The 108,418-nt window shown below is 41.1% G+C and overlaps 5 protein-coding genes across 9 annotated transcripts in view; 2 read left to right on the top strand and 3 right to left on the bottom strand.

Moving 5' to 3' along the window:
- Positions 1 to 15,195: 15,195 nt before the first annotated feature.
- slit1b (slit homolog 1b (Drosophila)) lies at positions 15,196 to 72,358 on the bottom strand. The gene is made up of 38 exons (XM_063883689.1): positions 72,183 to 72,358; positions 58,453 to 58,524; positions 56,804 to 56,875; positions 56,643 to 56,714; positions 41,250 to 41,321; positions 40,996 to 41,067; positions 40,696 to 40,767; positions 39,812 to 39,975; positions 39,475 to 39,622; positions 39,248 to 39,319; positions 36,828 to 36,899; positions 36,248 to 36,319; positions 35,503 to 35,646; positions 35,244 to 35,407; positions 34,642 to 34,665; positions 33,484 to 33,628; positions 32,301 to 32,375; positions 31,966 to 32,109; positions 31,502 to 31,645; positions 31,178 to 31,344; positions 30,944 to 31,076; positions 30,457 to 30,525; positions 29,713 to 29,784; positions 29,181 to 29,252; positions 28,982 to 29,053; positions 26,163 to 26,326; positions 23,728 to 23,852; positions 23,344 to 23,438; positions 22,671 to 22,810; positions 21,806 to 21,899; positions 21,549 to 21,686; positions 20,460 to 20,688; positions 20,185 to 20,315; positions 18,498 to 18,652; positions 18,192 to 18,403; positions 17,848 to 17,972; positions 17,630 to 17,718; positions 15,196 to 17,552 (listed from the first exon to the last, which is right to left on the bottom strand). The coding sequence occupies exons 1-38, from the start codon at positions 72,332 to 72,334 to the stop codon at positions 17,278 to 17,280; spliced, it is 4,509 nt and encodes a 1,502-aa protein (XP_063739759.1). The 5' UTR covers positions 72,335 to 72,358; the 3' UTR covers positions 15,196 to 17,277.
- Positions 72,359 to 77,077: 4,719 nt separating this feature from the next.
- On the bottom strand, positions 77,078 to 88,363 carry arhgap19 (Rho GTPase activating protein 19). 2 transcript variants are annotated; one of them, XM_063883650.1, is made up of 12 exons: positions 88,234 to 88,363; positions 86,142 to 86,416; positions 85,508 to 85,588; positions 84,391 to 84,600; positions 83,637 to 83,863; positions 82,648 to 82,734; positions 82,476 to 82,541; positions 81,714 to 81,908; positions 81,517 to 81,624; positions 80,857 to 80,970; positions 80,585 to 80,683; positions 77,078 to 79,914 (listed from the first exon to the last, which is right to left on the bottom strand). In XM_063883650.1, the coding sequence occupies exons 1-12, from the start codon at positions 88,275 to 88,277 to the stop codon at positions 79,855 to 79,857; spliced, it is 1,566 nt and encodes a 521-aa protein (XP_063739720.1). In that variant the 5' UTR covers positions 88,278 to 88,363; the 3' UTR covers positions 77,078 to 79,854. The 2 variants fall into 2 exon arrangements, with proteins under 2 accessions (XP_063739720.1, XP_063739721.1); XM_063883651.1 differs by having other exon boundaries at positions 77,078 to 79,911; positions 88,234 to 88,362.
- Positions 88,364 to 88,971: 608 nt separating this feature from the next.
- On the top strand, positions 88,972 to 97,687 carry LOC134864577 (B-cell receptor CD22-like). Of its 4 annotated transcripts, none has more exons than XM_063883669.1 (8): positions 88,972 to 89,375; positions 92,425 to 92,775; positions 92,849 to 93,067; positions 93,460 to 93,717; positions 95,958 to 96,045; positions 96,136 to 96,193; positions 96,453 to 96,541; positions 96,622 to 97,687. In XM_063883669.1, exons 2-7 carry the CDS (start codon positions 92,568 to 92,570, stop codon positions 96,537 to 96,539), a joined length of 918 nt encoding a protein of 305 aa, XP_063739739.1. In that variant the 5' UTR covers positions 88,972 to 89,375; positions 92,425 to 92,567; the 3' UTR covers positions 96,540 to 96,541; positions 96,622 to 97,687. The 4 variants fall into 4 exon arrangements, with proteins under 4 accessions (XP_063739739.1, XP_063739738.1, XP_063739736.1 ...); XM_063883668.1 differs by having other exon boundaries at positions 88,981 to 89,018; XM_063883666.1 differs by lacking the exon at positions 88,972 to 89,375 and adding an exon at positions 90,554 to 91,401.
- Positions 97,688 to 97,770: 83 nt separating this feature from the next.
- Positions 97,771 to 101,002, bottom strand: LOC134864585 (lysozyme g-like). The gene is made up of 5 exons (XM_063883684.1): positions 100,783 to 101,002; positions 99,890 to 99,967; positions 99,095 to 99,291; positions 98,868 to 99,018; positions 97,771 to 98,785 (listed from the first exon to the last, which is right to left on the bottom strand). Exons 1-5 carry the CDS (start codon positions 100,784 to 100,786, stop codon positions 98,652 to 98,654), a joined length of 564 nt encoding a protein of 187 aa, XP_063739754.1. The 5' UTR covers positions 100,787 to 101,002; the 3' UTR covers positions 97,771 to 98,651.
- A 926-nt stretch (positions 101,003 to 101,928) lies between these two features.
- The window catches only part of LOC134864561 (B-cell receptor CD22-like), a 6,622-nt gene continuing 132 nt past the window's right edge, over positions 101,929 to 108,418 (top strand). Inside the window, exons 1-10 of the mRNA XM_063883632.1 lie at positions 101,929 to 102,061; positions 103,698 to 104,054; positions 104,937 to 105,170; positions 105,256 to 105,633; positions 106,057 to 106,281; positions 106,467 to 106,736; positions 106,856 to 107,116; positions 107,570 to 107,666; positions 107,840 to 107,897; positions 108,018 to 108,418. The exon at positions 108,018 to 108,418 is cut by the window's right edge and continues 132 nt beyond it. Coding sequence (XP_063739702.1) covers positions 101,965 to 102,061; positions 103,698 to 104,054; positions 104,937 to 105,170; positions 105,256 to 105,633; positions 106,057 to 106,281; positions 106,467 to 106,736; positions 106,856 to 107,116; positions 107,570 to 107,666; positions 107,840 to 107,897; positions 108,018 to 108,101 — 2,061 coding nt within the window. The 5' untranslated portion in view covers positions 101,929 to 101,964 and the 3' untranslated portion in view covers positions 108,102 to 108,418. The remainder of the gene's footprint in view (positions 102,062 to 103,697; positions 104,055 to 104,936; positions 105,171 to 105,255; positions 105,634 to 106,056; positions 106,282 to 106,466; positions 106,737 to 106,855; positions 107,117 to 107,569; positions 107,667 to 107,839; positions 107,898 to 108,017) is intronic.

The raw sequence follows: 108,418 nt of genomic DNA, 5'->3' as shown, positions 1-108,418 counted from the left end.
CCTCAGTCATATCACAGTTATGGAAGTTTGGAGCCGCAGCGGTGACTCACGGTGGCAATTATGGCACTTTAGATTCCTTTAGCGCCTGATTGCTGCACTTTACGTCACAAATTCAGAGTTGAAGCTGTCGCAGTTTTGTCTAAGAGTTCCCACAATCCCCATATAACTGTTCTGTAGGTTCAGACCATATGTTTAATGATGTCTTAGTAACATAAAGGCTCAGCTTCAGTGAGCTGGTGGATGACACTACTGATTCGGTGTACCTGGACAATCTGGTTTATATTGTTTTACATGATTACAAGGCTTAGCTGAACGCTCAATGCTAATTGGTCAATATGGAACATTCTCGAACGGTCAGCTCAGTATAGAATACTGTTGCTAAGAAGTACACTCTGATCAAGGGACTATATGTAGTCATATCAATCCGCAGAAAGAAGTACGGTCAACGCCAGGTGTGGCCAAAAAATAGATTTGTTTTCCTTCGTCAGAAAACAGCATCACATGCCTTTTTAATATACATTTTGATATTTGTGGAGGGCACACAACTTTGGATTCATGATGACTAAACCGTGCCCAGATAAAGAGAAGAAAAACAGCTCAAGAGAAAGAGCTGGACGTCAGAGAAATCAAAAGAAGAAGACAGGAAGCGAACACTAAAAGGAACAGCAGGAGAAGAAAGACAGGATAAATACATAATAATAAATAACTATGATGAATAAATAATGTTCCTGAAATCAAACACTGACCGAAGTGTCGATGAGGAAAATACTATGTTCAGCCCCCTCCCTCTAAATGTATTTTTGGTTAACAGGGGTTGTGATGAATGAAGCTAATTATGGTTTTACTCCGTTGTATCGCACTTACAGAAACAAGAACATAGCTCGGCTTATCTTACATTTCATCCTCCCATTTGCTTTTTTTCCAATTCCTTCAACACATTGTGTTTATTTCCATGTACTGAACAATAAATATTGAGGGGGTTTTGGACTCCCCTTTATGTCAGGTGAAAAAAGCTCTGAGACATTCTGACGGACTTATCTCAGCAAACATAAAGACCAAACCATTAATAAGTGAAACAGGCAGCAGATGAATTGATGATGAGAAAAATCGTTAGATGCAGTGCCAGAAATAAATCAATACTTCTCCTGGTAATTGTGTTTTTAAATCTGTACAAGCAAATGTCTTTTCAAATATGTATGCAACACATTTAGAAAAACATAAGCATTCACGATAGTTTAAATGTACTGCTGATTATTTAGACTGTGTGAGCGCATTGCGATTGTTCAGTTTTCTCTGACCATCAGTAGGAAATAATTGATACTAATAAAAAAACACACATTTTACAGACCAAACCATAGGCCTAGATACATTGTAAATACAAATTGTTGCAGACCAACAAATGAGTCAAAATGGCTCCTGGTAGTTGTGTTTCTCAATAAAAAAAGTAATTGCATTCCTAAATGTGTAAGAAACATAGCAGTCATGATTCCTTCTCTGTATGATCTTTTGCATTTCCTGATTTTTAATTAGAATAACCCAGAGAGTCATTTTTCCTCTCCATCAATACAAATACAAACATATTTAATTTACACTTAAAAAGGATGAGAAAATCTGAAAATCAAACAATGTTTTGCTCCACAAATGGGTCAAACAATTAGACCATAATCACAATTGTTGTCTTCTAATTATACGTTGCTTGACTAATTAATTGTTTGCCTTATTCACACAGGCATGCGAGGACTCTGGATAGCAGAAACATATATTCCCTGTCTAGCATTTAAACCAGCCCTTCACTGCTGCTGATATTTGCCTGTGAGACGAGAGCAGAAGTGGCAACCTTGTGATAAAAAGCTTTCTCCAATTGTGTCCTCCAGCACAGCGCACGGCAGAAATGTGCTCAGACGAAATGTACAAGTAGAAGCATTTGATATAAAACATTTTCCTCATTCCAACCTTTTCTCCAAAGACATAAATACACACCCTCTTTGTTTTTCATGCACACACTGACTGCTGTGAGAATGTCACAGGCCCCATCAGCGGGCCCTCCTGCTGTGGTATGTGGTGGCCGGGCCCAGCAAGGCTCCCTATTACTGATTAATGGATCCACATCAGCTCCATTCAATTAAGACTCAGCGCCAGCCCCATGCAGTCGTCACCCCAGGCCTGTCTGAGCTGCGACGCACCGAGGGCGGCTGCTAACAAGCTCCCGTACACAAGCCGATGGAGCACCTTAAGTCACTGATAACCTGCTTCCTGAAACAGTAATCAGGTTTTCCTTTTAAAGCCTCATCTGAAGCACTTTGACTTGTGCTTGAAGGGGCAGTAAGAATTAAAGTCTTTTACCTTTTACCCACACATAGGAGATGAATTATTAATACACATTGCTCCAGCTGCAGATGGGCTGTATTCACTGAGGGGTTAGTAGCCTTTGCTGGTTCCTTCACATCTGTATTGGGGGGTGGGGGGGTTGTCCAGACAAAACAAGACATTGGAGATTTACATACTACTGGGAAATATATAGTTTGAGCTTTGTTTACTGAGGGTTTTTTGCTGCATAATACAGAAGTAAACTCATCGTTTGTTGCTAACGAGGCCAAAGCACCAAACACCAACCTTAATTATTCTCAATTAATTCATCAAACAACAAAAGCAGGCCAAGCTGGTTATCAACCAAAACCTGGAATTGAGCCAAAAGCAAGAGAGAAAAACCCAAAAGGAAGATTTTGGTGAAAAAACAAACTCAAAGTCAGTAATATGAAAACCAGTTGTCTACAGAGAGAATGACCAAAAACAAGTAGAATGTAAAGTCTGCTTTCCAATTAAGAGATTTCACTTTGTATCCCAAATTCTGTGCAGAAACCACTTATAGAGAGAAAGCTGTAGTTCCTATGAGGTCGCGTGGTTATTCAGAGGAGAACAAGTTGGGCTTAAATAAGAAAACTAGTGGTAAAAATGAGTAGCAGTTTTCTTCTGAATATAAAACACGGCTAGATAGATCAACATCCTACGGTGGTGTATTGCTATCACACTAAAAAAAAAATAAGGCTCAGTATCAAGTAATTACGTGAAAGTTTCTTGTTATAACAACATGTTTTTCACGTTTAAACAAGATAAGTATCATGTTATTACATGAAATTATCACGTTATTTCATGATATGCAATCGCGTTATTCCAAGATATGCAACTATCACGTTATTCTGAGATAAGAAATCCACCAAGTCTGACTGGGCTTTCCTCCTGAACAACCCCAAGAACTTCAGTCGCCTCCTTAGCGTTGGCATGCTTATTATAATTCCGTCCATCCTAAGAAATGCCAATATCTCCCAGTGTCTCAGGCCAAGTAGGAAATAAAAGCATATATTATCAGAAACATCCATCTCGGGCAATTCGGTTGCGCGTCGGGCCGTTTTACTTCCTTTATAGGCTATTTCTTTGAAGCGAACGCTGTTTCGTCCATGTCATTATCTTGAAATAACGTGACAGTTTTATGTAATAACGTGATTCATATCATATCTTGAAATAACATGATATTGTCATGTTATAACGTGAAAATGTCAGTATCATGAAATAACGTGATAATTTCATGTAATAACATGATACTTATCTTGTTTAAACGTCAAAAACATCTTGTTATAACAAGAAACTTTCACGTAATTACTTGATACTGAGCCTTATTTTTTTTTTTAGTGTGATAGCAATACACCACCGTAACATCCCTACAACAGGAGATGGTTCAACACAAACTCTAAAGTTGTAGTACCTTTAAAGAACTTCTCAACAAACTAAACCAACAGTAGCCAGTACAGGCTCTCACCTTAAAACAGGGGTTGGTTTTTCCCCTCTGTAGAAACGCCTACATCCAGATTTCCCTGCTGGAGGATAAAATCCAGACTGTTGTTGTTTCTTGTTGTTCAAACGTTTTAAATGACAGTTAGTAGCCGTTAGTACTCACGTTAAACCCACCAACTGACGTCTGTCCCAAAACCGGAAGTGGCTGTACGCTAAATTCCCGTTTGCGCGCAGCAGCGACACCGTGTGGCGGCGGATGGTGACAGCATGGCTTGAACTAAAAATGGCCTCAAAATAAAAGGTTGGTTTTTTTTTCACTTTGCCAATATTTATTTATTATGAGTCAAATAATTACAATAACGGCCTTCAGCCTCTTAGCATTCACCCCCTGCTAAGGGAACGTAATTATTCCTGGGTTTGGACAAGATACTCAAGTTCAAGCTCTTTATTTGTAATTTGCACGACAATTATATTGAAGCAGTCACTGGCAATGCAACTCTTTATTAGGGCCATAAGAAAAGAGCTTTGTCCCAATAAAGACTTCTAAATATTATGTCAGAATTGTTTATTTTTTTATTCAATCCTAACTGTTGAGCATATTTAGTTATATGACAAAGCCATGTTAAGTAGCCAATCACATTAGATTGGAACATGTGTTGCCTGCGTGCACACTGGGATGCTGTTGTGAGCATGCACACAATAAACGGTCAGTGAACTTCTCAGACCAAAGAGATGATGGTTGTGTGTTTTCTCTCCGTGAATATAGCTAAGTAAGAGGTACTAGCTAACCACATTGGTGACTGATACAACGCGATAGACTGCTGCAGAAATGTCTAACGCTACAGGTTATGGGCCCAGTCATGCAGGCCAAAGGTGGTTCAGACTTTTATTCGACGGTGAAGAGAAAAGTTACGAGCTCTGGGAAACGAGGTTCCTCGCGCACATGGAGTTACGTGGCCTCAGAGAAGTTATCTCGGAAGACCCGGAGATAGATGAGGATGACGAAGAAGCTCTCGCTGAGGATGAAACCAAGAACGGTGAGGCATATGCAGAGCTAGTGCAATGTCTGGACAACAAGAGCTTGTCGTTGGTAATGAGGGACGCGAAACGTGATGGAAGAAAAGCACTGAATACTCTTCGCGAGCACTATGCGGGAAAGGACAAACCCCGCGTTGTGAGTTTATATTGTGAACTTTCCTCGCTCCATAAAGCTAGCAAAGAAACGGTCACTGACTATATTATTCGAGCAGAGACTATATTCACGTCATTAAGAAGAGCAGAAGAGCACATAAGTGATGGGCTTCAGATAGCTATGGTGGTTAAGGGGCTACCTGATTCATACAAGCCATTCGTCGTGCACATCACCCAGACAAATGACACTGTAACGTTTGGCGAGTTTAAAACGAAACTGCGAAGTTATGAGAGTACAGAAAAATATGGGAAGAGTGACGTGAATGTTGAAGAAGACAACGTGATGAAAACTAGAGGGGCAACGAGGTCACGAGGACGAGGAAGAGGAAAGAAAATGGACCTGGCTGATGTTGAGTGTTACACGTGCGGTAAAAAGGGACACATGGCCAGAACATGTCCTGACGGGTACCACGTGAGAAGAGAGGAACGAAAATGGGACACACCACAGCGAGGAATGGGGCGCAGTCGAGGACGAGGCCGTGACCATGTGAAGAAAGCTGATGGGGAGACGGAGGCAGAGCCTACATCTTTCAGTTTCTTCAGGATGAGTGACTGCCCTACACAAAGAGGAAACAAGAAGGGTCTCATGGTCGACTGTGGCGCCACAGCACACATGATCAACGACGCCACAAAGTTCAAAACAGTTGACAAGAGCTTCAGACCCGAAGACCACATGATCGAGCTGGCCGACGGATCCAAGGTGAGCGGGATGGCGAAGATGAGGGGAGACGCTGAAGTCTGTTTGCTGGACAGCGAGGGACGACAGGTGAAAACGAGGCTCAAGCAAGCGCTCTACATCCCATCGTTTCCACAAAACATCTTTTCAGTCAAAGCAGCGACAGCCAACGGAGCTGAGGTCCACTTCAAGGACGGTAATGACTGGCTGGTCAACAAAGATGGTACCAAGTTCAAAATGGACGTGTATGGTAGGCTGTATTACCTTAGCACAGTAGAGGATGAAAATGTTGATGAAATGTATGGGTGTCATGACATTCAAACGTGGCATAGGATACTTGGTCATTGCAATTTTGATGATGTCACAAAATTAGAGAAGGTGGTTGAAGGGATGTCTATAAAAGGGAAACATGACATGTCCAATCAAAACTGTGAAATATGCAGACAGGGCAAATTTACACAAAGCAGAAACAGACAGGCAGATGCTAAAGCTACAACTGTGTTAGATCTAGTTCACACAGACCTATGCGGTCCTATAGAACCAGCAGATAAAGATGGATACAGATATGCAATAGCATTTACTGATGATTACAGTGGGATGATTTTTCCATACTTTATCAAAGCAAAGAGTGACGCGACAAAAGCTACTGAAAAATTCATAGGCAGATGTAGCGCCATATGGAAAGATAAAGTGCATAAGATCTGATAACGGCACAGAGTTTACGGGACAAGAGTTCCAGTGTCTACTTAGGAGTAATGGGATAAGGCACGAGAAGAGTGCACCCTACTCACCTCATCAGAATGGAACTGCCGAAAGGGTTGGAGAACCTTATTCGAGATGTCACGATGCATGCTATTGGAGAGTAACCTCCCAAAGCAATTATGGACATATGCTGTACAGACAGCAGCTCAAATCCGCAACAGGTGCTACAGTAAGCGGCTAGAGCAGACACCTTACCGTGTTTTCACAGGAAAAACACCTAACCTATCTCACATGAGGATATTTGGCACTGAATGCTATGTATATAAGCAGGATAAGAAGAAGCTGGATTCTAGATGCGAAAAGGGGATCCTTGTAGGCTATGACAAATACAGTCCAGCATATAATGTGTATTATCCTGAGACAGGAAAAGTCCTAAAACATAGGCTGGTGAAATTCATCACCAAAGGTAGCGCAGATAGCCAGACTCAGACAGATTGTGACCTGGGGGAAGACTTTGAGAGTTATGCAGATACACCACCCAAGAGAGTCAACCAGGGTCAGGGACAGCCTAAGGAGAGTAAAGAGTCCAGTGTTGAAGAGACTGCAGAGGCAGATCCGACCCAGACAGATAGTACTGAGAGAGAAGAGGGAGAAAGGAGATACCCTACGAGACAGAGAAAGGCTCCAGAATACTTTGAGGAGTGCCAGTGTAAAGCTGAGTGTGATAATGACGAAAGTGAGAATGTAGATTATTTCTACAGAGTGGCTTATGGTGTACCTAATACACTTAAAGAGGCAATGGACTCTAAGAAGTCAAAAATGTGGGCTGATGCGATGAAAGACGAGATGAATTCTTTGACAGAATGAAACTTTCACTCTGACTCCACTGCCAAGAGGCAAACAAGCAGTGGGAGGTCGGTGGGTATATGCAGTGAAAGAGAGCCCAGATGGATCTGAGACTTGTAAAGCCAGATATGTTGCAAAGGGGTATAGTCAAGTTGAAGGGATTGATTATAAAGAGACCTTTTCACCAACAGCCAACATGACCTCTGTACGAGCATTAATGCAGGTGGCTGTACAGGAGGATCTTACTTTACACCAAATGGATGTGAAGACTGCATACCTCCATGCTCCAATCGACTGAGGTATATGGAGCAGCCGGAAGGTTTTGAGATCAAGTCAAAAACAGGGGACCACTTAGTGTGTAAACTAAACAAGTCATTATATGGTTTAAAACAGTCCGGGCGTAACTGGAACATGTTACTGCATGATCACCTTACAGAGAATGGTTTTGTGCAAAATGAGGCTGATCATTGTGTCTACAGCAGAAAATCTGAGAATGAGAAAGTGATTCTGTTAGTATGACTTAATCATAGCAGCGAGTAACAACACCTTACTCAGTGATGTCAAAGAAATGTTGAGGAGAAGGTTTAAGATGAAGGATATGGGTCCACTTAAACACTTCCTGGGTATCGATTTCAGACAGAGTGATGGAGAGATCAAAATGACTCAAAAGAGACACATAGAGAAGGTGTTGGAATGTCCGAATGCAAACCGAGATCCACCCCATGTGAGCAAAAATTAAACTCTGACAGTGAGGGTGAAGTGATTGATTCAACAGGATATAGAGAGATAGTAGGTAGCTTGATATACATTATGACATGTACTAGACCTGACCTGAGCTGGGTTGTTAGTAAACTATCTCAATACCTAGCAGAACCAAAGCAGCAGCATTGGGCTACAGCGAAACACCTACTAAGGTACTTAAAGGGTACTATAGATCAAGAACTACACTACCAGAAATGTGAGGAAAGCGTTCTACAGCTGGAGGGGTACAGGGATGCTGATTGGGCAGCCGATAGGGATGATAGGAGGAGCACAACTGGATACTGTTTCAGCTTAACTGAGAATGGTCCATATCGTGGAAGAGTAGGAAACAGCCAACTGTGGCATTATCCACCTGCGAAGCTGAGTATATGGCACTAGCAGCCACTACTCAAGAGAGTATGTACCTTGTACAACTACTAAGAGGAATAGATAGTTGTAACCAGCATGTACCAGTCAAGATATATGAGGACAACCAGGGGGCGAAAGCTTTATCTAAGAACCCAGTATGCAGACAGAGAAGCAAACACATAGACATAAAGTATCACTTTGTACGGTCGGCACACACAGAAGGTAAAATATGTATAGAATACTGTCCTACTGCAAACATGGTAGCTGATGTCTTTACCAAGCCAGTGACAAAGGCTAAGTTTGAGAGTTTCAAGGGATATTTGTTTGGAGAGTAATGTGAACTGGCAGATGTAAATGTTTTGAAGTCTTAAGAACACTACCAGTATGCCAAATGTTTCATTTTGGAGTTTTGTATTTTTGGTTTTATTTACCATTATAGAGACTTTGAGTGGGAGTGTGGAGCATATTGAGTTATATGACAAAGCCATGTTAAGTAGCCCATCACATTAGATTGGAACATGTGTTGCCTGCGTGCACACTGGGATGCTGTTGTGAGCATGCGCACAATAAACGGTCAGTGAACTTCTCAGACCAAAGAGATGATGGGTGTGTGTTTTCTCTCCGTGGATATAGCTAAGTAAGAGGTACTAGCTAACCACATTGGTGACTGATACAACGCGATAGGCTGCTGCAGAAATGTCTAACGCTACCCTAACTAACTAATCATTCAAATGTTGTTCATAAATAGATGTAGATATATAGCCTACTTTATTCATCCCAAATTTGGAAATGGTTTTGTAAAGGCAGTTATCGTCAAAGCAATTTCACATGAATGAAACATTTCTTTAAAAATAGAAATGAAACGAAAGTAATTTAAAGTGGAAAACCAATATCTTGTATATCATTTTTTAAAACAACATAACATATACATAATACATTTGAATAATCTGTAGGTGACCAAGAACAACGTGATAAATGTAATGTAATAAACCAAGTAGAAAGATCTAGTTTTATACACATTCTGATCTATTTCATATGAAGAAAAGCAGCATTTATTTATTCATAATGCACCTTTGAATATCAGATACCAGTGCGTCTTAATCGCTAACCGTCAAAAGCAAGACATAAAATAGCACGTATATAACACAATACAACTCATTTCTGTAGAGATTATCAGCATGCAACTCTCCATAGAGCTTCATTGTGTGGAGGCTGGACGTCTGAATGTGGAGCTGAAGGAAAAAAATTATCCAGCCTTCATGAAGCTGTGTGAGGAGACGCTCTGGAGAAACACCGAGCCTCCTCCTCCTCCTCCTCCATTGGACGTCCTCGGCCATGACATACACATAAAGGTGACACTGAACAGAAACTAAGAGAAAAGCTCAATATCATTTGACACTGAAAGGAGAGAAGTTGTTCAACGAGGTCACGTCTAATTGAAAGGGAGTGAAACCACGTTCTATAGGGGACTTCTTTATTTGATTATCACTTCTGTCTGTCTCTAACTCCTCCCAGGTCACCTTGGTAGTTTCGACTCCTTTTGGAAACTGCCTGAAATATTCAGTTTGCCTCCGGCGCTCTCACACCCCCTCCCCCATCTTTTCCTCCTCCCTGTCACTCATCCCCCTCCTCCTCTTAAAAACTTCTTCACCTCCCGTTATCCTCCTCCCCTTATATTCCTTTAGTCCTTTTATACCATCCTCCTGTCTTACTGTAATGCGCCTGGAAATATAAAACTTTACCTTTAATTTTTCTTTCAACTTCTTCACAACAATGAAAACAACCGACTTGAACTAAAAGTTTAATATTAAGTTTCAATAAAACAACTTTATGTTGATATACATTTAATTAAAGTCAACGTTTCAGTTTTCAGTGCATCTTTAGATACTATCAGCTACCTTTTAAAGGAAGTATACAGCGTTTAGTTTGTATTACCGTGGTGTGTTTATCTGTTATTTGATTTGACTCGTTGTGCTTTTCATTATTGATAACTGAGCCTTTTCATTTCATTTGTAAGTGCATTCTTTTTACTTTACCTGCACTATTCTTCTGCAGTTTTTCGAAGGGATTCAGATTATTTTCCTTGTTTCCTCTCCTGCAGCTCACCGTGTGTGTGTGTGTGTGTGTGTGTGTGTGCGTGTGTGTGTGTGTGTGTGTGTGTGTGTGTGTGTGTGTGTGTGTGTGTGTGTGTGTGTGTGTGTGTGTGTGTGAGGTTATGCTGTGGATCCAATGAGCACCTTGAGGCTACTAACCATGATCATATCAATAAAAGGACATCTGCTGTACGGAAAGAATGAAAGACCTGCAATGAAGGAAAGGAGGAAGAGGAGCAGGACGGAGAGTGTGTGTGTGGGGGAGGAAAAAGAGGAGGGGAGAGGGGGAACAAAGAAGAAGAAGAAGAAGAAGAAGAAGAAGATGGAGAAAGTACAGAGAAGAGGAGAAGGATGAACAAAGGAGAGGAAGGGAGAAAAATGAATGAGAGGAAGAGGAGGAGAAAAAGTGGATGGGGGATGACAGAGGTAAAAGAGGAAGATGAACAAAGAAGAGGAAAGAGAAAGAAATGTGATGGAGAGGAAGAGAACAGGGAGCTTTGAGAAAGAGTGTGAGAGAGGAGGGGAGATGAACAAAGAAAAGACGAGTGGAGAGGCGTTTGGAGAAGAGCAGAAATGTGTAGAATGGAAATAAAACAGAGAAAAGAAAAGAAAAGAGACAATTTATGAAAAATTAAGCTGAAAGCAAAACGATAGCTAAAAGAGAACAGCAACGGAAGATGGTAAAAGGGAATAATTTGGAAAAAGCTAAATGACAGGAGTGGGAGTATAGGAGGCAACAATAAAGATGGGATTGGATAAATGTACACATTTTAAATGACATTCAAATAAAAAATGTAATATTTTACTTTTCTTTTTTATTTAAATGACATTTTCTAGTTAAGTTCATTTATTTTAATTATCTCTGAACACTTCGTCTTATTTATGTTATATATTCCCCACATCACAAACCTCAGCTTTACAGGGTTAGTGTTATTATCTTAGTTTTGTTCACCTTCTGAATCTGTTCAACATAAACATTATCCCTTCTTTAAAAAACATTTAACTCAAGATCTTTGTGTTTGTTTTATATCTATTTCAACAAATTCCTCTTATTGTTCAGCTCTCTTCTGCAGCGTCAACATGTTGGGACTCATTTCATTCATGATTTTCATTCCTCTCTATATGTATATATATATATAACTGGAAGAAAACAAGACAGCAGTTTTTATTACTGAGAGTAAAATGAACAAAGATGTGGTTTACTCTCACTCTTCTCCGACGGCACGGACAATCAAACACTAAAGATCTTTTATTAAGAGACATAATGGCTTTTATTCCCTCGGATAAAGAAAAGTGAAGAAGTTTTCAGAGAAACATAAAAGTTATTTTCCAGAAGATAAAAAACTATTCTTGACTCGTCTAGAAAAACCCTGAACCTTAAACTGGGAGTAAACCAATCCAAGATCAGTAAGGTCAATCTACTGCGGAAACACTAAGGATTGTTAAAGAGGCCTAATTCTGCTTTTCGGGGTTTTCCCTCCTCTAGAGTGTGTTTGAGTGCATGTAAATGGCCTGCTAAGGCTAAAATCTCTGTGGGAGTTTCTTCCCCCTGCCTGAAACGGCTCCATTGGACTCCTTTGTTAACTCCTGAAACATAGGCTAAGGGGCGGGACATCCCTAAGTGGTTGACCAATCACAACAGAGCTAACCAATCAGAGCAGACTGGGCTCTGGTTTCAGACAGAGGGTGAAAAGAGGAGCTGCAGCACAGGCAGTATGAGAAACATAAAGAGCTTTCTGAACATTAATGCATGGAGACATGTCCCAGTAGAGGCTCAAAAGAGGAGGAGAGGAAATAAGAGGAGCAAAGGCCAACGAGGGGGGGGGGGGGGGGGGAGGCAAGGGAGAGATAAAAACAAAAACAGGGAAAATGTAGAGAGAGGAGAAAAGTGAAATGTCAGTGTAAGAGGAGACAGGATGAATCGATGAGGAAGAAATGCTGCTGCAGCACTGGATAACACTGACAGTTGTGTGTGTGTGTGTGTGTGTGTGTGTGTGTGTGTGTGTGTGTGTGTGTGTGTGTGTGTGTGTGTGGTCCTCTCAGGTATTCCTCTTCTCAGCAGGTATTCGAAGCTGCAGCCCTCTGCTGCTGTCACATGGATCCAACATGTTACGTTAACGTCAAATCATTCCACAATACAAGGGAAAAGGTGAGGGTTGTGCAATCATTTAAATATGGTAATGTGTCGTCTCTAAATCAACGAGGAACGTTTGTCTTTTAAAACAACACTTTTTTAGGAGGTTTTTTTGTGTTTAATACCTCTCACTTCTTTTGATTACTGATGAAAGTCAATATTTGTTTTTGTATGAACAACTCTGTACCGCTGTTTGAAAGGCGCTTTATCAATTAAGAGTATTATTGTTATTGTTGTTATTATTATTATTATTATTATTATTATTATTGTTGTTGTTGTTGTTGTTGTTATTATTATTGTTATTATTTATTATTAATATTATTATTGTTATTATTGTTGTTATTATTATTATTATTATTGTTATTATTATTGTTATTTATTATTAATATTATTATTGTTATTATTATTATTGTTATTATTGTTGTTATTATTTATTATTAATATTATTATTATTATTTATTATTGTTGTTGTTATTATTGTTATTATTATTGTTATTATTATTGTTATTATTTATTATTAATATTATTATTATTATTTATTATTGTTGTTGTTATTATTGTTATTATTATTGTTATTATTATTGTTATTATTGTTGTTATTATTATTGTTTTTACAGTTACGTTTAAATGGATAATAATGTCAAAACTGAAAAAGGTTAGCATTTTTGTTTCTTTGTCACACTTGACACAACGTTTTACTCTTTATATAATCATTACGTTTTAAAGTCCAACACATCTTTTACTTTGAGGGTTTTTAGATTATTCTCATGAATATGTTGGCAGTAGATCCTTGTTAGTTAAACTGCTGCACCGAGGTAAAGAAAACACACCTAAAACTGATGATCAAATGTCCAGTTAGCCTGCGATCACCACAATAACAGAACCAACCACTAATCTTTGAGGTTGTCCTAGCATTTCTATCAATGCCCTTACATTTTTTCCTCAACTAAAGGAATCTTTAAGGGATTTTGTGCAACACCTTTAATTAAGCCCTCAGCTTAGGCAGGGTTTTGCCTAAACCGGGGCCATCTGACTGTCTGTACTTATACAGATCTTCATCAGGTCTTCTGGACCTCTCAAAGCTCTTTACATACTCTGACTCATTCACCCATTCACACTCATTCATGCAGAGCAGCACCACTTGCTCTAGGGAAACGAACACTCACACACACTCACACATTGATTGGGAGCACCTCAGGGTTCAGTATCCCTCCCAATGATACATCCACATGTTGGCTGACCGGGCTGGGATCGAACCCGCAACCCACTGGCTGAAAGACGACCGCACTCCCTCACAGGATAACAGTGAAGGAGGAGACTGAAGGTGTTCTGTGCTGCCGGCCGCTGCAGAATAAGGGTCCTGATGTCTGAGAGGAACCTGACTTTGACCTCGACGAGGGCCCGTACACAACAATCAATAAATCCATCCGTATGTTCAGTCGTGTTATCGATACACCGACACCAGCACCGTCTGAGGGGGTTTAAAGACCCCTCAGACTGTTCCTCATGGTCAGATATCGACTTTTATTTCAGTATGTTAATGATCATACTTTAGCAGAACAAACGGCTTCAAAACGTGGATAAAATAAGGTGTTTTTCTGCCACAATACCCCGGTGCTGTAGCTATTATATGCATAATGTAAACAAGCACACATCATAACTGGGACTGTGCATGTAAACATATTCATTGCTGCTTTTTCCTTCAAGAAATACTGCGAGTTTTTAACCATAACAGCTCATTAATAGTGTGTGTGTGTGTGTGTGTGTGTGTGTGTGTGTGTGTGTGCACTGTGAGCAGCACACGTTAATAACAATATGTGCGATGCAGTTTTTTTGTTCATTTCTGTTTGTCAGTATCAACTATGCAGTTTATTAGTGCGGGATACATCTCTGTTGGTTTCCCCGCGTCTGCTTTAATGAACCAATTTCCCGGCGCAGATTAAACACGTCTCCCCCCGTGTTCTCCCTCAACACCGGATGTTTCTTCGCCGCTGAATTAATCGTCAATATTTGGAGGCTGTTTTTTATTTGCCAAATTGGACGTTGTGTTTATATTTACCCAGTCTGAAGACGAGCATGTCAGATATTCTGTGCATGATCAATCGCCCCGTGTGTGTGTGTGTGTGTGTGTGTGTGTGTGTGTTATTCTTTTGTGTGTGGGAAGCTTTATTGGAGTTGGAGTGGGGGTGGGGGGGTTGGGAAAGGCTATGATTTTATCCTCCTTTAAAGATGAGAGGAGAGGGGGGAAGGGGTAAAGATGGCGATGTAGAAAGGTTGAAGGGGGGTTTTGCAGAGGTGCTGCTGCAGATTTCACTGGAGAAATGTGTGTGTGTGTGTGTGTGTGGGGAGGAGGGAGTGTCAAAGCCGATGGGGGTATATATTATGTTTTATGGTTACGAGGGGACGCATAAATCACTGTTTCATTAAACGGCTGCAGTCTCAGAGCGCTGCCCCCCTATCTTTCTTTCTCTCCATCATCTCCTCCTATTTTTGCATCTCCTCCCCCAAAACTATCCTCCCTTTCCTCCCCAAGCTGCCATCTCCCATCGACTCACGGCGGACGCTAGACAGCGGCGACACGAGGCGGTCAAAGGTCATCGCGACGTCAACAAGCACCGCCGGGGTCAAGGTGGAAGAAAGGGAGAGAAACAACGGAGGAGAAACAGCTCTTTATTTAAATAAATAGGAAAGAGAAACACTGAACATGAACCCAAACGCTCGCTGGTTTCCGTGTGAAATTCCCATCAAGTTTTTGGGCGACTGAAAACAAAACGTCTACAGATGAAACATCCTCTCCAACATATAAAAATACTATGACAAAATCAAATAAGCATATAATATATATTACAATCTGTTAGGCCGTTACTGTGTGACGATGTATTGCAGTTTTAATCATAATGACAATAAAAGCTACGTTAGTTTATTTATGACACAAAACTCTACAAACAACAACAAATAAAAACATGTTAAAATGTAAATATTACGCACTTCTGTTTTTTAGTTTCACATCCATATAAATAACATGTCATCAAATATAAAAGCTACTTTCTCCCGCGATGCGTTCACCGGCTCTTCGGACAAATCGGAAAAGAAGCGTTCGATCGGGACAAACGCCGCATCGTCGTATAATGAAACTCGTTATCAGGGACAGCGTCTCACACACACACACACACAAATGTCCTTCTATACTTGTGAGGACCACGCGTTGACCCTAAATGTGATACGTTTAAGAGCCAAATGAAGACGTCCTGTGTTCACTGACTCCTGTTGGTATAATATATATAATATGAACCAAAACGTTAAGTATGCCTCTGTCTATGGACTTACAGTAAAGGTGTTGCTGTTTTTGTTTGTGAATAAAATGTTTGATGGTTGGATTGATTGATAAAATATTTACCGTTTGAATACGGTAACTGCGTCTCTAGATTGAAACCAACTTGTAGAAATTTCATTGAGAAATATCAAAATGAAAACAAGGGTTAAAATGAGTCATTAAAGGTCAAATAAAGGACTCTGACTGGTCATTTAAAGCCAACCTCTAGCAAATGTACAGCCTTTAAACCCATTATTTTGTTGGTATCATAGCAGAATTGAGATTTTGATATGCAGATATGCTTTAATTCTAATTTACAAACAATACAAATGTAGTTTAAACCTCAAAATATACCTTTCAAGGAGCCAGAAACTGACCAAAATATCCTTGGTTTAAATGTTTGGTTACTCTGGTCCTCACACAGATAGAAGAATAGACACACACTTACACTCCCACACACACTCCAAGCCCCCTCCACCTCCTTGTCTGGTGAGCAGCGATGGGAATGACCCTCTGTTGTCCCCCGCTAAACACTGTGACCTCTGACCACCATGCTGCTTGTGTTGGCGACCCTTTCATTCACATCAGGGTCATTATTTGGAACTCAATGACCTGCGTTTATTAAAAGTAACTATATTTGTGATGGGATAATTGTGTAGGATTTAATGGACCTTTATCAAATGATTGCCTGAATTTGATTTACAACATGTTTTATCAAATTCATCTTTTTGGTACTTTTTATTCTCTGTAATTAAATGTAAACTCTCCTGATTAACTTGACGGAAATGAACCGCCTATATTCATACTTTACTTTATGGTACTTTCATCTATCGCTTCCTGCTGCTTTCAGGATAAATACTGAAACTAGATGTCAGAAATACATCATATCTTTTGGAGTTCACCCTCATTTCAAAACTGAACCCTCAGTAGAAAGTAGGAATATGAAGAGTCATGTCTGCAGCAAACAACACTTTATAATGTCTGATTTCACCTTCATGAAGCCGTCAGAGCTCAGTGCTGCACATGACGTCTGACAGGGGATGTATTTTCATTTCTGACTAATTATTTTGAACAGTTCTGACTCAGAAACCGTTTATTTTAATCTCTGGCGTAAATGAGTACCTTCCACACTACGGAAACACAAACAAGAAGGCATACGGAGGCTTACACACACACACACACACACACACACACACACACGTATTAGGATGAGCAGGAGTTAGGTAGTTAGCGCCGGTTCTCCTGGAGAAAGATGAGGTGGCCTCTTTGAGCTCGAGAGGAGGGAAGAACTGTCTTGTGTTACAAAACTGCGCGATAAAAACACACGAAACAAAAACCGACATGTCCGTGATAGAATCCCTACAGTGTGTGTACCTCTTTAGCTTGTGTGTGTGTGTGTGTGTGTGTGGGTTGTTTACATCCATTACACACACTCCTTGCAGCCACACTCCACGGGCTTCTCCACGTCCTGCATAAACGAGGTGCCGTCGTCGCACTCGAAGCTCAGCCTGCGGCGCCGGACCCTCAGCGGGGCACAGCAGGAGTTGGAGGCGGTGGCGGCGGCGGCCCCCGGCTCCGTGCCGGCCTGGCAGCGGCCCCGGCACTCCACCCAGGAGAAGGGCTTCGATGTCTGGCAGAGGACGGGCCCCTGCTGCAGGCGGTGGAAGTCCCTCACTGGCTCCCCTCTGCACGGGGTCTCTGTGGAGGGGAACAGATAACAGTTTGAAGCTGAAAGACTGAGCTCTCTGAAACATGAAGCAGCCGTCGCTCCTCACCTATGTCGCAGCTCTCTCCGGTGAAGCCCTGCACACACTCGCAGCGGTACTTCTGAGCGTCCACCGCCACACACACACCCTTCACACACCTGGATGAAACAGAAGGGGAGATTAGGGGAAAACACTCACAGTTTTGTGATGAGGAACAACGTTTTGAAGGTGCACACACTCCAAACTAAGAGGTATTTATATAAAACGATAAATAAAACCTCACTCACTTGCTGCCTTCACACGGGTTGACATCGATTGCCATGGTGACCGTCTCCGCTGCAGTAAGGTCCGCTGTGATTGGCTGATCGCAGAGTTGACCCGTCCAGCCTGTCTGACAGTGACACTGGGGACCCTGAGAGAAAGAAAAACAACATGTTGACTAATACATCTTCTTCATCCATCATCTATGAAGAGGAAAAATGTTGCATATTTAATAACTTTGAGCTTTAAAATGAAAGTAATCCTGACTCTTCTTCTGTTTCCCTTTATTTTCTGTATTCCTCAATGTCTTAGAAGTAACAGTCTTTTAATTAGGTCTTAAATGTTACGTGTGTGTGTGTGTGTGTGGCACCTGTGCGGCGTCGGGCTGGCAGACGCCGTGCAGGCAGTAGAGCTTGCGGCAGGGCTGGCAGCCCGGCTCCACCCCCGGCTTCATGGTGCTGCGGGTGAAGTCCTGCAGCTCGTGGTTGATGTACAGGTTCCGGATGCAGCCGTGGAAGCTGGAGGTGTTCAGGGTCTGAGAGGAGAGACCCTGAGAGGAGTCCATCACCGCCTCAGGCATCCCTGCAGAGACGGAGGAGGAGAGAGTATTCACTTACATTAGTAATGGACCCCTGAATACGAATCACTTGTTTTTTACTTTGGTTTCTCCTCTTACCTCCGACGTACAGAGGGGCTTCCCCGGCCCCCCGCTGGCTCCGGCCTTGGCTGTCGAGGGTCGTCGGCTCTCCTCCGTCCACAGACAGGTTCAGCATTCGGTTAAAGGTCACCAGCTCCACTGTGTGAAAGAGACCGTCGTTCACCGTCTCAGTGCTGCACAACACACACACACACACACACACACACACATTTAATCAATGTATTATTGTTATTATTTTAATGTGTTATTCGGTGCAATATAATTAATCATATTTAGTTTGATTTATTTTTATATTATCTCTTCAGATAATAAGTTTTTTATCCTCATTTATTTTCACAATTTTTATTGAAATAGCTTTTATTAATAGTTTCACCATCATAACTCATTTCGTGAAGTGTTAAATTAATGCATGTTTGGTTTTAAAGTCATCACTAGTCACAAAATTAAAGAAAACTATTATGATTATATATTTTCTAATAATGGAGCGATCCTAATTTAGACAAACTGATCATTTTTTATCTGTAGTTTTCCATTTTCTCACAACTTCAATTCTTCTCAGATGATTCGTCGTGCTCTCAATCTCCTCTACAGCAGCTGCTTATCACACGAATAGCCTCAGAGTGTGTCTGTGTGTGTGTGTGTGTGTGTGTGTGAGTGTGTGTGTGTGTGTGTGTGTGAACCATCAAAACATTTAAGCCCTCCACATTGAGTGGTCACTCTGCTTCAAGTGTCCTCCGGCTGCGTCTGTGATTCAACCGAAACACACTGGTGCTGTCCACATTCTCAAACACTGCAGGGCTCGCTCTGGGCAGAAACACACACTCACACACAAACACACACTAACACACGCTGTAAGTGGTGTTGCTGGGCTACGGCGAGCTGAGAGGCCGCTGAGGGGCCTGAAGAGTCCGGTATGTGTCGCTGGGCTCACGAACACTCGGCTTTTAAAAATCTGATGAAAAGAATGAGTTAATCACCCCGAAGCTGCTGGAGTCAGGAGGTGTGTGTGAGGGAGGCAGGAGTGGTGTGTGATACTGAACCTGTTGAGCTGCTCAGGATCAGCACCTGGTGCAGAAAAGGTCTCATTTCCTACGTAGCTTCAACTGAATTTGAATGAAGTGTGTTAACGAGCTTGTATTTTGTTTCTATATCTTATCCAATCAGTTTCGCATTTTAGCCACCACCATGTTTTTTTTTTTGGAGCCAGAAGTGACCATATCTGGACGAGAGGGGTCACTGTGATAGCAACCTGTCAATCAAAAAGAAGCCACGACTGACAGCACAACCTGCTATCACGCCTATTGGGAATACATGAATGGGATAAAGAACAACATGCCGCAATTAAAGAAGATTGAAATGAGCAATTAAGACATCCCAAACTGTTCATAGACTTCTAAACAAGCCGACATCCTTTGCCACCGGTGGAGTCGCCCCCTGGTGGCCATCAGCGAGAATACAGGTTAAATGTACGAACACAAACGTAAAAATATACCGACCTACGGAAGCCCACCTGCACACGGATAACTGAAAGCTATAATTTATAACTTATGAACAAGTTAACCAGTTTATAATTTCAAAAAGTTACAGATTTAGGATGTGATTGAATCATTTCCTTGGAAAAACAGACATTTTAACGGTTGAATGTGTGTGTGTGTGTGTGTGTGTGTGTGTGTGTGTGTGTGTGTGTGTGTGTGTGTGTGTGTACCTGTAGATAGTGGTGGCAGGCTGGTTCCCCGGGTCATATGTGACTCTGACGTGACCCTCATGCAGCTCCACAGCGATTGGCTCGTTGTCTCCGTTGTAGAGCAAGATGCCGTTATCCTCTGCTGTTGAGACCTGAAACACACACACACACACACACACACGATGAGACACACTCAGAATGTATGTGTGTGTGTGTGTGTGTGTGTGTGTGTGTGTGTGAGTGAGAGAGTCTCCTGCTGCGGGCATTTGCTTCCCCTCTCCTCCCGCGTCTCTCACCTGCAGCGTGATGTTGGCTCGAGGCCAGTTCTTGACGTCCTGCAGCTGAACGTACGAGTCCCGGTCCACGAAGTTGACGCTGACCAGCTTCTGGCAGCGCTCGCCCTCGAAGCCCGGCAGACACTCGCACACCGCGGCGCCCGCCTCCTCCACACAGGGGGCGCCGTTCTGACACACAGACAGCTGGCAGAGCGACGGGGGTGGAAGAGACGCTTCACAAAACTCTCCACTGAGGGGGAGAGGAGGTTTTATTTCAGATGTTGATGAGAAACTTTCTGCACAAGAGGATTTATTCTGTATTCCTGACTCTTTGATCTGCTTAATGTTTACTATTGAATTACATTTTGGAAAGACTTTGACTCTCACTTTGACACTGCCTTTATGAAATCAAATACATATTAAAACCTACAACAAACTGTAACCTGTTTCCTTTTATTGGATACCTGCCTTTTTATATTTGAGCTTGTTTTAATTATAGTATTTTGGCCCCAAAATGAATGTTTTAAATGCATTTAAACAGATTTTTTAAAGGGTTTTTTATGTCTTAAATGCTTGTAATGGTTTATTTTTGTACAGTTGCCTTGTTGGAAAATGTTTTTTTAGAAATAAACTTCCCTCCACAACACATGCGATTAGTATTTACGGTAAAAACATTTTCCTTTATTTTAAATGTGATTTTAACAGTTCATGTCCTACTGATTTAAAAATCTTCTTATTAAAAGCCAAATAAGAACAAGAATAAAATGAAATGTACTCAGATAAGTTTATCTTATAAAGTCTTTCATCACAATTAATTACATCACCTTGGTTTTGTGTCAGATAAATGGTTGGCTGATTGTTTGTAGTTTCTCTTTTTAAAGGTGGTTGTTTTCAGGATTGATATAATATTCTTCAACAAGGTGTGTAAAGTAAATATGAATTAAAGATAAGCATCATTCATTGAAGTGGACAGAAGTTAAATAGAAGCAGCTGATTTTTGATCATTTCATTATATATCTGATTCTTGTTCCCTTAACACACTAACATGACATTGTTAGTGTTCCGTTTCCCCGGGCGCAGCATCAGTGTCCCTCCCAGTGTTCCCAGTACCTGTATCCCAGCGGGCAGACGCAGCTGTATCCGTCCAGATGGTCGACACACTGAGCCCCGTTCTGACAGCGATGGTCCACACACTCATTATAATCTATACTGCAGTCTGGCCCCACCCAGCCTGGAATACACACACACCTGCAACAACAAAAAACACACTCATAAATAAACCACATGAACCATGGAGCAGGACTTTAGAGATTCAACACACACCTCAGCAAAACTGTATGTGTGTGTGTGTGTGTGTGGGGGGTCACCTGGTGCCGGTAACAGTGCTGATGCAGGTGGACTGATGCTGACAGGGATTTCTACCTGGAGAACACACATCCTCCAGTTCCTCACAAAACAAACCTGAGAACGAGAGAAGAGAGGAACAGAATTTGTAAATTGAAACCAAAGATATGGTGCAGGAATGAGTCCTAAAAGCTGGAAATGAGTTAGCATTTTAGCACTTCCTGCTCCATCGTCCTGAAGAAATAGGTTTTTTTAATAGCCACCTTTAGCTTAGCGGTGGTGACCTGAAGTCATGTGACCGTGCTGTAGTTCCTTTATAGCCCAACATTAGCCACCTTTAGCTTAGCGGTGGTGACCTGAAGTCATGTGACCGTGCTGTAATTCCTTTATAGCCCAACATTAGCCACCTTTAGCTTAGCGGTGGTGACCTGAAGTCATGTGACCACGCTGTAGTTCCTTTATAGCCCAACATTAGCCTCCTTTAGCTTAGCGGTGGAGAAGTGAAGTCATGTGACCGTGCTGTAGTTCCTTTATAGCCCAGCATTAGCCGCCTTTCGCTTAGCGGTGGTGACCTGAAGTCATGTGACCGTGCTGTAGTTCCTTTATAGCCCAACATTAGCCGCCTTTAGCTTAGCGCTGGAGAAGTGAAGTCATGTGACCGTGCTGTGGTTCCTTTATAGCCCAACTTAGCTCACAATTAGCTTGAACTTAAAAAATCATGAATTGGTGATAACATATGGAGATTATCGTTATTGTTTGACGGATTATTTTCTGCAATAATCAAAAAATGCCATTAACTTTCTTAAATCAAAGGTATTGACTCCATAAGTTCTTTAGCATTGTCGCTAACTGATGAGCATCACTAGGATAAAGGAGGAGGAGTCACACCGGTGTAGTTCGGCGGACACACGCAGGTGTAGTTGCCGACTCCGTCCACACAGGTGGCGTCGTTCTCACAGCCGTGGTCCTCGCAGTCGTCCACGTTCACCTCGCAGAACGTGCCATGGAAACCAAACGCACACGCACAGCTAAACAAAAACAAATAAACATGTAAAATCAACAACCTTCACATCTACAGACTCACGCACCTGATTCTGGTAGCTTTGTTTGTTTGTTTAGTTACATTGAATACATTCACTCTGCCCGTACCCGGGAAAACAACATTTTGGGCACGTTATATTTCACTAATGAGAACAGCTTCTATAGAAGTCTGTGCTCTCCTTGTGTTTTATGTATTATTATCTGTGTTATAATGTATCCTCATAAAGCTTGCATTGAATTGCCCTTGAGGGAAGAGTAAAGTATTTTGAATTTAATTGAATTAGAGGCCCTTGGATTATTTATATATTTAATGATCATTGTTGGAGGGAGCCTGAGGTCTAAGACTTTCATCGGCAACATCTGTTGTACGATAATGTGAAACAGTGGCATTCCTACATTACAGCCAGTCTGCAAGCACGGATAAAATACCACCAGGAAGATCCAAAAGTGGAATGAAATAATTACAATATCCTGAAATAAATTTGGGTCGTTGTTAGAGGTTGGTTTCAGGACTCGTTACCTGAAGCCTCGGGTCTGTTCGTCACTGATGCAGATTCCCCCGTTGGTGCAGGGGTTACTGACACAAGCATCTACCGGAGTCTCACAGTGTTTACCCTGAAATATCACACACACACACACACACACACACACACACACACACACACACACACATGAGCTTTTGTTCTAATCAGATCAGGTCAACTGAGTAATTTGATGGGACTATCATCAGTGACAACACGCAAACACACAGAAAATATTGGATTAGTGATTTTAAACATTGAGCTCTGGGGTTTGTAATTTGATTGCTTGGTATATTAAGGTTGGGCAAGCACGCACACGCACGCACACACACACACACACACACACACACACACACACACACACACACACACTAAAGTCATACCGTGAAGCCGGACTTGCAGGTGCAGGTGTACAGCTCAGTGTCGTGGAGCTGACACACACCCTGGTTCTGGCAGGGAGAGGAAACACAAGGGCTGCATTTGGCCTGAACGGATGCCTCTACCGGACCTGAGAACACACACGAACACACACACACACGAACACACACACACACACACAAACACACACACACACACACACACACACACACACACACACACACACACACACACACACACACACACACACACAGGCAGTAAAAATGATTATTGTTCAAAGAGTCAGTCGCTGGTTTATCTGAGTTATTAGAGGAAGGTATGTTATAATATACTAAAGGCAACAAGAAATGTGTGTGTTCAATCACACCTGATGACCCCGAATCTTAAACTAGTTGCTCTGTGATGGATTTAAAGTACATTTTCTGTATTTCCACTGTGTTAAACTGCACTCAGTCATAAGAACTGTGGTTAAGGTGGGTCACAGGGATCAGAATAAACCAACATATCACTGTGATTAACTAATGTGTGCCATTTATTGCCACATGAAACCACTTAGACTGGACCACCCCCCCACACACACACACACACACAAACATAGGGTTTAACTCGTGTTCAGATTTTTATTTGTAATTTTCTTTAATTTTTTTTATTTTTGTGATTATATTTGAAAATGTTTTCAGTATCCAGTTTTTTTTTAAATTTTGATTATATTGGAATTCTTTTTTTTCAATATTACGACTTCTTGACTTTTTTCTCAGAATTTTGTCTTTTTTTTATCTGACCTTTTTAACAAAAAAATCACTTCTGGTTCAGAACTCTATAGTTGATGTCAAAGCTGGGGTAAAGTCCGGCTAGAGTTAGAAAAACATGAAGATATACATTTGATGTTCATACTGTACGAGCATCAGATTTAACAGTCAGCAGCCGGAGAGACTTAATCACCATAAGTGTGTCAGAGTTACATTTAGGGAAATAAAGACTCATTCCTAAAAGGTTTTTGAAAGAAAAGGCAGACACCTGCAGAGCTCTGGGAGAGAAAGTTACATCCTGTTGCGAAACGGTTCCATGGGAGGTGACGAGGAACATTAATTAAAGTGAGCTGTTCACACTTTCTTCAACAGAGCTGCAGTATTTTGATTTAGTAAACTTAGCGCCTGGGATAATGCACAGAGGGTGTAATGTCACACCGCTGAGAGAAAAACTGCTGGGATGGTTAATCAGTAAACTCTAGGGTGCTGTTATTATTATTTCACCACTTCAAATTCACCGCAGATTAATTAAGCTTTTCATTAACGCGGATAAATCTGTTGAAAGTAAATCCTGAGGCACGAATTAATACGAAACCCTGAAAAAAGATCACGCCCTGTGAAGATATAAATCCTCCCTGCTGTTTCAGAAGTCAAAATATTCTAACTTCAAACTCTTCTTCTTTGCCTTAACTTTCAATTACTTATTCTTTCATATCAGCCCGATGTATAATTTAAGTAGGTCTGCCGATGGGAATGACCTTTCTGAAGACCACTGCTTTAAAATAACCCTCTGGTTCTTCGATCTGTAAGGGCCTCTCTCTGTTCTGAACTCCTGAAGACTCTCGGTCATCAAAGGGATTTGTGATATTGGGCCGTAGAAATAAAGTAACTTGGGCTGACTCAATAAATTCAATGGAGAGTACAGCTGGCTCCCTCGTATCTCAGATTAGCTTTTCATTGGTCTTTTATTTTGGTTTTATCATTTTTAGTTTTTGTCTAATTCATTTCTGTATTTATTCATTTTGTTTGACTTTTACTGAGTGGATTACCTGTTTTTTAAACTCTTGCCTAATCTACATATTCTGCAGTCAAAAGGTTTTGAATTTAATTTAATTTCTCATTTTCTGTTTAGCTCATATTCCATTTTTTTTAATTCTGACTTTTTGGGGAATTATGAATTTTTCTTAGAATTTTTATATTTGACTTTTTAAAATGATTAAACAATATATAAATGTTCTGAGTTTTTTTTCAATTTCTGACTTTTTGGGGAAATATGATTCAGAATTTCACTTTTTTTTCTAAAGATTTTGACTTTCTTAATAAATCTTTTTCAGTATACTGACTTTTCTTCTGATAATTGGAATTAGTTTTTAGTTTTCTGACTTATTTTTAATAGCCTTTCCTGGAATCCTGACTGTTTTGTCAGAAATGTTGACTTTTTTAGATTCTGACATTTGTTCTGTTTCTCCCTTTTTTATTCAGCCTGTATCAGAAACATTTCTGACGTGTTTTTCATTCTGACGTTTTTCTTTGAATTATGACTTTTGGTTCAGAACTCTACATTTTTCTCAAGTGACTTAATCTTCCAAAGCAGTTTCAATAAGAACACAGACATCACCAATGCAGAGCTTTCCTTTGTGTCCATGTGTGAGTGTGTGTTCCTCAGTGAGGGTGTCTTGCCACCACTTTACCCAGACACTGGAACTTGTCGGCGGGCGTGGTGAGCAGCAGCTTGCCCTCCATCCCGCGGGGCCCGGCACACCGGGCGATGCCGGGCTCCTTGTAGCCACTCTTCACCCAGTCCGAGAGCCAGAGCAGACGACAGTCACAGTACAGAGGGTTTGCTCCAATTGCTCTGAGGAAGAGAAACAAACTGAGGGTCAGTTCACTGAGGGAGGGGGGGGGGGGGGCATGATGGAGACAGAAGGGGAAAATGAAAAGAGACGAAGGGAGGACATTTGAAAAGTAAAGAGGATGGGGAAAGGGAAAATGAAAGACGACTAGGTAGAAAGGAGAAGAGAAGGACAAGGATTAAAAAAGAAAGAGTGAAATTATGAAAAAGCATTATTTTTTAAAGCCACACGGTGGAGCCCTCAATCCTCTCACACACACACACACACACACACACACACACACACACACACACACACACACACACACACACACACACACACACACACACACACACACACACACACACACACACACACACACACCTATCAGAAGCTATAGAAGTGAAAACTACCAAGATTTTAAAAATAAATAATCTTTCACCAATTTACTGAAAAATCCTCTTCAGCTTTTTAAAACCACAGATACGACATGAAAGAAAATACTTCATGACAGTTTGATTTATTCCTTTTGTACCTTAATTCCTTTCCTCAAAGCCCAATCATCAAAGAGAAGATCTTCCTGAGCCGTTAAATGTGTATGTCAGCTCTATATTTAGCTCCACAGGGATATAAAAAGGAGATTTTTTAATCGTGTTTTTCTGCCACATTTTTGATTTGATTGGTGAAATAACGTGAAAACATTTCCCTGAGTTTTTGTTTTCATCCGTAAACAACAATAAACGTTTTGTTGCTTTACAAAGCCAGGAAATATTATGAAACAAGAAAAGGTATTCTATTTTGGGATGCTTTTTGTCACCGCAGCATGTCTGAATAATATAATAAGACAAAATACAAATAGAAAAACAAAACAAACTGTAAACAAAGCAGAAAAGATAAACCAATAGAAGTCGAAAAGAGGGTAAATAGCGTATTTTCCGGACTACAAGGCAGATAGAAGATAGAATCGGAGGATGAAACCCTCTTTATTAGTCACATGCATGCACACAGCAGAGCACACACAGTGAAATTAGTCCTCTGCATTTAACCCATCCTAGTACTAGGAGCAGTGGGCAGCTATCGTGCAGCGCCCGGGGAGCAATGGGGAGGGGGGGATTGGAGGTGTCCGGTGCCTTGCTCAAGGGCACCACAGCAGGGCCTAGGAGGTGAACTAGGACCTCTCCAAGAAGCAGTCCACTAACCATATTTCAAGTCTGTTCGGGGACTTGAACCGGCGACCCTACGATTCCTAGTCCAAGCCCCTACTGACTGAGCCACTGCTGGCGCACCTGAATATTAGCCGCACAAGCTAAAATTAGGAGGAAATCCTGTTGTTCATACATTAGCCGCACCGGACTAAAAGCCGCATTCTATCTTCATTTCGGTGGCGACTGTTTTGGCTTTCAGTCGGATCTGCACAGTTGAAACACCTCGCCCGTTTGCTCTCTGTGTGTTCACCCAGTCTTCAATAAAGTCTTTAAGTTTGGGCCATCTGCTTTTATTACCTCTGAAAGCTTTTTTCGTCTTTTTGGACTGAGCCAGTTCTTCACGCTGGCGTCTCCAACGTCTCACCATTGATTCGTTTATACCAAGGGTAAGTGCGGCAGCTCTATTTCCCTCGTTGAGAGCCAAATCGACTGCCTTTAATTTAAAAGCTGCATCATATGCATTTCTTTTGTTTGCCATAATGAGGGTTTGTGGATGAAAGCTTCCTTTGCTCCTGTAATACTCGTCTTGCTCTTGCTAAGCTAGTCTCTTTTTCGCGCTAATTCGTACGGCACTACTTTGCCTGGCGGACGGACATGTGACCAACATACCACTCTTTTCCCCCGTGACTGTGTGTCTGATCACATGCCCTTCCGCCAGCCAAAGTAGTGCCGTACAACAGCGGAACAAACCAAAACAAAACCTCTTACGATCATGAAACATCCATAGAAAAGCTGCACCGGACTATAAGACGCAGGGTTCAAAGCTTGTGCAAAAAGTAGCGGCTTATAGTCCGGAAATTACGGTACTGCAATATGTAAATCTGAGCACCAGATCATTTTACAGTCTGATTCATTACCCTTACTGGCAGGGTTTTATTTCAGAATTGATTTTATGTCTCCAGAAGACAAAAATAAAAATCCTCCCTCCCTCCTCCTCCCCTTCTCTCCTCTCCTCCCTCCAATACATCCTCAGATTGACTCACATGGGCCATGCTTGACTGAAGATGATTATACTGTACACACACACACACACACACACACACACACACACACACACACACACACACACACACACACACACACACACACACACACACACACACACACACACACACACACACACACACACACACACACATCAATAGACCTTTGGGAAGCGATAGATCTCTCCGGTTAATTCAATCCCGCAAGCAGCCACTTGAAACCACTAACTCTCTGAGAACTTGACTCTATCTGACTGACACACACACACACACACACACACACACACACACACACACACACACACACACACACACACACACACACACACACACACACACACACACACACAAACCTCATTCTGTCAGCGAGGCCTGACCCTGCTGTCTGTTACACTCATATTCAACTGTCATACTAATGTGTGTGTGTGTGTGTGTGAGAGTGTGTGTGTGTGTGTGTGAGTGTACGCTACATGTTTATTTAAAGGCTTACAGGTGAGACAGGGAGGCCACGTCGCTGAAGATGCCCTGCTGCAGCTCCGAGATGTCGTTGCCATGGAGAGAGCTGAGCGACGGCAACAGATGAGGGTCAAAAGTCAAACGGAAAACACAGTGACTTCGACAGAGGAATATGTAAAGTCCAAACCATAGATGATGTGTGTGTGTCCGTGTGTGTGTGTGTGTGTGCTCACAGTAGTCTCAGAGAGCGCAGGCCGCCAAGAGCCAGAGGGGGGATGCAGTGCAGAGAGTTGTAACTGAGGATCCTGCAGGTGAGAGTAAACAAATATCACAGTTCGATGACATCATTAATAACACACACTTTCTCCCGGATCATAATTGTTCATACCCATTAGCTTTTATCTGCACTTATGTGTCCGTTTATGTGCTTTAATTGGGCTCATGTGTATTTCTGTATGTTTCATTTAATGCCAACAACCTGCCAGGGCCTGCAGATCAAACTGAGCTTTAACGGCTAAATCTGGCACACTTCCACGATGGAGTCAATTAATTAGTGTGAGTTAAATACAAAGACAGGCAGAAGCACACGCTGTTTTTAAATATCCTGCATCGTGAGGATTTCAATTAATGGTGGCTGTTGGAATCGTATCTAAAACAAGTCAATGTAAGACATCACTAGGTGTGTGTTTGTGTGTGTGTGTGTGTGTGTGTGTGTGTGTGTGTGTGTGTGTGTGTGTGTGTGCGTGTGTGTGTGTGTGTACTCACAGAGTGGTGAGCTGGCTCATGTTGGAGAAGGAGTCGTCTGACAGTGAGCTGATTTTATTGTTGCTCAGATCTCTGGAGATGCAAAGGTCAATTCCAATTAATAGACAATAACACACACATACTGCAAACACAACACACACTACAGGGGTGTCACATACACACACACACACACACACACACACACACACACACACACACACACACACACACACACACACACACACACACACACACACACACACACACACACACACACACACACACACACACACACACACACACACACACACACACACACACACACACACACACACACACACACTGCAACCTCTCCATAAAGACACACAATTTATCCCATAAGAGTACCTTATAATAAAGCTAATTACATGAAGAAATGCATGCATGTGTGTGTGTGTGTGTGTGTGTGTGTGTGTGTGTGTGTGTGTGTGTGTGTGTGTGTGTGACAATATATATATCAAAGCTTTTTTAATGAGCTGGATTTCTCCACCACAGACTGAACCACACAGTCAACAGCGCCCCCTGCTGGATGTGTTCATGATTGCAGCCAACATGCACATGCAGCTGTTATGCATCCAGTTTATTTCCATACCTTATTGTAAAACTAAAACATTAGCTATGAGGTTGGATGCAGATTCTCATGTATAATTATTACTGTTCACATTGTCAGAAGTCAGGACAGTGGCTGTAGATGTGTTAGTGGAGAGAGAGTGGAGTGTCTCTTACACAAGCTGCAGGTATTTGAAGGTGGCTAACTCCTTGGGAACACTGGTGAACTGGTTACCATCCAGATACCTGAGAGAAAGAGAAAGTAATTCAAGTTCTTTATTTAGGACATTTCTGAACAATACATCACTGATTCAACCATAATCACGTCCCTACAAAGTCTAAAGGTCCTGATTTATTCCTCCTGAATGCATTACATCTAATTATGATCTGACAGCACATGACTTGATTAAAGTGCCAGGTTACTGCAGGAAAATATCAGGATTTTTATGTTTGATTTTCTTACATGCAGCTTTATTAAACCTATTGCTGATAATTACTGTTGCATGTGCATCCTTTACACCTGATTAAACTGGCTTATAAACTGTCTAATGTACGTCTTAAAGTCCAGCTTTCTCTTACATAAACTTGAGAAGCCTGGACCAAAGTACCTGACAGCAACAGGATTGGGTAAGGTGTTTAAAAAGTGTGTGAGTTTCCGACTTACAGCTCGGTGACGTTGCGGGGGAGTCCTCTGGGCAGAGCCTGCAGGTGTTTGTTGCTGCAGCGGACCACCGTGTCCATACAGGTGCACTGACTGGGACACTGAGGGCCGGGAGAGCAGCTGATGTCCTCCAGAACTGAACCTGGAGACACAGGAGAGGGAGGTATTAATAGCTTGAGTTCTTCTATAGATCTGAACTTTCTGTCGGTATTATAGTGTTAGGTGTGTGTGTCGTACCGTCCTCGCAGCGGAAGTCAGGGACAGCGACATCCTGCAGGGGGATTTCTCGCAGGAACGCGGGGCTCTGGCAACGAGGATTCCCCGTCACGATGCGCCGGCTCCGAAGCCACGCTCCGAACCAGGACAGACGGCAGTCGCAGTTGAAGGGGTTCGCCAGAAGATTCCTGATGGACAAGAGGAGATGAAGAGTGCTGTGTTAGAACGGCCCTGACCGAGGAGGAATGACCCGGAAGAACCTGAACAAGAGCTGTTTGAACTCTCTAGATGATTGGAGAGGAGTGTCAGAGAGTGTGTGTGTGTGTGTGTGTGTGTGTCTCTCACAGTGTGGACAGGTTGGGCAGTGTGTCGAAGGCTCCGGGCAGGATGGTGCTCAGCTGGTTGTCGTAGAGCGAGAGCAGCCGGACATTGCTCAGACCCGTGAAGCTGCCATTGTGGATACAGCTGATCTTGTTGTTCCTCAGCATCCTGCACACACACACACACACACACACACACACACACACACACACACACACACACACACACACACACACACACACACACACACACACACACACACACACACATAGTAAATTTGGATTTGAGTGCATGAGGCCATACAAAAAGGGATTGTTGTGATCCTCTTACATGAATTATTCGGGTACAGTGGGCCCATTTCACCTTTCATTTAATTTATTCATCTTATATTTTGTTACATTTTGTCTATTGTTGGACTATCGGGGTCTGATGTTCCGCCCCTCTCTCTCTGACGATGAACATACAGGAGAGGGAGGCGGTGAACTCACAGCATGCGTAGCCCCTCCATGCCTCGGAACATGCTCCCTCTCACTGACTCCAGGTGATTGGCCGTCAGGTGAAGCTCCACCACCGACGAGGCTCCGTCAAACGCTCCGTCCTCGATCTCTGAGATCTTGTTGTTGCTCAGGTTACTGGAAGAGATGAAGAGGACACGTTTTCTACATTTCGAAGAGGCCCCTCATTAAACCACACTTCCAAACATCCGACCCATCCCTTTAAGGTCATTGTTCCGGACGGACAATGAGATCTCCACAGACTTTTCCTTCGATGATTCAAACGGGTTTTTTGTCATTGTTTTAAAGTTCTTTCCGGAGTGACCTACATTTTCTTGAGCTGCGACAGACCCTTGAAGGCTCGGGTGGCCTCCAGCACCGAGAGGTCGTTGTTGTTTAGACGCCTGAAACACACAGCGGAGAGAAAACATTGTTAGCAGGAGAGTCCGTTTGGTGTGTGTGTGTGTGTGTGTGTCCACTGAGTGTGCATCCATGCATTAGAGTCCATACACACATGTCAGCATGGATATCCATAAAGTGCCGACGTGTGCGTTTGTGTGTGTGTGTGTACAGTCTGTGTGTTCATACATAGGAGTGTGTCTTGCAGAGCGGACCCCACTGGGACCGGCCATGCACTTTGAATAAAAGCATCCCACAAATAGAATATAGCTCACTGGGATTACTGGAGCCAGACTGACACAGTATTGGAAAATCACAGTCATTTTTTTAAGTGCTGATACACTAAATACTAGGAATACAGCAGCAAAAAGTATGTATTGCTTTATTGTTTCAGTCAATTAACGAGCAATAAATGTCATCGACTGGTTTCAACTTCTCAAAGGGGAGGATTTTCTGGTTTTAATTTGCATATTTTGGACAGTTGATCTGAGAAAACAAGCAATTCAGGAAGGTCTATAAAGAAAAAGCACTTTACTAACTAATGAAAAGAAAGATGGATGGAAGACCGTGATAATGGCTTTATTATTTAAGTAATTCATGAAGAAATTCATCAGAATTCAACTTTTGTAACTTCTCAAAAGTGATGATTTGCCAATTTTCTTTGTTTAAATCATATACTAATTGAATATCTATAGTATTTTGGACTTTTTGTCTGAAAGAACAAAAACTAAACTGTATGTTAGAAGATAATCATTGAGAAATTGCACCTTTTTTATGCGTATTTTACGTCCAGAAGTTACAAATATTTAGTCGATCTGATGATTATTTTAGTTATTTGTTATTGAATCAATATCCAGTGAAGTTCACTCATCAACATGTACAGTTAGCCTCATCTCTCAGAATACAGTTACTTGTTGAACTTTAACATTTCTTGCTCTGATATTTTTTATGAAAACTCAAAAAATAATTCAGTTTGTTTTATAAGTTTTAGACTTTTATTATTTCATCAGGCTCAAACCTCTGGTATCTGCTGTACGTGTGTGTGTGTGTGTGTGTGTGTGTGTGTGTGTGTGTGTGTGTGTGTGTGTGTGTGTGTGTGTGTGTGTGTCTCACAGCTCTTCGGTGGAGGAGGGCAGGTGTTCGGGGAACTTGGTGAGGCGCAGGTTGGAGCAGTCGACCACGTTGGCCTCACAGCGACACTTGGCGGGACACACCGGCTTACTGTTACACTCGTAGCTCAGACGCCTGTCCTCGGTACCTGCCCAAACACACACACACACACAAACACACACACACACACGGAAACACACAGTGAGGACAGACAGAAGTACTAACGTGGGTAAAACTTGTCTTCTTGTGGTGTGAAAGTAGTCTTTAAATAATTGAGTTATTTCCTTAAATGACATGTTGATATGAAACCTATGAAGTAAGTTTCTTCTTATGTTTTATAAATATTTTATTCTTTCTTATTATATGTATTCTTTATTCGACAATTTCTTTCTATTGTTGTGTTTTTTTTAAATATTTGTGGGTTTTTTTTGCAAATTTTTCCTTTAACTTTAATATTTTAATATATTTTTCATTTCATTTTTAATGGACATTTAACTTTTATACTTATGTGTATTTTAAATATTAGTATGTATTATTTTGCACATTATTACTTTCATTTCTAAGGGTTATAATACCTATTTTATTTCTATATTTTATTCAGCTTTTAAAAGGAGCAACTGTCAAAAAACACCATTTCTCCGGGATAAATTAAGAATTCTGATTAATTTCTCTCTCTTTTCTGGCTTCAGGTTTGTTTTAACTGGAAAGATTGGAAGCTGTCCTGGAAACTTCTACCTAAACTTGAATCTGCAGGGATTAATTTCCTCAGTTTTAAAATACAATGCTTGATTTTATATCCACATATACAGTATACGTTATTAGTCCGTCAACCAGTTCAATCAGCTGGGAACATCTGGTTCACATTTGGATCACAGATTGTTAAATTCACCCAAACTCTGTTGAGTGAATGACAAATGGTTCGGGAATCCTTCAGTCTGGCTTTGGAAGACTAATGTTGCTGTAAATCCAGCAGATATTGAGCTGAACCTTAAGATGAAACAGTGAGACGACAGATTTAGAAGTCACGTTCTGGTGCTGCCACAGTGAATACTATGGTTATTAAATCCTGTCAGGCTGCCGGAGCTCAAATGTTTTGTACTTTCAAATGTAATCAGGCACAGACAGTGAAGACTTGACGGCTTAATACAGACAAACAATCACCTGGGATGTGGTACTGCTCCTTGGCTGTCATGAAAAAGAAAGAGACACAAAACAGAAAGTCAGAAGTTTCAACAGCGGCATGCACGCACTGAAGTCCATGAAGATACAGTATGCCCTAAAAAGCCAGTTTTATATTCCAACAAAAGACTTTATGAGGTAAGCTGATCTTTTCTAACCTTAAGCTTCAATTGAAATTCAATCAGTATAAATTAACGCTGAATACGACAAAAAAAACGTAATTTTAAAGTAAAATATGCATTAAAAACGAGCTTCTGTGTACCTTAATAATGCAATGTTTGTCTGCTAACATTGTTTATTGTGTCAGGATGAGGGCTTTTTTTTAAAGAGTACTCTTTTATGTTTCTAAAATGTCAGGAATTAAAGAACAATATTTAGCTTACGATGATTTTAAGGAAAGAAATGCCCCAAATGATCACTGTTGAGAAGCTAGAACAGCTGTTTTTTCACTGCAGTAAACACACGCACACGCACACGCACACACACACACGCACACACGCACACACACACACACACACACATACACACACACACACACACACACACACACACACACACACACACACACACACACACACACTGACCGGAGCAGCGGAACTTGCTGCTCTTGATCTGAGCGATGCGCTTGTTGGCGAGGCGGCGGGGGCTGGCACAGCGCGCTCCGCTGGTCTCGATGGGGTTGGAGCGCAGGAAGTCGGCCAGCCACTTCACATTACAGTCACACACGAAGGGGTTCTGGGCCAGGTGGCTGATGGGAAATCACAAGGGGGGCAGGACATCAGTCAGATCAGGCTGAATGGAGTGGAACAGAACTTAAAATAGCGTGTGTGTGTGTGTGCTCACAGTGTCTGGATGCTGTGCAGGGAGCTGAAGGTGCCTTTAGCCAGACTCTGGATCTTGTTGTCGTACAGCGACAGCAGGGCCAAGTTCTCCAGGTCTTTGAACACGGACGCTCTGATGCAGTGGATCTTATTGGCGTTCAGCAGCCTGAGAAACACCAGAGAGCATCAGGTACTGGTTACTGGTTTCCAGTAAGTGCTTTTAATGGTTTACAAGGCTTTAAATAACCTTTCCCTGACATACCTAAGTGACACTACACTACTAGAGGAAAACTACAACAAAAAACAACAGCAACATCTATTGGAATTTTTAAAAGTTAGTTAATTTGGCTTTTCATTTTGGGGCAATTGTAATTTTAGCAGTATTCCTGTTGCTTTGATATAACTCTTTCTGTATATTCATACCTTGTTTTTAATTATGCTTCTCCATTTTTATTGTCATACTCTATAAAGCATGAAAGTTGCAATCTAAATAAAGTCCATTATTATTAATATTATTATTAAACTCCATCGTTAGGATGTGTCTTCATTGCAAAACCTTCTTCTGAAATATATGACATATATACATGACGACAACTCACAGGTTACAGATGGTACACCGTTCAAAAAAGTGACCTCACAGCATGTTAATGGATTTACTGCAGCTGGACGTCACAGAGACACCTACTAGTTTCCATCCAACGCTCCGACACATGATGGGCTCTTTCAGTTTATTTGTCAATAGATGCTCAGTGTGGTTTTGGACTTACAGCAGCTCCACAGAGGAAAGGCCATCAAACACTCCGCTGGGCAGCTCCGTGATCTTATTCCCGTACAGCACCCTGCACACAGAGACAGCTTATTAGAGACACCGTGTTCCAGCGCATTCAAAAAGAGTGCTGCTATGATCTTTTATTTTCAATTCACATCGTTATAAACACACTTACTCCTTTGGTAAAACATTCACGTGGCTGCACAAACGATGAACAGATACATACAGTATAGGGATAAGTGAACACACACACACACACTACATGAAGACACACAGACCAGCAGGCCACCCGCTGTGATTGTGTGTAAGTTCTGATATTTCATAAATAATTGTGTTTACAGAGAGCAGGCGCCACTTTTGAATTATTCATAGCAGCAGATGAAGAACACACGCATGCGGTGCAAACATACGGAGGTATAGACAGGCTTAACGCAGACATATGTAAACACATATTGGTATAGGCACTCTGATAACACTCTAACAGACAGACGGACACACACACACACACACACACACACACACACACACACACACACACACACACACACACACACACACAGAATCAGTGTGTTACTTACAGGGAGTTGAGAGCTCGGAGGCCGTGGAAAGCATCAGGAGCAATCTCAGATATCTGGTTGTTACTCAGGTCTCTGGGAAAGAAACAAATAATACATAGACACACAAACAAGTACAAACACAGACTTAAGTCACAGAAGCAAAATACACTTATATAATAATATATATAAACAAAATGTGACTTCAGGTCACCACCGCTAAGCTAAAGGTGGCTAATGTTGGGCTATAAAGGAACTACAGCACGGTCACATGACTTCAGGTCACCACCGCTAAGCTAAAGGCGGCTAATGTTGGGCTCTAAAGGAACTACAGCACGGTCACATGACTTCACGTCACCACCGCTAAGCTTAAGGCGGCTAATGTTGGGCTCTAAAGGAACTACAGCACGGTCACATGACTTCAGGTCTCCACCGCTAAGCTAAAGGAGGCTAATGTTGGGCTATAAAGGAACTACAGCACGGTCACATGACTTCAGGTCTCCACCGCTAAGCTAAAGGTGGCTAATGTTGGGCGTGATGACGTTTAGTCGTCTCATTTAGAGACTTGTTAGGAACAGCTGTTATTTGTATTCACCAGTGGGATATTTATTGAGGTATTTTAAGTAGAAGAACAAAATCTCTTCGGCTTGTGTTAGTCAGACCTTATTTCAGGCTGTCAACCAAAAACCTTCGAACTCTACTGATTAACTTGATACTGCCTGATTCAAATGGTTGTTTTAATATCTTGTGACTGTATTTTGGCAGAAAAGCCTCCAGGGTCAAAACACACACGAATCCTCAAATCAAATCAAATCAAATAAAAGACAGTTATAGGGACGAGAAACCCGACCCAATGTGGAATCCAGTCAGAGCTTTTCTGCCGGCCAACTTTTAGTTTTCACTCTGACTTGTTCTGGCCGCACAACCACAACATGTCAGATTATAAAGTCCTTGTTCTGCTGCCACACGTCCGTCGCTCCACTGTCATAATAAATGTGAGGAGAAACAACTTAAAGACGCCTGGTAATGTAATCAACCCCTCTCTGAAGCCCTGGGACTGTCTCATAGTGATGATGTAAGAGGACGAGGGGGGGAAGAGACGAATAAGATTGAGAGGGAAAGGGAAACCACAAACAGAGAAAATGTCTTAGAATAGAAATTGGCAAAGTAAAATAATAAAAAGAGACTAAAATGAACATTGTTATTGGGGTCGAATGTGCAATTTAGACACCAGATCGCAGTGATGAGCATTTGATTCATCGTGCATGACCATTAAACGTTTTTGGATTGGGAGTGCATTTCTTTTACAGGCTGACATAAATCAAGCGCTGCTTCAAGCTGAAAATCCACAGGGGATGTTTGTTATGTCGAGCAGGAAAACCACAGCAGAGGAAGAAGAGATCCAGTTGGCAGATCAGAGTAAAAAACAGTGACGTTTTCCCAGCGGTATCGGCCCTTTGGAGGCTGGCATACTATCATCTCATTGGTTGAGATGACATTTAAGGGGTGGAGCCATAACACCACAGCTTCTTTGGCTATATGGAGCAAATCTATCTTCCTTTAAAAAGACCTCCTATGAAGAAGATGTATATGTAATCATTTGGTGCCATTATAATTATAATTATGCTTTAAATCATAGAAGCTATGAGGTATGTAAGATCTTCTTTTTTTAAAGGCTTTTATTGATACAAAACACACATTGATAAAGTCTTAAATAAATGTGTTTTAATCTAAAATATTGGACATGAATTATAGAATATTTACAAGTAAAAATCAGCTAATTTTCTATGAAGTGGACGTCAACATTTGAGCTAGATCTTGAATGCTTCTCAATTACAGTTTTGTAACCAGTAAGTAATGCGGATATCAGGTAGTGCTGAAACCAGTTGATTGAATTAAAAGCAGGAATTTTTTCGCACTGTACTTTATAACTCTATTTATCAATTCATGTTTAGCAATCAAGCCACCTGGGTCTTAAAAGTGAGCCGGTACAGAAGTAAACTTAAACTGCAGAGCGAATCCACTGGTTGCAAAATTAAGTCAAATTTGATGGAAGTCTACGAGAAAATGACCCAACTCTTCACTTCCTTTGTTATTTCAGTAAAACATTTTCATGATGAGTTTATGGTTTCAATGCCTAGTTTAAAGTCGTCTTCAATACAGCATGATGGTCTGTGCGCTCCGTTTCTTTGTCTTGTAACTTTTTAGACATTAATAGTTCCTGACAGTTATTTGCAAACATCTTGGTCGTCTAAAAATGTAGTTTTAATTGACTTCAACCACTCAAGATGTCCACAAGACAAAGGGTGACGTCATGGTTACTACTTCTTTTATGCAGTCTATAGTCACTGTGTTATGTTCAAAGGAGGAACGTGGGAAAATCATTGATATTCGTACAAAAAGTTATTCGTGTATTAGTACAAGTATGTCTTTAGAGGACTCACATGCGACGAAGCTTCTTGTAGGAGGTAAAGGCGCCTGGAGGAACCGACTTGATGCCATTCTGCTCCAAACGACTGGAAAAAGAGACACCGATAAACATATTAAAAATAAAGTGTTGTAGGAGCGATTATAAGAGAGGTCATCTCAGTATGATCTTTACTCTGTTAGGTGAGAGAGGACTGTCATTTATATCAGTTACAAATGTTTGGTTTTCCTCTGGGATACTCACATCTCGGTCATGGCCTCCGGCAGGTGTGCGGGGATGGCGGTGAGGCCCCTCCCTCGACAGTCCACGATGTTGTTGCTGCAGGAACACATGGGGGGACAGGAGCCCGACGCCAGGCTGCACGGCTGCACGAACGCACTGCCGCCGTTCCCTACAAACAAATCACATTTACAACTCCATCACACACACTAACACCTCAGTGGGTTGTGTCTACTTTACGTGGGAAAACATGTCATTTCAATCAATTCCCATTTATTTGTTTACAGCACAGAAATCTTTACTAAGAAGAAACAATAAAGTGTGAATACAAATAAAAACACCCCTGTTCTGTATTCTGTACCTGAGCAGGCGAAGTCGCTCTTTCTTAGCTCGGCCAGGTTCAGGCCCCTCAGCGTGGGGGGGGAGCTGCACTGAGTGTAGAGACCCAGAGACACTCGCTGCCTCAGCCAGGGAGACAACCAGGCCAGGTGACAGTCACAGCGCAGGGAGTTAGAGTGCAGGCGGCTGGGGGGGAGGTGTGAAGAGGAAGGGATGGAGAAGGGAGATCAGGGGAGGAAGTAGGATGAAGGGAGGGAGGGAAAAGTAAAGGAAATATGGGACAGTGAAATATAAAAGTGAGCAGAAAATCAAGATGGAATTGAAGGAGAGTGTGACACAAGAGAAGAGTAAATGCAAAGAGAAAAGGGAGTGAGAAGGGAGATGAAGGTAGGTAAGGAGGGAGGGAAAGAGGACAGGTGGGAGTGAAGGATTGTGGAAAACATGAAGGAGAATTGGTGGGAGGGTGAAGTGGAAAGTGGAAATTGAGAGTGTAGAGGGAAGGAAAGAAAAATGGAAAGAGAAATGTGTGAAGGAAGGTAGCAACAGGGAACAAGGAAAGAGGAAGGGAGAGAGAGGGGAGATCAGAGGAGGAAGTGGGAGTAAAGTGGGAAAAAGGACAGGTGGGAGTGAAGAAATCATGAGAGAATAGGGGGGAATATAAGTCCAAGAATTGCAGAGTGGGACAAAAGACATGGAGGTATGGAAAGAGGAAGAGGTGAAGGAAGAAAGATTTTAGACGACAGGAGAAATGAATTAATAAAATGAGGGACAAAATAAGGAAAAGGGGAGAAAAGTGAAGACAAATAAGAAAGAAGTATTGTTAAGTTTGTGTTCAAATATCACTGAGTTTCTGTTTCTAGAGTGTGGAATTCTGGGTAGTGTAGTGCATTGAGGTGAAGGACTCACAAGGTGCGGAGCTTCGGCATGTGGTTGAAACTGGAGACGGGGATGGTACTGATGTTGTTGTTGTTCAGCGTCCTGCCAGGGAGGGAGGGAGGGAGGGAGACAGAAAGAGGAAACAATCACAATAGAAAAGGAGGAAGAGGAGGGAGGAGACGGTATAGAGAGAAATAGATGAGAAGGTATCATCATCATCAGTATAATTCACTGCAGTATATTTTAAAACACACAGATGGAAATTGACTGTCACTGAAATGCAAATCGACCTGAACTTGGTCGATGTTCAATGGTTTCCAGGATACTCACAGTACTTCCAGAGACCTCAGCGCTCTGAACGCTCCCTCTTCGATGCAGCTGATGTGGTTTTTATCCAGCTGACTGGTGATGAGAAGAACACAAAACCAGAACAATAATAATCAATCAATCAATCAATGGAGCAAGAAACATTGGAAAGTAGACACCATATTTTTGTTTGACTATTTTTATTGTGTGTATTTTGTGTGTGTGTGTGTGTGTGTGTGTGTGTGTGTGTGTGTGTGTGTGTGTGTCCTTTTTCTCACAGGTTTTTGAGGTCCATGGCTCCTCTGAAGGCTCTCCTTGGGACGGCCTGGATGGCATTTTCACTCAAATCCCTGAAAAACCAGAAGACAGAAACATACTGATGAACATTTAAACCAAACTCAATAAAGCATCGTAAGTTCCAGATCTTAATGTACGGTAGTTTCCTGCCTCTGTGCTTGCAAACACACTGGCTCACCCTGCATCCTTTACTCCATCAATCCAGTAATTTAAAGACCGATCCGCTCCATTACCAGCTAGTTTCCCACCAATCTAAACACCACTTCCTCTTTATCTTAATGTCATTTTTCACTTCAGCCCTGAGGGATCTGTGGGGGGGAGATACAGCTAAGAGAGGGTCACATGTGCCGGCTTCACAATGAGTGGTGCAGGAATGATGTATCCTATGCCCTGGAAATGAGTTAGCACTTCCAGTGTCCCTCGTCTCAAACTCAATGTGTTGTTGGTAAGATGCTGGAAATAAGGTCTGTGGTTAATGCAAGCGGAAGAGACAGACAAACAACAGCAGCTGATCAAGGCAAAACTACTGGGGTGAATGTGTGTGTGTGTGTGTGTGTGTGTGTGTGTGTGTGTGTGTGTGTGTGTGTGTGTGTGAGTGACAGATAGACTGCCCTGGAGGACCTCAGACTCACACTCCATTAACGTCAGGGTCAAACCAGAGAGCCTGACAGAGGAGGAATCACCCGCTCACCCGAGACACACACTGCTCACATAACGCACTGTCTGACATCCAGCCTCAGAACACACTCACACACACACAATGTTACACTGAATTAGTCTTCTCTGCAGAACAGGACAGTGTAGTTTAATATATCATACACCGTACTACACTTCACTCCACAACCAAATACTTTAACAAGTCATTATGCCTATGTCTGGAGCTCTACCGGACTGAAATATCATGTTGGAATGGAGGAGGGTGCTAATATGCTACATGCTAACATGCTTAACGTCAGAGCGCTAACAGATGTAAAGTTGGATTTCAATATACTAACTATTGGTAGTAAGGAGCTTACTGGGTCTGAGATGTCCTTTAATGGCCACCGTACAGTGGTTAAGTCTTGGATTCAGGTAAAGTTATGCCTGTTTCTCTGACCATCTCAAAGACAAACTTAATTTAAAGAGGTAAATACTGCATGCCTATTTTAGAATACAAAAACATGCTTGAGGAACAAAGCATTTATTAGCATTTTAGTTTCATTTTGAGGGATATAGGAATACAAGTAAATCACATTCTTTGTATCATTCTTTCATTTTAGGGAATAACCAGATGGTCTTTTGATCTAAAAGATGTCAGAAAGAGGTGAAGATTTTCCATCCTGGTTTATCAAACTCTCCTATGTCTATGTTGAGGATGTTGTGTCAGTCCAAAACCCAAGAAACATGTGGTTTAATATAATATTAAACCACAAACAGCAACACATCTCAACATTGAGTGGCGGAAAATAGCATTTTTGCTTGAAAAGTTACTTTAAAAAACAATCAATCACCAAATAGTTGGCCATTGTCTTTCTGTCGAAGGAGTATGGGTTGCAGATCTATTGAGCATCATCCGTCAGTTTCCTGTAGCCTCTGTCAAATGTTCAGCGGTACACCAGAGGAAGTCAGCGGTAAAAATCCCCAAACACAGCTTGAAATAAAACGGGAAGTGAATGAAAGTAAACTCCACACTGTCGCTGTGGTTCAGAAGCATAACGCTGAGTCTGAGACATGAAACAACAGTGAGGAGGTGATGAGGGATATACAGAGTGACGGAGGAGTGACAAGTGGATGGAGAGTGGACATGATGGAGGTCAGGGTAAGAAAATAAATAAGCCATCAAGAAGATTTTAAAGAGATTTGGAGCAGAAGAGAGAGGCTGTTATGTCGATGGAGACGGAGAGGAGACATGGAGGCTTGATAGAAAGAGACAGAGGAGAGAAGAAGTCCGGCTCCACAAACAGTTTTTCTGCTTCACTTCAGAGGGAGCTGAAGGTCAGTGAACCAAACTAACCCTTCCCTTAGTGTCTGACCCTCTCTCTGATCCAGACAGTACACTTAATCTCTCCTGGACCTCAGCGGCAGAAAACTAATGTTGTCAGAAGGATTGTAGTTGTGTGTGTCAAAAATAATTTAGAGATTTGCAGGATGCTTACGGGACAGTATGAGGAGACTAAGTCTGAACCGTGGAGAGCTGTTTCCTTTTAGGAAACACAACTGGAAGCTCTTTTAGTTCCAAGAGTAGTTAACATGTTCACCAATAAATAATAAGCCATATTGACAAACGTAAGCGGGCTAATGGGATGATAACTGTTGTACAGGGTTTTCCCAACACATTTTGGACGAGTGGCAGGCAGCAGGCTGACACTGAAACTGAGATTTCTGATCCTTTGTTTCACTCTCCTTTCTTCTGGATAGGAAGTAAAGAAACCGGAGCTCTGGGTTTATTTGTTGTTGGAGGTGCAATATATGACTCTCAGCTTTAAGACGTGAAGACACTATGATTTTCCTCTTCACTCTCATGCAGGATTGTCACCAGAAAGTGGGCAGGGCTTAATTTGGGCCCGAAGTGACGTTAGCGCCTCATGCTATATTTTTATAGAAACGCTGTTGTTTTTGATTAAAGGATTAATGATTTGTTCCATCAAGTGTCAGAAAATAGTGAAAATGTCGATCCTAATTTCTTGAATCCCAAGGTGAAGTCTTTAAATGTCTTGTAATGTCAAGTAAAAAACTAAATATATTTAGTTTAATCTGATAAGAAAGAGAAAAGCAGGAAATCTCCATATTTGAAAGGTCGAAAACAGCATTTTTTTGTTGCATTTAAATAATGATGGATCAATTATCAAAGTATCTGGCAGTTATTTGTCTGTCAATCAACTTACCAATTCATATTAATAATGCATTTTATTTATATAGGCGCCTCCTGAGGCTCTCAAGGTCGCTGTGCAAGATACACAATCACAAAATCAAAACAAAACAGCGGCAGAAAAAACAAGAACATTAAGAGTGTAATGAATAAGAACAGAGGATGCGACGTGAGTAGAGATCAGGGTGGATATGCAAGTGTGGAGATGTTTTGAGACGTGGTTTGAGTCAATATTCTGGAGGTCAGGAGGGAGGGAGTTCCAGATTTGTTTCATAATCATTACAACTTGTGACCATTTAGATTAGAAGTCTTGCTTTATTCCATCTTTTCCCTCGTCTCAGATCTTATTTTATGAAGTGTATTCTTTAACTGCTGCAAATTATACTGCATACAGTCATAGGTGGCGATTCTGTGATTCTGTGATTGCACCGAAGGGAAATTAAACTGTCCGTTGACAATATCGGGATAATTGGGCGTACAGAAGCAGAGAATAAGCTGAGCTGAGCTTTAACTGAGAGCTGAACCCATGTCTGAATCCAATATTAAAGCGTCTCCTTGTCCAGACTCATTTACGCTTCATACAGTGAGGTCATGTTGCATCCCCTTCTAAATCGCTGCCGTCTGACCTAATTGGATAAGTGCAACTATACAACACGCTGTCCGTTATCAATCAGATACACAGGTGCACCTAATGGGAAACACAGTATAGAAAGCAAGGTTCATTAAGAGGTATACTCCAATAAAAGCTATTAGAAAAACACATATACTTTCAAGAGGGGTAGCAGCTCTCTCTTATGTTCTCACACACACACACACACACACACACACACACACACACACACACACACACACACACACACACACACACACACACACACACACACACACACACACACACACACACACACACACACACACACACACACACACACACACACACACACACACACACACACACACACACACACCAATATTAAAAAATGCTTTCCCATCAGGTTGTCAAGATATCTGTTGCCCGGAGAACAGCATGCTGGATATGATGTTTACTGGAGGGAAACACAGACTGGTCACAGCTGGACGTGTGTGTGTGTGTGTGTGTGTGTGTGTGTGTGTGTGTGTGTGTGTGTGTGTGTGTGTGTGTGTGTGTGTGTGTGTGTGTGTGTGTGGACAGTAGGTATTCTCATAGTATTTGCTCTCTCTGCTATCTCCTCTATTCATTTTCTGATCCGTTCTGTCATCCGTTGTGTCCCCGTCCTCCCTCCCCTCCGTCCTGCCTCGCTCCTCTTCATCCTTTCTTTGTTCCCTCGTCTCTCCTGTCGTTTCAATATCCCCCCCACCCCCTCCCTTACCCCTCCCTCTATCCCTGCTCACAGAGGAGGGTGAGAAAGGTAAACTTTCCCACTCGTCTTCCACTGATCACCTCTCTGTCCATCCCTCCCAACAGGGGGTCAAACACGGGTTAGATTCAGTGAGGTTTGCACGACATAATACAAAGCGCACAAAACACACAAATGAAGCTGTTGCTCACATAATACTGAGTACATTAAAGATGCTGTATGTGTTTTGGTGTTATTGCTGACTTCTTTGTTCGTCTCAATGTTCACTTTGTTCATTAAAGACAACAAATAATGTCAACAAGATATTTTTGTAGCTTAGCAAACGGACTGAAAGCAGATACAGTTATATATTTATTGCATTTCATTTTAATTGAGATATTAAACAATGCAATTGCATGTCTTGTTTTGCTCTTTTCCTGCAGCTTCATTCAAGCATTTGCTCTGTCTTGTTTTTTATATTCTGTTCCTGTTGATATTAACAAGTATGTTTTCTGGTAAAGATGTCAAGCAGCAACAGGGAGAAGCATTGCATCACCACTCACAATTCACCAGTGTTCATTTACAGTTTTCTTTGGAGGGCAACACAATAGTTCAAAGCCTCCTTAAATGAAACCAAGCAGCAGCAGAAACACACCATAATCTGGTTGTGTGGACAGATGCATCTGAAAACTATGTCCTTCTCCCCAACACCAAATCTGCAGATCAAGCTGGAAGTAAACACAGGAAGAGCACTTGACTGGAGTTACAAAAGCACTAAATAACTCCCTCACGACTACACACAGACACAGACACAGACACAGGCGCACGCGCACGCGCACACACACACACACACACACACACACCTCTTGAGTGACCCTCAGCAGGCAGGTCAGCAGACAGAGTCAGAGCAACAACATGGTTAATATTTTATTGTAGTAGTCTGGTCTCTGCAGCCCAACACATTCAATAAGTTATAATAACGGAAAATAAATCTACATTTTCATTATCAAAAAGACACAATGTAATGCAACAACGATGCCGTCTTGGTCTTATCGCATGAGGACCAAAAAAACGTTTGCCAATTGATCCCAAACCTTTGAAATGAAGGCTGTACGGTTTCTCTTTAAAAGGCTCTTCTTTGCTGCCTAACATGTCCTACACTGGGGATACTGAATTCCAAAGAGGGTACACAGAAACAGACAGAGGAGGCAAAAAAAAAATAACAAGAGAGCGTAAAATAAGAGAATAACCAGATGAATCGAAGGGGAAACCCAACAGAGTGAAGAGAGAGGAGTTGAAACCAGATCTGGAGCAGAAAAAGAAAACAACTATCCGAAGAGACGCAGAAACAGACAACTGTGGTCAACCAATGAGAGAATGACCTTTAAAAGACCCGACACACACACACACACACACACACACACACACACACACACACACACACACACACACACACACACACACACACACACACACACACACACACACACACACACACACACACACACACACACACACACACACACACACACACACACACACACACACACACACACACACACACTGAGGTATTTAAATGTCAAAACATGTCAGATGGAGGAAAGACTTGATCACACTTTACAAACACATCACATTCATTTTGACACACAGAAATACAGTATGTTAATTGTTAGAGACATCTTCAAATCAGGGACAAATAAAGGAAGCACAACACAAACATTACTGGAGAAAAAAAAAAGGTATTTAAATGTTTTAAAAAGCCAAGTTAATGTAAGACTAAGACTTTGATCAGTACATTTAAAGAGTCCTCTCCTGCTGATGTTCAGGTGTATATCAGTATGTAGAGTCTCTACTTTAAAGAGTCCTCTCCTGCTGATGTTCAGGTGTATATCAGTATGTAGAGTCTCTACTTTAAAGAGTCCTCTCCTGCTGATGTTCAGGTGTATATCAGTATGTAGAGTCTCTACTTTAAAGAGTCCTCTCCTGCTGATGTTCAGGTGTTTATCAGTATGTAGAGTCTCTACTTTAAAGAGTCCTCTCCTGCTGATGTTCAGGTGTATATCAGTATGTAGTGTCTCTACTTTAAAGAGTCCTCTCCTGCTGATGTTCAGGTGTATATCAGTATGTAGAGTCTCTACTTTAAAGAGTCCTCTCCTGCTGATGTTCAGGTGTATATCAGTATGTAGAGTCTCTACTTTAAAGAGTCCTCTCCTGCTGATGTTCAGGTGTATATCAGTATGTAGTGTCTCTACTTTAAAGAGTCCTCTCCTGCTGATGTTCAGGTGTATATCAGTATGTAGAGTCTCTACTTTAAAGGGTCCTCTCCTGCTGATGTTCAGGTGTATATCAGTATGTAGTGTCTCTACTTTAAAGAGTCCTCTCCTGCTGATGTTCAGGTGTATATCAGTATGTAGAGTCTCTACTTTAAAGAGTCCTCTCCTGCTGATGATCAGGTGTATATCAGTATGTAGTGTCTCTACTTTAAAGAGTCCTCTCCTGCTGATGTTCAGGTGTATATCAGTATGTAGCGTCTCTACTTTAAAGAGTCCTCTCCTGCTGATGTTCAGGTGTATATCAGTATGTAGTGTCTCTACTTTAAAGAGTCCTCTCCTGCTGATGTTCAGGTGTATATCAGTATGTAGTGTCTCTACTTTAAAGAGTCCTCTCTTGCTGATGTTCAGGTGTATATCAGTATGTAGTGTCTCTACTTTAAAGAGTCCTCTCCTGCTGATGTTCAGGTGTATATCAGTATGTAGTGTCTCTACTTTAAAGAGTCCTCTCCTGCTGATGTTCAGGTGTATATCAGTATGTAGCGTCTCTACTTTAAAGAGTCCTCTCCTGCTGATGTTCAGGTGTATATCAGTATGTAGTGTCTCTACTTTAAAGAGTCCTCTCCTGCTGATGTTCAGGTGTATATCAGTATGTAGTGTCTCTACTTTAAAGAGTCCTCTCCTGCTGATGTTCAGGTGTATATCAGTATGTAGTGTCTCTACTTTAAAGAGTCCTCTCCTGCTGATGTTCAGGTGTATATCAGTATGTAATGTCTCTCCTGGGACATGTCTCCATGCTTTAATGTTCAGAAAGCTCTTTATTGTTCTCATACTGCCTGTGCTGCAGCACCTCTTTTCACCCCCTGTCTGAAACCAGACCCCAGTCTGCTCTGATTGGTTAGCTGGCCAGCTCTGTTGTGATTGGTCAACCTCTTAGGCTGTCACGTACAACATGCCGGAACGTCTTACAGACGTCAATATGTTCTTGAAGTAAACAAAAGACAGGGATTTTAGCCTTTGCCTAATATAACCCACCACAGGAAAGGGGAAACCCTAACCCCTAACCAAAAAAGCAGAAGAGGGCCTCTAGCTCTGTGGTTTGGGTAAAGGTAATAAAAGTTGAAAGAAGTTCAGATGGCATAAAAAGGGGAAATAGAAGCGTAGAGTGAGAGGGAACCCTCTTGTTTGACATTTGAAGACCACAAACACACACACACACACACACACACACACACTGAGCTTAAACATGCAAACACACCACACATGCTAAATATTAGCTTCACACTACATCCAGGAGAAACATGGCTGCCTCTTAATTCAACACAACCCGAGGAAATTGCACAACACACACGCAACAACACACACGCGGTGTAGCATATGCGTGACAAACACACATGTTCCTCTTAGGAGACACAAATAAAAGGGGTAAGTGTTTATTCACACACACACACACACACACACACACACACACACACACACACACACACACACACTGAACTGAAAGGGTTCATGACCTGAATGAAGCCCTCTGGAAGTGTGAGGCTTTGTCATAGTGACCGAATTGTGGAATTAAATCTTCCATGTGACACCAAGGGTCCTAAAAAGGCTTTTTCTTATTGACTTCCATTGGGAAAGAGATGATATATATATGGAATGGAATACAGTCTTAGACCCTCTAAATGTTGCATCCAGAGTTACTCTGTTTTACTCCTCTACCGGGTGCCTCGTTTAGATAAAGTCAGACTGAAGCTCTTCTTTGTGCACCTGTCAATCCTAACAGTAAATACAGAGATCAAATGCACATTAAAGAGTCTTGTTTCTCATGTTTCTCTTACTGATTGATGTTGTGTTAAATGTTCCTGTATTGTGTCTTCATATCTGTCCTTGTACAAGTTGCAAATGGAGCTGCTGTGACGTCAAATTCAGACTTTATCTGAAGTAATAGCTTTTGTATTGTACATCCATGGAGTCTATTAAGTCATATAAAAAACATCCTCTACTTCTTTCCCTCTCTGCTTTATTCCTTCCTCCATCCACAGGGGAGCAGAGCACTTGATTAAAAACCCCCACTAGCAAAGGTGATGGTGGGAAAGAAGAATGCGAGGGAGAGGGGCAGAAAGACAAAACAATAGAGAAAGAAAATGAAACTGAAACGTGACATTCGTGATTTCATATTTGAGCAGTGGTATGTTTCTCTTCCCCTTTCCCACTTGCTGTGTCTCAATTCAGATATTTCCCTTGGTATTAAAATCTCAAAGTACAGAAAGGATTTGAGACAAAGCAACCCTTGTGTCTTTACTTTGGACAGACATGACAGGAGACCTCAGTGTTCCTGGCCTGACCTACACACCAAACACACACACACACACACACCGGGCTGTAGAATAACAGCTGAGCAGGTTTGTGTAGCGGGGAGTGAGTTGTCGGTCCTCGCCACAGATCCTGTTATCCAGCGTGAAGCTGTTGCCGCACGCAGCAGGGAGCGTCCTGCACTCCCGGCTTTGGGAAAACTAAAAATTCTGGGAAAATCCAGCTCTGGAGATCATGCAAATATAGAAAAATGCATGCATGTGCAAAATAGACTGAACACACAAAGGAATATCTGCTGTCGGCTGGACGCTTTTCATCCACTGTGCTTTGAACGAGTGCTGTGTTCTTTTAAAGCATGGGAAGCACTATTTGGGATAAAGGACACTTGAAAATATCACAATGAAAAATAAAATCTTGCAGGGGAAATGTGTGTTTTGTATCTCTGAACCAAATGGCTACATGTGTTGTAAAGACATGACCTAGAAATGTATCGCCAGCTCTGCAGCTCTGTGAGATGTTTGGCATGTTTTGGCTTTGATGGCACTTTGATCAACCTTGTTTTCTAGCTGCATCAGGCAACAGATTCATCCATGATGCACTACCTGCCGAGTATCTGAGTTTCTAGTGGGGCTCTACATTATATGTCAGTGAACATTACAATAGGAAAGCTCTGACATCTGATCATGATTCATGAAACGATCAAAGAGGACAGGAATGAACCTTTTCTGAAACCTGGGAATAACTCAACACGTTACCTCTTCTACATCTCCTTTTTATTACACCCCAACCTCCTACTGTACATCTCTCATGTAAAAGAATGCAGGTTGTGCTGCAAAATAGTGTTTCAGCATCGATATTGCAATATTGGCGATGTCAGGTGAGGTTCATAAACGCTTAATGAAAAAAACTTTTATTCCGCTTCATACAAAAAAGCAAACTAGCACGGTTCTCTTTTTCTATGATATATGCAATAGAAAAGTCTAATCCATCATCCTTTATAATATCTGGGTCTGCATGCACAGCAAACAGCCCTTCAATTTATCAAACAACCAATGTTTGATCAGAAATAAGAAGACAGAGACTTAGTTTAGCTTCAAAAATATTGATTACGACCAAAACCTGGTGCATTGCCGTCATCTGTTCAAAAGAATACTATGTTAAAAGTAATCCCAATAATTCCCAATACTGTGTTGCCAGAGCTTGGATGCACTCTATTAAGAACTGCCATCAATGTCAAGTAAAGTCTATTTTATTACATAGACAAGTATCATAAGGTTTGCCTCAAGGGGTTTTAAGAATAATATGCTATTGCTTTACTCTCCCTCTTAAAGAGTAAACGTGGTGGCTATTAATTTATCCATTCAGTTGGTGTATGTGCTTTGAAATGAGCCCAAGTTATACTGTTCCTCAGGTTTAAGCAGAGAATCACACAGATCTAAATGCAGCCAATTATCCCACAACACCGTGAGACAGCAGAAACTCTCACTGAAATGACATAAATGCAACATTTCCCCCGAGGTAACACAACATAATAAATACATATGGATAGACTTTCTTTTGCCCACACGCAGCAGACAGTATAAATAATCATGTCACCTAATCACACACATCTGTACGGATGTTAATGTTAGTAATTAGCACGTGCAAATGCAGGCACACAGAAATAAATACTGCAAATGCAAGCAATTATCACTCTCTCACACACACACACACACACACACACCCCCACACACACACACACAGCCACTCTGACTCAGTAAATTAGTCTGGTAAACGGCGAGGTCACGTTCCGGTTAGCCTGTAAACAGCCGCCGCCCGGCAGCTGCTATCACACCTCCGTTAGCTTCACGCCGCTAATTAGCCTCTCAGATGCCAATCAACTGCGCTAATGAGGACAGGTCTGCCTGTGTGCCTAATGAGAGAAACTCTCCAAGTGTCTGATGGGAAAGTTACTGTAACCACAAGGACACACTCGAACAAACACGTTAAATCAAGCGTGCACTGAAGCACTGTCCTGGGGGAGAGGAATCGGAAGAGTTTTCTGACGTAACAACCACCCAACAAACATGTCTGATGGAGTATACTGGACTACTTTTTTATCCCGTAACGTGCACTTTTTACATCCAATAGGGTTAAAAAAGATTGCTGTCCTTGATCACTTTTTGGGGAATTGGCTGGCGACACGAACCACCAACAGGTAGCCATCCAAGCTAAACACAGAAGCTCCACATTCAGTAGAAATTGAATTATAAAACGTACTAAAGATGTCAGAAAACAGCCTCATTCTGGAGTTAGGGTTAAAAAATCATCATTGAAACTATATACTGAAACTAAACTGGCTCATTAAGATGGGGAAATACTGTATGTCAAGGTTTCTTATAAGGAGGTATTTTGTTTGAATAAGGATAGGGATTATTTCTATATTGGCTTTCTTCATAGAATACATTTTTCAATGATATAATTAGATGTATTTGTACATTTCTGACTGGAAAACGTGTTTTTTGTAGTGTTTTCTGTATTTGTTTGTCTTGTAAAACCATACCATTGAGACATATATTGGATAAATCCTTTCCTTTTCTCATTCTTTCACTGATGTTTGTAAAGGCAGACTGCATGGCTATGTGCTTGAGTACTAGGAGTGTCCCAATACTTCTGTCTCTGTGAGGTTTTAGTTTTCATTTACAGTAACTCGTGTATTTTCAGAGGTTTGAATTGAGAGCATCTCGTCTTCCCAGGCAAGGTAGAAAAATGTATTTCGGACGCAGTAACCACACTAGTGGTAAACCCACTGATGATGCTACGTGTGATCAACTATGTGTTGACATGAGCTGGAGGGAAGCATTTTAAGATAGTTGCTAACAGTATTAGCCAGTAAATGCAGGTTCTATCCAGATGCATTGCACAATTTATTTATTTCCTGTGTAAAGCATTGCCCACACGCTTGTGCATTTGCATCATGCAGGCAAGAACATCGCTCCATAGTTTCTAATAGGGGAGCAAAATCCCACATGGCCCCTTTAAGAACATTTCAAACAGGATCTCATTCAGATTTGTGCTTTACATCAAAGTGATTGCATGAGGCACCGTTTGTCCAGAAGATGGTAACATTATTTCTTAGTCAAAACTACATTGACAGGAAGTCCAACAAACATTGCGTCTGAAAGAGGAACTCCCATTGGACCACAGTCGACAGCACTTCCCCCTGGAGCGCAGCGTTCCCTTGCTGAGCAGACAGTTCACCTCCAGGTCAAGGTGAGTGTGTGTGAGCGAGACATTAAAACTACACTCCCATAATTCTTGGGTTCCCCTGGGCTAAAGGGAGGGGGCACAGTGGTACTTCACACATTCATGCAGCCTCTGGGTATCATCAAACACACAAAGGGCTGTGAGAGGGTGTGGAGAGAAGCCTTCGCACAAAGAGAGGGAGAGGAGTTCAGGCAAAGAGGGAAGGGAAATTGACAAGCTGACAGTAAAGAACGCATGTGTGTACGTGCCTGTATTTACATGTTACATGATGCAAAATAAAGAAAAGTCACGACAGGAATGCACTGCTGTTTGGTTATGAGTTCAATCTGTAAGTTAACCTCAGGCTACAGCTGCAGTTCGATGCAAAATCACGATACATGATCTGAAATTCAGCTAACTATGGAACAAGGGAAGCATCAATTTGGCAATAAATGAAACAAACGAGAGACAATAAATATTTCCTGGAGATAAATGAGGAAATGATGACACTCTTTCCTTCCCTTGATATCCCTCCTTGCATCCTTTTTATTTCCTATCTTTATCTTTACTCACAAGAGAGTAAACCAAGCCTGAGGAGGAAACTGTGATCAAACAGGTTTAGTTTTGACAAGACACTAATAAACCTGCTTCGTGAAGAAATCCAACATGATATAGGATATTTAAAGACAGCGTTGCATCGCCTCCTTTACAGTAAATGTCTCGGAACTTTGCCATATATACATATAGCTGTGTTGCAGTGTTGGAGGAGCCTGGGACTTAAGATTCTCATTGCCATTTCTACACTACTGTGCAGTAAGGCCTTGCATCTTGAATCATATAGTAGTGATTCACAAGGACCTCTGTACAGTAAATATGTGCAGTAGAGGGGATTTACAGCGAACCGTTGCAGCCTCTCACAGGCAGCAACCATGATTTGATCAGTAAATGTGTAGAGACATCAAAAATCTATAAAAACACAAACCATGTCGATCAAAGACAGACAAAGGATAGTAATTTGAGGGATGTGTGGAGAGATGGATGTAAGCTGTAGGAAGTATGACTGCAGCTAATTTGGCCGAAGAGAGACAGATGCACAGACACAATAAGAAGCGTGTGTGTGTGTGTGTGTGTGTGTGTGTGTGTGTGTGTGTGTGTGTGTGTGTGTGTGTGCGCGCGTGCGTGTGTGTGTTTGTGTTTCCGAGGGACACCAAGCTTTATGGAGTCCATCAACACAGCGAGAGGAAAAGAAATCACTCGTGGAGGAAGTGCTAATGGCTCTGCACTGATTTGTGTGTGTGTGTGTGTGTGTGTGTGTGTGTGTGTGTGTGTGTGTGTGTGTGTGTGTGTGTGTGTGTGTGTGTGTGTGTGTGTGTGTGTGTGTGTGTGTGTGTGTGTGTGTGTGCTGATTGATCGAACACGCCAAGTCCATCTCGGCATTCCTTGATGGGAGCCAGAGTGTGAAATTGCCAAAAAGGCAAACAGCAAATAATCAGGACAGACACATCCACAAACAGACATACCTCCACACACAGACACACAGACACACAGACACACAGACACACAGACACACAGACACACACACGTCCGAAAACACATCAGTGTCATAAATGAATCAATCATTGAGAAAAGCTAATTAAGCAGTGTTTGCTTTTCTTTCCCTCTCTGCAGCATTGTTTGTGTGTGTGTATCCCGGCGTCTCCAGGCAGTAGCAGATACATTCCCCCATGCTACACTACACACACACACACACACACACACACACACACACACACACACACACACACACACACACACACACACACACACACACACACACACACACACACACACACACACACACACACACACACACACACACACACACACACACACACACACACACACACACACAACAAAGACTGTAGAGCAGCGAGTGTGTGTGTGTGACACGTTTAGCCACATAGTAACCAATTGCTTCCAAGCTTGCAGTTATTAAACAAAAAAAAAGGTCTTTGTGTGTGTGTGTGTGTGTGTGTGTGTGTGTGTGTGTGTGTGTGTGTGTGTGTGTGTGTGTGTGTGTGTGTGTGTGTGTGTGTGTGTTTAGTTGTCAAATTAAAGTGTTTAGCTGCGCCTCCCGCTCCTGTGGGATTGTGGGAAGTATTTGTGGTTCCTCTGCTGTCCGAAGGGAGACTATGTGAATGTTTTCTAGGTGAGAAAAAAAATGGGTCAATTTTTGATCTAAAACTGGCAAGCATGCAGCCTGAAGTCGGTACTGTACATGAGATGCTTTGTTCCTGTAAAAGGACACATTTCAGTTATTAAAAATGTCTTTATGGTAGATAATGTGCAGTGTAAATGTACTTTTGCTTATGGGTTTAAACTGTGGTTTGAGTTCTCTTAAAATTCAGAGTGAATTGACTGTTTTTGCACCCAAAAACAAAATTCCTTTGGCTGTATTTCTAATCTTCTGCGACACTATGAACCATCTAGAGCTACTTAAAACTAACCATAGAGAAGCGGCATTTGGTGTTTATGCTCCAAATATCTGGAACAAACTCCAGGAAAACTGCTGCCTTTTATTGAGTCTAACAACTATTCATATGCTTAAATGTTTAAATGCAATTTCTGAATGCTTTTAACTTCTTTCTGTAAAGCATTTTGAATGATCTTGTTGTTGAAACGTGTTATATAAATGAACCTGACATGAAATACATAAAGTAAAGACACGGAAAACATGCATTAAGTTCTTTTATATATATTTTTTTAAACCTGTAGGTAGACAAGAAGAACTTAGTGTGTTAGCTGAAAGATGGAAAGACCCTCCACCTTTCAGCTAACACAACAAACACACATACTATTCCTCACCAGAGTGGAGCTTTAAGGGGCATCATATAGCCCTCCTAAATCCAATAAAGTTTGCAGAGAAACAAACATCTCCTCTCCGTGCTCTAAAATTAGCCCCCGCTACTCTCCAAATGAGAGTAAAAATCCATGTTGGCAAATAAAATAAATGAGGTCAACGGCCCTTTGGCAGGTTTCTGAGATAGACCTACTTCACTGCAACACACTGAGCCACGGGCAGACTCACCAAAAAGTTAATTTTGGACGCTGTGACTCCATCAGCCATGGCATTAATTAGAGCATGCAGCAACTCGATCAGAGGGGATATGATCAGATCCCTCAACACCGAGCACTGTGTGTTTTCATTCCTGCTATCAACAACAACTGTGGGCGTTTGTGATGGAAAATGCACATGCAGTATAAAATCTGTCAGTAAAGTAAGAGCACAGACGGGTGCAGGAATGAGTCCTTAACCCGGGAATGAGTGAGCATGAGGAAGCCCTTGTGATGCTAACTAATTATGTATAGCACTTTATGAGGTAGAGATGTTTGAAGAGAGTTAAGCAGAGATTTTAGGGCACTCACAGTCGAGAGAGGAGTTCGTTCTTCTGGAACAGCAGCTCTGGAAACTGGCTGAGGTGGTTCTTATTGAGGCGACTGGATGGACAAAAAGACACGTGTTGGATAAGTTAACGTTCGAGTCATTTGAATGGAAATGTGTTCTATATGCATGTGTGTTCTCCTACAGTCTCTCCAGCTCCTTCAGCTCATCAAAAGCTCCTCTCTCCACGGTGCTGATCTGGTTCTCCATCAGATGACTGCAATCAACAAAATAGATCATTAAAATAACAGTAAAACACATTGAGAATAAATGCAATTTGAACTACATCATGATACACGTATTATTTATTATTTGTATTTGTAGCACATCAGAAACATTAGAATATATTACAACAGACATCAATGCATACAGGAAAGGAGGAACATGTGCAGGTGGAAAAGAGGATGTGGACTCATCACGATGATTGATGCTCAAATTTCAAAGATGTACAGTTTTTCCCCAAATGCCGGTTATATTATCTGCGCAGGATTGAACCACAGTTTGTTTGCATAACGCTCTACGGGAAAGCACTACTGCTCCTGTTCTTGTCTGGTTGGTCATGTTTTCCTCGTGTAGGATAAATGGATTTGGCTCCATCTGGATTTTGTTGCGCAACCCAGTGTTGCAGAAATAAAATATGTAATTATTGATTCCTAGAAATGCTATTTATTATAGAAAAACGAGGGCATTAATGTAGATAGATAGATAGAATTGGAGGATGAAACCATCTCTATTTGTCACATACATGCACACAGCAGAGCACACACAGTGAAATTGGTCCTCTGCATTTAACCCATCCTAGTACTAGGAGCAGTGGGCAGCTATTGTGCAGCGCCCGGGGAGCAATGGGTAGGGGGGATTGGAGGTGTCCGGTGCCTTGCTCAAGGGCACCACAGCAGGGCCTAGGAGATGAACTGGGACCTCTCCAAGTAGCAGTCCACTTCCATATTTCAAGTCTGTTCGGGGACTTGAACCGGCGACCCTACGATTCCCAGTCCAAGCCCCTACTGACTGAGTGCGCTGCTGGACAATGTGCCATTAAAAGGACAGAAAGAAAAACGAACAACAGCATGTAGCTATTTGAGGGTGATATAATAAGCAAGGATTGTGATTTTTGACACCCTGCACAAAGAAGGAAACTTAACCTCTTATTAATCAAATTGGAAATCCCCATCCCTTATTGTGTCCCACACAGTAGCCGCTGGGATCTGGACGTTTTGGTAAATGCACTCTGCAGACTTCCACATAATAAACCTCTGGTGTTACACTCAATCCCCTCCTGACAGAAACGACCCCAGGCTCCCAGCATGCTGTTAATCTGCTCTGAGCCCCCGGAGATGTCATTACTTCCCGGCGTGTCATCCTTTCACCTCCTTAATGTGCACCCCTGACACCCATGGTAAACACAGGACTCTCCCATCACGGCTGCCTCTCCCGCAGGGCGCTGTGTGTCCAGGTGAAAAGGTTGCGGATAAAACCCCTCCTTGTTGTAAATCTGACTGACACTGACACCCGACAAGCACCTCTGGGTGGCTCGGGTGTCACTGCAGAGCTCTGTTCCCTCTGGCTGCTGATGCTCGCACCGCAGCCAGGATTCCCACATTCCTCACACATAAAACCAGCAAAGAATTGTGGGAAAGAATTTGCTGAACACATACAAGCTGTCGCACCGTCAACAAAGAGCCTGGCAGCTGGGAAATAATCCCTGAGACGCTGATTTAAAGGTGTTATTGATAATATGGACATGTAAAAGACACAACTGCGTATGAAAGTGATTGAGTTAATGTGACTTACAGGACTCGGAGGTGTTTGAGACCAGCGAAGTCCGACTTGGTGATCACTGTCAGGTTGTTCCCGTTCAGATCCCTGGAATAAACAAACAAGAATACAGATTAGAGAACGGGCAGTACACCGAGGACTGAGGAATTTAGAAATGAGCAATGGCATAGGCAGAGAAATGTACAAAAAGACCTGTTCAATAATACAAAAATGTGCGGCCTTGGGAAGAATACAACTTCATGTATGTTGTCATTTTTTCAGAGACAGATTTAACTTGAACCTCAAAAAGGTACAAAAGTTCAGTTAAATGAATGAATTTTGCATGAAATGTCTATACATTTCAACACGTTGAGCTCTAGTGTGAAAATGTAAAAGCTGTTGTACAATTCTGTGGCAGCACTTCAGAATATGCCTATCCGAACGTTCTTTTGAGAAGAAAAGGAAGCAATAAAGTCAAATTTGCGTCCTTGATTGTTATATCTCAATATCTTTAACCTCCCAGGGACTTTGCCGTACTGGACCGAGACAACCTCTTCTGTCCGTCTTGAGAGTTTGTTCCTGACCAGCTTTGAAATACTAGATAGAATGATGCATCCAAAAATGTTAATATGGTTTGAATTGCCTTTGAATCTGCATCAATTAGTGAAAGCAGCAGATTAACTTGCCACTGGAAGTCCCTGTCTGCCAGCACAGCACTCATTAAAGTCTTCAACTTTTTGCTCATAGTGAGATCTTTCCTCAAGGACATTTACCATGCACACTGTGTAAATATCCCTCTGCTGTACGGCTCATTGTTTCTGCTCTTTGAAGTTATTTTCACTCAGTTTGTAGAGGAGAGAGACTTCAGTGGGAGTTCATTTTGAGGACAAGCTGCTTTTTTGGGGGGTGTTTTTTGTACTGTAAATCAGCCAACGTCAGCTTGGAGACGCCAGAAACGATTTCTCTCTTACGGTTGTTAGACGAACAGTAGAGATTCCTTCCAAAGTGAGCAGGCTTGTAGAGTAACAGCTTAGAGCATATAGTGTTTGTTGTTAACGGATCAGATGTTATCTCTCCTCTGTCAGCTGATCTGTTCTGTAGGCTAATACTCTAAGAGGGAATCTATACTACTGCCTGAAACTGCTTCATGAGATCTGGATGTGGCCCTAATAATTTTTCCTTTTTAGAATTCTGAGTTTTTGTCTCTGATATACTTCCTTTTGGTTTTCTTTTCAAATTGTCACTTTTCTTAAAAAAAAAGGAAAATCGGATTTATTTTCAAAATGTCCATTTTTTCTAAATTCAAAATTTGCATTTATTCTTAAAACTTCAGACTTTTTTTGCTAAAATTCTGACTTTTTTCTCCAATTTCTACTTATATTTACGACTATTTTTTAATTTACAAATATCTTTGTAATTTACGGAAAAAAACCAAATCTGACTTATTTTCCCAAATTTCAACTATTTTCATAATTCAACTTTTTCTAAAAAATCTCACTTTTTATAAATGTTTGACTCATAACTCTGAATGGATCGGATGTTATCTCTTCTCTGTATCCTGTTCTGTTCTGTAGGCTAATACTTTAACGGCCCATCCACACGGTTCCGTTGCGTTGACGCTTGACGGACCTTCCCATTCACTTTGAATGTCAAGCGTTGCCGAACTGCATTGTGGTTCCGTTGCTTCGCTTTGGCTCTGTTGCTCGCGGTGAAAGTTACGAAAAGTTCAACTTTTCAAGCATCGACGGAAGCGCCAGCCAATGTGAGATTAACTGTGTGTGTTAAACTCAAACGGAGCTCAGATTCTATTGCTGCTTCTTTTAACCTGTAGTGCTCATGTGTTTCAATGTTAAGCTACTGTCTGAATATGCTTCATTAAAGGCAGGTTTTCCTAAAAATAAAATCATTTCTGATCTTAAATATCACTAAAGGTCTCTCACTGTTCATGCTTCATACAGCCGTTTTTGACACACTTTCTGTATCATCTGTTAGTGTCAGTGTGTGTAAGGTCACACAGTGGTTCAGGCTGCTCCACCAGGAGAGCTTTAACCCTTCAACCTCATTGTCTGCTTTGATTGACAGCTGCGGAGAAAGAGAGGGCATGAGGTCATTCTTCCCACGAGGCTTTGTAGAAGGAGAGGTAACAAAATCCTGTGTGCGTACCTGAGTGTGTGTGTGTGTGTGTGTGGGTGTGTGTGTGTGTGTGTGTGTGGGTGGAGTGTCATGTTCTTGTACTACTGTAAAGGGTGGAGCAGAGTGTGACCTTGTCCTTGTATAAAGGAGAGAGGGAGAGAGGGAGAGAGAGAGAGAGACAGAAAGAGAGAGAGAGAGAGAGAGAGAGAGGGAGAGAGAGACAGAGTGGAGGTTGTGGTTTGGGTGTGTGAACAGGATCTATGCAAAGAAAACACCTGACAAAGAAGAGGAAAATACAAGTCTATGAAAGAGAACGAGCCAAACAAAAAAACCAAATCTGAACCAAGACTTTTTGGCTTTCAAGAGACATTTCCCCCATTTGTTCCCATGTATCCTTTATGTATTTAAAGTAAAGGCTTGGGTTCACAATCCCACAGTTACTGAGCAAAATACAGGTGTGGATGCAGATGACTTGAGAGTTAAAAAATGAGTGATACTTTAAGAACAACGTTTTCCTGATTTTTGATTCTTTGCATGGTTACTTTTGAGCACAGAGGGGATTTTGTCCACAAACAACAAAAAAACTAACGACAACAAACAACACAAAAACTAATTTGACCAACTGGGAGTGTGTCTGCAAACTTTGTGGGTCTACTTGGAAGCCAATTTGGGTCAAATCCTCTCTATCCTCCAGGAGAAGTTCCCATTTGGCCAGGGAGACTAAAAATCTTTTTCCTTCATGGATTTATCTCCTATTATTTTGGACAAACGCTTACCTACTCATTATAAGAACCAAAGAGTGCCATGTTGAACCACTCTGTATTTACTTCTTTCTTGACCTGATAAGCTTCTCCCACCAGAAAACCAGTAGGGCTACACCGAACCAATGCACTAAATAAATACAGGTGGATCAGTAAAAGTAGTCAGGTTTATCAGAACTAGAATACTACAGACTATACCTTCGGAAAATCTGAGTTTAATTTGGTTTAACCTGCCATCTCCTCCACCAGTTCTCCTTTGTTCTCGCCAGTATAAAAGGTATTTATTGATTGGCAATGGATTCATGTAATCCTGCCCAAAAGTGTTCAATCCAGTTGGAGTTTGGCATACAGAACCATGGCACGGTTTGCCTCGCTTTGGCTCTCACTTCAAGCCTCGTTCTGGACAATGTAACTCACACTGGCACGGCACATTTCTCCACTAGAGTCGATACAAAGACCTTTGGGAATGGAAAATGTTTCAAGGTATAGTAATCTCATCCCACTGGGGGAAAGAAAATACGATTTGTGGAGGTCTGAAGCTGGTATTTTTTAGATACTGTGGGGGGGGATTGGCTGGTTGAGGCGGGGGGTCCAGAATCACTGCCTGGATATGTGTGAAATTACCCTGACAGTTTGACCGCACGGGCAAAACAAGCAAGATGAGGGAGAGAGATGTACAGCGAGCGATGGCCAGATTGTCCCACACTATAAAAGCAATCCTCGGACACACACCAAGTCAGAGAAATATCTGCCTCTGATTACAGGATCCTCACAACATCGGTCTGAGGGGGAGGAAAGGGACACGAGGGGAAGGATAAGCGCAAACACAGCGCTGATGAGGCGTGGTTAATCGAGTTTTGTGCAGCATGGCGGGGTCAGGGGTCAGCTGAGCGACAGACTCCCCTCGAGTGGAGACTCTGCCAAACAATGGCTCATTAAAGCAGAACGCGTCTCACACACACAAACACACACACACACACAGCCTCAGTGGGCAGTGAGGCAGTTGATCCGCTCAGCTCTGCTCTCCACCGTTAGATCTGACATGGAGGTAGAACATGAGGGGGGGGGGGGGCATGGAGAGAGATGATGACATGGTTAGAGGGAGAGGAATAAAGATAAGGGACATAAAGAGAGTAGAAGCACTGATTTGGAAAGAGAGACGGGTATCCAACCTCAATACTATTCAAGTACCGACAAAAAGGGTAGAGATTTGTACTTGAGTAAAAGTAGAAGTACTCAGATCTTGTTCTTGAGTAAAGTAGAAGTACTCAGATCCTGTACTTGAGTAATGTATAAGTACTCAGGTCTTGTACTTGAGTAAAGTAGAAGTACTCAGATTTTGTACTTGAGTAAAGTAGAAGTACTCAGATCTTGTACTTGAGTAAAGTAGAAGTACTCAGATCTTGTTCTTGAGTAAAGTAGAAGTACTCAGATCTTGTACTTGAGTAAAGTAGAAGTACTCAGATCTTGTTCTTGAGTAAAAGTAGAAGTACTCAGATCCTGTACTTGAGTAAAAGTAGAAGTACTCAGATCTTGTTCTTGAGTAAAAGTAGAAGTACTCAGATCTTGTACTTGAGTAAAAGTAGAAGTACTCAGATCCTGTACTTGAGTAAAGTAGAAGTACTCAGATCTTGTTCTTGATTAAAAGTAGAAGTACTCAGATCTTGTTCTTGAGTAAAAGTAGAAGTACTCAGATCTTGTACTTGAGTAAAAGTAGAAGTACTCAGATCTTGTACTTGAGTAAAGGTAGAAGTACTCAGATTTTGTACTTGAGTAAAGTAGAAGTACTCAGATCTTGTACTTGAGTAAAGTAGAAGTACTCAAATCTTGTTCTTGAGTAAAGTAGAAGTACTCAGATCTTGTACTTGAGTAAAAGTAGAAGTACTCAGATCTTGTACTTGAGTAAAGTAGAAGTACTCAAATCTTGTTCTTGAGTAAAGTAGAAGTACTCAGGTCTTGTACTTGAGTAAAGTAGAAGTACTCAGATTTTGTACTTGAGTAAAGTAGAAGTACTCAGATGCTGAATTTACTCCAGGTGAACTAAAGTCTGATTTAAGGGCTGATTATATTTACCATCATTCATCCAAATCTGTAAAGCAACTAAAGGTGTTAAATAAATGTAGTGGAAAAAAAAGTAAAAGTACACCATTTACTTCTGAAGTGTAGTGGAGTAGAAGTACACCATTTACTTCTGAACTGTAGTGCAGTAGAAGTAAACATGTTGAACTAAGTACCCTTATGGAGGTGGACATGCTGTTTGTGTTTGTTTTTTCTTTAATTGCACAGAGAAAACAAAAAGCAGCTCTAAACGGGAATTATGACCAAAACCAGCCTCACGACGGGAACTCGAAACACAAGGTTTATAACATTTTGTAACACTCACAGACAGGATTTTACAAATATGAACAGATATTATGACAAAAAATGTTTCACCAAAACAGATGTGAGCTAACGTGTGCTAACGCCGCTCTGAATTCCACCTACAAACCATCAGCTTTTATGTGTCTGAAGATCTGAAATGCTGCATTTACTACTTCATTATTGGTGGTGCAGTTTGGCAGGTATAGAGCTGGTCTGACAATAGACTGTGAGTAGCAGCTTAAATCTAAAAACCGTGTTTCTGTAGTTGGTTTGGATTCAGTCCCGACAAACCCCACCGCAGAACCAGGATCCTGAACACATCCTGTCAGGGTCATCTCGGGTAGTGAAACCCCAGTATTAAAAAGGCTCAAACAAAGTCAAACACACCATAAGGACAGGAATCTATTAGGACCGTGCTCCAAACCCACTAACCCTTTCTCAATACATATTCAGAGCCATTCTGGGCAAAACCCCGGGGTGGTTTCTTCCTTTGTTTGGTCACATGAGAAGAGAGCAATCAGTACAAGATGTGACCGAGCGGGAGGTTTGTAAATGGTGCTTCATTTGGACCGACATCTGACCAAGACCGACATCCCTCCAGGACACGGGCGGCAGATATTCTCCTGCTCTGCACAGGAAAGAAAACTCCTGAAAACGTGCTGTGTGAAATATTACTGAGTCAACACGATGCTGCAGTGCAGATGTAAAAGCAATCATCTTTCCCTCCTCCTCTCTACAACACCTCTTTCATATCATCATCCTTCCCTCCATCCTCAGTTCCCTTCTTTATGTTCACCTCCCCTCTTCCTCCTTTTCCCCTGATAGCCTTAAACAACTCTTCTTCCCCCACCACCTCCTCCTCCTCCTCCCTTCATTGCGTTCTCCTGATGCAGCATGGTGGATGTGACTAATATCAGCGACCACACACACACACGTTCAGGTCTAATGACACTTCATTAGCGGCGTCTTCCCCACTGAGAGGCTGCGGGGGAAATGGTGAGATGATTATAAGAGATGGACAGAGAAGGAGATGGGAGCGAGGGGCTGAGGTGGCAGTAATTGCTAATGAAACTGGGAAACAAGTGTGTGTGCGTGTGTGTGTGTGTGAGAGAGTGTGTGTAAGACTGAGAGAGAAAGGGGGACAAAATCATTTAGCTACTTTACTACTAACAAATGTGCAAAGGAGGAAGTTTAGTTTCAATTTGTTGAGCTTTTAAAGAAAATGAAACCATCCCAACAAACCTCAGCATGTCTTTCTAGTCAAACAATGTCCAGGTTCCTCAGGACAGTCGACAGATCTCACTGCTGATGGTCAACTATGAAAGCCAGTCAGCATCTGTGGATCATCTCGAGTTAAACGGACACTGTTTCATAAAGTTCTGTTTCCATTTTTGTTCTTCAAAGAGGTTTTTAGTAAGTGCTTTGAGTAGAATTCAGAGCATATCCAAGACTGAGGGATTGCCTCAGCTGACCCGGTGGCTAGCAGGTAGCATCGCTAACATTGCTAAGGTAGCGAACAGTCACAAACAAATGCAACAGTGACGAAAGAGTGTACAGCTTTCACCTTAGAAGTGGTTTAAGGGGTGGTTGCTACATTTCGTAGTCAATGCCATCAGTCGGGAAAACGTTTTCATCAGTAGCTGCCATATAAGAGTGCAGAGCGGCGGCCGTTAGCTATTCATTGGAGCCAACACACATGGACTTGCGTGCATACAAGGCTATATTAACCAAGCACATAGCAACTCGGATTACAACACACAGACAGAGAAAGATTGCGAACAGTTGTTGGGCTTTAATAAACCAGGTGAGCTTGTTGAGAGCCCTCATTTCCACTAATTAGTTGCCTCACTGGCGGCTAAATTCATACAAAGGAACCCAACACAAACACACATGTAGCTTCATGAATACTTTTCTCAATCTATACAGTAATGGGGCATAAAGGAAAATAAATAACAGCGTTTGAGTGTGTTTTAGTTTGCAGTGTGTGACTGACTGCTGTGTGTAGCTCTGATTCTCCCTGCTTCAGTTATTTATGTTTGAGGAGAGTGTTTCCAGGAACTCTGCATTGATGGAGCACACACACCACTCTCTCTCTCCCTTAGATACAGGAAGATAAACATCGGAGTCTGACAGAGACCTCGACATGCACTTCCTCACACTTTCACACGCAGACAGTCTGTTTAAAGATGACTTCAAGCAGTAGGAGTTAAAACTGGACACGCTTTAGTAACAAACCCTCCTGCAGAAACTTTGAGTTGTGCATGATTGATCTGGTAAAATTACTGAACTTTTTCACAGATTTTCACAAAACAAAACCATTTCTTGAACTCAATTGTTTGTCATGTTGTATAACCTGTATATGAAACTTTATTTCTTATCTTGAGGAGGGAAAGGTTTTCGCTTTTTAATCCAGTGCAGCATTGAACACACACTGTTTAAATACCATGTGACCACTAGTTCAAATCACTCATGCCCCTCTTCTAGTCCTCTTTTTATACTGAAGCTTCTACTATCAAAGAACAAAATCTGCAGAAAATTAAAAAACGTTTTAATTCCAATGTCATAAACGTATTAGGATAAATCTTTTAAAGTTTGAAAACTATGGAAAATGTCCACACAGGTTGATTTACTCGTCCATTTTTTAACCTCAATTTGTATAAAAGAAAGCTTAATCTGAACTGTTCTCATCACAAGAGGGCCTTAGATATTTAAAACTACAGGAAATGCCTTCTTGGAGTAAAACCAGTACCTGTATGATAGATAAACAAAACAAAGCAAAGGTCCAAGCGATAATGAAATTGTAAGGCAAGTTTATTTATAGAGCACCTTTCAGCACACGGCAATTCTGCTTTACAAAACAAAATAGACAACGTTGAAAAGCAAATGCAGTAGAAACACATCATACAAATGGCATTTAAAAACAGCCATTAAGAAGCAAAGATAGTGGGGTAAACACAACAGGCATGAAAAACATTACTCAAAACCACTCTGCAGCGTGACCTATGAACAGCTCAATGAAAAGCAGCGGTAAAAAGATACGTTTTCAGTCTGGTTTCAAAAATAGAAAGAGTCGTAGCCGACCTGCAGGATACTGGGAGTTTATTCCAGATAGTGGGAGCATAAAAGCTGTACTATCTTCTATCCTGACCGCTCTTTTTTATAAAAGGAATGATTGTGCATGATCAGCAGCTCTTATTTTCTATATGTCCCTGTGGTATAGACAATTATAAATGAGTAAAACTGGTTAAGAGTTTGGTTTCTGAGCAGGAAACTTAATACCTGGGTGAAAAAGGCTCTGTTTGATAAACCCCAACCCTACCCTAACAATGATAAATTGATGATGTTTCATTACTTTAACATGAAAAGATTGCTGAGTAATTGACAAGAAACGTTGCCTGTAAGTCTATTCTTTTCTCGAATACCAGTGCATTCACAGATTCTCTCACATTCCCTTTCTCACACACTTTCCCCTTTCCTCGGCTCAAATTACCATGCTCATCGTGGCCCAAAGCGACATCCATTTTTCAGTGTTGCCATGACAATCCAACAAGGAGGGGGGGCTGTTTGGTTTGACTGCAGTCACCTTGATAAACGACCCTCTTATTGCTGCCCGTCTCCCGGGGAATACTGTACACACACACACTCTGTTTCTCCCTCTCTCTCTCTCACACACCACTTGCTTTCTTCCCCCAGTGGCTAGCTGTCCAGCTGACACACACACTCAGATCACTTTACATGCTAATTGGGCGACAAGCCCTCTAACAAATAGCTATTTAATGAGTTACTGCGGGGCAGAGGCGGTCTGAGTCTGCAGGATGGTAGACTGTCTGAGCAGAGGTCACATTGGGGCTGTTTACATGCACGGAGTAACCCGTCATTGGTCATTTGCTCATGTAGGTCTTGTACTCTTAAAAGGGTCAGTTCACTCACAGCGCAAAAAAAGCATGGGAACGTTTCTGAGATAACTCTTGCTGAAGTGTCTGTTGTCATCCCAATGCAGTGGTGTTAAAATGGACTTCCAAAGCTTCTGGAATTAGTCTTAAAACCTGGAAATTATTTAGTGTTTTGCAACTTGTAGTTCCCTTGTCTTGAAGTGGTTTTGGTTAGATGGCTCATATAAACTGTGTGGTTAACACAAGCTGAAGAGATTTTCAGACAATATAAAATACGTCATTAAATACCCCACTGGTGAATTTAAAATCTGTTGCTAACAAGTCTCTAAATGAGACGACTAAACGTCATCACGCACAACATTAGCCTCCTTTAGCTTAGCGGTGGTGACCTGAAGTCATGTGACCGTGCTGTAGTTCCTTTATAGCCCAACATTAGCCTCCTTTAGCTTAGCGGTGGTGACGTGAAGTCATGTGACCGTGCTGTAGTTCCTTTAGAGCCCAACATTAGCCTCCTTTAGCTTAGCGGTGGTGACCTGAAGTCATGTGACCGTGCTGTAGTTCCTTTATAGCCCAACATTAGCCTCCTTTAGCTTAGCGGTGGTGACGTGAAGTCATGTGACCGTGCTGTAGTTCCTTTATAGCCCAACGTTAGCCGCCTTTAGCTTAGCGGTGGTGACATGAAGTCATGTGACCGTGCTGTAGTTCCTTTATAGCCCAACATTAGCTGCCTTTAGCTTAGCGGTGGTGACATGAAGTCATTTGACCGTTCTGTCGTTCCTCTATAGGCCAACATTAGCTTTGTACTTCTGGTTATTGCATTTACGCTTCTTCTAACTTACGGGACAGCCTTCAAAAATATGTCATCACTGCAGTCAAAGCATTTAAAAACGTTCCAGAAATAATGTCCTCGTTTCGTTTGGACAGTTCCCAGAACGAGTTTACTTTAGAAGTACTTTCTGCCAAAGTCCTTTTGACAAATGTCGAACAGCGTGTTCTGTACATTATTAAGAGGACCAGACACATGGTTTACAGAAGACCTGCTTCTGATCCGTGGGAAAGTGTTTTTCCAATGTTCGGAGCAAACAAACTATGATTCAGCTCCATTGTATAAGGGGGCAGGCAGAACTGTCTCAGATCCTTGATGACAAAAATATGCCACTGGCTAGATCACACCGGAGATACTTGAAAATGTATCTTAGGTGTTTTTAAATGAAGTCACTTTTCAAGTTTATCTGCCTCAAATTCCTGCCATGGTTATAGACGAACAAGACTTCACACTGTAGCACAGGTCAACCATTTCTTGTGATTTTTAACCATCTGTTTCATGTTCACAGGTGAACAAGAAGGATGGGACTTCAGTGATCATGAATGTCATCAATAAATGAAGCAAAATGCTTGCAAATCTTTCCATGTGGGACTCAAGTTTTTCCTTAACTTGCAGATATTGGAAGTGAAAAATTGCCATGCCTGATGCTAATTTCTGCCTAAAGGGGGTCTGACTTCACACTTGTTGGATCCAGTACTGTGTTGGTATGGATCTTGGCATTAACTAAATATAAATGAAATACAATTAACCTAGATTTTACTAACGGTAATGTCACCTTTCTGCTCTGCTAAATGAAACTGTAAAGGATTTATGCCTATCAGACTTGTGTCAGCAAAACAAAAGATGCAACTGTATTTTGTTTTATTCTGTACAGAAAACCTTTAGCGTAGGAACTGGTATCATCGCAGCGATATAAAAAATGACAAACAAGCGGCTGGGTCTGCAGGCTCAGTTTTTTCCAGGCCATTTCTCTTTGACCAGGGGGCCTGAGCCCTCATGCCCGATCATAAAGCTATCAGCCTCAGAGGAGGAAACATCCTCCACGCTACAGCAACCCGGAGAGGAGGAAGGATAATGTATCTCTGGCGGCACCCCTGACAATCATCAATTATTCACACACAGGCACTCTGGAACCTGAAGTAAACACACACACACACACTCACAACGTACAAACACATACATGCACCGACAGCCCCCGCAGTACATACATTTATAGAGGGACAGAAACAGATGAAGTCCTTACTTCTGTATATGAACAAAGCCAACTCCTTTTGGTGTTTCTTTTAGGATAAAGATTACGATTGTTAAAGTGAAATCTCCGATACAGAATGTTAAGATATTGGATATTTGCTTTTCTGGAGTTTTTTTGGGTTGCATTTGGTCTGCTTTCTGTCTCAAATGTCAAAACATGGAGAAGCAGTGTAATTATTCTCAATATCTGGATCTACCTAAAACCTGCAGTTCTGCTGCAACTAAAGAGGCTTCTTCCACTCTCTCTTATTAAGTCAAATAACTATTCATATCTTACAATGCCCAGCACTTTTATTCTTGTTCTCTATCACTGCTTGTTTTATTTGTAGTGCTTTTTGACTCCAACATATTTAAATGCAATTTTATAATTAATTTCTGTTGCAGAATACATCGTAAAGCACTTTGAAATGCCCCGTTGTTGACATTAGCTTTATAAGTGAACTTGCCTTGCGTTTGTTTGTAGATATTTATGAGGTAAAGGTAGATGACAAACCTGATGCCACATCTAAAAACGCTAATGCAGCCACAGTAGAGTTTCAGAACAGGGGAAGTCCAAAAAGCGTCAAAAGCGAGGGCTGATTTCTAGCCCCCGATCTGCACCAACACAGGTAGAGAGACCCATTAAAGAGCCAACAGTATCAGCAGCATTTCAGAACAATGTGCAGCATAGACACATCGAGAAAATATATGTAACTCCCAACATATTTAAACTGGAAAATGCATTTTTTTCACGCTGCTTCTCTGGCAGCTTTAGGCAGCTTTGGAAACCTCCTACTGAGACAGAGCAGCTGGTGTTTCTGCAAATACGATCCAAGTGCTAGTTTCAGTGATGATTCCTGGACGTCTCCTCTAAATTAGATCAGTAGGGCAGCAATGACAGGCGTTCAAAGTTAAAAATAGGGATTTAGTGAATATAGCAACACTTCTCATTCTCACTGAAGTGGCATGAAATTGCATCTACAGTACAATGCCTCAGAAGGGTTCAAAAATGTTCATTGTTTTGGGGTATTAAAAAGGGCAATGATTAACCTAAGATCCACAGGAATCAGGTTGTAACATCTCTAATGGCCGTATGCACTGTATAGGGGTGAAGAAGTGGGATAATATAGAATAAAGAGAAGGGAGAAAAGTGTTAAGAAACCTTAAAATGTAATTGTAATGTAGGACAAATCAACCATCTGATTCTTCGCAGTGATGTGTGGTTCCCCCATCATCTCAACCATATGTACAGCTAATATGTAGTTGTGTTATAGGGTATTTTAGGATACATTTTTCCTCATAAAACTGACTTTTCTCACAGGAAGCAGAGCAACTTCAGGGAAAAACGTTCTAAAATAAAATGATTTTACACTTTTAAGACTGTTTGCAGTTATACTGTATAAACTGAAGGAAGATTCAGAGAAAAGTATAAGATAAAAATAAGAGTAGAAGGAGAGAGAGAGAGAGAGAGAGAGAGAGGAAATATTTTGAATTTTTCCCTAATTGGTGATGAGGAATTTGTACAGAGCGTTAGATGGGTGAAAAGCTGCCGATACATATTGAACAGGGACCAACGCTCCTGGGAGACGAGCGTGAGTCAGTGTGTGTTAGTGTGTGTGCATGCATTTTTGTATGTGTGATAGATATGAAGTTAACCAGACTAAAAGGAGCTGTTGGGAGCGTAGAGAGAAGAGGCACTGCATCTACCCAGGAATGTGTGGGAACCAGGATACTCTGAAATCAGCCGCACTGATCATTGAACTGATCACTACTGACTCATTCTCACCTACATTCAAACACAGATTCATCAGATAAATGCACGATTGATGACACACGTGGACCTTAACATCCCCATCTATAAACCGAAGATAAACATGATCATGATCCATGGTTTAAAATGTAATAATCCCACACTCTGAGGGATTCCCATCATCTATGCTGAGTCAAATGCTGTGTCCCGGTCACTTAAAGGACTTTTATTGCCCTTTTTCTTTCAACTAATTATGTTTCTAATCATTGGTTTTATTCTAATAGGGTGCAACTGTCACGAAAACCTAATTTCCCCAGGGATTTATAGAGTATTCTGATTCAGATTATAATATTTATTCTTAGAAGTACACTATAATGATGAAGTCAGATTTACTCAGAAAAAGCAAAGGCATGATTTCCATTCAGAAAACCTAAGTGGATTTTAAATATGAGTATCTTAGTATATTTCGAATATTTAAAATAAGAGTTAAGAACCGTTTTAAGTACTCAATTTTACTGTGTGACACTTCTGTCTTTGTACATTTGACTTACTATTGCATAGTAGCTTTTACATAAACTACCTCTGTATCTAAATGTTTTCAGGGTTGCCACGCTTTACTTTAATTGCATAAATATTTAAGTAACATAAACACATCATTTCTTCTACCTGTAACATGACTTCTCTATCATGCATTTGTTCAATCATCATCATCTGTTCTGCACAAAGGCTACTGTAATAAACGTATGAACACACACACACACACACACACACACACACACACACACACACGTGGTGAGCGCATGCATACTCACAGCCTCTCTGTGCCTCTGGGGATGTTCCTGGGTATGGAGTGGATCCCCAGGCCGTGGCAGTCCACTGTGTTCCCCAGGCAGCTGCAGGGAGTCGGGCACGCCTCCACAGCTCCCCATCCTGCCACCAGCACCAGGACGCCCCACGCCAGCATCGCCCCGCAGCCTCTTGACCCGGCTGCGTCCCTGCTTCTCCCTGTTGGCATCCTGCGGCACACTGCAGAAACCTGCCGGCAGACCCTCTCCCGTACTATCCTTTCCTCCAGGGGGGGGGGATTGAACACCAGCAACAGCAGCTGCAGCAGGACAAACCCCTCCAAAAGTGGCCAAAATGCTTAAAGTACAATGAGTAAAAGAGACTGACAGACACCAGCAGAGCCAGGTGAAGTTGAGCTCGGCTGCCACTTGATGCCAAAGTGGCTTTTCAGAGAGAGAAAGGGAAAAAGAGACAAGTATATCCACTTCTTCTTCTTCTTATCCCCGGCTTGAGAGCTCCTTCCAGTTGGCTTCTCTTCTTCTACTCTCCTGTGTGTTCTCTGCTCTGCCTCTCCTCTCTCATGCAGCCGTACAGTGTTTGCCTCTCCCCTCCACTTTTCATTGAGTCATTGTGCAGTGAACAGTGAGCCACTAGAAAAAAGAAAGAAAAGAAAGGGGGGGACTCCCTCACACACTCCCTCTATCTCTCTCTCTCACACACACACATCCATCAAAAGCTTTTACAAATAACAGGAGAGACTCCTCCCATACACACACACCCCCCCCAGTTACACACACACCCCCCCAGTTACACACACCCCCCCAGTTACACACACACACACACACACACACACACACACACACACACACACACACACACACACACACACACACACACACACACACACACACACACACACACACACACACACACACACACACACACACACACACACACACACACACACACACACACACACACACACACACACACGGAGTGAACTCACATCTATTCAGTGACAGCAGCAGCAGCAGCAACACCTCCAGTGACGGCAGCCCTTTTCTCCCTCTCTTCCCCTTCTACTTGTTTCCGTCTATCTCTCTCGCCCCCATGCGCTCACCTCCCTTGAGGGAGAAAAAGAGCCCAAGGCTGCAAGGACATGATGAGAAGAGAGGAAGGGAGATCGTGATCACACTGAAGCATCCGACCGCGCTCAGTGAGAGGAGAAACATTTTGTGAAATGTAATGAAGGTTCAATGTGTTGGTGTTTTTGAGTAAGGCTCAAGGGGCTGCAGGAAGTTGTTTTTTTGGAGGGGGGGGGGGGTTTCTTGAGAGACTGGCATAACTGGAATGCCATAAACGGCTACAGAGCTTACTCAGGAGTCTATTATGAATTCAATGGCTCTGAAATTCAAATGGAGGTTTTTTTTGTTGGTGGTTAATCTCCAAAGCAACGCCGGCTTCAGCTTTAGTGATTGCCATTTTACCGAGGAAAAGAGAAGGGGAGAAAGAAATCTGAATTACCAGAGGTGTGGTGGAGAGTACAGCCACTGAAAGAGTTTGCAACCCTTTTGGGATAAAGACAAAAACCATGGGACTTTTTCTATTATCCCTAAATAAGCCCCCACATCCTGAAAAGCCAGAGAACTGTGAACATGTACACAAAATCAAAGTGATTCTTCCAGCGTTTGCCATTCAATATTCTCCCGTAAAGTTTCAAATTGAACGCTGGTCTTTAGTCGAAAGGAAGAATGCAGAAATGTGTGGATTTCTTGGGATGATTTTGTCATATTTAACATTTATCAGAAATCAATATGTTATGGGGCAATGTGGAATATGATTAGATGTTACCTGAATTAAAGATTTGATTTAGGGTTCAAAGACTGACATTATACTCAAAATGATAATAGGTTTTATCTAATTAATAACCCAACACACCCGAACATTTATAAATAAATCACAAAGAAAAAAGTCCTATTTGTGATTCTGAATGCTGGAAATATAATGGAATTTGTGTTGACTGAAGTAATTGGAAAGTATAATGGCATTAGAGGTCCTTAGTGAGGTGTAATGCACGTTGTTTCTTTTGTTGTTTGAGGCAGTTGTCATATTAAAGCATCAGGGATTTATAGAATATATGATGTGAAGTATAATTAGATTTTCTCTGAATAACAGATTTGATTTAGCGCTGTGACGACTAACAACTGGAGGGCACAGTTTCCCCAGCTTTTTATTTACCTCCTCACATGAGTGATTGTCGCCGCCGGCCTCACTTTGTCTCCTCCCCGCGGACTCGCTATGACGGGGTAATTTAACCAGGCGCGCGCCTCACAAGTGATGGAAAACAAATTGGCCACAGGCAGCGCGCGGCTGCAGCTGAATTGAACGAGTCATTCGGGCGATAATCTGCAACAAAGGGAGGGAAGAGATGTTGACATCTCCATGGGGGAGGACCCCTCATTTTCTGGGGCCATAATAGCTTTCTGAAGCAGGAGGGGGGGGGGGGGGGGGGAATACTCCAGACGCGTCTGAATTGATTTCTGAAACGACAGAGCAGATGCTTTTGTCTCAAACGCGTCAATTCACAAAACCTTCAGATCAGGTTCCTGCGTTTAATATCACTTGGAGAAGAAAAACCTTCTGATCCAACGAACAAACACATAGCAGCTTATTCTGTTAACAAATCAGCCATGCAGATGTTAAATTATTGGATGGATTTGATCAAACTGGACTTCAGACTACTTTAAACACCTTTCTGTTTTTTTAAGAAACGATTTCAGGATATGGCACGGCCAGATACTAAACAAACGAACGACTCGACTTCCAATGTTAATTGAAAATATTTGATCGACTCGTAAATGATCGTATTTCTTCCGCTAAGAAAGAAAAAACCTCGCAACAACAACAACAACTTTACGGCAGCACTGATCAAGGTTTTCTGTAACTGTTCAAGTGTGTTCACAGTTTCTGATCCACTGACAAGTCCTTAAACCCTGCAGAGGCCATACCGTGTTCCTGTTAGTGTTCACTTCCGGTCTGTCTTCCTTTGGGGCGCTCAGTCTTTTAACCTCTTCCTCTTTCTTGATCCTCCTTAGCAACGGTCATTATAGTCCTTGACAACGGTCTGTAATACCTCACTAACAACGTGTCACATGTTCGGAATTGACCAATCAGAATCGAGTATTCAACTAACCCAAAAGCAATATTAACTCACGCACTGTTTTGAATGCAGGTCACGAGAGGAGAAATATTATTACGCAAGATACAGCTGATGTTCTGCATGGCAACTAGATGTGACAAAATGTCTAATGCTAAGAGTAGTCGTTGATTAATCAACTTGACACTCGAGTGGCTTCCTCGTTACAGCTCTCCTACCCACTGCTGAGTAGTTTCTATGTATTTATCCTACTTTGCACTATCTTTAATATCAAGATGTTTTGAATGCATGCTTCTTGAGTGATATTAAGCTGTTGAATCTTCGCTGTAAATTTCCCCTCTGTGGGATCTAATAAAGGTTTCTGATTCTGACATTTATTTAAGAAAACAAGCTAACTATTACTTATTTTAAAATTCCATGTTGGATGGGTGTATTGCTTTTCTCTCTCAGAACACTTCGTTTTTGGAGTATTGGTTGGAAAGAAAGGTATTTGAAGAGGTCACCATGGATTGAGGTACATTTTGACACAGAGCCCCTTAAACCCCTTAACATTTACTCTGCACTTCTCATCCTTGCGAGCAGCGACACAGGTTCAAACCTGTATTATGTGGTCATTTCTTAAGTGCAAACCTCAGAGACACAACTAACCAAAGGAGAATCTTGTATAATATGTATGCACCACATATACCAAGGCAAATTCCTTGTATGTGTGAACATAATTCCTACCTCTGACATCTATCTATTCATCAGTGTAACTTTGTCCAAATCTTTACTTTATGGTATTCATCCACTTAATGTTCCATTAGCTTGAAATTAGATCATGACGCAAAGCACACTGATAATTTAGTAACAGTACAGATTCTTTAGTCATGTAGATGTTTTACTAAGCAATACATTGACCTGAATAAAAGCATTCAATACCCAGGGCTCATTAAGGTCCAAATTAAAATGTCCAAAGCATACTGATTTAATAAGATATAGGTGTCACTCATCTTAGTAAAACCTTGCTCAACTGATTTCTGTTCGCTGGAGATGTATACATTTTAATTCATCAAAAGTTGAAGTAGGTTTAGGTGTATAGGAGACTAATGATCCAACCCTGAGACTCACTCACTGCACTGCTGAAACCCTACCAGCTGCTGGGACACTTCACTGCCTGACCTCTGATCTCTGAGCTTCCTGCAGGAGAAAGAAAGACAACCATTTCACACCACAGTATATAAAATTGTGATAAATCGTAAGTGTAAAGATGCACGACTGGGTAAATGACAATTAAAACTCAATCACAATAGAAAAACTAGCAAAGTATATTCTGTAGTTTTTCAAATGTCTTGCTTATGTATAGATAGAATAATCATAAAGCTTTAAATTCATGATAAATAATGTTAGATATTTCTGTTCATGCACCGTGAAAACCATCTTAAGGATAGTCAATTATTAATCATAACTGAATCGTAGCCTCGAAAGCAAAGCTATAGTTTCATAATGACGTCTGAGGGTTTTTATGACACCAGAAACAACTACACTAGCAAAAATAAGACCAATTTAAAACCATTTTGAAAATATTTCTCCTCACTCACACCTCAATGTTATCCGACAGCACCCTCTGGTGGGCACACGACACATTGGAGGAGAGTCTCTGTTAAAGTTGGCCCTACCAAATGCTTGTGGGCACTTGTTTCCTCAGACTGGCTCCATAATGTATTCGTAAACAACATAATCAGTGGAAACATAAATGAAACAGGACAGACTTTTTGTAGGAAACATAAAAAAGTTTTAATCTGAAGCGGAGGGTTCGCCAAGGAATCAGATGCACTGTACAAGGTTAACTTATTTTACACTAAAATACAAATAAAAAAAAGAGGTTACCACAGTTTAAACCAGGCGGTACAACAGGCACTGACACAGTCATTATCACACCGGAGGAACAGAGCTTAGACAAATGAAACTAACCCAATACAAAAACTTAACGCATCTCCCGTCTCATTGAACCTCATTAACACAGAAATAAGGTTCAACCATTATGGTACGCTAAAGAACATTTAGTCCCCCTTCTTTTCTCATGTAATGCTATTGTGTTGTTCCCACAGTGTTAAAAAGAACATATCAGTGACCATGTACGGATAGAAAGTAGAAATCAGTGTCTAAATGCTTCACATTTATGTACAGAGAAAAACAAAAGAAAAAGACAAACAGACTTAAGACAGGAAGGCTCTGGAGACTTCTGTTACAAAAATAAAACCACATTTCTGCTCTCATCGGCGGGACGAGGTAAGAAAAAGAAAGTACCTTAAATCTGGCCCAAAGACTTGTTTCCCAAAAGGCAATAAATACAAAAAAATACATGAATTCTCTCCCAGATTTGTAAACTGCAGCCTAGTGAACTGGAAAGGAAATCAGACGTCAAGAGGAAAGGAAAAGATGACGTGCAGAGATCCCAGTTCAGTTTCAAAAGACAGCCGAGATGAATTCAGTCAGGGGTTATTTAGAAATTAAAAAGGTCTTGTGGAGTGACCTTCAGAATATCACAATATACTGTCAAATAAAAAGAGGTCATGTCTTTGAGTGTCCATCTGCACCGGACATGTAACGCATGTTCAATCGCCTTCAACAAACCCATCGTTTCAACATCCACAACGCTTTCAAAACAGGACGCACCAGTATCACACTCCTATGCATTCCCAATCAGGTCATCAAGCTATGAGACACGATCATAAATAAGAGGAAAACGTGGGGATTTCTTATTGTCATTTCCAGATTGAAGTAGTTGGAGAAATCCGTGGTGTCTCCCTGAAGGGCTGAGCTGTTTTGCAAAAGTAATGGAGTTGTAGAAATGTTGATACTGGTGCATCTGTTCTCCCAATACAACACAATGAGCAGTTGTTAGTTAAGTCAAGCTGGAGGGACATACGTAGGAAGTGTGCAAAACAATGACAGTCCCAGAAATGTAAAAAAAAAGGGCCCAAAGTAACATTTTCTGCAAACACAAAAACAATGCACGTCTTATATCCAAGCCCCTTAATTAGCTCCGAACAACAGCGCCTTCTTCAGGTGGAAGTGCTTCCAAATATACCCAGATAATGGACAGTACGTTAGGGCTGGGCAACATATTGGTATACATCCATATCATCCTATTGTGCGATATAGCACAAGTGTTTTTTAGCTTATACAAACACTGGGAGTTCTATTATTCATTTTTAAAAAAGCACCATCAGTAAACTTCACAATTGTCCAAATATCGATATATTTGGTCAGGTATATTCAGGTATACTCCACATTGCCCAGTCCTACAGCACACACACACACTTTAAGAGGATCAGACTGTAACATTACTGCTCATTCAACCTTCTCAAATCATACAAACACACTCTTTAGACTTTCAATTAAACCTTCAACATAACACACCGCGTCACACTCACATCATCCAGCTGAAAAGTAAAAAAACAAGGTTTAAAAAAGGTACTTTAAGTCCTGTTAGACAGATTCATTAACAGTGGATATTTTCACAGTCTGAGAGAGTAGTGATTAACAAATGAACCCTAGTTTTCATATCCGGATTTAAAAACATTGGAAATATAAAGTGGCCAAGGAGAGAACATCACCCAAACACATCATCCAGTAACAAACGTATCGTACCATAGATACATCACAGCTCTCTCACACACACACACACACACACACACACAAGTGGTCATAGATTTTGATACATTAGCTAAAAAAAACAAGTTTCAAATAGCAGGTCTGAGCCAGTGGAGCCAAACCAAAGCCACCTCTCTCTGATTGAGTTTCACATTAAACAGCCCCGGCGTTTAGAGTGGTTAATGAAAACACAGCAGCATGCAATGAGCAGATCACATCATGCAGACTTGTTATTACGTAAATATATCCTCACCTGGTCCTAAATTAATCAGGAAATAAAAAAGAAAGACTCTCACTTTATTCAAAACGAGTGCGATTCGAAATCAAGTCTCTGATAGCTGAAATATTACAATTAAAACCTGATAAAAGTTATATAAAAAGAAATTAAAAGCTACATTTCTCACAAACTGATGCACCGGCTCCCATATTATAACAAACTAACTATCCACCCAGTTCAACTCATCATAATTACGTTGTTCCATTCATTTCAGATATTAATACTAAACTAAATCATGCTAGAACAAATATTGTCTAACCTGATGCAACATTATGTGCATACTAGAATTAATCATAAACAGCACTAAGAGAAATCTGGGACTTTTCGTAGGTATTTCTGAAAGTAAAAAAGGGTTTTAGCATCAGATATCTTGTGTGGAGGTCATAACGGTTGGGGAGCAGAGTCATTTTATTAGGCCATGTAATGAGGATTTAAATCCACTGAAGGCACCAGTGTGTCACTCTGGCTTTGGTCTGGCTGCTCTGGCCGAGGTTGAATGCTGCTGTACATTAGTCACAGTTAAAAACAGACTGACTACGATGATTACAAACAAGAGGAATAATAATACTGTCCGAGTCCTGTCTGAGACGAGGACGAGGAGGAGGAGGAGGACGTGTTGGGGTTTTTACAGCGAGATCTCCTGAGCGGGAGAGAAACACATCCGGGTCACAGAGGGGGAGTTCTGCTGGGAGAGGAGGAGGGGTGGAGGATGGTGGGATGGACGGATGGATGGGGAGACTCATAAATACAGTAGAGAAATATCATATCAAGAGATCTTTGAAACAGCTTCAAAACTGCTGACACCGGAAGATCTTCACCGTATAGTTCTGCCAAATTACATCTCATTAGAATATTTTGTTGTCACGGGAAAATTCTGTCCATGACTGTATAATATATTATCAAAGGTATTTAAAGACTAACCATAATGTATCTTAACAGGTTGACTTTACCTCAAAAAGTTACAATAATTAGCAAATGTTTGAGACACTAATAACCGGTGTGTTTAATCAGGATTTCTATTTTGACTCACAACCACAGAGGGTTTTTTGTGTACATTAATGAAATAGAGGACACCATTTAAATCTTTGATCTGTGCAAAACAAAGAAGCTTAAACCACAAAATAATGATGTTCTGCGCCACAGTGAAAAACTAAATGAAGGTTGACTGATGTTGTCTTCATCTACTCTCAAGTACAGTACTTTATAAGATCCTAATAAAACAACACACGTACTTATGAGTAACCTTTGATGCTGTTTAGGTCCTGGAAAAGCAGGATTTTACACATTTGTTGGGACTGGTTAGGTTGCATGCTTTAAAATGTAAGAGCAGTATTTGGATGGAAACCGTGTCATACCTTGGAAACCTTCAGAACTTTGTCCTTGAAAGCAAAGTCCGGGTTCTTTACTACCAGCCCCCCCTTCCCCAACACATGACCATTTAATGGGCTGTTCACCTGCAAACACAAACACACAAGAACACGATTAAGATTTCTGATAGCACGATTACGCTTCTGGGTGATTCGCAGGTATCCAGAAAAGTGGATAAATTAAAGTACTACAACAACACAAAGTGCATTAGAAAGTAATCCTAAGACCATTTCTAAATCAAAACAATAACAAGTCTTACCCCCTGTAGGATGACGTTCTCTTTCCCAGCTTTTCTTCCCGACTTGGAGACAATATCGGGGGAGATTTGTCGGAGCCGCCTCTCCGCCGTCAGCTGCTCACCACGAGCTTTACGCTGTAACCAGAAGAATCAGGTGGAGAGCAAACCGTTATAGCAGGCTAGTTGTTGCTGTAATACTCAACACAAAGAGCTGCACGGTATATTTAAATATAAATCAGTTGATTGAAAGACCACTTGTCAGACTTCGCAAAAGCATGCAGGTGTTTGTTTTATATTTGTTAAACTGGCATATGTTAAGAAGAAATGAAAACTATTTATAATCAACGTTCATGCACATTTGCATCTTTGAATACGTTGACTAAGGTTTACTCACTAACAACATGGTCCCACAGTCCAAACAGAAAGTATTTATAATAATATATCGTGGCCAATTCCATGCACAAATGCCTACTGCAACCATATCCTCGGTGTGCATTTGCTACAAGAATGACTACTAAAAGCACCATAAACATTCACAAAGGATGAGCAAAGACTCCCACGTTTGACATGATCTTGGTTCCACATTTTTTTAAGATCATGCTAAAACTAAAAGTGGAAATCATATATGTTGTGCTTAATGTATTGATCTTGTCATTGTGACTTCCCCGGATGGTTAGGTACCTTGATGAGTCCTCCGAAGGAGCGGGAACGTGGGTGTTTCTTGCTGGCAGTGGGGGGTACCTGAAGACGATCGTTGGTAGGCGTCTCTGAGGTTGTCTGTTTGACTAACTGCACATAGAACAAATAAAAACATCACTTAGTTTCACATGTAATAAACACACTCTTAAAAATACTGACATGCATTTATGGTCTTGAACCTGTCGGACGAGTTTCTTCTTCTTGGCCGAGTCGGGCATGTTGTGGTTCACGTGTCTGAAGAGCTCCTTCAGAGCCTCCTCTGTGTACTGCTGGGCTGGGGACTGGCATTGCTCCTGTGGGGGGGCTATCCTCTTCAGGGGCAACACGGTGCGCTGAGCAGGAGAGCTGCTGGCTGCAAACAGCTCCAGATCATCCTGAGTGAGGAGAGGGGGGGTGAGACTGGCTCTGGACTTTGAGGATGGATGCTGCCGTTTTGATATTTGAGTCAGACACTTCTTTAGCAATGCCGTGAAGTAATTACTTGCGATGTAAAAAATATCCTACATTTTTGTAATATCCAAACCTTTTTATATATTTTTTTTAAATGGCTCAACATCATACTAACGGCCTGTCACTTCAAAATGTCCTCTACTCATTTGTCTCTTTTTTTTTACCTGCCATGCCACTTTTGCTGCAACACCGTAAATGTCCCGCTTTAATATATTTAATATTTAAATGTATATTTCCTCCACGATCCATGTAAATATTGCTATATTTTAATGTTAATTTGTTTTATTTAAATGGTCCTTTCATTACGATTTAAATACACCAAGGCAACATCCTTGTACGTGTGAACCTTCTTGGTTTCTGATTCTATACAACAATCATCTTGTCTTGAAGCTGCGTTTGATTGGGAGAATAAAGGAAGGGAATTTATAGAAACAGCATAAGTGTTGTGGTGTGTTTCTGTTGAAGAATCGATACCTCTAATGTGCACTCACCTTGGTCTGCAGAGCCTTGGTGCCGGTGAAGTGCATTTTGGCGTATTCCCGCAGGTAGGCTGGAGCCTGAGCAACATGCAGCAGAAACAGGTCCACAGGGTTAACATTTAACCTGTCACGCGTTATGTTTTTAAAAGCACATTGTGCTTGAGGAAAGGAGAATAATAATCACCCTGAATAGCTTCTGTGAGTGTTTGATGAGGAAGGCCATGCTGTTGTTCAGTTTCTTCAGATTGTCTTTCAGGTCACCAGCTGTCATCTACAACAGGAGAGAAAATAAGCCACTAAAAGAGAGTATTCTGACCTCCATTGGACAGAAATACAATACAAGTAGTTCATATTTTGTGCTAGTGTCCTCTTTTCATTGCCTTTGCTTTAAAAATAATGGTATTGCCTTATTCGGGTTATTTATTTGTCTCTGTAGGTAGATTTGGATGCAGGTGAAATACAAGAGATCCAATAGGACACACATTCCGAAACAACATAGACGCCCTACAAATCGATACAAAGCTACCCCCTGCTCAAAACATTTAAAAAGCACTCACGAGTAATTCAGAACGTTAATGAATAAATACGCATTGCTACCGTATCATCTGTGTGACGCTGCTACAACTTGTTAATTTGTTCAATGGCTGCTCGAACACAGATGTTTATCCATAATGTAAAGCAGCATCCCTCTACTATCCCTTCCTTCACCACCACTGGATGACCACCAAATGAACCTTTATTTAAAAGATAATGTTTAAATGGCAGTGCTCGTGTAATGTATGAATACAGCAGGAGCTTTAGCCCAATACTAAAGCTTCCCATGTGGTGGTTTAACTCCGGGGATGACTTGGCTGACGCGCCTTACTGTGATGATATGATACCGCTTCGGTTCAATGAGGAATCGGTAGGCTTGTATTCTGGTGCGGAATAAAACAATCCATCTATTTCCTTTACAAACCATCCTTGAGCAGTATTGTCACTCGCAGGTAATGTGGTCAAAAAACATTTCCGGGGTCAGCCATAACCAATCAGCTGACAAACCAAACCTTGAATACCGGTGCCATAGGTAATCCGACAGCGACACCCTTTGGCACACACAGAGAATAACACCCAATCGTGACGGCTTAAAACCCCCCAAAAACCTGGTCATGTAGTCCTAACGACAAATCTTACGTGTCTGGGCCAGACGACGTGCGGCGCGAACATGAGGGCCAGGTTGAAGGCGGACATCTTGTTCTTGTCCTGCTGCCTGGCGGTGTGGTAGAGCAGGTCCAGGAGCAGTTTGAGCAGGGATCGGTTGGCCTGAGGTAACAGCAGGAAGAGGAGCTGCAGGGCTTCTATCTGACGCTCCTTGTTGGGTAATGCAGTCTTGTTCCCGTGCTCGTCAAACAGAGTCAGATCTGGAGGGGGAGGAAGTAAAGGCATGAATGAATTAAAAAAAAGGCAATATTTTGATTATCTTTGGGTTGGTTTGGAAGATTTAGGAGACTCTGGATCGGCCAGATTGCCTATTTCTTTGAAAAATAATTGTCACAGCAGAGATAATAATGTTCATTTAGTGCTTTCTATATCCAATGGTCGGAACACTACTCACAGTCAGCAATAAACAGCTCAGCCAGAGTACAAATATGACCACTTTCTCGTTCAAACTGCCATATTTGATCCTGAAAAACACTCAGAATTGGATTTTGCATCCTCCATCAATCCATCATCGTTTTAACTATCGCTTACGTAGGCTAACATGCCATTCCTGTTAATTGATGCAACTAATAATAATTGGCCTAATTGTGCAACATATGAGTAAGCATCCAGCAGTTTCTATGTGCTGTGTACATTTCTAACATAAAATGGTAATGTACTCAGAATTTCCAGGTTCACTTTGCCTGAAACTTGACTAAAATGCGATCGTACGTTTGTGTATTCATACCGGCTATCTTGAGGTGTGCGTGAAAGTGTCTCTGTGTGAGCAGGGGCTCGGGCAGCTCTCCCAGGAAAGTCTTGAGCAGCGTGGCCACGTCATTGGGGTGAAAGTCTCCAGACTCCAGGTCCACATCCACCCCGCTGTTCAGGAGCTCCTTCAAGGTCTGCTGCCGGACGCTGTTGCCCGGCACCCGAAACAGACCCTCCACGTGCAGATCTGAGTGAGTAAGAGCAGGTAAACACCTAAAACATCTGACCATTTATTACCAGTATGGTTCATTTATTCGTGTAATTTTTGTATATTCAACTGTGAAGCGGTTTGCAAGAGGGGGGGCACCAGCGATTGTAGTGTCTTAGGAAACTGTCCTATTTGAACATTGACCAAAAAAAAGTTTTATCGTGTTTCTGAGTCAATTCTGTCTTTTTCGTTAATGTCATGGTTTGGTAACCTGACTTTGAAGAGCAGAAACTGTCTTAGTCAGATTATAAAGCTGTCCAGCAGGCTGATTGGTGATCGACAGCTAAACCTGGAGACCGTGTACCTCAGGCAGTTACAGCCGTTATCCAGCTCCATAGTAGGCGATGAGTCCCCCCCCGTCTGCACTCAGAGTTTAAGCTTCTTCCTTCGGGCCGGAGGTTAGTTGTTCCAAAGAGCAGAACTAAGCGGTATAAAACAGCGTCATCCCAGCAGCTATTGCACAAATTAATAAATCATAGGATCATAGGAGCCTCACACATGCTATTTATTTATCTATTTATGAATTTGGAATGTTTTGAGATTTGACAGAGCAGGGTGTACTTGTACTTTTATTAGAGATGTGTCTGTTGTCTGTGTTTGTTTTTAGAGTGTCAGGATGGATCCCTTGTCTTTTTATATGGAAACCAAATCTACCTACGGGTATAAATAAAATAACCTGAACCTTGATTATAAGTACAAATACAAATCCTGCCAGCCACACAATTTTAAAACAAAAAGGCTTGTTCTTTGATTAAAAAGGAAGAGTATGTGTTAAAAAACATGTGTCATAAGTGGTTCCTTCTCTAGACACCGCTAAGCAGTTACCGATGTTGACCTCTGACGGTCACAGAGGTGATAAACAAACATTTATTTCAAAATAACTTACTTTTACTGAGGTACTCAATGAGCTGGTAGATCTGTGCAATGCAGATTTCTGTTAGCGGGGTTCCAAACACAACTCCTTTATCTGTGAAAGTAAGAGGAGACATAAGAGTAAGTGATCATATTATGACTTATTAAAAAGAGCTTTACCACTTTTTACGGATTAAAGCTGGCGCTAAAGAACAATTGTGATGACATCTTATTAACATCCCATTGAGGGACTTCAGTACATGAAGATCTGTGTTGTTAATTAGAGAGTACGGAGAGCGAAGTATATTAGGTTCGACACATTTTATTAATCACAAATAGGGAATTTTGTGAGGAAAATAATGTGAGAAGCTGCTTGAAAGCGTGCACAACATGTTAGATTATTTACTTGTTTGTTAAAGCAGCTGTTGAACTACACATTTGTTTGTTCTTTCATTACAAGTAGACATTACAACAAAAAACAACAAACCAACAATTACTAGTTTACAACTGGGTAACCTTTGGGAGGGTTTTCAGGTGAAAATCTCATAAATTATCGCACTTCTCAGAAATAGTTCTGTAAATATCAAATTGTGAAAACAAAACAGAGGGGCTTTCACAGTCCCTATTGGACGTGTTCATTTCTAGAGGTCACATAGTTGACCTTTTACCTTTGCGTTTAAGGAAGTTGAAAGAGCGAAAGAAGCCTCCATTTCCACCTGTCGGGGTCTTCGGGCCCTCCTCACCAAGGAGCTGTGCAAACTCTGTCCCGGGAAGATCTATGAGGCGAGTGATGTTACTAAGTACCAGCTCCAGGAAAACATCTGGGTTCTCATGGCGGAGTTTCTCCACAAAAAAGTCTGGGTTGAAGATGACTGGAGTTCGGCCGGGACGAGAGCCACCAGGTGATTCCTCATGATTGATCACCATACTGCTCACTGCACCTCTGAGGGTAGGCACCGAAGTTAGGTAAGAAACATACAGTTGACAACTGCAGCTTTATGAATCAGAATCAGAAATACTTTATTTATCCCAAACTGGGAAATGTTTTCTGTTGCAGTAGCGAAATACAACAAGAAGCAAAACAAATAACAAATCATTAGAACTAGAACATGAGAATATAAAATAAAAATGAGAAATATACAAATGTACAAAAAGGCAATAATGTAAATCAGTATAATGTAAATGTACAAAGTTAAGTGTGAAGGAGTGCACGTTAAGTCCAGTTCACAGAGAGGCTACGGAGCAATAGGTTGTCTGCCAGCCAGAGGGGAATTATTGTAGAAAGTTATTGCAGTGGGCCGGAATGTTCTCCTGTACCTGTCTTTGTGACAGTGGAGTGGATCCATCTGTTCTTTAAATAAAAAAACGTGACAGACTTTCAATCTTAAAATACTGTAATACCAAGAGTTATTTGTGGTATATCAAAATCAACAGCATAACCACTTAACATACTAAAGATGCTGTGCTCAAAAGCCAGAGATATTACAATCCTGATGACATTATAGTTATTTTTCAAGACTTTAAAAGCTCCCTCCAGAGCCAAAGAAGGCAATATCCTACTGCTTTCAAATGCTGCAGTACTCCTCTATACAAGTACATTGAAGTTATTGTCCAAACTCGCTGCAGTGCCCCTTTTAACCCTCCCTTTGCTGTCTTCCATGTAGCCAATATGACAATATTACTCTCTACCAGTGTAGGAAGAAGTACTCAGATCCTATACTTAAGTTAAAATGTTATAGCATCAAAATATACTTAAAGAACGCAAGTAAGCAAGTAGTCATTCTGCACGATGACCCAGTGTTGTACTTTTACTCCACTACATTTATTTATCACCTTTAGTTGCTAGGCAGATTTGGATGAATGATGGTAAATATAATCAGCCCTTAAATCAGACTTTAGTTCACCTGCAGTAAATCCAGCAGCTACCCTGCAGTATACAAAGCCAGTCAAAACTAGCTGCACCTTTACCAGCTCTGAGAACACTTTAATGATCAATCATTATAAAACATATCAGAGATATTATTCTGAAATGGACCAATCAGACAATGACTACTTTTACTGTCGCTACTTTAAGTACATTTAGAGGAGAGTACTTTCTACTTTCACTGGAGGAACATTTAGAATACTTTTACTGTGACAGAGTATTCCTACACTCTGGTACTTCTACTTTACTCAAGTACAAGATCTGAGTACTTCTACTTTACTCAAGTACAAGATCTGAGTACTTCTACTTTACTCAAGTACAAGATCTGAGTACTTCTACTTTACTCAAGTACAAGAGCTGAGTACTTCTACTTTACTCAAGTACAAGATCTGAGTACTTCTACTTTTACTCAAGTACTTCTCGCATCTCTGGTCTTTCCTCTAAGCTAGCTAACCTACGTTGTATTTAGCTAACGGGTATTGTCAGTTGGCTAACGACAACAGTGCATAGTACCTAAAAACAAGCTAAAAACTGCCCCTAACGTTGCTCCGCTTATTTACCGAAGTAAACATTTGAAAAAATAGCAACACTTGCCTCCAAGTTGTATTTGACCAAACTAGTTTTCATTTCGTTTACTGCAACGTTGAACAGCTAACGTTAGCTAGCAAACAAATAACTTTTTTGACGGCTAACGTTCGAGATTGACAGCCCTTTGTTATCAGTGTCACAAACGTATGTTCCCCACTTACAAATGTCTCAAGATAAGTTGAGCCCTTCCGTAAAGCTGCGTTCATGCAGAGAACATTTTAATATTAATGTTTGTATTTTGCTCTTACCTTCTATTTTGTGTGTTTTCATCGACATCCTTGCCCGCAGCCATGTTCGGTTTGAATCCTCCGCTGTTATCGTGTAGGTCCCGCCCTCCTTCACGCCGATTGGTCACTTGCCAAATGTGAGCGTGTCGTACCGGGTCTGATTTGCATGTTCCTCACTGTGATTGGTCGGTTTGAATTCGGTAGCTTTTCAGAAGGAAAACAACATCTGCATGTAACATGATTATACATACAGTCTTTATATGGTAAAAATCTACCTAAATGCTATTCATAAATAAATAAAAACTACATGCAGAATCGCAAGTCTTCACTGTATTTCAGTTGAAGGGTTATTTGTCAAATGTAACTCAGATGGATAGTCAGACAGACAGACAAACAGACAGACAGACAGACAGGCAGACAGACAAACAAACAGACATATACTTTATTAATCCCATATTGTGTTGAAATGTTAGCTAATACTTAAGTAAAATATGACAAAGGTACAGACCTATGTAACCCAGGTGAAAATAGACATGGTTATTAAATAGTTAATAAATAAGAATAAATATCAAACAGAATTTCATCATTTCAAATAATTTACTTTATTGATATTAAAAACATCTTAAACAGATAAATAGGATTAAAACCATTATTTCCTGGTTTTGGTAATTTATTTTATTATTGGTTGAAGTTGAAAGGTCATATCTATCAGCTAATCACAGTGCTGATAGTCATTCTCTTCCAGAAGATTCTCGGGAGAATCGAGGAAGCAAGAACAGGTGAAGTCACGCTTGAGAGTAGCTCCAGTAAGAAGATATTAGAGCTAAGAAATCTAAGTGCATTTGACGATTTATTTTCTTGCTGTGAGTGTTTTGTTTACCCTTCTGTCTATGTCGATAGACTGTGGTTTTGTTTAGCGTTTTAGTTTTTGAGTTACTGAGGAGATTCGCGGAGATACAGTTTGCTTTTGAAGATCACGCATCCAGCGCGTGGTCAACGACATTGGATGGCGAGCCACCCGAGGAAGGAGCAACGTTGAACTGTGTTTGTACGTCGAAAGAAACATCTTTTCTCCTATTCGAGGAGAGCGGACATCGTAGTGAAGGGCCGGGTGCTTCAGCCTTTCCCTTCCTTTCCCTGCCGAGAATCAATCACCAACTGCGGTAAGACTGTGCCAGTAGTAGCCGCCATACTTCTCCCCTCTGGATCACGTGAGCAGTGCGTGGACTGCTCCGCGCTGCTGTGTGAAAGGGAACTTTCTCCCTTTCTCTCGCTAAAGGACTGTTTAGCACTAAGGAATTGATTTAATGGACATTGATACAGTTAACCATTTTGTGTTGATGTTTATGTGCATACTGTGAATGTGTTTAACTGTAAGGTTGATTGATACTGCATTTACTGGTGTTAACTTTCTTTTGTGGGCTTAGTAAGATGCCCTATGTTTCTTGGTTGTAATAACCTACTGATAGAGGGTAATACCAAATGCTTCTGATTTAATTAACTAAAATAGGCCTAAGTTGATTAATAATTAAGATGGAAAATTAAAGAACTAGTTATACCAAATAACTGCAAACTAACTGGATAACAAACTAATACTAGAACACTTATAAGAGCTCAACTGAGATACTAGCTAAATTACTGAAACTGACTGAGTTTAAGTTAACTAGATATTAAGAATTCAAAATAGTTTTCTTTACTTAAAGGGTAACTGAGTAAAACTCAGATTCTTCTTTGAATCACTATGCATTTATGCAAATGGTTTTTCCCGTGTTGTATGTTTTGTATGTGTAATGTCTTAAAGGTACCATTTTCTAAATAATACTTCTTCTACTTCTATTTTCCTTTTTTGATAAAGCCGGCAATTCTAAACTTATCTTTTGGTCTGTGGTGTTTTCTCTGTTCTCTTGCTAATTATTATTTTAACCAATTACTGCTCTTCCTACGAACCTAGTTTCTGGTAACAACAACAACAACTCTCTTTTAATATTTGTAGTAAGTGCTACACCTACAAAACAAAATAGAAAAATAAGTATGTAAAACAAAAACACTAACAGAACGACAAATTCAGCAGGTTTTTGATTGAAACCATTAGTGTTGCACGGTGCACCAGAAAGGTATTGCAATACCCTGCCGTTGAAAACGCAACGATTCCCCCATTTCATCAGTACCGGTACTTTAAGAATGACATTGTTTTAATAAGAGCTGTATTTCCTGTGTGTGTGTTCAGCGCTCTGCTTCCACTCCCTGCAGTGCCTCCCCTCTCTCATGCACGCTCTAGCTGTCATATCATGTGACAAAACGAGAGTATAGCTGCAAGTGCGAGTGCTATTGCCGATGGGCCTCGGCTTGTTGACAAAAAAAGACGCAAGAAACCAAATGTTGGTATTTTGGTTTCATCTCTGCTGACGGAGAACACGCAGCTCTACATGATCACCGCCGCAGCTCCGCCCGTTGAGATGGGACCCGTGCGCGGAGCAAGACACGTGCTTCAAGTTAAAGACCTGACACACTTAACTATCTTGTCTACATCTGGAACTAGCTAAACTAGTTATAAATATCTTTATTCTTCACTGTCGGGTCACTCATTACTGGATCATTGAGCCGCATGAGACGGATACGACTGGCTGTCAGGAGAGGGAGACAGGGAGAGGGGAAAAGAGAGCACGTTTATTTCTCCCGTGTTATGATCCAAAGTTAATGTAAACTTTTGAATAATGTGGTTCATCTACTATAAGTACGTTTGAAATAACGCACAATAATGACATTTAAGACAGTTTCCCCTTTTTTAAGAAAAGTAGCCTACCAAAAAAGTGTCGAAATCGCAATTCTTGACTTGGTACCGGTATCGAAACAAAAATGTTGGAATCGTGACAACACTAGAAACCATCATAGTAACACTCTCGAAGGGCACAAGGATCATTTCTTCTTTCTGCGTGTGGATTAACATGCATCTGTTCATGCACATTTATAACGTAAAGAGGAAGAAAGCCTGCCCAGTTTTAGTTGAAAAAGAAAAGAACACATCCTCCTTTTCAACATTGAAAGTGTTTTGGGTGAAATACTGACGTACAGTGTCTCGTATGTGCTTGATCTACCTGATGTGAGGAGCAGCTATGAGGTTAACAGCAGCAGCGAGTGGATTTCTCCTCTTCCTTCTCTCTGTACACGGTACTGTACATTATATTTTAGGTACTTAGCACACTTAGAAAATACTGAAGAATTAAGGATTTCAGTGTGAAAAAATGTCAGATGCTATGGATTTTTTTTTTTAACACAAGCAGCATCTGTAGATAGAATCGGAGGATGAAACCCTCTCTATTAGTCACATAAATGCACACAGCAGAGCATACACAGTGAAATTGTGTACACTTTACTCTTCATAAACTCACGTATTGTGCACCTTATAAGATGGTAAAACTGTTGGTGGATCAAAGTAACGATTGTGAAAAACTTCATTAACAGATATATTATTGTCTAAATAAATTCATCAGTCTGTGGGACTTCCTCCATCGTCCTGCGTACCTTAACTCATCTTTAGCCAGTGTATCTAGAGACTTGTAGAGCTCTGATTTATAGGGATCAATAATAAATGAAACACCAAATACATTTAAAAGAAGTAGAAGAATTAGATTGTTGTGGCTGTTTTTTGAAGATTCAATTCCAGATACCCGTTTTGAGGATTGAGTAGAGCAAAATTACCATTCTTAATTGTATGTTTGTGATGAATTCTGAAAGCCATTACCAGTGAAACGCTTAAATTAAATATATATATATACAATTATCCTCAGTTCAGTACACAGTTTCAATGAATTGCTGTTCCTTTAGTTCACCTCTGTATGATGTCCTTCCTCAATGCAATACCTTACCTGCACATCTGTAATGTGTCGTACTTGCATCTTGTGACAATATTGCAGTCACAAAAATCTCACCATACAAAGAAACCAACACTGAGACACAACACACACACACACACACACACACACACACACACACACACACACACACACACACACACACACACACACACACACACACACACACACACACACACACACACACAGCCTTGCTCCACACATGTGCTCTCACGCTATTGCACAATTTGTTTTCACAAATATAGCTTTACACACTCAGGCACCTTCACTGCAAATGAAAAGCTGTCTTATGATGTTGTTATGATTCTGATTCTAGTTTCTGATGTGCTCTGTGTTTCAGTGGTTCAGGGTCAGGATGTCTGGGGAGTGACTTACTCTGCAACTGAGATCTGTGCAGTGAAAGGATCAACAGTGGCGATAAGCTGCACCTACACATACCCATCTGGTCGTTATATCGCCTTGTCTAACTTCTGGTTTACCAAAATGAGTAATGGTGAACTTGTAAATCTTAAATTGGACTACACAGGTCGCGTGCAGTACAGTTGTCAACACAGTTATGATTACATCAAGTGCACTCTGAGAATCTCCGACCTGAGAGAGAGCGACTCAGCTAAGTACAAGTTCAGGTTTGAAACAAACCAAGAATATGGAAAATTTACTGGATCACCTGGAGTCACTTTGTCTGTCACAGGTAACATCTTCATTCAAGTTAGTTAATTCCAAATGTTAAGCACCTAGAAACAAAATGTTTCCTCTGAATCCAGGTGTCATGGTGCACGTGCAGACGCACAGTTATCTTTCCATGGCAGTGCTGAAGTGTCAGGGCAGTTGTCCTCTACCTGATAGTTCTTCCTACATCTGGTACGAGAACGAGAGAATTCAGACTGGACGGACATCTTCTACTTATTCAGTGTTCTATGGTGCTGCAGACAGCTATTCCTGTGCTGTAAACGGACATGAGACCCGCCGTTCTCCTGCAGTGTGTAAGTTCACTCAGTACGATTACAATAAGACATAGAATAATCTCAATAGAGTCTTCTAAATCCTAATGTATACACAGCAGCACAAAGTATTTCAACAAAAAGCAATTTTCAGATACATGTTGTGATGTGCTGCAGAGAGGCTGGATAAAATAACATGAAACTGGCCAGTATGAAGAAATATTAACAAGGAATTTGTTGTATTTTTAAATTCATTGGAAGAGCCCGAAGAACATATTAATCAGAGCCTTTTTTCCAAATGAAACTTGAAGTTCGACCTTCCCATTCCCATTCAATTTTAAACATGTGTTATCAGGTCTGTGGTGTGATGAGTCCAAAATCTGCACTTTGAAACAAACTTACATGGAAAAATGTATGTTAATGATCTCCTCCAGATGCTCCAAAGCTCCCCTCTGTGTCAGTGAGTCCCTCTGCTGAGATAGAGGAGGGCAGTTCAGTGACTCTGACCTGTAGCAGTGATGCTAACCCAGCAGCTAACTACACCTGGTACAAGGAGAATGAAGACTCTCCAAAAGCTTCAGGACAGAACTTCACCATCACTGACTTCAGAGCTGAACACAGTGGGAGTTATTCCTGTGAAGCCCAGAACAAGTTAGGACGTAGTAACTCCAAGTTACATCTGATTTTGGCAGGTAAGTTCTCCACATGACTAAGTGGATTATTAACAGATAGTATCACCTACCATAAGAGGTACTCAGATCCTCACTAAACTGGAAACACTATGGTATTAACCAGTGGTGGAAAGTTACCAAGAACATTTCTTTAAGTACAGGAAAAATATAAACTTTACATATATAGTATTTTCATTTTATGCAACTGTATACTTTATAACCCATTACATTAACACTACAGCTTTATCTCTGTCTGTCTTCTTCTACTGTTCCCTTTGGTGTTTACTTTCTGTCTGTCTTCTTTTACTACTGTTCCTGTTAGTGTTTACATCCTGTCTGTGTTCTTCTACTGTTCCCTCTAGTGTTTACTCTGTCTTCTTCTGTTCCCTCTAGTGTTTACTCTGTCTTCTTCTGTTCCCTCTAGTGTTTACTCTGTCTTCTTCTGTTCCCTCTAGTGTTTACTCTGTCTTCTTCTGTTCCCTCTAGTGTTTACTCTGTCTTCTTCATTCCCCTTTGGTGTTTACTTTCTGTCTGTCTTCTTTTGCTGTTCCCTTTAGTATTTACATCATGTCTGTCTTCTTCTGCTGTTCCTATTAGTGTTTACTTTCTGGCTGTCTTCTTCTGCTGTTCCCTTCAGTGCTTACTTCCTGTCTGTGTTCCTCTGCTGTTCCCTCTAGTGTTTACTCTGTCTTCTTCTACTGTTCCCTTTAATGTTTACTCTGTCTTCTTCTACTGTTCCCTCTAGTGTTTACTCTGTCTTCTTCTACTGTTCCCTCTAGTGTTTACTCTGTCTTCTTCTACTGTTCCCTTTAGTGTCTACTCTGTCTTCTTCTACTGTTCCCTTTAGTGTCTACTCTGTCTTCTTCTACTGTTCCCTTTAGTGTTTACTCTGTCTTCTTCTACTGTTCCCTTTAGTGTCTACTCTGTCTTCTTCTACTGTTCCCTTTAGTGTTTACTCTGTCTTCTTCTACTGTTCCCTTTAGTGTTTACTCTGTCTTCTTCTACTGTTCCCTTTAGTGTTTACTCTGTCTTCTTCTACTGTTCCCTTTAGTGTCTACTCTGTCTTCTTATACTGTTCCCTTTAGTGTTTACTCTGTCTTCTTCTACTGTTCCCTTTAGTGTTTACTCTGTCTTCTTCTTCTGTTCCCTTTAGTGTTCACTTTCTGTTTGTCTTCTTCTACTGTTCCCTTTAGTGTTTACTCTGTCTTCTTCTACTGTTCCCTTTAGTGTCTACTCTGTCTTCTTCTACTGTTCCCTTTAGTGTTTACTCTGTCTTCTTCTACTGTTCCCTTTAGTGTTTACTCTGTCTTCTTCTACTGTTCCCTCTAGTGTTTACTCTGTCTTCTTCTACTGTTCCCTTTAGTGTTTACTCTGTCTTCTTCTACTGTTCCCTCTAGTGTTAACTCTGTCTTCTTCTACTGTTCCCTTTAGTGTTTACTCTGTCTTCTTCTACTGTTCCCTCTAGTGTTTACTCTGTCTTATTCTACTGTTCCCTTTAGTGTCTACTCTGTCTTCTTCTACTGTTCCCTCTAGTGTTAACTCTGTCTTCTTCTACTGTTCCCTTTAGTGTCTACTCTGTCTTCTTCTACTGTTCCCTTTAGTGTCTACTCTGTCTTCTTCTACTGTTCCCTTTAGTGTTTACTCTGTCTTCTTCTACTGTTCCCTTTAGTGTCTACTCTGTCTTCTTCTACTGTTCCCTTTAGTGTCTACTCTGTCTTCTTCTACTGTTCCCTTTAGTGTTTACTCTGTCTTCTTCTTCTGTTCCCTTTAGTGTTTACTTTCTGTTTGTCTTCTTCTGCTGTTCCTGTTAGTGTTTACCTCCTGTCTGTCTTCTTCTACTGTTCCCTTAAGTGTCGAGTGCTGTGTATTTAAACCTCCTTTCTTTCTCTTGAGCTATTTTTTCTTTACTGGGGACTGTTTAGCCATATTGAATCTAAAGTGTTGTGTTCTCCATAATAATAATAATGAATATATGACGATCATTCCATGATGTTCTCTGATGGAGAAAAGGAATGTTTGGTGTCCACAGCTAATGTTAAATTGACCAGACTTCTTACTGTGGATTCATATGACTCCACATAGTCCCTTGACCCTCCTTAGCAACAGCCTGTTCTCCTTAGCAGCAGTATGTTGGCAAAAGATAGCAGACTTTTGAAATGCACAAATTGATCAGAATTAAGTATTTAACTTAGACGTGAAATAAAACATACAGAAGGTAAATTACAGTAAAGTATCTCACAACCATTTACCTCCATTTCTAGGTAAATCAACAATGATCATTAACATCATCAGGTTGACTCTGCTGGTTGTAATGCTGATTCTTCTGCTCCTTTTCTATCTCTGGATGAGGTGAGACTTTATAAAATAGTCTTGTAATATTTTTGTTAGAGTTTTTGATTAAATGTTTTGTTTGATGGCTTGCTTTTGGATATAATTCAGGAAGGAGAAAGATGTGAGCTCCACCACTGAACCGAAGGAACCCATAGAGACTGTGGAGGTGGGAGAAAGACTCATGCACTTATTCTGTCATTAATATTTATGGTCGTAAAGAGGATTTAAATTTAAGTAACACCTTTCTTAATCTATGCACCATTGTGAATTTACCTTTAAACATTTTCCAACTACACATACTGTTGAGGTCTTGTGCCAAATAGCAATTAAGGAAGCTGTTTGTTCTACGTACATTTTATAGATGAAATGTAATTGCATTTCAAATGATGAAGCCTCTGACTCTCCTATTGTTGTCTCACCATCAGTTAGACTCTTGTTCTGTGTATGAGAATGTCTCAGACCTGAACATACGCACTGCAGAACTGACAGAAGAACCAGATGACCTGCTGTGAAGGTCAGCCAGCTCTCAGTATGAGGAAAAATCAAACTCAAAGCAACTTTACTCACCAAAGTTTTATGTGTATTTTATTTCAGATTCATCAAACCAGAGGGAGACTCTCCAGCATGGATGCAGCAATCAGTATTAGTAGGAGGAGTTTGCGGTAAAAGCAGTCAGATTTGAATGTATGCTTTTAAATCCTTTGTTTCTATCATCTTTACTTGGAGTGAATATAATATATAGCAGCAATATATTAAGTTATTAAAATGAGTTCCATCAGCAGCTGTGGTGAACACTTGAATGCCTCAATAATCATAATCCAGTTGTTTGATATACATGATTCTGAAATCGGTCAAGTATATTTTGAGGCCAACACTTTTGTATGCCATTTTAAAATATGTTCCTCTTAATGTTTTCATTTGAATTGCGTTGTGTAGAAAGGTGCTTTGTAAATAAACTTGCCTTGCCTTACTTTTAGTTTTTGATTTTGAATCGTGGGCTTTTAATTGTATGAGAGTATCTTTGAAACGTATATAGCGTCTTTCACTAGGTGCGTAGTCTATGTTGCGGTGTACAAAAAATGCCACAGTGTACAAATAGTCTGTAACAAGTAAAAGTCCTGCAAGTAACATATGACTTAAGACATGTTGAAGCTAATGGGGGTCAAAATGAACACATTTTAAGCTTTGTTCTTTATATTTAGTAAATATATATTTCTATGTGACTGAATACATGCTCCTTCTTGGTTTATTTTTCTGTGTAAAGTGAGTACTGCAGATCTTTTTTGTAAGTAAGACGTCATTTTTATCCGACCGAGTGCTGCCTTACTTTCCCTGCATCCATCCGGGATAAAATGCAACAGAATAAAAATGGTTGCTGAATTGCCAAACTCTTATAATTCAACGTCCAGTGGCTAAATTGGCATGAACGTTTCAAAAACTGTTTCGCCAAAGCAACGAAATGTAAATAAGCTATTTTAATATTTAGAAATACAGTAGTTCTTTGAGTACACATTTATGCTTTTTACTTTACAATTCAGTGTCAAATGTGTTTTACTCAAATACATTTGATCTGTTCAGATTGACATCAGAAAAACAATTCATCAAATCATTTATAAAATATTGTTAATAAAGTATGTCGTTCACAGAGTGGCAACCACAAGTCTGGGTGTGACAGTTTCATTATTGTCTTATATATCAAAGGATATCATGCTGGCTTTATATTGAATTGATTAATGACATGGGTTTGCTTTGAATCATGTTTATTAACTTTAGGTCTTGACACACATTACAGAGATTGCTTCAGGATTTGCAGGACATTTTTTCCAAGATGTGTTTTGTTAAGGTTTAGAAAGTAACACACTGCATGTAAATGGATTACGTAATGAGGATACAAAAAGAGGTGCCTGTATTCGCTTAAAGTTACATTAGAAGAAGACGTAATCAGATCACTGTTACATTCCTAAAATGTAGGGATTACTAGCTGGATTGAAATGTTAACGTTTATATTTCAAAATAAAGAATGATCAATTAAAAATCACATCACACATAATAAGACTTTATGTGTTTTATAACACTGACTGAAACGAGTCGCTTGGATTAGGTCACTGATTACATTTGTTTCTCCGCTAACTAGTAATTGTAAGGGATAACATTTTAGAAGTCCCCTATTATACTCTTTTACAACAATATATGAGAGTCTCAGATATATACAAACATGTCTCCCCTCTGTTTCAGCCCTGTTCCTGAAGTGCTGATTCTGTGTCTGTAGCTTTAAATGCTAATGAGCTGCTGCAGGCCACGCCCCTCTGACAGATGATTGGTTTAAAAAAACACAATGGTGCTCTAGGAGGAGATCCAGGTGATGGGGTGGGCGGGGCTTACCTTGGTTGGTTATTGGTTAATGGTTGCACAACCCCAAAAAACATTGTGACATCACAAAGAGGCCAACACTGATCAGCTCATTTTCAGACAGGTTTTTATATATCAGGACAAAAAGAGAGGGGATCTCTTAACACAGAGAGGACACATGTTTATGTATAAAAGACATGAAAAAGTGGATTTTGCATAATAGGTGACCTTTGAAGTAACCCTCACAACCCTGCTTTTGTTAGCAGCTTCAGAGTTTAATAGCCATTTCTTTTGTACCACTTAGCTCTGGCAACAACATCATTGGAGTAGTCTTTACCAGTCGTGTTAGCATCCACTTCAAGATAGGAATGGACATTTCCATCACCCATATTGTAGGCGGCGATCCCTCCTGTAAAGACAAACATGAATGAGAACAAAGGAATTACAAGCAGAGAAATTATGACGAGAATTGCCGATCCCGTAAGACCAACCTTTCAGCCTCTGCTCGCTGCTCCAGCTAGGAAATTTCTTACCGATCAGATCGATAAAATCAGTCAATATTTTGGTGGCTTGTGTGAGGTGTTCCTCACTGTCCCAAGCACCACGTGGAGAGTGTCCACCTCCGTTTGGATTCACATCAACCTAAAGAAATGGAAATGTTTTTAATTGTATTGTAATCTGAGGGGGATGCGATGAAAACAGAAGAAGTTCTAACAACCTGCATCAGCCCCCAGGCGTTGCCATTGTCTCCCCAGCCATTCTTCAATTGATTTCCAGCCCTCGACTCTCTGGAGATGATGGCAGCGATGAGAGCTGGCTCAATTCCACTTCTACCTCCCACACTTTGGATTTTAGACTTGTACTTTGCCATTCTTCCACTATCAGTCTGTGCCATGGTGTTAGATGCCTCCACACCTTTGGAGAAAAAACAAAATATGCCTTTAGGGCAACAAATCTATTTCCCTGTGAATATGCAGACACACTGTCGATACACACAAGACGTTAAAGGAGCCCTATCATTTTTCATTTCCAGATTTATAGTAGTATTGTGTGTCTCTACTGGGACATGTCTCCATTCTTTAATGTTCAGAAAGCTCTTTATTTTTCTCATACTGCCTGTGCTGAGACACCTCTTTTCACCCTCCGTCTGAAACCAGAGCCCAGGCTGCTCTGATTGGTTAGCTGGCCGGCTCTGTTGTGATTGGTCAATCGCTTAGAGATGTCCCGCCCCTTAGCCTATCACGTACAATGTGTTGGAGCGCCAGCCAATAGGAGCGCAAGTGATACTATGTCACTATGTTACAGAAGTAAACAAAAGAGTGTTTGGGAGAGAATCCCTCTCTAGAGGGAACTTTGGGAATTGTATTTTGACAGACCATTTACATACACTCAAATCTACACTATGTAACATACAGGAAAGGGACAGCGGACTAGGGCCCCTTTAAGACGGAGAGGTATGATGGCTTTTTCAAGAACTTGTGATTATTCAGCTTGTTTGTCTTGCAGTGATTACCTGTACATCCAAGATGGTCCTGCTGAGATGTTGGCCAGGAAGCGCCAGTAGTTTCAACGTGCATTACGCTGGCGTAACCTGGAAATCATAAGCTATTTAGAACAGTTTTCATTCACATTAGCGTTGTTAGAGGAAGGGATGCTTTTGCTGAAATTGAATACTACACAGTATAAATACTTTTTTTCATTTAAAATGTTAAAATATTAGTGAAGCAATGTACTCAAAGTATTAAAAGAAAGAAAATCCCCAAAATATTTTTTTTAAAAGCAAGCAAAAAACTCTATAATTATTCAATTATTCATTTATTGTTTAAATATTGCAAATAATTTCCTCTCTGTTTATAATATATCATGTTGCGATGTTTAATTTAAACAAAAACTTTACTAAACTAGGGCTGACGCAACTTCCTTTTGACGGCACTTTTTTCAGCACATTCTGTGACCCTCGGCTGATTACTTTCCATCGATTGACAGCCCTAATCAAAACACCATATATTATAAACCAAAATTTAAATTTCTAAAGTAACTACAGCTGTTTAAGAAAAGTAGTTGAGGATAAATTACAACATTTTCTTTTGAATTGCAGTAGAAGTAGATGTCAGTAAAGAAAATACTCTTAAGTACCATTACTTCACATGTGTACTGAAGTGCAATATGTAAGGTCATTTTCATTCCACCACTGGATATATTGCCTTAGTAAAGTAAAAGTACTTCAAACGTGTACTAAAATAAATACACATTTAAGTGAATAGCTACTCTAAACCATTTCCTTTGCATAGTAAGTACAATATAAGAAGTACAAATACCAAAATAATAACGGACAGGTGCAGTTTGTTACATATAACACCTTTTAAATGAAGTCGATTCAACAGAAAAGTAAACATTCAGACTCACCCATTTTGCTTGTTATCTCGTCTGATGGTTCCTTTGAATCTGGAAAATGAGTGTACCCTCTGTTCCCTCAGTGCTTTTATTCAAGCTCACCGGAAATGTGTGAAAGCAAAGCAGCCAATTGGAAGAGATCAGCTGATTTGCAAGAAACAGTCCTCAGTTACTGTAACAGGGGCAGGGGCAAAACAATAATGCTGCTTATTATGCAGTTGACTGTAGCATGCTTTGAACCAGGTTAAGCAGGAAATGTAACTTTCAGAAAGCAGGCTTTATTTATTATCAGTTTCCTGTGAGAACAATGTTGTGTAACGGTTCCTTCCTGACCTCCAGAAATAACTGTATGCAGCACCATGAGCTGCACACAGTTCTTCCTGCATGTCACGTGGATCTTGTTCCATTCCTTTTTATCATGTTTGGATTACACTACAACAACACGCACAACATTACAATAAATAAAATGACACTAAATGATTACAAAGAGACTAAAACAAGACTTTATGGACAAATAAATGAGGGGTGGAGGGCCTTTCCAAGTCTGTTTCCAGGGGCCCTCTATCCAATAATCTATTCATAAGCATAAGGACCTGAGGGTACTGCACTGGATGATTATTTTACAGATATTTTTATGACCATTATGCGATATCCGTGGGGGCAACAAGGCTGTGTCAGGTGGAAGAACACATGTTCAGAATAAAACTGAAAGTAAAAGCTTTAGATTTAACAGTGCTTTCAGTTTCAGTTGTAGCTGGCTGATAAACCCTTCTGTGACTTGTTGCTTGGACTCTGGAACCAGAAATAGAAATGTCAAAGAGGGTCTCATGAAAGATGCTGACAATGACATTTGTATTATGACAACTAAAAACCCTTCATCAGGCCAAATAACTTACATTACAAAAGGGTCAAATCTGAAAAGAGTAACCTAAAAATGTGGGATAGGAGGAACAAACTTTACTGAACAGCGTTGAGCCAGAACAACGGGAGACAAACAGAACTGCACCCTAAAACAGTCTAAATGCAGCCTAGATTATACATTTTATATCACCATTTATGACTCCTGACTCCAGGAGGGACACAGAGACACCCCTGTAATAAACCTTATCTTGCCACGTGTTGCATACACTACTTTCTGTACGGTGCAAAGATTCAGCAACTGTTTTGTAGTCGTTCAAATGCCCTTTAGCACGGATGTTATTTACCACACAAAGCAGAAAAGAAAAAGCAACAGCTATGGGTTTGAAAATAACAGCAGCTGGATTTATGGTCTTCATTTTCTCTGTACCAGGTATTTTATATTTAACCGTCTTTCTGTTATTCTCTAGGCAACCGCAATAAAGCGTGACTGTAACATGTGCTGGCTGATTTTAATGATCACACTCTTGTTCGTAAATTAGAAACAAACACCACATTTCAAAGTTCATCATTGTGGAAAGACATATATAATAACAAGCATAAAAATATATGTTTTTAAAGCACCACAATAGGTAGGACAAATGGACTTTTATGTACATTTGTGGTTGATATATGGACAAAAGGAAAAGTTGGTGTTTAAATTAAAGAATTAAAACATAGATCTGTACACTGTGTCCAACAAAAACCCCATGACCTTCCAAAACTTATATAAATATTGTTATTATTACAATATGTGCATTTATACCAAATCAATCTCGTGCATTTCATTGCCTGTGAGGGAAATGTCCATTTATGGTTTGAGCACATTGTGGGCAGGATCGCTCAGGTAGAAGGCAAGAGACGGAAGGGTTCGGGGTTGGGCAAAAACAACAGCGTTTATTTCGTCAGAAACGTGCAAACAAAAGAAAGCTCCGCGGCACTTCCAGGACGGGCAAGGCCAGGACGGGATGTGTCGTCTTCCCAGGACCCAGCCTACTGCAAGACAGACCAGAACCAGGTTACCAACATGCTTTATATTAACTGACTGATTACCTGATTCCGATCAGCTATCTGGTCTCCGGCACTCCCCTCACCCCAGCAGCCGGCGCTCTAACCACACCCGGCTGCCACACACATCTTCTGTGTTCCTTCTCTCACAATCAGCGACCACAGACGAGAGAACAGTGAGAAGACAATACAATAAGTGAACTTTCCTCTGGAACTTGCTATAGATTGAGGCTCTTTCTTTGATAAGCTTAAAAGTATTTATTGAAAAAATTATTGTTCAGTTCAACTCATTCATTCATCCTGAGTTATGAACCTATATGAAACATTAAGGGGAAGTAATTCAATTAGGTGAGAACAATTCACCTATATTGTTTTTGGAATGTTGCAGAGCTAAATTGTACTATTTTTCAGCCAATCAAAATGCATGTGTATCATTTAACTTGCTCATTCATGCATCCTTGCATCTGATGTGGAGCCTTATAGACTTGGGCAGTATATAAATGTTATATCAATATTGATAAAATGATGGTTTGAAAGGCTGCATTGCACAGTGATTTAATTATCTGAACTTACCAGGCCTTTCTAGGCTGTTCTATCATTTAATAAAAAAGGAGGATTCAAATGGCGGTGGAGGGATTATATCTCTTCGCTGGCCTGGGAGCGCCTTGGAATCCCCCAGTCAGAGCTGGTTGATGTGGCCAGGGAAAGGAAAGTTTGGGGCTCTCTGCTGGAGCTGTTACCTCCGCGACCCTGACGGACAAGCGGGAGAAGATGGATGGAGGATTCAAATGAAATCCCCTTTAATTAAAGTCAAATTGTATGCATGTGTCTCTGCATTCAACACATCCCTTCATGAGGACCTATTGAATTATAGCACTCATCGTCAACCCTACTGTAGTGTGGAGATATCACTCTTTTGTTGGAAATGTTGTGTTGTTTGATCTTCTTACTTTATTGCCTTGCATATCACAAATACACACTCTCCCCTGTGATGTATAATTCTGATGTGCTCTGTGTTTCAGCGGTTCAGGGTAAGGATGGCTGGGGAGTGACTTACTCTTCTACTGAGATCTGTGCAGTAAAAGGATCAACAGTGGAGATAAGCTGCACCTACACATACCCATCCAGGATAAATAACGGTGAAACTACAGTAACAGAAACATTATGGTTCACTAAAGGGACTGACATGGCCCCGGTGGATCTGACAACACATGCAGAGTATGCAGGTCGTGTGCAGTATCACTGTATAAACAGCATCTGCACTCTGAGCATCACAGACCTGAGAGAGAGCGACTCAGCTGAGTACAGGTTCATGATCACAACAAACCAACCAAACGGAAGTTACACCGGTGAACCAGGAGTCACTTTGTCTGTCACAGGTACAATTCTGATGTAAATGGATCATTTGTGTGTGAATATAAAGTCAACTTTATAGTCTGTAATGTTCACATGTACGGACCTAAATCCAAAAACATGACGCAGATAGACAGAATATTCAAGAAGTTCAGTTCACTTCAACTCAGGTGCAGGCATGGTCAGAACTAGGACATCCAGCAATTCCAAAGATCTCTCACCCCGGTCCCATGTATTTAGCTGATTCTGCAAAACAAGATAAAACAGGCAAAGCTCTAAGCAGCATTATTGTTTTGCCCCTGCCCCTGTTACAGTAACTGAGGACTGTTTCTTGCAAATCAGCTGATCTCTTCCAATTGGCTGCTTTGCTTTCACACATTTCCGGTGAGCTTGAATAAAAAAAACTTCTATCAGCTGAGGCCAACAGTTAGGAGTACGGAGACAAAACACAGAGAGCACAGGACCACTGAGGGCAGTACGAACTCATTCAAAGTTATGGGCCGAGAAAAATATTTCCCCAACATTGTGTAGCACACATTTTGCACATGGGGAACACTATGAATACTACCATATCATATATATAGCAAGGAATACACAGTGGCTCTCCTCGTCAGCAACTTTTTCTTATGCTTGAGCTTAGTTTGGAAAATTGACAGATTTCGGGCCAAAAACCAAGCTTATAGGTAAAACTCTGATTTCTGAATTTGTCATGCATTTCCTCATTGCAACACCGTGTGTACTTGTTTTGTCACCCCCCAAAATACTATTAAAGTAAATACTAATATTTTAAACTGGAGATTAATCATCTCAGATTTTCTATTGTGATTCTCACGCACGATTTTGAATAATATTACAGCACTAATCTTGACCATTTAGTAAAGAAATGTCAACATTTCTTCGTATAACAGCTCTCCAGGTGAGGGCACAGAAGTTCAAAGTCAGCGTGCACAGTGTCCATGCAGAGCTGTTTTGCGACACAACATGTCAACTACCTCATCCTTCCTACTTCTGGTATTTGACTGGACGGAGTTCGATCAATGGGCAAACAAAGGAGGGAATATCTTACGTGAATAACTTTGCTTACAAAGACAGTTTTGCCTGTGCTGTAAGAGGACTGGAAAGTTTTGCATCTCTTCCCGTGTGTAAGTTATCTTCTCATTACTTGCACTTTTTACTTGATTTTATGCACCATGACTTCATGTTGTCTATAAACGTTTCCTCTTCCAGGTGTCCACAATAATTACTGCAACATAGTGTCCTACACCAAGAGAAGCATATGTGCCTTCAAAGGTTCGTCAGTTGACATTTCTTGCAGCTACTTTGGAAATGAAGCAGGTTTATACGTCGCGTCCAAATTCTGGTTCAATCCTGGACGTAGCCATCAGTGGAGGAATCCCTCAGAGCCAGAGGAGCTGAGTCAAGACTCTCAGTATGCAGGTCGTGTTCAGTTCAGGACGTCGGGGGCAGTTGCAACGGAGAGAGGACTCGCCACTCTGAGCATCAGCAACCTGAGAGAGAGCGACTCGGCCGAGTACCGCTTCAAATTCAGAGCGCAGCGCTTTGAATGGAGGAGTGATTTACCTGGTACCACTCTGACTGTCACAGGTACTGATCAACTCAACCGGTGTTTACATTAGATTTAATCCAAACACATACACAGTACTTTTGTAATATAACCTGTGGATCAGTTTGATGTGAACCTGATGACCCATTGTTCTCCTTACCAAACTTACAGGTCCATAGGGTGTATTTACAACTAGTTAATATTTCTATGAAACTTTCAAAATTGATAACTTGCATTAAGACAATTCTTTTGGTATTATAAGTTTTCTGCAATGATATGTTATGAAAGCAAATTAGCTCAAAGTTGCTCAAATTTGAACAGTAGATTAAGAAAACTATAATTCAGGTCAACAAGGATTATGCATGACTGGTCGATAACCCTCTTCAGTATCAACTTATCATTTGTTTCAGTGTTTCTCCAAAAGAGTATTTAATACTATATCTTTTCCCTATCTTTATACTCAGCTCTGCAGATCGAGGTGAGTAAAGTGTCAGTGCATCCTTCCTTTAACGAGGCAGAGCTGAAGTGTCTCAGCAGCTGCAGTCCAGCCGGCCGGCTCTCCTTCGTCTGGTTCAGGAACGGAGAGATCGTCAGAGGAGAAACCTTTTCTTACAGAAGCCAGATTCATCCTGGAGACCTCATCTCCTGTGCTTTCAAAGGATACGAGAGTCACCGCTCTCCCGCAGTCTGTGAGTTTCCAACAGTGTGTCAGGGACAAAATATCCTGAGAGATCTGAAGAAAGGCCTAAGAATTTAACTTCTCTTTGTGTCAAATATGTTTTATAAATTCAGGCTGTTATGAATAGCATGTTTGGTGGATGGGTAATTATTTGGTATTTTAAAATGACTTTCTTTGTTGGATGATTGTTTCCAGATGCTCCAAAGCTCCCCTCTGTGTCAGTGAGTCCCTCTGCTGAGATAGAGGAGGGCAGTTCAGTGACTCTGACCTGTAGCAGTGATGCTAACCCAGCAGCTAACTACACCTGGTACAAGGAGGGTGGAAGTCCAGACATTAAACCTGTTATTGAAGGACCACAGCTTGTCTTCAGCTCCATCCAGTCCTCTGACTCTGGACAGTATTACTGTTCAGCTGAGAACAAACTGGGGAAGAGGAAATCCAAAAATATCTTTATTAATGTGAAATGTGAGTAAAACGCAGTCAAGAAACCAACAACACCCTATTTGCTTAATATTGAGTCTGTTGAGTTAAACAATGTTGAGACTTCCTGTGCTAATTCCAGATAGTTCTTCTTTCTCCTCCAGATGCTCCAAAGCTCCCCTCTGTGTCAGTGAGTCCCTCTGCTGAGATAGAGGAGGGCAGTTCAGTGACTCTGACCTGTAGCAGTGATGCTAACCCAGCAGCTAACTACACCTGGTACAAGGAGAATGAAGACTCTCCAAAAGCTTCAGGACAGATCTTCACCATCACTGACTTCAGAGCTGAACACAGTGGGAATTATTCCTGTGAAGCCCAGAACAAGTTAGGACGTCAATTTGCCACCATCTGTCTGACTCTGGCCCCAGGTAATTTGATGTGACTGGCAAACCGACATAAAGATAATTAAGATATAAAGTTAGAGTGGGGCTTTAAAATCTTCTAAAATATGTCTTAAACCTGAATACATTTACTTGATTACGGTAGCTAACTTTGTCAGAGTTGCGTCAATGATTTCATTATACTAATATAACTCTCATATAATATCCTGACAGAAACTCCAGCTCCCTTGCTCTGAAACCATGTTAATATTGATTGGAATAATATTCATATAAATGTCCCTTCTTTAACCTTAAGTGGTCCAGTTTTTTTAATGCATTGTTTCTGCAGACTGCAACAGGACATTACAAACACCAATGATGTATACCGATCTGAATATGAAGAACATATTTAACATTTTCTGTCAGAATCTTAAGGTTTTACTGGAAAAAAGATGTATTAATGCAATCATTAAACTAATGCATGTCTTTCTGCATTTCTAGGTAAACCTATAATAATAATATCTATTATTGTAGTCATAATTGTGACGCTGCTGGCTCTGATCCTGATAGCTGTTCTGCTTCTGTGTTGTTGCAGGAGGTAAACAATTTCACCTTTTAAAAAATGTCTTTGTGGACATATTGTAAACGTTACATCTCTCAGTTCTGTCCTTTTTTGCAAGATAATTAGCAGCATTGTAATAAGACTGTAAAATAAATGTATTTTCAAGATTTCTAAATCATAAATTGTTTTGTCTGATGGATTCAATCCAGGAAGAAGAACACTCTGGACTCCCCCAATGAAGCGAATAACCCTGTGCACAGTGTGAAGGTTAGAGAATCATGAAAGAAATGTGGTTTATTAAACTTTGAATACATTTTAAGATCAAATCCAACAGAAGGCTTGTTTTAAATTGAGGCTGTTTGTCATGTTGTTGTTTCTCCCCATCAGATGGACTCTGAGTACCAACATGTCTCAGGTTCCACCCCAGCAGCACAGACTGAAGACTCAGAGCAACAGGAGCAGCTAATGTGAAGCACCACATTTCACTCCAGGCAGTGTTTATTGCAAACATTTCAAAGACAGCTCGCTAGATGGCACACTTTTCATGTTACAGTGGCTGATACAGAGCTTCCCTAATGACTTCTCGTAGTTTGAACATCATTTCAGTTCCCTCTCACTCCTGCAGGAAAGTTTCAGCTTAATACAAACTGTTTCTCAACAGGTAAATACATCTGGCAAGCCGAGAGCACTAAGGGGAACAACACAGCTGTCACAGGTTAGAGAACAAAGAGCAGAATAGGTGTTCGTAGATGGAGAAAAGTCACTGTATGACAGACGGTGCATATGCA

This window comes from Eleginops maclovinus, chromosome 5, assembly GCF_036324505.1.
Source record: "Eleginops maclovinus isolate JMC-PN-2008 ecotype Puerto Natales chromosome 5, JC_Emac_rtc_rv5, whole genome shotgun sequence".
Taxonomy (NCBI): domain Eukaryota; kingdom Metazoa; phylum Chordata; class Actinopteri; order Perciformes; family Eleginopidae; genus Eleginops; species Eleginops maclovinus.
This window is presented reverse-complemented; position numbering and strand designations above follow the sequence as displayed.

What these genes read in the sequence shown, in the direction of transcription:
- LOC134864577 (XM_063883666.1), top strand. Translation starts at nt 91,326, where the DNA reads ATGAGGTTAACAGCAGCAGCGAGTGGATTTCTCCTCTTCCTTCTCTCT. An exon ending in TACTGTACATTATATTTTAG is followed by an intron (nt 91,402 to 92,424) that starts GTACTTAGCACA and finishes TCTGTGTTTCAG; the next exon opens with TGGTTCAGGGTCAGGATGTC. An exon ending in CCGCCGTTCTCCTGCAGTGT is followed by an intron (nt 93,068 to 93,459) that starts GTAAGTTCACTC and finishes GATCTCCTCCAG; the next exon opens with ATGCTCCAAAGCTCCCCTCT.
- arhgap19 (XM_063883650.1), bottom strand. Translation starts at nt 88,277, where the DNA reads ATGGCTGCGGGCAAGGATGTCGATGAAAACACACAAAATAGAAG. An exon ending in CAACTTCCTTAAACGCAAAG is followed by an intron (nt 85,589 to 86,141) that starts GTAAAAGGTCAA and finishes TTACTTTCACAG; the next exon opens with ATAAAGGAGTTGTGTTTGGA. An exon ending in CCTTCGGAGGACTCATCAAG is followed by an intron (nt 80,971 to 81,516) that starts GTACCTAACCAT and finishes TTCTGGTTACAG; the next exon opens with CGTAAAGCTCGTGGTGAGCA.
- LOC134864585 (XM_063883684.1), bottom strand. An exon ending in GGACCATCTTGGATGTACAG is followed by an intron (nt 99,292 to 99,889) that starts GTAATCACTGCA and finishes TTTTCTCCAAAG; the next exon opens with GTGTGGAGGCATCTAACACC. An exon ending in ACGCCTGGGGGCTGATGCAG is followed by an intron (nt 99,019 to 99,094) that starts GTTGTTAGAACT and finishes CCATTTCTTTAG; the next exon opens with GTTGATGTGAATCCAAACGG.
- slit1b (XM_063883689.1), bottom strand. Translation starts at nt 72,334, where the DNA reads ATGCTGGCGTGGGGCGTCCTGGTGCTGGTGGCAGGATGGGGAGCTGTG. An exon ending in CCCAGAGGCACAGAGAGGCT is followed by an intron (nt 58,525 to 72,182) that starts GTGAGTATGCAT and finishes TGTTTATTCCAG; the next exon opens with GGATCTGAACGGGAACAACC. An exon ending in ATGGAGGGGCTACGCATGCT is followed by an intron (nt 31,646 to 31,965) that starts GTGAGTTCACCG and finishes GTGTGTGTGCAG; the next exon opens with GATGCTGAGGAACAACAAGA.